This window comes from Siphateles boraxobius, unplaced genomic scaffold (genome assembly GCF_051911475.1).
Source record: "Siphateles boraxobius isolate OS27281-9 unplaced genomic scaffold, OSU_SipBor_1 66, whole genome shotgun sequence".
NCBI lineage: Eukaryota > Metazoa > Chordata > Actinopteri > Cypriniformes > Leuciscidae > Siphateles > Siphateles boraxobius.
In genome coordinates this window covers 29,107,866-29,235,991 of record NW_027509193.1, presented here as the reverse complement: position 1 = coordinate 29,235,991, position 128,126 = coordinate 29,107,866, and the positions used below count along the sequence as shown (strand labels likewise).

The following is a 128,126-nucleotide window of genomic DNA, read 5'->3' as shown; positions in this document are numbered from 1 at the left end:
GTCGAACAAGGATTAGCTGACTCTGGAAATCCTCTGAAGATGTTTCTAAACTCGATTCAATTTGTGTTTTTCATTGCTACATTAGACCCTGTCTCAGAGCGTTTCACTAATTGTCATTCACAGATTTCATGACCAAGAGGCAGCGCAAAGTGTCACTTCCCCGCTCGTTCCTTACACACCGCCACCATCGGTACCCCTCACCCATCTACACCACCCACGTCCCCACTGCCTTTCCTCCCTACTATAAATAGTCTCGGACACATTAATTACGTAGCTGCTGGGGTGAGGTGCCTCTCAGTACACTGAAATTATTCTTTAGCAGAGCCAATAAAACAAAGCGCCAGCCTGGCATCTCTTCTCAGCAAAGGATTTCCAAATGGCTGGAAGAAGCTCTAAACAGCTTTACCTGCATACAAGAAGGTGGGGGATGTATCCAACCGTTATTTACTTTCATTTATTTCCCAGCTGTGCTGAAAGTGTAGTACCTGGCTTGAATGGGGGAATGGATTGGGATTTTCGCCATCAAAAATTCTTTGGTGACGCTGTTTTGAAATTGCTGCTTTTCAAGCAACAAGATAATCATAATGAAAGTACAGTCATGTGACTGTTTTGAAAAAGCTGTTAACTAGTCTAGAGGCTTACAATCCAAAAGTAGCTAACTATTCTGAAATAACTTATGTTACGTCCCCTGATGGCATAAAGGTATGATGAAGACGTACATACAATTTAAACACTCAATTTGTCTCTGGGGAGTACTGTGGGTGAATGACACAAGGATAACTGCAAGCAGGTGGTTCACATTATTTACGATATGAAAAATGTAATTTACATAATTGGAAACAAAAAAAACTTATTTACAGCTATATACAACTTAAGCAAAAATAAAATGAAAACAATAATTGAAATTAGCCACAGAGAGAAAAGAGATGAGCGATGCTAAACAAAAATAACAAAACCAAAGCACACACACACTAACTAATCCCCTCTAACTAACTGAAAACAAAAACAGAAAATAAAGAATTCTTCAGCGTTTAAAACGCCATAACTAAAGCTTACACAGAGTTGCACACATTCCTTACCTGGTGTGTCTAACAGAGGTAGTTCTGCGTGTTTGCAATATGTACAGTTAGGTCCATATATATTTGGACACAGGCACAGTTTTCATACTTTGGGCTCTGTTTGCCACCAGAATAAAATTAAAATGAAACAATCAGGATGAATTTGAAGTGCAGACTTTCAGCTTCAAGAAATGTATTCTAGATCTATTCAAGAGGTTGAACAAAAATATCACGTAAACATTTTAGAAACTGCAACCATTTTTATACACAGTCCCCCGCTCCCCCCATTTTCAGGGGCTCAGATGTAATTGGACAAATTAATATAAACATAAATGAAATGTTTAGTTTTAATATTTTGTTGAGAATCCGTTGCAGACAATGACTGCCTGAAGTCTGGGACTCATGGACATCACCAAAGACTGGGTTTCCTGCTTTGTGATGCTTTGCCAGGCCTTAAAGGACAAGTTCGGTATTTTACACTTAAAGCCCTGTTTCAAGATCGTTTCTGATGAAATAGAACGGTTAAGATTGAAATTTGGACAAATGCTGCTGGCCCGAGAATTTTCGGTTTTTGTGTTAGCACACACAGTTTTCTTTCTGCCTTTAGTTTTGCCTATATATATTCCTATACACTTCAGAATTAATCCGGCTGCTTCTGTCTTCTGTCACATCATCAATAAACACCAGTGATCTAGTGCCACTGGAAGCCATGCATGCCCATGCCATCACACTGCCTTCACCATGTTTTACAGATGACATATATGTTATACGTCGTAGATGTTATTTTGGCATAGTCTAAACTGGCCTTTCTATTCTTGATGCTTATGAATGGTTTGCACCTTGTGGTGAACCCTCTGTATCGTGAAGTCTTCTCTTGATTGTAGACTTTGACAATGACACGCCTCCCTCCTGGAGAGTGTCCTTCACTTGGCTGGATTTTGTGAATGGGTTTTTCTTTATCATGGAGAACATCCTGCGATCATCTACCACTGTTGTCTTCCGTGGACCTCCAAGCCTTTTTATTTTGCTGAGCTCACCAGTGCATTCTTTTTTTCTCAGAATGTACCAAACTGTTGATTTGGCCGCTCCTAATATTCCAGCTATCTTTCGGATGGATTTATTTTGTTGTTGAAGCCTAATGACGGTCTGTTTGACTTGCATGGAGAGCTTCTTTAAACGCATGATGTAGGTTCACAGTAATAGATTCCAAATTCAAACACCACACTTAGAATCAACTCGAGACCTTTTACCAGCTTAATTTATGTAGAAATAACGAAGGAATAGCCCACACTTGTCCATGAAACCGCTTTTGATTCAATTGTTACTGCCATCAGGTTGCCGCTTTAGAGCTCCTTTGGCCAAAAAGAAAGCGTACAGGAACTCTTTTATTCCTACTGCTATTTCTATTTTAAATGAGACTAAAAAGTATCATTAGTGTATTGGGCTTGAGCCTTTATTGATTACATAGTGTAAAAAAGGGCCTACTTTTTTCCTTGTAACAATTTTAAATTGTGATGTGCGTGTGAGTGTACTGTGTATATGTGAACCTTTTTAACCAAAGACAAATTTCTATCACTGGTTGATAGATAATAAAGTTTTTTGAATTTGAATTTGAATTTGTCCAATTACTTTTGGTCCTTGAAAAAGGCTGGGTGGCTACTCTCAAGAGCCGTAATTCCTAAACCCTTCCTCCAATTTGGATTTAAATACCCAAAAATTAAACCTGAGGGAGTGCACTTTCAGCCCATATCCATTATATAACTATAGCTTGAATATGTTTTGGTAAATACCTACCCTATTCGCACGGGATAAGTATTACCTGGTGACCATTTGTAATAATTGCGGAGGTTGTCTGTGATCTTAATCCCGTGCAAATCGGCCATGTCTGTAATTTATAAAGTAAAAATTCCCCCACAAATGACCTACCATATTTCGCCGAACACTGAGGTCCTGTGATAATATTAGCCCCGTGTGAATCGGCATCTCTGTGATTTGGTGGGGTCGTATATAATGTTTTTCAAGGTATTTGTTTCCTGTGCGCTTTTTTATCCATCTTTCGTGAAGAATGGAGGTTGCGTTGGAGTGTTTTGATAGTATTTTGGGTGCTGGGTCATATCGCTATAGCCTACACCATACAACTATAATTTGCAGAAAGAGAAAGCTGAAAACCATCAGAAGAGCAAAAACAAAAAGAATGATTAGATGGAGATGAATGACATAGCAGCATGCAGTAAGGCACATTCTTCTGTTTTTGATATATCATGCAGCTAGACCTATAATGACAAGACATTTCCAAGCAATTGCCTATTGACATCATATCCGGGAGATAAGTAAGTAAATTCAAGTAAAATCTCAGGCTTCGCTTATCCCGTGCGAAAGCGCCACACGAAATTCAGATATGGCTGGGTAATTTCTAAATCACACGTGGTCCACAGATAATAATCCAGTGGAATAGGGCTTTGGCGTCCTCTGAGTTAACAATCAAACAAACAAGCAAGCCAGCGAACCACCACAAAGTCCGTATACTTTAACTACAAAAGTAGCACAGCCAACAAACGCTTTAAGCTCCTCCTCTTCCATTCTCCAGAGTGCCTTATTTCCCGAACCACAGCCGATGATTGGTTGTTTCCGACCAATAGTAGAGCCTGCAAACTCAGAAATAGCAGAGAGCGGAAAACAGGAAGAAACCAACAGCAGAGGGAAGAAACACAGCAACCAATAACAAAAGGGGAGGGAACAAACATATAGGACATAACACTTAAGATTAAATTTTTAATTTATGGTCATTTATGATTGAACACCACTGCTCACCCTCATGCATTTGGGTCCATATTGACCCTTAAGAGATATGTTTAGTATGTGAACCAAACTTTGGAAATGTGTCAAGACTTTTTTTTTTTTTATCTTTTCATATTTTAAGAGATATAACCAAAGAAAAAAAGGTACACTTTTTGCATTCGGGTCCATTTTGACCCCGGTATCAAATGAGGCTTTACACATTATGCAGACCTTTTTTTGATATATGAGTTAGTATTTGTCAAAATACTTTTGTAAAATATATGTAGCCTCTTTACCATACCTCATGCACTTTTGTAACTGAATTTTGTTGATAAACATGATTATGCATGCTAATTGATGAACCACTGCAGCATGAAAAATGTTCTTCTTCATTAAAGTAAAAGTGTATGCTAATGAAATGTATTTATTTTAATTAAAAATAATTGTTAGGCTGCATAAAATAGGTCAGTCGGAACCGGGAACACTTCCTATAACACCTGATGTACTCGTTACATAATAAGAAGAATGGCATCTACACTAATATTAAGCCCTATTCGGACGGGATTAACTTTACAAGGGTAGATGGAGTAATGTAATTTTACCACAGGACATCTGTAATATTAATGGCCAGTTCGCACGGGATAAGATATCTCAGTAAAACTAGCAGAAGTGGGAGAGGTAACTCGATTTACGCACCACCGTCACCTGTCGTCATGTGCGTATTATGTTGCTTCCTGATATTACGTGCTTAAACACATATAACCTATAATTATATAAAACAGTTATGTCCGGTCAAACGATGTATTAATTAACTTCAGATTGGATTGTGTTGGTAATAGGCACTTTCCTAAAGCAAAAAGATGTTTCGTGCCTCTAACAAATGCTTTCGATCTTCTTTTTCGATCCCACATCTGTATGGTATGTGGAAAACAGAGTTTTGCCACAGATTTGTCCCAGCGTCTAGAACGCAACTGCTTTTTCAAGTGTCTCCATACTTGAAAAAACGTGGAAAACTACTTTTAAACACGAAATGACGAAATATATACATACAGATTTACAGCGGGTCTGTTCACACGGGATCAGTATTACCTGAGGTAAGTTTGCCGAACCTTTTTACAGAAGGTAAAAGTCGCCGAAATCTTTACTGACATTGTCTGTAATGATTACTGAGATGGCACATTCGGACAGGACTAAAATCACAGAGAAGCTCTGGTAATTATTACTTTACCCCACCTCTCCATGTTAAACTAGTCCCGTCCGAATAGGGCTCTAGTCTCTCTGTTTATCCCGAGGTTTATCCGGGCTGGATCCGGATCAGATGGTGGACCTGCACCTAGACACGACCACAACACGTAATGTAGTCAGACGGATCCGGGCCGTATCCAGATCAGATGGAAGACCTGCACCTAGACATAATTGTGTCAACTAGACAATCCCGTGTGAAGGCCTCATCGACATGACAGGCATTGGCACTGATCCTCAACAATGATGACTCTGACCTTCAGCCAGATGGAGCTGGATAAATATTCTGAATGTTCCGATCCAATCTGACTTCTGACCTGTAATGCTGCCTGAATCATAATCATACACAGTTTGTTCGTTGGCCAGAGGAGAATTGGCCCCCCGACTGAGCCTGGGTTCTCCCAAGGTTTTTTTTCTCCATTCTTTCACTTGATGGAGTTTTGGTTCCTAGCCACCATCATCTTTGTCGCCTATGGCTTTTGGCTTGCTTAGTTGGGGACACTTAATATTCAAAAATATTACTGATCTGCCTGCATGTCACCATTATATGAGAACTGAACTGAGCTAGACGATAACATCATTATCTTCTCCAGAGTGGCTATACATATAAATTAACTAAATTAATAACTTTTTTACAACAGAAATGAACCATCACTGAATTTACTTAAGCCGGACTATGACACTATTTTCTTCTAGATCTACTATACTGCAGAAACAAACTTTGTTGCATTATTTTCCTGTTATCTCTGTAAAGCTGCTTTGAAACAATCTGTATTGTAAAAAGCATTATATAAATAAAGGTGACTTGTCTTGAATACAAATATTATAAAGTAATATTTATGTTGCTTTAATGTTGTTTTTAAAAAAAGAAAGAAAATAGGATTCATACATTTGACAGTTTTTGACTGTTTTGATTCGATTTATTATATTAATTAAAAACGGTAAATTATTAGATATTTAAGATATCATGATTTCATTTTCATGAATAATGAAAATATATGTTTTTTTTTCTTGCATAAGAGTGTTTTTTTATGTAGTTTATGTAAAATTGTACATTTTAAAACACAGGGATGCAAATATATTAGGCAGATTTTAAATGTATTCTGAGGGTTAAAAAAATAGTGACTACACTATTTCAATAGTTCACTTTAGACATTGTATACTAACTATGAGTAACTTTGCAACTAACTACATGTCAACTTCCATTCATTAGGTTAGGGTTTAGGTTAGAATACATTGACATGTACTTGCAAAGTTACTTATAGTCAGTAGAATGTCTGTTGTGGAGGATCAAAATAAAGATGAAACAGTCTACTAATACCCTAATGAGAGTTAGCTGACATGTAGTTGCAAAGTTACTTGTAGAATGTCTGAAGTGGAACATTGAAATACAGTGTTACCAAAATGCATTTTTTTTTCTCTGTAACAACGTTAGTAGCATCACTACCTTTAGTTAGTTACTCCGCAGCATGGAGCACATATATAAAGCACAGACATTACAGTTTGTGTACATTACACAAACTCGCATTACAGCATTACATTCTATTATGACACAGTTGACTGCTGAGTGGCAACATCTAATGTGACACATTTAGTAATTTATAGATGCATTAGCATCTATGAAATATATTTACCACGACAAATAAAACTAAAATGACAAAATACCACGACAAAATGCTAAAAGTCATAAAAACCATGCACAATTAAGAAATTGAGCCACTGTTATTGAGCCATAACCCATGTAATGAGCTCCACTGGATTGCAGAATGCAGGTTTGCTTCTTTTTCAGTGCACGCTAAGTGGCCGGGTCAGAATGAATTAGATTTGAACAGGGTGCTAGATGCTACTGTGTTGTGTTCTTGGAAACGCTGAGTGCTTACATGGAGAATTAGGGCCTGCACTTTATAAACAGCCAGTCGACGCAATTGATGGGTCCTTTGAAGCTCTAGAGGTTTCCACTTCCACCAGCCCACTTGTGGTGCTGCGTACTGTTTTGTATTAAAATACATCACAGTTTGAAAGGATCAAATGGGAATATTACTTTCAAGCTTCCCTCATCGTTTGCACTCAAAGCTTTCATGGGTCGAATTGTCATCGCACAGACTTCTCCTCTTTTGTCTAATCGTAGCGTTAATAGGAGGTTATTCAATGCCGTCCCAAGATATCATGATAGAGCCTCTTTGAAAGTTATATAATCTAAAAACAAAAAAACAACATCAGATAGAAAGTTAACTTCTTGTAGAACCCTTTTTTTGCCTCAAAGTAAAAAAAAACTGAGCTAAAGAAATAAAGAGATCACATTTCAAGATATAAAGTCACAGCTGGGATAAACTAGCAATTACTAAATATTAAGTCACAGCTGGGTGAAATAATAATTGCAATTACCTTTTTTAACTCTGCAGCAGAAGCAGGTTTCCATACTTTCTTTGAGGTATGTCAGAAAGAGCTGAGATTTTGTGAACCACAACAGTTTCATGAACCTACAATATATATATATATATATATATATATATATATATATATATATATATATATATATATATATATATATATATATATGTTAATAATGACTCCCATATATTCTGCAGGAATCTAATCAGTGGCAATAGCAATTTAGTTTAGCCAGTTACCAAATATAAATGCACACATGCTTGTTCCGTTAATTATTTTGGTTGTACAAAGCATTTGTTCATTAAAAATACAGCACTGCCAAATGTTGTGCATGGTGCTAATTAAATCAGCTTGTTATTAGTACCTGGATGCAGCTGAAATCAAATGTCATGAGTCATTCGTGCAGAAATCTAGTTAATTCGAAAGGCTTCAACGTCAAGTCTTAAGTTGATGATTAACAAAGCTCGGCTCTATAAACAGCCAGGCACAAATACAGGAAAGTTATTTCTTGATATTAAAATTACTAATGCATCAATATATGCAGAGAACTTAAATTCCCACCCAATAAATTATATAATGTGTGGCCCGGCTCGCTCAGACTATTTGAAGTAGGTCTACCGCACACATAAAACAACTACAGCTTTACTCTAAAGATGGGAATGGGAACAGGTATTAGAATCAAACATTGATTAATATAAAAATGTCGGATCAGATTTGAATGATCACGTTTTGGAAAGGGAAATGCAAGGATGCATTAAATGTAGCCTAACTTCTCTTCCTGGTCTAGGACTGTGACACCTAAAAGGGAGGCAGTACCTCCTCAAAAACAATAGGATGAGAAAATAATCCATATTACAAAGATGAAACAACACAAATATTACAAAATGTGACATTTAAAAGTGTATAAATCACTTGTTTTTCTAAAGTAACACTGTCCAAAAGCAACACTAGCAGGTGTCTCTCTTGCCTCCCCTGAGCCCATTGAGTTTTAACAGACCCCCTAATGCAGTGGGTTTAGTGGGGGGTAATTGAGAATGAATGAGAGGAGGCAATGCCTTTATCCCACTATGATTGGATATGATTATGATTGGTTTGTGCAGTAGATCCCACATCTTGTTTACTTGCACATTCCATGCGTCAGTCTGAATGAAAAAAATTATGACGTTAATTGGAAGACTAATTTAACTTAGATATCACCGCTTTACGTCACGTCAAAATCAAACTTGAAATGACCTGTAAACATGACTGTGGGGTTTTTAATGAGCAATCAGCTTCATGTCTGTGACAGACAGTGTTTATCGAGTTGACTATTAAAAAGAAGAGCTAAAGATCAATACACAAATAAAATAATTTGTTTAAATTGTTACTGCCTTTAATTATTATTAGAATAAAAACAACACTGCTTAAAACACTAACATTGATGAGATTTATACTTAAAAATAAATAAAACAATACTAATTATTTTTTGATGTATTGTAAAGTTATGTTTATTTAACCAGGAAAATGTGAAAACTTTAAGTTTAACTGGGACATGAATTTACATGTGATTTATAAAAAAATAAATTAAGATTTTGCCTCCTCATTTCAGAACACCACTGCACGACACTGACACATATATACTATAATTTCTCATTACAATCAGTGGTTCCTAAATGGTTATTATATGCAGTTATACTTGACACATAGAAAATAAGTCATTTAAAAATGAAATGGATGTCAGGAGTAAAAGGTCTCTAAATGGCAATCAGTATTTATTAAAATAAATGATGCCACCTTTCCAGAGACTTGGAAAGGCTTGAATTGCTTCAATGTCTAGGATATGTGTAGAGCAGTGTTAATGATTTAATTTGAATTGCAGAACTGCCATTTGCATTGTGTGCTAATCTTATTTAACCAGTTACTCAAAGATGGCAATCAAAAAGGTTACTAATCCCTCAAGACACACAAATGACTCTAAAAGCTTCTGAGGACAGTCTTGTATTCGACATCATTAGCAAAAGGCAGATTGATGCGTATGGTTCCAAAATCCCATTGTGTCATGAAATGCATGAATATTACTATCCAATTAAATCTCAAGAAAACATAAGCTGTTTTCCCATGAAATCAAGTTAGCACAATTCTAGTGGTTGCTAAGGTGTTCTGAGTGGTTGTTAAACCATTTTTTGTGGTTGCTATGGTGCGCTGATTGGTTGACGGCTAGTTACTAGCCCATTTTCAATCTTCTACTGTAAATGCAAAACCCTAGAGATGGCTTTTCCAAACTCATAACTTAAATCATGTGGAAAGGTTGCTATAGGTTGCTTTGATAACAATCTGTAAGATTTAGGTACAATTTATATCTAGCACAATCATAAGTTGCATAACAAAAATTGTAAGATTTTTGAAAAATCCCACCAATACCAGCAATAGTAGCTTATAGTGATTTTTGCCATAGCAATTAATGTGTCAGTTTTAGTAATGACACAATAGTTCTCTTACGAGAGGTTCTCTCGTATTGCGTAAGTTTAGCTTACGCTACGGGAAAGATTCATCTTCTCGAGATACTGAAGCCAAAAAATTATCCTTAATTTTGTATAACTTGTCAACGCAGTGCAGCAGCTAGCAGACCTAGAGCAGGCCATCTCGCGTGCTCATTGGCTGCCCTGCGGGCAACTGCTGCAGCCTACCAGTGCGCCCGGCGTGACGTCACGCCCAATGAAGGGCGCCCGCGCCTTTATAGCGTCACAGCCCACCAGATAGGCGTGGCTTAGCATATAAAGTAGGGGCTGTAGGCTGAATTCTCTGATTTTTCGACTCTTCAAAGAGCTCTTCGCATCGCTGGATTTGAGAGAAGCCACCGCCGCCGTCGAACAGCGAACAGCCAGCTTAGGACAGCGCTGAGGAAGCCGGCCGTCTTCGCCACCTTCAGCCACCCGTGCGAGCTACGCTATCCGGCGACGTATCCTTTTGCAAATCATTCTAAAAGAGCAGCGAGCGTCTTTTTAAAGATGCCTCGCACTTCCTGCGGCTCGTGTAAAGCCCCGCTCAGCGCCGGAGACCAGCCACCTGATATGCGCTCTCTGCCTGGGCCTGGAACACGCAGAGCTCGCCCTCGTGTCCGGGGGCTGCGAGCTCTGTGAGGAGCTTCCGCTGTCGACCCTGCGGGCTCGACTCGAAGCGTTCAACACCACAGCAGTCACTCCGCCCCCTGTGGGACCGCGCAGAAAGAAGCGCCGTTCCCTGAGACAGCCGGAACCTGTGGCCACAGCGACGCGCTCGCCGGAGAACCTCCCTCGAGCCTCGCTCTTGCCTTCCCCACCTCTCCTCACTGACGCGCAGCTGCCGCTTGCGAGGCTCACTGCCGTCACTTCGGAGGATGAGTCCGTGGGACACGCCACAAAAGACTGCTGCTCTATCCTGGCATCAGACAGCGAGGAATGGTCGCTTCACTCCGCCTCCTCGTCAATCCAGGAATCCGCCCGTACCCGCGCTGGAGCTGACGCGGAACTTATGCGCCTGCTGACGCAAGCTGTCGACCGTCTCGGGCTCGAGTGGTCGCTGCCGAAGGAACCCGCGCCGAACAGGCTCGACGGCTGCTTCTTTCAAAGTCGCCGCCGCGCAGTTTCAGAAACCAGGCCCGCTCCATTCCTGCCGGAACTTCATGCAGAGCTGACGAAGTCGTGGAATTCACCTTTTTCTGCTAGACTTCAGTCCCAGGCCTCCGCGTCGCTCTCCCGAGTGGACGGCGCCGCCGAGAAAGGGTACACAGCGATTCCCCCTGTGGAAGAGGCGGTCGCAGCGCACCTTTGCCCGCCCTCCGCGAGATGGCGGTCACGGTCAGCCCTCCCGTCTAAAGCCTGCAGAGCCACTTCCGCCTTGGTCGGCCGCGCTTATGCCGCCTCCGGCCAGGCCGCGTCTGCTCTACACTCGATGGCTGTGCTTCAGATCCTGCAAGCCGACCTCCTCCGTGAATGGAATGAGAGGGGCCGGGACCCAGCTGCGGTTACGGATTTGAGAAGCGCGACGGATCTTTCTCTCCGCGCCACCAAAGCTGCAGCCCAGGCCATCGGACGAGCCATGGCCGCGTTAACCGTGACGGAGAGGCACCTCTGGTTAACGCTCGTGGATATGAGGGAAACTGAGCGAACCACCTTTCTGAACGCGCCGCTTTCCCCCACTGGTCTCTTCGGCCCAGCGGTGAACGGGATTGTTGACCGCTTCTCTATGGTGCAAAAGACCACGCAGGCCATGAACCTCTTCCTGCCGCGACGCTCGAGTTCCGCCACAGGCCGCTCTCGCGAGAGACAAAGCCAGCCTCCTGTGCGAACCAGCACCCAGCGTCCAGCACAGCCTCAGCATCAGCCTTCGCAGCGATGTCAGGGCGGCCGCCCTAGATCGTGCTCAGACAGCCGTCGCAGACCGCCGCCCCCCAGAGGGCCTCGGCAAAGGCTCACGCTGAAGTCTGAGCACGCGAAGCCCTCCTAACAGCGGGAGAGAAAAGACGCGCGTGTCCCGCTGCGGATTTCCCTGTCAGTCCCCTTCGAACAGGCTACTGCAGTGGTTCAACTAGCAGCCAACGAGCCGGTTTATTCACCCTCTCGCCTGCACACAAACGCCGTTTTCACGGCGACCCAGAGAAATCTCAAAAGAGTATAATGTCTGGTCCGGCTCACGCCGTCAGTGTTTTAAGTGTAGTGAATGTGCCCAAGCCCCAGTGTTCACCCCTACACATAAGCACTCAAAATCCCGTGTCACTCACAGAGCACACTCTCATAAAGCGCAGAAAAGCCGCTCGAGTGTTGAATGTAAGAAATGTGTCCACAGGTCTGTGCCCACTATCTGCCCGCTCTGTTACACGATCAAAGAAGCTTATGAACGTAAGTCTCGTGCCCGCCAGAGAGCGCTCACGCTTGCTAACACAAACCTTCCCCCGGGTCCCGCCTGTGCGTTTAAGTGTTATCACGAAACACAGGGCGTTAATAAAACGCTCCCCATCTACTATGATCGGGGCGTCAGATACAGTTGTAAGTCTCGTACCCGCGTGCGCGCGCTCACGCTTACAGAGAGCTCTCCCGCCCAGAGCGCTGCTCGCGCGTCAAAGTGTGGCAAAAGTATGTTCCCCATCCCTTATGATCGGGACATCTCACATAAGTCAGCCGGTCTCGGCTGTCAGCGAGCGGCCATTGCCCAGAGCAATGGTTTCAGTTTCACAAGCCCGCAAATGGCGGCGGTCTGAACCCGGAGGCCATTCGCCCCCTGGCGGCTCACATAGCTGCGTGGGAAACTATCCCAGGGATTTCAGAATGGGTGTTGAGCACAATAAAGCAGGGCTATGCACTTCAATTCGTTCGCCGTCCTCCGCGCTTTCAAGCCCGGACCGCGACGATAGTGAATGCGGAAGTAGCACACCGACTTCACACAGAAATAGCAAAGCTGCTGTGCAACGGGGCTATAGAAAAGGTGCCGCCTTCTCTGAGCGAGTCAGGCTTTTACAGCCGATATTTTCTCGTACCCAAGAAGGACGGAGCCTTCAGACCTATCCTAGATCTGAGATATTTGAACAAAGTGCTTGTAAAAAGACCGTTCAAAATGCTTACGACCAGAAAAATCCTCGCGCACGTTCGCCCGAGGGACTGGTTTATTTCTCTAGATCTGAAGGATGCCTATTTTCAGATTCAGATAGTACCCCGTCACAGGCAATTTTTGAGATTCGCCTTCGACGGTCAGGCATATCAATACACCGTCCTGCCGTTCGGCCTGTCCCTAGCACCCCGTACATTTACAAAGTGCATGGACGCGGCGCTCGCCCCCCTGAGAAGTCAGGGGCTGCGCATAATGAACTATCTGGACGATTGGCTGATATTGGCACAGTCAGAGACAGAACTACTATCTCACAGAACAGTGCTTCTCAGTCATCTGGAAAGCTTGGGTCTCACGGTCAACTGGACCAAGAGCTCATTACTGCCCAGCCAGTCAATTTCCTTTTTAGGAATAGAACTGGACTCGGTGACCATGACGGCTCGTTTATCGACACAGCGCGCGCGCCGTGTTCGCCACCTAGCCGCATCTTTCCAGAAGGGCAGCTTTCTCCCTTTGAAAACATTTCAAAGGATGTTGGGCTGTATGGCATCAGCTGCAGCGGTGCTCCAGCTGGGCCTACTGCGCATGCGCCCGCTCCAACGCTGGTTGAACGCTCGCGCGCCTCGCCGAGCCTGGGTGTCTGGCGGCCAGAAAATCAGAGTGACTCAGACCTGCATAACAGCTCTGCAGCCCTGGTTAGTGGCCGATTGGTACCAGCATGGAGTAATGATGGGAACCATCTCTTATCGGAAGGTCATCTCGACAGACGCGTCCAACTCGGGTTGGGGCGCGCTGTTCGAGGGCAGACCGGCCTTTGGCCAGTGGTCAGACCAGGAGAAGGGTTTTCACATAAACTGTCTGGAAATGAGAGCGGTCGAGAACGCGCTGAAGTGCTTCCTCCCGTTTATACAGGACCAGCATGTTCTTGTCCGCTCGGACAACACATCTGTGGCATCCTATGTAAACCGTCAGGGCGGTGTCAGATCCAGAAATCTCTGCAATCTGACGGAACGCCTCCTTATTTGGTCACAGACGAACCTGCGCTCGCTGAGGGCGGCGCATGTGCCTGGCCATTTGAACGACGGCCCAGACAGACTGTCCAGGGACAATGTTCCCCCAGGGGAATGGTCCCTGCACCCCCAAACGGTCCAGAAACTGTGGCGCCTATTCGGCAGAGCGGAAGTCGACCTGTTTGTGTCAAAAGACAACGCTCAATGCCCGATGTTCTTCTCGAAGGACGAGGACGCGCTGGCCCAGGTTTGGGCCAGCCTCCCGCTATATGCTTTCCCTCCGGTCTCTCTGTTGCCACAGGTGATCAAGAGGATCAGGGAAACGCGCCACTCGGTGCTCCTCATAGCCCCGCGTTGGGAGAATCAGACTTGGTTCCCGGAACTGGCACGGCTGTCACATACAGCTCCGTGGCCGATTCCGGTGAGGGCAGATCTCCTCTCTCAAGCTCGCGGCACGATCTGGCATCCCCATCCAGAGCGCTGGTCTCTGCATGCATGGTTGATCAACGGGTACTCGTTGCCCTGCCAGAAGGAGTGATGAACACGATCACGCAGTCTAGAGCCCCTTCCACGAGAAGGCTCTACGCGTCTAAATGGTCGGTGTTCTCTGGATGGTGCACCGACAGAGGTCTGGACCCGCGGACATGCGGGGTGGCGCATCTGCTCACTTTCCTACAAGAGCTGTTGGATAAGGGAAGATCCCCATCCACGCTCAAAGTTTACGTGGCGGCCGTAGCAGCATTCGCGGAATCGACGCACGGCCAGTCACTGGGAAGACATGAGTTGGTCATCCGCTTCCTTAGAGGAGCTAGAAGGACCGCCGCGCCCTCCGTCGGTTCACATGTGGGATCTTTCACTGGTCCTCGAGGCCCTGAAAGCTTTTCCATTTGAACCACTAGACTCCGTGGAGTTGAGATATCTATCACTAAAAGCCGTTTTTCTGACTGCACTGTCGTCAGTAAAACGTGTAGGGGATCTGCACGCGCTGTCTGTCAGCGCGTCGTGTCTTGAGTTCGGACCAAATGACTCTAAAGTCATCCTCAGACCTAGACATGGTTATGTCCCTAAAGTGATGGGCACTCCATTCAGAGCGCAAGTTATTTCGCTGTCAGCTCTCCCAGCATCTGACAGCGAAAGTGATGTGAATCTCCTCTGCCCTGTCAGAGCGCTGAGGTTTTACATTACGCGCTCCGCCTCCTTCAGGCGTTCGGAACAGCTTTTCGTTTCGTTTGGTGGGCGCGCCAAGGGGCTTGCCTCCTCGAAACAGAGCCTGTCCAGATGGATAGTGGACGCTATAGCGGCAGCTTACGCGTCAAAAGGCCTGCAATGCCCTCTGGGCATCAGGGCTCATTCCACGAGAGGCGTGGCCTCGTCGTGGGCATGGTCCAGTGGAATTTCTATCCATGACATATGTGTAGCGGCGGGCTGGAGCTCCCCGTCTACCTTTGTCAGGTTTTATAACCTAGAAGTTCCTGCCTTGCAGGCTAAACTGTTGTCAGTCTGAAAAGAGGTGTATTCTGCCCAGATCTCCTGCTCAGATCACGTTCATGACTCAGCTCTCCTGGTTGAGCTGCACTAAGTAGGGTATGTGCCATATGACTATACAGACCGGCGCGCTGCTCTGTATTCCCTATGTGTGCTTATGTACAAGTGATGGCCCGCGTGGCTGGCCACCTTATTTTTTCCACTTATGGGGTTCCCCTTAAGCTCGGGGTCTCATGTGGATGCTTGGCGCGCACGGCGTTGACAAAGTGTTCCCGTAGCGTAAGCTAAACTTACGCAATACGAGAGAACCTCTCGTAAGAGAACGATACTCGGTTACTAACGTAACCTCGGTTCTCTCTAGAGATGGAACGAGTATTGCGTAACCGGCCGTGCTCACGCCACGAGCGACTTCGCTTCAGTCGTCAAAAAAACAGAGAATTCAGCCTACAGCCCCTACTTTATACGCTAAGCCACGCCTATCTGGTGGGCTGTGACGCTATAAAGGCGCGGGCGCCCTTCATTGGGCGTGACGTCACGCCGGGCGCACTGGTAGGCTGCAGCAGTTGCCCGCAGGGCAGCCAATGAGCACGCGAGATGGCCTGCTCTAGGTCTGCTAGCTGCTGCACTGCGTTGACAAGTTATACAAAATTAAGGATAATTTTTTGGCTTCAGTATCTCGAGAAGATTAATCTTTCCCGTAGCGTAAGCTAAACTTACGCAATACTCGTTCCCTCTCTAGAGAGAACCGAGGTTACGTTAGTAACCGAGTATCGTTTTTGGGTTTTAAATGCATACAGCCAAAAATGAGAAAATAGTCAAATAAAATAATGAAATAAAACCAGTAATTTTCAAGAAGTTTAGAAATCTCCTCCTGCAATTAGCAGAATAACATGTTAAGTGGGTCTTTCTGCCTCTCCACTGACAGGATTTCCCACTAATAGTTTAGCCAGTTTCCTTACAGGCTGTAAAATCATGCTGAAAATATTCATATTCATAATTGTGCTGACCCCCGCAAGAGCCTGGAGTCCAGCCAGCATTTCTTCGTTCACATCAGAACAGCATTGACAAGCTCACAGAACCTAATTCTGCAATTCTCACGGGAATGAGCGCAGTGAGAACACCCAAGTTAATGTCAGTGTGATTAAACATTACCTTTGTTAGGAAGAATACATAATTAGCATGGAAATTCTCCTGCTTTAACATTTAATTTCAATGAGAGGAGGCTTAACAATTGCTTCACTTTTAACTTTCAATGTGGGGCATTTTCCCATGGGGATCTGGCAGTTAGCTTCCTCTTAACAACCCAACAAATCCCATGGCCTGTGCTATAGGCAGCAACCTTGGAGCGAATCTGTTAAATCTGTATATATATATATATATATATATATATATATACATATATATATATATATATATATATATATATATATATATACATATATATATATATATATATATATATATATATATATATATATTAGCATCATCCCATTTAATTGGTTTCAAACCAGGTACCACCAATACAGAACATCCAAGTCCCACCTAACCACAATTGCTGCACTTCATTTCAGTAAATGGGAGTTACTTATAAGCCAAATACGCATGAACCAAAACCTACAGACCTTATTCACAACTATTTATTTGCATTTTTAACAGGAATAAAAGTGAGACTTTGAGGGATAGACATACATCTCTTCAATGGGTTGTTCTGTTAATTAATGTGTTTTTGGATATAGTTCTGCTGACAAAACACTGCAAAAAGTATATTTGTAAGATATTTCAGTAGCCACACACATACACAAAATTCCAGACAACATGAGCTATGGTAAATTATAAGTGAGGAGCTTTATACAGCTTTTTAAAACGGATGCCATTGAAACACAGCAAGTCTATCCCTCACAGCCTCTCTTATCATGGCGCTGCTCTGAATAAGGTCTATTCTTAGAAACAGCTCGCATCGCTTCCGGTTTAGGTCTTTTTTGTTAAATGTAAAGCTTTTTTACTCAAGATACCTTCAAAGGAGCAAGCAAAGATGGGTATAACCTATGCCCATTGCACATGCAGATATCTAAAAGTTTATTTTTTCACTAACATTTATTTAAATCAAATAAAACGCCAAAAAATTAAAAGAACTATAAGTTAACTGATACTTAACCCTAAAGGGCAAAATCATAAAGATATCAGAACATTTATTGCTACTTTCCAAATTATCAGGACCAGGGTTGGGGATAACTGATTACAAGTAAGTAACTTGATTTATGTAATCAGATTACTTTTTCAAGTAACTATAAAGTAACACATTACTTTTAAAAATTTACAATAAAATATCCAAGTTACTTTTTTTAAATAAGTAACGCAAGTTACTTTGTTATCCCATTTTTTTACTGACAGCTCTCCTGTACCCATATTGAGACAAATCGAAACGCAGAGGCGTTGTGTGCAAACATGATGTATTATTAAAAAAACAAAAAAACAAGCCCAGCCCAGGTGAAAAAAAGTAACTCAAAATAACAACACATTACTTTTCTAAACAAAGTAACGCAATTAGTTACTTTTTATGGGTGTAACGCAATATTGTATTTATGAATATATTAGCTTACTGTATCATATTTAATACACACATTTATAGGGCCTAAAAAATAACCAAAACTTCGCTGAAAAACCTGTACACAATCTACTACATGTCTTCGGCCCTCTGATAGTTCATACTTTTTTTCCCTTTCAAGTAGTCTTTTTGCTGAGAAATCTTTAATGATTCCTATAAAATACATGCAAGAGTAACATTTACCAGACTGAAGCAACTTGGATTTACTTGATTATTCATATAATAAAATAGGCCTACATTAAATAACTAAATTTATTTAATAAACTTAACGCTAAATAAGACAACAGGCTTTTGGGAAACAATAATTAGCCAATCTCTAATTATCAGTGAATTGCATATGAGCTATAAAAGCCTGATGTATGAAATATGATACAAAACAAACAGAAATTTGTAAACATTAATATGTAAACATTAATATATATATATATATATATATATATATATATAATTTTATAGATATCTCCATAAGTTATTTATCTTTGGTATTACTTCATCAAAATAATTTAATTTTAAAATAAAATTTGCCTTAGACGTTCAATTCAAAACCCCAAAATTATTCGACATCTACTGCACTGACAGACAACACAGACAAATTCAACATCTTGATTCAATTAATTCCAGTCACACAGAAATCTTCAAACAAAGTGACCAAGAACCAGGATAAGACTTACCTTGCAAGCACGGGTTGAAATCAATCCATTCATGGTGTGAGGCATGTGAAACATGTACCTGCAGTCACGACTGGCTTTGTATAAACATTTTTATTTACTCTATACACTTACATGAACAAAACACCATATAAACACAAAGAGACTGATGCAGCGGTTAACTAACCATTTGATTCAGAGGCCTTGTACGCAAGTCTTTTCTTTTTTTCTTTTCATGAAACACAGACGGCCGAGGCAGCACAATGCTATCATACTGTACGGTACATGCTTAGTACACTGCCTGCATCAGGAATGGAAATCTCTCTATAGACACTACCTCAAAGTAAAGAAAGTATAAAAGTATCATTTTACAGCAGTTGAAATACTGACATTAATAGCAAGTTTTAAATCATTAAAACCATGAAAGAGACGAAGGAGGCCAAGTCTGAAAAAAAAAAAAAAGATTAAACGAAACAAAAGCTTTAGGCTCATGCCTCTGCATCTGTGGAATATCATTTCTTCTGCATGTGGATGTTTGTGCCTTTTTTTTTGCAAATATGTAGCACTGTTACCAAGCAACCCCACCCACCATAAAAATAAAATAAAAGCCACACAACCTAGTGTGAACTCTGCTGTGGATTTGCCCCCCAAAAAAGAAAGAAAAAAAAAAGGGATGTATACAAAAGACCAAATTTAAAACCTCCAGGAAGAGTTTGTTAGGATGAGCATCAGTGGATTGACAATGGCACAACACATTCATTTCTTTAAGCCCAGCAGTAAATAAGTATGAAGTGGATATGAATTGAAAGGTGGGGGGTGGGCTGTAACAGGGGTGAGGAGACCTGGTCAAAACCCATTTCCATTAAGTGAGAAATCTTGAGGTTTACGGCGAGAACTTTTTGGCTTGTGCTCTGACCCTTTTTTCATACTCCACTCTGTTTTGGCTGAAACAGAAATGCAAACACAAGATACATAAAAGGCAATAAGAATTTCAGTCTCAATAGGCAAGACTATATTTGAAGGTGCGTACCAGTAAATTGTGTATGCCTCAGCCTGTGCGGGATCCTGAATATTTGGTTCATTAAGGAGTTCTTGGATTCCTAGCAAGATCTAAAAAGATAAATAAGTTGTGGTTCTTCATGAGATAATACTGCCCTCTTCAGGAATGTATTGAACATTTGGCTTATGGATATTTTAAAAATCACACCACAAACCCATGCAACATTTGCAGTTCAAATCTTCTAAAAAGAAAAACAAATCCATATTTTGAATACAAAAACGAAACAATTAATCCTTAAAAATGATCTTGAACCACACATTGTTATTGGATATACCAATTAAATGGACCAATGCATCAATTTAAGGGATGCTGATTTCAGTTTGGTTTTTTCCCCCTAAATGACAACTGATGCTTGTTAACAGATCATTAACCGTTAACTGACAAGACTGTTACATTAGAGTTAAGCTAAATTAGAAAGAATAAGTATCTGTGATACCAAAATGGTTTAGTTGTACGTGCTAAATAGGCCACATACACTTCAGGAGTGACAACTGCATTTAAATGCGGGAGTAAGTCAGTTACCATTCCATGCATGTACGGAACACGACTCCCGAAACTGCGATGATTGACATAGCAACGTTACCATGCGTTACCATGGTTACCATAGCAACGTTCTGGCATCTAGTCTTTGGTCTCAACTATTCTGACCAAAGTAACATTACAGCGACAAAAGACCCACGGAGTTCAGAAATTTTAACAGAAGCAGTCAACGGAGGCCTCATGTTTTGGTTATGTTTGGAAGCGCTGCTTAGACAGAGCGCGCTCTTGCAGTGTTGCCATGTCCACGTATTATAAGCATTTTGGGGCTTGTTTAAAGGGGTCGTTGTGATTTCTTGTTTTCCTTTTCCGTAAGCGTGTTATGTAGCCGTTTGTGCATGTATAAGATCTGCAGAGTTAAAGCTCAAAGTGTCAAACCTAAAGAGATATTCTAAAGTTAAGGCTCAGCCACGCCTTCCTAAAACGCTACGTCAAATCTACGTCAGTGTGTGGGGGAAGAGTTTCATAACACCGGCCAAATGTACACACAAAGGCAGTGGAACTTTTATTCTCGCGGTGTTATTGTTGCCGCCGGCGCCGCCATGATGTGGAGACGCTGTGTTATTCGTTGCGAAAGCCAAACTACTTAGTTTAGCTTTCCAAAAGAGGACACAATTAGAAAAGTGCTTAAGCTTTATTTACAACACTGTTCCAGAACAGTACAACTAAAATAGAGTAGCACTTGCTTGTCGTTTCTACGATCCCAAATGCAGACATAGTTTTAAGTTTACATAGTGTTGTCCCCCCTGTAGCGCGTCGCACAGACAGTATAATCAGTAATTATGTCCCCACTGAAATAAAACCTTACCAATCTGATACGATCTGGTCCAGTCGCGCTGGCAAAGTTGATCGATCAGCTTGGTCATCTGCATTTTTCGGTTCAGATTCGGGCTCGAATTGATAAGGTAGTACCGACATTATCACTCTGGGAGCTGATGCTCCAAATATGGTAAGGGGCGTGACACTGTGACACTGCCGTCACACACTTAAAGGGGTCATCGGATGCAAAATTCACTTTTTTATGGTGTTTGCATATAAATGTGTCTTTGTATGGTGGTTGTCCCAACACTGCAAGGAAAAAAATAAATCTATTCACTTTTTTTATCCTCAAAAAGTCTTAACACTCAATGAAACTGTTTGGATTTTTACATTTACATTTATTCATTTAGCGGATGCTTTTATCCAAAGCGACTTACAATTGCAATGTATGTCAGAGGTCGCACGCCTCTGGAGCAACTTGGGGTTAAGTGTCTTGCTCAGGGACACATTGGTGTCACAGTGGATTCGAACCCGGGTCTCTCACACCAAAGGCATGTGTCTTATCCACTGCGCCATCACCACCCCAGCCAATCACAATGCACTGGATCTTTGGAGCACTATGATGTCATAATGCTCATGCTCCGCCCACAACCACTGACGGACTGTCCCGTATTAGCATATTTCTGCCCTCAGCCATTCGACACCCCCCATGGAAGAGAGGGGTGGGGTGAGCAGTTGCTCATTATCATTTAAATTGACATGCACAGAAACGCGTCGCTGTGAACAGAGGTGTTTTTGAGGTAAAAAGGATGTTTTTCACAACCATTGAGGAATTTTAACAAAAGTATATTACAAATTTTGGCAACTTGAATGAGTCAAGGTTTGTATTGCTTTCCCTGTGTTACAGATGAGAGCTCCATCTCTGATGCATGTTAAAATACATATCAGATGTATCCCTTGGCTGTCATCTCTCATCCCATGTAATTAACAACAAGTTGATCGATTCGGTTCCGTACACACTGCGTAAAATTTTTGTAAATGCAGTTGTCGCTACCTGAATTTTTTGGGAGTTAATTCAGTTGTAGAATGTGGTCGCACTCCCATTAATTACTGAACTGTGTGTACAGAACTGGATTAGGCACTAAAGTGAAATGACATGTGTAGTTTATTTAACCATGCAGCAAAGGTTTTAAACCATCTTGAAAATTATTTTAATAATATCAGTAAATGGTTTAAAATGTAAGGGTTAGTTTGCCCAAAAATGAAAATTCTGTTGTTATTAGCTGTCACTCTTTAAGGGTTATACACACCAGGACGAATATCGGTGCGCGCTATTCGCCAGCGTTTTTTAAGTTCATACCCAAGCGATTTCGCTTACGATGAGCCGAGTGAACATGCGAATTCATTCCTTGATATTAGATGGCGCTTAATGTAAAACAGAAATACCCCCCCGGAAAGACAATTAAGTGAAATGAAACTCACCATCAAGGCCCATTTGCTCTTCAATACCACTCCATAACAGTTCTCTTTTATCAATATTTTTGTAGTCGCTGTCGCGTTTGTCATACAGTTCCTTATGTTCCGACACCAACAGCTCTACATTTATCTTGGCTTGCATCTTCCTCGCCTTCTTCCCGGCAGTGTGTAGACGCTACTTGGCGTATATCTTCTTCACCGTTACATATGTGTGCTCGGAAAGACCGTTTTGTGTTTGAGCGCCCCAAGTTGTGTTTTACTGCATATTCAGAAGCTCCAGACACGAGAGCAAAAGCGTCAATCTCATTGGTCGGATTTGACGCAGCGTGTCAAACCAAAAGAAAAAAACGAACCCGAGGCGTTTTTTTTTTAAATGACGCTTTTACGCGTGGTATTTTTCGTGTCGGTGTGCACTCACATGGGCGCCCTTTGTTTAATCAGGAGGCGTTAAACGTCAGGGAATATCGCGCTTGAAATTCGTCCCGAGGTGAACAGGCCTTTAGACAGCTTTCACAACTAGGGGGGGGGGGCGAGTGTTCAAAGAGATTGTAAAAAATATCAATATATATTGAGTGGTTTAGTCAATTTTCTAAGTAGACACAATCACTTTAATTGAAAATATTGAATTTACATAAACATTGATCACCGAGCATAAACAGAAACTCAACCGTACCTGCTTGATGCATGACAAGCCTCATTGGTTCTTGCAGAAGCTCAAACGTGCTGCGTAACACGAGAAAGAACCTCATTGGTTCTCACACAGCCGTTTATCATATCTGATGTGTGCGTTGATAAATTATGTAAATAAATGCTTAAATTAAATCATAAAGCGACCGTGTCTTTTCAGAAATTTTGGATTAAACCATTCAATTCATATGGATTAGTTTAACAATCTAAAGTGTCAAAGTGGTAGTTGCTTAGAATGGAGGGACATAAATCTTTCCGCTTTCATTAGAAATATCTTCATTTGTGTTCCGAAGAGGAACGAAAGTCTAAGAAGATCCAAGCTTCACAGCTTACCTGCTTGATTGTAATGGCAGGCCTCCAGTCTTTGTCTTCCTCTAAAATAGACAAGCATACGGTACCAGACGGATATACATTCGGATGGAATAAAGGAGGCTCAAATTTACCTGTAGAAGAAGTCACATCATAAAAATCTCGCATAATTAAAAACACAATGTGCATACAAAGTACAGATAATAGATTAGCTACACTAGACATCTGATTTACACTTTGGTGGAGAGGAAGGATAGTCATCCTTGAACAGCATCCGAAGTTTGAACAAGCCTCCCTCCCACGGTGTCTGTAGAATAAAAAAACAATCATTTACTTAAGTCCCCCTGTCAAAAAAAATCCATCTTTTAAATGTTGTTATATGTCTATGTGCAATTTTTAATATGAATTTGCAGTGGTGCAGACAAACCAGTATTTTCTCCTTTAAACTGCAGTTAACTAAAGACTCTCAAAAACACTGTTTGAAATCGTTGGTGTTTCTGACGTCACAAACTACCTTGTAACCAATCATCGTCAACGAGTGATCATCATCGAGTTGGTCTCTGAGCTGGTGCGAGTGAGTGGACTCATTTGCATATTCATAGAACCACGTATTTATAAATGAGGCAAGTCTATTTTAAAGCACGAGGAAATTTGTTTTCAAAGAATTTTATTAAATGTGTCATTTTGGTGATCAAAGATGAGTTTTAAGGAATAAAATTGACTACAGGGGGACTTCAGCATTTTGTTTTCCCAATCATACAAATGACATTCTGTAGTAGTTGAAAAGACAAGAATTCACAAGAGCAGCATTCAATATGATGTACATATTAGACATAAACAGTTATGCGTGCCTGTACTGTAAACATTGAAATGGCACTTACTCCTTTTTTTCCTGGGATGGCACACTCCCAATTCATCAAGTTCATCGTTCCATCAGGGTTTTTTGTCGGTACGGCTACAAAACCCTAAAAAATTTAAAAAAAAAAGGCGACTTTTTTGAAATCCTGTGGGTGGCTGCAAAAGTTTCAATATGTCAGACTCTAGAATCTTTTTTAATCTATGCTCTCGTTTCTGTAAGCACACACACCCCAACAGTTTCAATAGAGTCTTCTCAGCTAAATAAATTAAAATAAGTGACATCTTAAAATAACATCTCCACCACAGATGGAAAGCACTCCCCTTCAGTAACCCCTTCGCTGCTTTTCCTCCGAAGGCTAATACTGCAGCTCTAATCATTTAAGAAGCTTCGAAAACATTTGGTGATTTTGAACTGATAAAAAGACCCTCCATGGGTCTACACAAAGCCTGTTGCTTCTCAAACATTTAAAGAGCAAAATAATAAATAATATATATACACACACATCTCGCTCTTAATTCCTATATAACAGCCTCACATCTGTGATCGGAATCATCATACTTACAAAAGGATGGTCTTTCCGCCAAGCCTTCCGTTCTTGTGCGAGACGACTTAACGCTATACCAGACATGACTTGTGGCCCACTTAATGATTGAAAACCTGAAAAAAAAGAGACAATATTTTCTCTTTAAGCAAGATGCACTATACACAGTCATTATGCAATAACATTCATCAGGATTTGCTTACATTTTGACATTTAAATTAAAAAAATAAATAAAAAGTAAGGTTGAGATTCCCATTAAAGGGTAAAACCTTAAAACTACATTTGGTTCATACAAATGAGGAAATGTCATTGGACTATGAAACAGAGCTTTTGATTTCATAAGAACACATACAGTAGTGAAACTGTAGCGGTGGTGATACACACTGTTGTTTATGGTTCAGTAGGAGATGTATGATCTGACAGAATCAAACAAATCCTGGTTCTATCAACCCAAGGGTCCTGGAGTCAACCCAACATGTGTAACTATGTACTGTGTTAATGATATGTGTGCTAATTTTATTAGCAGTGATAAGGTTATTACGTTCAAACATATTAACCATTTGACTGATCAGGATGTCCAATAATCCATTTCTAAAACTTATTTATATATCCTCTGGTGTCTCTAAAATGACAAATATAGCGCTCTCCCTTCATTTCAATGAAGTTCAAAATAGAAAAACATCAATATGGTTTCAATATTAATTACTCCGAGGGTTTGATCATCATGAGTCAAAAGGAGCATTGTTTACAAATTGCAAAAGGAGCAACACACTGTTTACATCTTTTTTTAAAGGCTAGGTAGGCGATTTGCTCCAGAAAAATTTTTGCTATACTGGTTGAAAGTCTCTTCACACCATGATAAAAGTGGTCTAAACACACATGATAAAAGTGGTCTAAACACACATGATATATATATATATATATATATATATATATATATATATACACACGTTAAATATTCACCCAATCATTGTATTCCATCCGAAAGCAATGATACGATGTCCCACCTGCCTGTCATTGCATGCATTTTTTTATACCTCCGCTGCTAGAGCAGACATTGCACGTCATCAGCGCATTTCATACTACGAGTTAGACAGACGTCAGTCACCGAGCACCGCAACCGAAACAGCAGCCACCTTTTACAGTTCCTCCTGAACCAAAACAAGCTTATGCTGCGTTCCCGCCATAACTACCATAATTTCGATGGTAGCGACCAGGAGCGTTTTTTATTCCATATTGAGACAGCTAACGATTAATTGGAAACAAAAAATGGTTGATTTTTGGTTCTCTTTATCAGGTTGTTGCTTGGTTTTTAAGACTGCTTTAAAAAAAAAAAAGAATGTGCACTTGCAGTCAATTATAAGAAAGTAGCAGAGTTTAATCAGACGAAATGATTGGAGAAGTCCAGCATACGTCACTTGTGGTTTCATCCGAAGATCTAGGTGACATTGATTAAAGTTAAACAATTTTTTTAAATGTTTTTGCAAAAAACGCCAATCTATAATTTGTGGAGAAGCGATAATGTATGAAGTGAGAAAATAAAAAAATGAGTAATGTTTTCAGAAACGCATGCGAAAATGATTGTGTAATCCGACCAACAAAGTGTCAAATTAAGGGGCCATTAACTCTAACAAGAGGAGTTGAAAAACATTACCAAACAAACATGTACAATAAATCGCAAAAAAACTAAATTAACGTTAGCTGAAAGTCAAAATCTATAATGAACGTGTATAGTAAAGCCATTTGGTGAGAGAACGCAAGAATGAAGAGAATGATATAAAAAATAAGCAAATTACTCAGGGTTCCCATAGTTGACACAATCAAAGCAACTTATTTTAATGAATATGATGCCCCCCTATGTCTGATTAGAGTAAAGAACAAATAAACCGCATTGAACGAATATACCTGTCAGATGCACATTTTTTAGCGCGATGCCGCACAGCAGCATTCCTCACTGCGCGCACATCAGCCGCTGGTTGAACCAAATCACGCTTTGTTGCGATTAACTGCTCGCGTCAAACTACACGGACATAGATGCATGCTCTGGATGTGTGCAATTACATAATTATAATACAAGCGCGCGCTGTAATTTGTCGCGTGTAGTCTGGATAGGCTGTTAGCCTAGCATAGCTGGCTAGCTAACAAAACCCGCAAACAAAACACCGCAAACTACAGTAGGCGTCCACAAATTAACCCTGCTTTTACTACAGACATACCTCGTCAGTGAAGGTGAGTACTGTATTCTATCAAGAGCCGTTTAATTGGGAATTGGCGTCAAACTCAAAGCAACAATCTAGCGAAGTTTCCCTCCTGGAAAAAAGAAAACACAGACATTTAGCCAAGATAATTAGGACCAGTGAGTACACACGCAGATGCCTGAATGAAACTTTCAACAGTGTCCATATATAACTTACCGGCTAACGAAGGTATTCTCTATAAACGCAAACTGATATCACCTGAACGTCCAACGTAAGGCAAAACACGAACAGTTAATTGATTAATTAACAATGTAGCTGATTGAAACATTTATATTTTGTGATTAGTTCAATAACACTGCATTTTAACTTCGGTGCTGCTTGTTTTTACCGAGTCAGAGAAACCCACTGATTTAAAGGGATAGTTCACCCAAAAATGAAAAGTCTGTCATCATTTACTCGCCCTCAACTTGTTCCAAACCTGTATGAATTTCTTTCTTCAGTTGAAGATAAATTAGGATATTTTGAAAAATATGGGTAACCGAACAGTTGATGGACCCCATTGACTTCCTGAATAGGCTATGCAGAAAAAAATACCATGGAAGTCAATGCCGTCAACTGTTTGGTTTCCCACATTCTTTAAAATGTATTATTTTGTGTTCAGCTGAAGAAATAAACTCATACCGGTTTGAAACAAGTTGGGGGTAAGTAAGTGACAGAATTTTTATTTTTGAGTGAACTATCCCTTTAAGAAATTAAACATTTTGGTCAGGCAGTTCTTGGACACCTAAAGGATGTCTGTCTTTATGGATACATATGTTTGATGGTTTTAATGTGAACACATATTAGTCGAATATTCAAAACACATTCTGCTATTTTTTTATTTATTTTTTGCAGTACTGTAGGCTATATTACTTCCATTTTACAGCACTCATACCATAATATAAAATGTCACACATTTTTCACTGCTTTTTAAAAAATTGTATACCCATGCCAAGCCCTTATCTATCTATTTTCTGCTATATTGACCCCCTAAAATAGATTCTGATGACACTGCACATTTATCAGGCCCATGATGGCAACAACAGGAACTAACCTTAATTAGCTTCATTGAGGGTGGAACATCTGCAAATGGGATCTTGTTTTAGCCGCAACCACATCCTTCATGTCATTCTTTCGTCACAAGCACTCTGACTGTGCATGTAGATCAGTAGAAGATTGGCATAGCGTAAATGTCAGGTGGAGTAATGCAATGTACAACTGGTATTTGATTGAAAACTGCAGATTTTTATATTTTCAGGAAAATTTTATATTTTTGTAAACCGGTTCAATGGGAATATTATCAAGGTAAGTTTTAGAATATCTCTACTTCTTCCTTTAAAGTCACTTTTACCTGTATTCTTTTCCCCAAACTCGATCATCTATTGTCACCTTATGTTGATTATAGACTAAACAATATGATGATAAACATCTTAAATGTTTGTGATGCTTTTCTATATTTTTTATGTATAAATATGTAATTATGTGTATGTATTATTAATTAAAAAAAATCTTAAGTTTGTTGTTATGTTTTATCTTTTGAAAAATTAAAATGAATTGAATTAAATTAAATGTACAATATGAAATTTGGTTATACATTACCGATATGCCGTTATGTATTAAAATTATGTTTATGTTTATGTATGTAAAGTTATGTTTGCTTTCTTTGCAGTTTGCATGTGGGCTCTGTACAATGCATTTGAGCAGGGCTCACCACAGTTTCTGTCATTGTTTCTCCACAATGGCTCTATGGCAAGCCATATTCTTGCTTGTTTGTGGACTTATTGAGTGCAGTAAGTTTGCATTTATTGCAATATTACCATTCCTCTAACACTGTAAAAAAAAATGCTGCCTTAAATTAAGTACAATCACCTTGGATGTTTAAGTCATTTCAACTTAAATTACATTAAACTGACTTTAAAAAAGTTGAAAATTGCTTAACTTATTTTGATGAGTTAAAACAATGTAAAACATATGTTGTCATAACGTATTGATCGTATACGTATAATTTTTTTACAGTGAAAGTTCGTTTCATCTTGTAAAATAAGTGCCATCATCCTCAGAAAGTTACAGCTGCAACAGGATGATTTGCCTTGTGTCCTTTGACCTAAGCAGGTCTTGCTTTGAGAAGAAACGCTGTACCGTTTCTGTAGCTCGATTAACCACATTTCCTCTCAAATCACTTTTTGCAGATGATGCCGTATGCAGTGTGACCTGCACCACAGACTTCATCTCCAAGCTGAACTGCTCTAATTCTGACTCGGCAAGAACGGCTTCGTGTGATATTGTGGCAGATTGCAGGTACAGATCTAGCACATTGTGTTCTTACTTTTGAGAATGTGAATCTACTGGATCATTGTCTGGCCTCTGCTCATCGTTTTTTTTAACCTGCTATCACCATTGTTCAACATATTGTTTAATTAGCACGTTTCATGTCTCGCAGGGATGAATTGGGAACTGTAATAGGGAGCTGCAGTATCATATCGCCACAATCCTGGTGCACAATGGAACCTGAGGATCTGGAAATGATTATGTCCTATGATACCAACTGCTCTGTCATAGTAACAGAAATGGCCAAACAAGGCAATATGGAGACCACGACAAGGCGTTACTCTGAAAATATTACTTTATACAAATCTAGTAAGTTCCTCTATCCACTTCAGCAGCAGTGTAAAAATAAGTGACATTAACAGTGAAATCCAAATCTGAGTTCACTACAAAAAGTGCTTTGTAGTGAAAACCCGCTCTTTAGATTATAAAAATGTTTTTCAAACAAGTTGTTTGGGGAACCCAAAATGGTTCTTCTGTGGCATCGCTGCAAAAACCCCCTTTTGGGGCTTTTATTTGTAAGAGTGTATGAGGATTTTCACAGTCTTGTAGTTTTTTGGTTTGTCCTCTTTTGCTTTAAAGTTTGTCTCAAACCTGATGATCATGTTCTCCAGCATGATTCAAGATGCTCCAAAGAGCATCTTGAGCTTCAGTGGAAGAAGAACATCTGGCTGGCTGTACAAAGTGTCACATGATCATAGTTAAACATACATCACTGATTAGTGACATAGAAATTGTGCAGAAGCATGAATATCGCTTCTTAATTTTACATCATAACCTTACTCAAAATCCCTTAAACCTTTTAGTCGGAATTGGATTTTAATCCTAGATTTTTAATGTGATCTCAGACTTTTTGGACTCCACTGTAATTCATCGGCCTCGTTTACTTGTGTACATTATTCACTAACATTTGTTTTGTTTTGTTTTTTTATAGTTAAGCTAATGCAACCTTTCAACCTGAGCATTGCAGAAATTGATGGGGGTTTCAACCTCACTTGGAATGTGGCTTATGAAGAGCACTTTCTGGATAAAAAATTATACTACAGAGTACGATTACGAACTAAAAGTGACCCGGATGAGGTAAAATAGCAATTTGTCTATCCATATGGAGGGAAAAAGACACACATTTTTCACACTTTTTTTGAATTTGCACACTTTTTTTGAATATGCTGATCATTCCACAGAAGGGGCAAATTTACACTACGCAGGAGAACCGACAGTCCATGGTTATCATCAGTGAAAAACTCCTGCCAGGGAGGCAATATGTGGCAGACATTCAGGTCGCTGTAAATCCGAGGTCGTTTACATCCATGTGGAGTGAATGGAGCAACAGTGTTGAATGGACATCTGACTCTCCAGAGACAGATCAGTACTATTTCCTGCTGCTGGCACTTCCTGTTGTGGCGGTGGTGCTGCTGGTGTACAGTGGGAAACTGTGAGTATCACTTTTATTTGTCTAGTATTTCACCTTGGCCCTGGTTTCACAGACTGGGTTTAGACTTAGCCAGCAGTAGGTCTTAGTTAAATTAGGACATTTAAGTAGCTTTTTATAAATGTTTTTTTAATGGGATGGTGTGCATCTTGAGACAAAACAATGGCACTGATGGATTTTAAGATATGATGGGCTTAAGCTTTGTTTTTAAAACTAGCACTTATGTTCCAGATTAGATCTGCATTTAAAAAAAAAAAAAATATATATATAGCATTCTCAGTACTAACTGTTTACTTGCCAAAGAGAAAGTTCAAAGTCTAGCTCCTCATTGAGGCCATGAGGTACATTTTTAAGACTTTAGGGAATTGTATAAGCTCATACAGAAGTCACTTTGTGGGATATGGAGAAGTGAAGCAAACTCAAACCTTTCATTATGACTGTTTCTTCATTTATGAGTCACATGAGTGTCTTTATTATCTGTTAGTCATATGCCTTTGAGGGTTATATTAACCTTTCAAACCATCTAGATTTGTTCACTCCTTCTTAAAAATCTGAAAGATTATGTACTGAGAAGTTTGCCTGATATCCCACATAGTGACAGGCTTAATAAAAGACTACAGACAAGTGTGATCTTAAATTTCGATAGCGCCTCCTCTAAATGAATATTCCAGTAATCGATATGACGGCACTTACCGTATATGAATAGTCCTTTCTCAACTCCTACGTTCACAAAACCACAACAGCAGCAGATATGTTTGTGCAGACAGTCTATTTTCATATAGGTCAAAAAACTGGAGGAAGTCAGAGCTACAAGCTCTGCAAGTGCATAAAGCTCGACATTTTCCATGACAGCTGCTGTTTTCATTTTTTTTTTTTCAGCACGTAATCATCTTATGTTCAGAAATAACAGCCTGTTTTAAATGCATTGACTAAACTACACTCCAGTCGTATAACACTTTGTCTTTTTGCATGTATAGAGGGGGCATCAAAAAGCCAACCTTATGGCAGCACATCCCAAGCCCGCATGATTTTTTCACACCGCTCTACCATACACATCAAGGAGACTTTAAGGTATGTTATGTTTCTAAATCTCTTGTGCATAAGCAGAAGTCTCTGAGCGTGTATCATTAGGGGACTTTCATACATGCGACTTACTTAACCTCACTCGCAAGCGGGGAATGTGACATTTTTCAAATGAGTCAGTCTGTAGGGGCTTCAAAGAAACAGGAGGGCTCACTTAACATTTGGTAGCGATTGCGTTAAATATGAAAACTGAAAGTAGCAGTTTTCCCCTCTAATGGAAAGTACTATGAGTTCAAACCCAAACTCAGATAAGGTGGGTAGTTATAAATAGTTGTTTTTAACTAAAGGGGAATTTAGTGAATATTCCACTGGGTTGTGAGGTGAAAAATACTACCCTCTATCGAAAGCTCGAACAACAAAATAAAAATGAGTTATTTCTTGTTGTTATTGTCCCTCAGGGCACTTCAGTAACTCTAAGATATTAATAGTTGCCCCTTGAGGATTTCTCTGAAACATTAGCGTTTTGAAATGTGACGGTGTCTGAACTTGAAAGACTCGAGGCACCAGCTTTATTTTTCGAACTGAAAGGGAACACATATTCCAGTAGAGGGCAGTGACAGGCTGCAATTTGCAACTTTAAATAGTTTCTGTGAAAATAGTAGAGGTGTGTCGTGTGGTAAGTGTTTTGATCTGCTCCGTTTTTTGTGTAAATCGCTCCGTGACACCCAGTGTAATTTTCCAACCCCCCTTAATACTAAAATAAATTACTCTGAAAATTCTACAACATAAATGATTGATAAATAATAATTTTATACCTGAATGTTATGTCTTTTGTTTTGTAGTTGTGCTGTTTTGCGTTCATGATATCAGTTTTTATTCGGTGTGCACAAAGCACCTGAATGCTTGAGTCATTTTTACTTCATTGGTCTAAAAGCATTTTCACGTTACTACCATTCATAAAGATGAAAAAGCTTTTAATTCATTATTTTTGTTACCTTTTTTTTATTAACGCATTTCAAAGTTAAGGAAGTGGTGATGGCGATAAGATAATCTGCAAGTAGGCAGATTATTTTGGGTGTTTTGACATTAAGCAGTGAGGGTTTATTTAGTCAGTGGGTTAGACGGATCATGTGATAGGCTGAAGACTGGAGTAATGATGCTGAAAATTCAGCTTTATCACATAAATTATTTTAAAAAGTTACTTAAAATAATTTAAAAAGTTAAACCGTAATATTATTTCACTTACATTTTTGACTGCATTATTGATCAAATAAATGTAGCCTTGTTGAACACAAGAGACTTCTTTTACACAAACTTTTGAATGGTAGTTTATACATTTAACATCATCAATACAATGACTTGAATGCACCTCATTAAGATGAACATGTTTTTAAAAATGTTAGAGGGATACATGTCCTAATATCATAATGAAGACAAACAACTAATTAAAAGAATGACATTCTTGAATATAATCACTTGGCATAATCTTTTATTATTTCTCAGAAAAAAAAGTTAAGCAGTGTTAAAGTTGTGCTAATCAAATTGGTGTGATGCAGGAACATTTAAAATATTTGTTGTGTATATATATATATATATTTACATACATATATATATATATATATATATATATATATATATATATATATATATATATATAATATTTTTTTAAGTTTTATTTGTCATTGACCTACCAACGAATACAAAATCAACAAGTGTATCATTTGGTAATATGGCAGGACTGTGGAAGTGACTGTCCTGCCAATTGGCCAGAAAACTTTCACACTTCTCACACACTTGCTGTTGATCACTTCAGTCTTCAACTTAATGTAATTTATTTTCATCATGACCAAATAAGTAAAATGATCTACTTGTGTTTTATTTCAGAGGTGGGTCGGACCAGTCCTGATGTTCAATAACTTCGATTCCCATGAGAAAAGCACCACTTTGCAGGTGCTGTGTGAGAACCAGCAGAATGACAGCTCAGAGGAACCTAGTAACAGCAGGAACGGTGAGCGGGACTTTGGTCTGGCGGGTCAAAACTCATCGAAACTCTACTTCCTTGGTGGCAACAGTAACAGTGTCGCACACTCTGGCGGACACATATCGATGGACACCGTTACAGTGTCTGGTCAGGAGGGCGTCGTGGCCGACTGGTCCGGTGACAGTCAAAGACGGAGCCTAGAGGACTTCCTCGATGACAAAGACACCAATCAGAGAGCGGCTGAGATCGCAGACAGACAGCCTCTTGTACCTGAAGGCAGTGCGAGTTTAGACTGTGATGACTGGCATCTACAGGAGCACGACCTGGAGAACATTGAACAGGTCTCGCAGGACTCTTACGGTTCCGATGATGGTTACCCACAAATGGGATTGGATTTAGACACCATAGACAGTGGATTTCTGGAGTCAGACTGTTCAAGCCCGTCGGCTTTTGATGGGAACGAGCAGATAGAGACTGATTCACTGGATGGCGTGGGAGGCTCCAATTCGAATTATGTCAAACAGTGGGTGGCTTTTACAGCAGTTCAAGTTGATGCCCACAGCACTGGAAAGTAGCTGTTCATGGGAGTTTCTATTACTACATCAAACTGAATCGACCACAACTGAATAATAAACAGGAGATGCTGAAAGCGTCTATATAAAATATCTGAAGACATTGAATCTAATTTGCTCATAATGTGTTGATGAGCAGTTACACTGAACTTACACTGAACTGTATTTGTGGCATAATGCCACAAAATAGACTAAATGTTAGTAAGTTGTATGATCGTTCACAGGACATTGGTTTACATTAAGGTGCAGGACAGTATGCATAGATGCATCTCAATTGGTGTACTATTAACAATGTAGACCAGAGTTTGCGCAACGAATAATCAATATCCATCACTCTAATTGTACATTTTCTGTCATGCTCTATTTTTATCTGTCAGTAAAATATTGTAATGCTTGGCATTTTAAATGTGACATTGATATCACAAGAACTTCTGTGGCAACGATAATGAACAAAATCCCATTAATTATTCCACTGAATTATACTTGGAATGTTTCATTTTTCTCTTCAAATCGTCCCTCTCCTGATCAGTTTTGCACTTTAAAACTATATTTTCTCCCCTATAGACCTTATGCGCCAGAGAATCGAGGGCACAGCCATCTTTAGAATATTGTCTTTGAACCTCTGTTTTTAGGGTCGCTCTGTATATCTCTATGGCATTGCTGTCCAGGAGTAATTAGCTTTTGAAGTGGATTTACTTGATGTAAAGTTAACGAAAGTTATCATGAGGATTGTAATGTTTAAAGCAGATGTCTTAACAAATGTCAGTAGACCAGGAAGATTTTAAAATGAGCCGTTCATTTATAAATACGCAAGATCGCTGTGAAAATACAGACCGGAAGACAAAAGACAATGAGCGCAGCGCTGAAAAGGGGCGGGGCTACATAAGTCTATACTTCTCTCGCTCTCTCTCTCTCTCTCTCTCTCTCTCGCTCTCTCTCTCTCTCTCTCTCTCTCTCTCTCTCTCTCTCTCTCTCTCGCTCTCTCTCTCTCGCTCTCTCTCTCTCTCTCTCTCTCTCTCTCTCTCTCTCTCTCTCTCTCTCTCTCTCTCTCTCTCTCTCTCTCTCTCTAAATCCAAATTATTATGAAATTCCTTTTCACCTCAGTTTAAAAAAAATGTAGTAAATGAAAGTCACAATTACAAGAAATAAAGTCTCAGAGAAAAACTAAATAATTAAGAAGGCAACTATGACTTTATTTGTCACATTTGTGATATATAAAGTCATAATTGCCGTGGAGTTTACTGAATTCTATTATTAACATCTCTTCCTCTGGGAATGTTGTTAACACAACCACTGCCTATGGTATGCAAAAAAGTACAATTAGTGTGTCCTAAATCATAGTCTGTGAACTAGCATACCAAGAGTGCCTGGGTGGTTTACTATCCCAGCTAACAAAGATAGGTTCTAAGAACGTTTCGCTTACATTCCTATTAAGTTATGAAAACATTATTTCTTTAAGTTCTCTGAACGTTCAAAAGTTAAGGAAACGTTCCATTTTATCATTCTTAAAACATTATGTGAACGTTACTTTTGAATGTTCTCTGAACATTCTCAAACAAGTAGTAGCAAATAAAAAAATGTTTGATGAACATCCAACAAAAAAACATTTCAGGAAAAAAGTTATATGAACGATGTATCAATAACATTTTTATGCTAACATTATTAAAGACCAGATAGCCTAACTGAGCGAGCGTTCTATTAACTTTACTGGAAGAGCGTTGGTTAACCTTGAGAGAACCTTGATAAAACTTTAAAGTTCTGAGAACAGAACGTGTCCAAAAACCATTCATTTGCACTTGCTTTTTGAGCTGACAAGGATGTAACCAAATATTTAAGTTAAAGTTCAAGAATTGGTCACTAAAAAGCCCTGTACAACCAATATTCTGTATATTTGGGGGATGTGTTAAAATGTTTGAATCTAAAAAGAGTCATGAATTTAGCTACATGCTAATGTTTATATGCTAACACCAACAGTGCATGACGGGGCTGTGGTGATTTTATGATTTATACTGACATACCAGACCATATAAGTTAATACATTTAGCGTGTAGCCTATAGCAGAAGTATGGGAAGTGAGGTGTGACCAATGCTATACTGATTATCTATTGAGGTAATACTGAGAAATGTATTGCATGAGGATTACATTAGCTGTGCAGTTCTTCAGTTATTACACAGAATGTTGGAGTTATCAGTCTTTGCTGCACAGAGCAAGATAAGGCATGAGTCACAGATGGATCTACAAAATGCCAACCACCTGATAATAGTACGGGTATTTCTACTTATCAGATCTTTTGAACAAATAATTAGCTCAGCAGAATATATCTCGTTTTGTTTTTTTGGTCAAGTGCTTTGTGAGTGTTTTATTTTTCTATTAATGCTCTATATCTCTTGATTTTCATGAAATGATTTCATGCACTTTATTTTCATGATCATTTATTACACATAGAGGAGTAGATAATTTGATGGTTGGAGGTGATTTATTTGCAAATAGAATGGAAGGTTTGAAAGCATCTTTATGGTCACTTGACAAAGACATGACTTTAAGTGTTGGTATGCCCTTTTCACAAGATGTAAATTAGGTATTTGATGTCCCCAGAGTTTGTATGAGAAGTTTTAGCTCAAAATACCACACATATATTTTTATATAGCATGATAAAATAGTCACTTTTTGAGGGTGAGCAAAAACACACTGTATTTTGTGTTTGTCCCTTTAAATGCAAACGAGCTGCTGCTCCTGGCACAGAGGGCTTCAAGAAATTGTGTCCTTTTACCAGGGTTGTGAAGTAACGAATTACTCACGTTACTGCAATTAAGTAGTTTTTTTCAGAAATTGTACTTTTTTGAGTAGTTTAAAATTTTTGTCATTTTACTTTTACTTGAGTACATTTTAAGTGATGTATCGGTACTTTTTCTCCGCTATTTTCCTTCTGTTTGTGGTCGTTACTCGTTACATGCTTGTTTTAAATGTATTTTATTTTTATCCATCAACGTGATTGGATTGAGTAAGCGGTCTCGTGACTGTCATCAAATCAAATTAAGCATAGACAACTTTAACCGCCTATTCCTGCTGTTACTCGTGACTGCTGTGGAAGTGCATTCTTCACGCATCAATCCAGATATCAATCCTCTAATAAGGTACATTTCACATTTCTGCTTAATATGATATTTATATAGGCTGGCCTGTCTACAGGGCCTAACATTTGGTCTGAGGCTGTGGGTATTGCGTGACGAGTTCATAAGGCGGTGAATTCCCGCTCCCATTTACTTCAAAATCACATTATAGAGAGACGCGCGTCACGATCTGTGCACTGCCGCGTCTCGCGCTCGCCATGCCGCCAGATTCAGAATCAGTGTGAACCATGGCGTTAACTTGTACTGCATTTCTGTCAGTGCGTGACTACAGCTCGTTAATAAACAAAGTTTTTTGATTGATCCATTACAATCCGTATTCATTTGGCAAGTGCACTTGCGCAAAAACATTTTTCATGTTGAACTTTTTTGTGTGTGTGTGTGTGGATGCTGCTGATAAAACCCCTTCACCGAGACTACAAAGAGACATGCATTTGTGTGTGTGTGTGTGTGTTTGTTTCTTTTGTAAAAGTTTCCTGGATATAACTTCCCTATTTAATGCAAAAATTTCCTTAAAAATTATACTATCAGCATTACAATGTGAGTAAATGTAGCCGTGTAAAATGTAAGGGATGATGCCACCCTTCTAGAACAATGTGCATTTACATTTAAATTGTAACATATTTAATATCATGGAATTAAAGTGTGTAATTAGTGTTAGCTCACTATCTTAGCCTTTTTCAGTGCATTATGTGAGGTAATTGATATTATTAGTGATTCTCATTTATCAAAACACTAACATTGATACCGTTTTGGAGAGAAATTTGGTATTTTTTAATCTCTCTATTTGATGCATTTTAAAAAGATGGATGATAGATATTCTTCAATCTTTCTAACAAAGAACAAAATATAATGTGAATTACAGTATGTACAATTTTTTTAAATGTATAAATTGTAGTGCACAGTGTTTATTGTAAGGGGTAGAATCCGCAGCTCAGTACTCACTACTCACTACTCATGAGTACTTTTAAATAAGCTACTTTTTTACTCTTACTCAAGTAGTTTTTTGGACAAGTACTTTTTACTCTACTCACACTACATTTTTTGGAATGTAATGCTACTTTTACTTGAGTATGTTTTTTCAGTACTCTTTTACCTCACACAAATTCCAAAAACTTTTAGCCTTTTATGTTCAAACCGGAGTCTGACAATGATGGAGAGATTCAAGAAGATGTGACAACATGTTAGAATGCAACAGGACATGCCAATGAATGGTTATGTGTAGTTATCTTCTAGTCATTGATTAGCATATTCTGTAACGATAATCTATGGCCCTGTCCCAATATCCACACTTTCACCCTTGTGCCCCTCAAATGCACGTTCTCGCTAAGGGGTGCAAGGCCGTAGGGTGTCCCGATCCTCATAAAATGTAACAAAATAAAATACAAAATACTGATGTGAAAAATGTATTTAAATAAAATACAAGTAATTAGTATTTTGAAAATACAAAAATACTCCCACAATAATCTTAAGTCTTTTTTTTTTATTACTGAAAGGTCAATAACACAAATAGTAGCAATAACACAAATATGAGAAATGTGTAATTTAAAAATGGCGAAGAAGCAAAATAAAAAAGTATGGGCATTTCACTAAACCTCTACAGGGCCTGAAATAGCTCCCTCTGACGTAAATGGCATGTATATCTAAGCTCACATCAATGGTGTTGTAGGCTGCCCTTAATAGCAAAACGTGTTTGATGTAAGCTACGTAGCCATATTATCACCGTTACTCTACTCGTGCCTTAAAGGACAAGTTCGGAATTTTACACTTAAAGCCCTGTTTTAAGATTGTTTCTGATGAAATAGAACGGTTAAGATTGAAATTTGGATACATGCTGCTGTCCCGAGAATTTTCGGTTTCTGTTTTAGCATCCCCCCCCACCTTCACAATGGTTTCATAAGGGCACTGGAACAATCATTCATAAAAATGCATTAAACTTTAGTTTACAAAGACGTGAAACTCACCGAGTGGTCTGGGGTGTTCACTGATATGCTCACACAAAGATCGCTGCAAAAGATGCTTTCCAACAGGTGTTTTACCATTCCTTGTAAAACTGTGGACCTATTTTTCCAAACGCCTCAAAACCGGACATTCTTCCATTAAGAGCTTGAATAATAGACACTCCAGCCCAGTTGGTGGCGATAATGCACCTTTGCCAATTTTTGGATAGCGTAGCCTACTATACCGCGACTGCATAACTACAGAAATAATACATACAACCCCATTCCCGTTTCCGTCAGCGGAGTAATACCGTACCTCACAGAACATCCAATACAAGTCAATGGAGTTGGACAAAAACTATGATAAAACCTGTTGGAAAGCATCTTTTGCAGCGATTTTTGTGTAAAAATAACAGACCGAGAATTCTCGTCACAAAATCAAAATTCCATTTTAATCATAATATATATGATTAATCATATTAATCATAATATGTGTGGGTTTGTTTAACAAACGAGACTCTAACTGCCCTGACCCTGTGTGCCTTTTCCATAGTAGAATCGCGCTGCGTGCGCAATTACTGAAAAACAATAGGATTGATGATTATTTTATACAAAATCAATATCAATATTTCTCATGTAATACGTTTAAAAACGTGTAAAAACTGCAGATGGTGAACGTTATATTGTGAACGCTTTACTTGCTTAGCATGGAGATTTCAGTGGAGTTACGACAGACGCGCTGTTTCATAATAGGTAGGGCCTATGATGTACTTTTATGAATGACAACACAGCGCATTGGTCTCATAAGGCACAATTATTTTCTCTATAATGCTGTTCAGTGTGCAATATGTGTGTGTGTAGACTGTATATTTTTCACAAAACACTTTACCTTAAAGGGTTAGTTCACCCAAAAATGAAAATGATGTCATTAATGACTCACCCTCATGTCGTTCCAAGCCCGTAAGACCTCCGTTCATCTTCGGAACACAGTTTAAGATATTTTAGATTTAGTCCGAGAGTTTTCTGTCCCTCCATTGAAAATCTATGTACGGTATACTGTCCTTGTCCAGAAAGGAAATAAAGACATCATCAAAGTAGTCCACGTGACCTCAGGGGGTTAGTTAGAATTTTTTGAAGCATCGAAAATACATTTTGTTCCAAAAATAAAAAAAACGATGACTTAATTCAGCATTGTATTCTCTTCCAGTTCTGTTAATCCGCGTTCACGAGGCCAGTGACGCTGCTGACGTAAGACGCTGCTGACGTGTTATCTGGTGCGTCCGTGTATTCGGGTTCAAATAAATATGTCTGGTTAAAAAAAAATGCAAGTCTTCCCCTGTGTCGAAATCCTTAGACATGTTTGCAAAGATTGTTTTGTTTACAGCGTGCGTCTCCCTCAGACTGTAAACGAAGCTCGGGTGCACCAGATAACACGTCAGCTCGTCTTACGTCAGCGGACTCATGAACGCGGATTGACAACAGAACCGGAAGAGAATACAATGCTGAATAAAGTGGTCGTTTTTGTTATTTTTGGAACAAAATGTATTTTCGATGCTTCAAAAAATTCTAACTAACCCCCTGAGGTCACGTGGACTACTTTGATGATGTCTTTATTGCCTTTCTGGACAAGGACAGTATACCGTACATAGATTTTCAATGGAGGGACAGAAAGCTCTCGGACTGAATCTAAAATATCTTAAACTAAGTTCCGAAGATGAACGGAGGTCTTACGGACTTGGAGCGACACGAGGGTGAGTCATTAATTACATCATTTTAATTTTTGGGTGAACTAACCCTTTAATGCTGTTTTTAAGAGTTCAAAACTCATTCACTTCTTGGAGGGGGCCCGGTGTTCTGACGATTTTTGCTGCCTTGTCGAAAAATGCTACCGTAGCGCGAATCGATAGCAGAGTCTGACGATTTGTGCTGCCTTTGCAAAAAAATGCTACCCAAGGGCGAATCGATCACAGAGAATGTTGATTCATTCTCTATTGTTTCCATAATTGTGTAAATCTCACAATATTATGACATCGTTATTTAATTTTAATCAGGGTAAGTGTATGGGGAGCATATTTTGATATTTTAAATTAACTAGCAATTATCACATTTGATATAACAAGTAAAAATGACATTATTGTATGAAATACAATTATAATAAAATTCGATGGTAAGAGTACAGTATACTGTACTGTTTTTATTTTTAAAAAGTAAAAATTATCATCAAATATTCATCTTTGACCTGTCAAAATTTCCGACAAGTCTCCACAGAAAGGATGCATAGATTTATGGGCGTGGTAAGCAGAAGAAAAATGAGTCTGCACATGCGCATAACCAGTAAGTAGCACATCTCGATGGGTAGCATGAATCGTCAGAACACCGGTCTACAGGGTGTCACGTGATTTTCGTGCATCTCATGGCAAAATCATTTACTATGGTGATTTTTCTTAAGTATTTAAGTATTTGAAATACTCCAAATACACTCCCTCAAAATATTTTGTTACAAAATACATTTACATTTTTCCACACCTGTAAAATACCAATTACAAAATAAATTAAAGTAATTAAATACGTATTTAAAATGCATTTAATTGAAATATTGCCCATGTCTGATCATCAGCGTACTTAATGCACCCCTTTCGCAAGTGCGCATCAGACCTCACTTTGCTATGGGCTATTACCCAGAATCCTTGTAGTTTCGTGACGTTTCAAACAGCTAACCAGTGGGGGAGCAAAATGGTTGCTATGGTGCTGGTCGGCAGCGCTAAAACTCAGAAGAAAAAGGAAGCGGGCAAGAGGACAAACAAATGGAGAAGACATTTATTTTTAAGTGTAAGTGAAAATAGTTTTTTTTATCAGAATATGAGCGATAAATAACATAATAGGTCTACATAATGATTCAATGATTTCACTTTCTTTTGTCAGGGTCAGACGAGCTGACTTTCAATTTAATAAAGTTCAGGACAGAGAATGAGCAGCTATTCACGGGCACAGACATGCCTCTAGCCAGGGATAAGTTAACATGGCCATAACATGAGCAGACAAGTTTGTTATTTGAAAGTAAGGGCTTTATTGCAAACATAAGTGACGTAGATAGTGATGTATGCAAAACTGTCCCAATTCTGCTCTTCCCAGCTTCGGGGCCTTCGGAGTTGCGCACTTTACTCCGCTAAGTGCACTTTCAACAAGTATCCACTTCGAGGAAGACCTTAGGGCTTAGTGTGAGTATTGGGACAGGGCTTTATGGGGTTTATGTAAATTTTGGGGATCGGGGAACTAGAGCCGTTGAAAACCAGTTACAACACTCCCATAGACTGAAATGTGAATATATATATATATAAAAAAAATCTTCATTCAAATTATGTACAGGAGCACAGTCAAAATAACAGAAATCATGACAAATGTCCTAAGAGGTATTGGCCTAACTATGTAGCGCTATATGAACCACTTGACCGCGTAGCGGCGAGATCACAGTGTCGCAACTCTCCTATTTAAAGGGGCATTCGGCAACTCTAGCTATTTCTTCGCTGATTTTCACTTTTGTTGTCGCATGTTTTCTCAACGAGCTCCCCCTAAAGCTGTGAACTCACTTGCGGGCCTCCTCCCCCTTTCTACCGCTGCTCATGTGCATTTGTTATTATCGGAGCCGGCCAACTTTATCGTGTGGAACTATGTCTACCGAGGTGAGACATAGCGAGGTGAGTAATACATCATACACATTGGGGGCGGTGTGTGTGTTTATGTCGAATTGCCATAAAGCAGTTTGTGTTTCTCACTCGTTCTCACTTCTCACGAAACTTCCTATTTCCAACTTACTGGGACGTTAGTCCCCATGTTGCAAGGTTGGTTTTCCGTCTGGGAACGTTGGGGGGAGCGGGGAAAGTCCCCATTCTCACCAGAACAGGTAATTAAATTGATTTCTAAACGGTTTTATTAAGTTGAAATAGTTGCCAAATGCCCCTTTAACGGCTCTGGTGGGAACTAACCCGGGAGGAATGTGGTGTAGTCCCTTCCAGCCGTTTGTTGTAGTCCTTAAAAAACGATTTCTTCAAAAGCAAATATCTTCCTTTGCTTTGAACTTTGAGCGTTGTAACTTCGTAGATGTTGTTTATGCTCAAAGAGCAACATTACACACTAACTAAAGTTAAAAAAGTGAAATCACATTCAACCACCCCTTTAAGGCCCGGTCACGCGATAACTACAAAGATAACGTTAAAGACGTAGTTCTAAAAAAAAAAACGTTCTAAATATAAAAGAATAGACTCCACATCACAGCTATAACAATAACAGCACAGAGAAACGATATTGTTGGAATCATGATTTTTTACCCAGCTGATGAACGATACAAACATTGACAGCCAATCAGAATCCATCCTGCTTTAAAGAGCTTGATCATTTATACTGGCCGACGACAAAACTAGGGAGATTGATATAGTACGTGCGTTTGTGGGGACATGGATATGTTTGTCGTTATTGTTATTTTTCTTGGTGTGAACGGGCCTTTAGCCTTATTATTTTACAATTAATTTTGTTTAAAAGTTATATAAGTATTAACAAGTTCTATTAGACAGAAACGTTTTTTTTCAAATTGTACATGCAGGAGTACTTTAGAAGTTATCTGCATGCAGCATCTAAAACTGGAAGATGAAAAAGTCACAGTGACATACAGTAGGAAACCACAAATAAAAGTTCATATTTGTGACTTCATCTTTAAAGTCACTGCAATAAATGTCAGTCATTTATAGAATCTGTCATACATGGAAAGTCCACTTTTTTCTGTCTGAAAATTATTATATATATATTTTATATTGAAAATGCATTCAGGTCCTCCCTTTGCTATAACATCTGTAAACTTTATATGTACTAACTGTAGGCCTATATCATAATGTGAGGAAACTTTCATTTCGCTACATTGTTCACTACATGTGTGAGAACCTTGTGATGCCTTCTTAAACGACTAATCAGAGATTTCAGATAACTTTGAGGTTAAGACCTCCTACATAAACAGGAACTTCTCTGTATATAAAACCAACTAGATACCATTCACTGCCACAGATTTCAACGTTCATGCTATTATGTAATATGTCTCCTATGCTTCAGAATAGATTTGGTGAGTTGATATAATTGTGTCCGTTCTAACATGTGTTCTTTAAAATTTTAGGCTAAATACAGGAATGTATGATACATATGATTTTTTATTTATTTAATGTTTATTTTTTTTATTAAATACACGTTCAGAATAATCGCTTAATTTGTAAAACTCTAGAACTTAAATCAATGGAACCTGATGGAATCTGTTTAATTATTGTTTCATTTATGGCTGTCTTTTCAGTTGCATGCTGAATTAGTTGAAATCTGGAAGTGTGTGTACATACAATCCTGTACAAGAATGATGAACCGCACTGGAAAAATCTGCGTTTTCTTGGCTTTTTTAGTGGAACTTAACACCAGTTCACAGGGTAAAACAGACAATTCAAATCTGCATTTTTTTGTCACAATGGATTTTACATGTATTGTACTTCCAAAAATATGTGACCATTTTTCTGTTTCTTGTTTCAGCTCTGACAAAAGGGCTCATCTGTGTGACAGATTACTGGATAACCATCAGCTGCTCTTTAAAACTACCAGTCACATCCACTAGTAACATATCACTGGAATTTCAAAGGCCGGGACACTTGTAAGCAGTTATTCAATACCATTGTCTGTTTAGTAAATACACTATTTTTCATTTGAATTTGTGTGCATTACCAGTACAAAGCCATATTCTGCCAACACACACAGGTCGCATATATGCCAACTCGAGAGAGCACGTGAAGATCACACCTGCAATTTTACAGTTAAAACAATTATTAGTACTGATGAATATGCTGTTACACTTCATTATTGGGAAAACGGCAATCAAAATTTGTCTCTGTTGGATAGTGTTTTTCGTCCAGCAAAAAAGAGTGAGTAAATCTTTTTGTAACTAAAGAAAAAAGCTTTATTTCTTTTTATATTTCACGTATACATGAAGTTTCTCTCTTTTCCCAGTTAAGCCAAACCCCCCGTCTAATCTGACGTTACAATATGCAAATGGGACGTATCATTTCTTTTGGAAGACTGGATATGAAGATCATAGATACGGAGTTATTCTACCCATCATGTACAAATTCATGTACTACAAAGATGGAGAAAATGACAGCGTAAGATTAATTAGAGTGATGATTCAGCTGTAAATGTCGACCATTCATAGTGTATGTTCTCAGAGAACATCCTCTGTTTCACCCACATCAAAACGCAATCTATGTTTTCTTGCTTTGAAAATGAATGTTTTCTATGAATGGTTTCACATTAACGTTCCATTTTTTTTTTATGTTATTTTTTAAGGAGGTTAGTGTTCATCCAGGCACTAACATGATTCAGATTGATGAAATGAAGCTTGATTCTGGAACTACGTACACTGCTATGGTGAGGACTGGGATACATGAACATAAGGAATACAGTGGAACATGGAGCGCCTGGAGCAGCACAGTCAAATGGAATACAACATACAGAGGTGAATTCTGTGATGATCTATATTTACACTCTCATGTACTTGATTTATATAAATATATTTGTTTGCTGAGAGATTAAAGGTGCAGTAAGCGATTTCTAAAACAACGCTGTTGAAAGTGGATTGGCCAGAGCAACACAACACACTTGTAGCCAATCAGCAGTAGGGGGCGTGTCCACTCATCAGGGTTCATAAAGGTGCTTGAAATCCTTGAGAATGCTTGAATTTTGATGTTGTGTTTTCAAGGTTTGAAAAGTTCTTACATTTTGGATAAAATGCTTGTAAATGCTTGAAATTGTAACTGTATTTCTTTCACAACAAATACCTATCTGACTGAATAGTTTGTTTATTAAATGGAGAAATAAAATGTAGCCCTTCAGATACAGAACGATTTGCGCTACGCTGGCCAGAGCAAAAGTAGGCGGAGTTTTCATTTTGATTTCCGCGCTTGTTTGGATGCCCCGTTTCTATTGGCCGTGCAGGTAATCGTCACAGAGCGCAGTGGCAAAAGTTGAACTATTTTTAACTTTGACCTTGGCGTGCGCTCGAGCTCGCCAATGCTGCGCTCCGCTTTGGTCGACTCGGCTGTAACATTAACTTCCAGCAAATTAAAACATGCAAACGTTAGCCTAATGCATATGAAACAATCATTGATTGCTGAACAGAAATCGTGTCAGATGGAGTGTCACACATAGCCTATTGTAAGGTTGAGGATGGCTTTATTCAATATATACACTGCTCTATTCCTGTAGATAAATGTATGTCTTGGCAATGAAATACATTTATCAGGCTATTTATCAGGCAGGTGCCTGTGCACTGTCAGAGTCCTCTGGGTTAAACTTGAATTACAGGTTGTTGTTGCAGATTTTGTTCAAAAACTTGTCTATCAAGAATGAGTCCCAAAACCAAGGCCTGTGAAATATTTCTGTTCAAATCCTATGTCTTCATATTTTCAGCCCTTGAAATTTCTTCAGTTTTACAGCCTGAAAATCACATTATCTGTGAAGCAATATTTGGACATTAATATAATGAAAAGTATTATTCATAGGCATTATCTAATTAGACAGTGATACATTTTGAAAAATAAAACTTGTGATTTGCTTAAATATCTGGTCCTTCTGCTATTACGAAATGCAATTTTGCCTGTTTATAGCATTATCTCTTTTAATGTGATAAAAACACTAAATAATAATTTTGACTATGTGTTGGTATGTAATTTACGGTGGTGTAAGGAGCTGGAAAAAAACTTTAAAATGGACATTGAAAGTGCTTGAAAAGTGCTTGAATTTGACCTTGGAAAAGGTGTACAAACTCTGACTCATGATGGGGGAGGAGAGAGAGTCAGCAAGAGGGAGATTTAGGCCTTGTCCACACGGAGACGTGTTTAGCTGTATATGTAAAAAAAATTGTATCGTATCGTAGTTTCGTCCAGACGGATCCGGCGTTTTGGGAGCATGAAACCGCTATTTTTTTTAAACTCTTTTGCACGAATGATCACACCGGTATGATCAGTCTTGGCTGGTCCCAGAGGCATAAGATCACAGTTGGCAAGTTTTGCAAGTTGGCAAAATACACACTGATATCTATGGACGCGGAATAATAATCCTTTCCATTATAATTAGACAAGATGTTTTATTCATATCAGATACACATTTTGTAAGTAGCTTTAAAATTTACTCTATTCTTCTCCCAGTTCACCGGCCACTTACTTTCATGTATTTCAGGAGAAGTGGATGAATTGGATCCGATTCTCTGAACTGTGGCACAAACCAATATGGCGGCGCCCATCGCGCATAAAGCTCAACTAACGCGATCGTTATAAAGGTGTTTAAACTACAAAACACATCCTCTTGCACATATTTGACAATCGGAATATTAGATTTGTCATGCATATCATGTCAAAAATGTTCATATTTTGAAAAAAAAAAGGAAAAATTACATAAAAGGAGATCATTATTCATTCAGTGCTGCTGTGGTTGTGGTGTGTCACATGACAAGCAATGACGTGTCACCATGGAAACAGATTCAAGTGACAGGTTCTAAATAACGGTCAACTTGAAAAACTCACACTGGGGTGCAGCCAGAATATTTTAAACTTATGCGTGAAAAGGTTAAAACAGGGTCCCGGAGTGGATAAATCTGAAAACGACACCCTTGCGTTTTCGTGTGATTTGTGTGTTTTCGAGCCAATCCGTATATTTTGTGAAACGATGATGTCATCACCCCACACATCAACCTTAGACACCGTTTCGTCACGTAACCGCAATAACAACTGCGGACTGCATGCTCGTGTTTTTGCTGCAGATGCTACTGAGCCTCTTTTATTTCTTTATGTATCATTTACTTGAATGTAATTTTATTTTATTTCTTTACTTTACTTCTTTATTTCTTTATATTTGCTTTCTTATGTTATGATGCTTGTCTGTTGTCTGATTAAGACATTTCATATTTTGTACCATTTATAGATTGTTCATAAGTAGAAGAAGCTACTGAGCCTATTATTGTATACAGCGTGCAAGGTTTATGCGCATGCTCCAATTCTTCTCCTTTTTTAGTGTATCTCTATGGCAGAATTACAGCGCCACATACTGGTCTTGCATGTATACTACATTTTGAGTCGGTGTCAGTGGTTTCGTGTGTACGCAGATATTTGAGACGACGCCGTGTTTACGTAATCTTTTTTTAGAACGAGGGGGAAAAAAAGATTGGATAGGGAAAGCTCTGGCTTCGTGTGGATGTGGCCTTAAAGAAAGACTGATCGTTAAGAGATATACAAAAAAGAAAACGTCAGAGGAATCACTGAAAAAAAAATGGTTATGATCAGACAAGAGCTTTATCTAATATTAACATTAGAAAAGACAGCTGGAGAGACCTAAATGGGAAGGCCTGAAAACGGACACAGAGGTTGCGTTGTTTCTGAGTAACATTGGCTTTGCTGATTCACAGGACAAAGATATGCTGTTGTTAGCTTTAGTAACAGGACAGTTTTGAGTGTCATTGAAGCATTATTTTGCTTTGGTTCAGCTATGATAAAGAGACATCCACTCTTGCATTGCGTTTTCAAGCATTTTGGGGGTGGAGCAATGAAGGGAGGGGTGTGTTTGTTTGGGATTATTTCAAATATAAACAATGTTTCTCAGAAATCGTTACTGTACCTTTAAATTTGATCCATCCCGGGTTGTTTTATTTTATTCTTTTTTCTCAACTTTATTAATATTAATATTATTATTGTTATTTTTATTATTTCTTTTTTAGTACAAGATGAGCCCAGTCAAGTCGGCAAGATTGTCATTGGATCATTTTTAATACTCGCACTTTTAATTCTGCTTCTATCTGTTCCTGTTGCAAGGTAATTGTTTATCATACACCTGCTATTGCCACAAATTTACTGCAAAATGATGCAGTACACCAACAGGTAAGGCAGGAAAGATAACTAGATATAAAATGTGACATTTATGCATTGCAGATTTAAGATGGAAAAATTTTTAAGGGTGCCAACACCAGCAACGTACTTCAAGCCTCTTTATCAAAATTACCAGGGCAATTTTCAGGTAAGATTTCAGACTTCAAATAGACTAGGGTTGTCCAAGCGAGGGTTTGAACCCGTTGGTGGTACATGAAATGAGAACAAGGGGCTTATGAGAAAAATTGCAAAAATAAACATAAATAAATCACGTGTAAAGTTATAACTTTTAAAAAACATGTAAAACACTGAGGACCACCAAAATATAATATTAATTCATATATAGATGGATAGATATTTGTTTTTAAGTGCATTTTATTTAAAAAAGTATGTATGTGTATACATATTTACAGTATAAATATACTATATATATATATATATATATATATATATATATATATATATATATATATATATATATATATATATACAGTGGTGCTCAGAATGAATGGCACCCTTGGTAAATATGATCAAGAATGCCTGTAAAAGATAAATGTGCATTATTTATCCTTTTGATCTTTCATTCAAATTTTTTTAAAAAATCTAACCTTTCATTGAAGTAAAATAATTGAAAGTGGACAACCCCTACATCACCACATGTTGTTTGGGAGGGTTTCAAGAAAAATCCTCCTCGCTCCTCCAAAAACAAACTCCAGCATTTCAGTTGTTAGACAAACTTCAAAACTGGAACTTCAAAAGGGACTGGATTCTGGTCAGATGAAACTAAAAAAAGGGCTTTTTGGCAGCAAACCCACCAGATATGTTTGGTGCAAACAGGGATAAAAAGTACCCCATGCCTACGGTTAAATATACTGCTGGATCTTATATGTCGTGGGCCTATTTTTTTTTTTTCTGGAGGTTCTGGACATCTTGTTCAGATACATGGTATTATGGATTCTAGCAAATACCAACAGATAAAAAATCAAAACCTGACGGCCTCTGCTAGAAATCTTGTAATGGGCCGTGGTTGGATCTTCCATCAGGACAACGGTCCAAAACAAACAACAAAATCAATACAAAAATGGGTAACTGAGCACAAAATGAAGCTTCTGCCATGACCGTCCCAGTCCCCAAACTAAACCTTATAGAAAATGGGCTGAACTGAAGAGAAGAAGCAGCAATATTTTGTGAATGATCTTGTGAATCTGCAGGATCTGGAGACGAGAGATTCTGTATGGAGGAATGGTCTCTGTTCTTGTCAGGTGTTCTCCAAACTCATCAGGCACTATATAAGAAAACTCAGAGCTGTTATCTTGGTAAAAGGAGGTTGCAAAAAGTATTGAATAACAGGGAGCCAATAATTATGGCCAGCGTGTTTTGGAGAAAAGCATTTATTTCATAATGTGATTCCCCCCACTTTCAATTCTTTTACTTCAATGAAAGTTTAGTTTTTTGGAATGAAAGATCAAAAGGATAAACAATGCAGATGTATTTTTTACAGCCATTTTTGATCATATTTACAATATAGGGGTGGTGATGGCGCAGTGGATAAGACACATGCCTTTGGTGTGAGAGACCCGGGTTCGAATCCACTGTGAGACACCAATGTGTCCCTGAGCAAGACACTTAACCCCTAGTTGCTCCAGAGGCGTGCGACCTCTGACATATATAGCAATTGTAAGTCGCTCTGGATAAAAGCGTCAGCTAAATGAATAAATGTAAATATATATATACACACAGACACATATACACACAGTAGGCCTATATGTTAGTACATGTCATGCACATGCGTACTACTGTTCAGTCTATAGGTGTGTAGTGTTTCTCTACAAAGTCACATCGCCAACTACTGGCCTGGCAGAATAATACAAAGTTTTTTGTCGTTTTCATGGAGATCCATGTTGTCTGTACACGAAAAATGCAAAGTTACATAAGTCATGTATAAAAAAAGAAAGAAAACAAACAAACATATAAAACATTTAGAACCTCTTAAACATAATATTAAGTATAATATTATGTTATTATTATAATATCAATGAATTTATAGTATATTTACAGTGTGTGTAATATTGTGTATTTATTTAATGTAGTTTTTACACACACATATATATATATATATATATATATATATATATATATATATATATATATATATATATATATTGTGTTAGATGTATCCTCATATTCATATGAGATTAATATTTCCTCTTTTATTATCCTCTTTTTCCCCCCAAAAGGGTTGGGTTTTGGCAAAAAGTCCTTTACAAGACATTCATGTTATAGAAGACTTTTCAACGGTCGACAAGATTTCCGAGGTCATATCTACACTACAGGATCAGGTAGAGAAAACGTGCATGTATCCCGCAGCACAGTGCCATCAACCCTATGTGCGCCCCACAGCTGAGGTCTGGGCCCCGCGCCAAATGGCCGATACGTGCAGTGAGACGAGTATCCCATGTGAGGAATTTTCTTTGTTCTGTGAAGTGTTGCCAGATGAAGTGGACGACTTCATGCAGTCTCTCAGCGTGGCGTGTCTGAGTGGAGATGTTCTGTCTCTGAATGACTCTGCTCGTAGTCTTGAGGACTTTGAGGCCTCTGAAGCACCAGTTATCATTAACCCAACGCCTATGAGTTCGAAACAGGACTACTGCACTCTCACCGACATTCCCACAAGCCCCGTCCCCACCATCGCCAGAGATATAGAGCTGGATGAAAACACCTTCAGGGATTGAATGCATGAAGACATTAGTCATTCTGAACTGACATATAATTCATTTAGTCACATTTTGAAGTATACAATTTATGCTGTTGGGCAAAATGTGAAGGCATTTCCAAATAATGTTATCAAGGAATTTCTTATTCTTAAATGAAAACAAGTTGTCCAGCCTAAGAGGTGTAAAAAGAGGTGTAGTTCAAAAAGTAGCTGCGTTTTTCATTCGTGCTGTATATATTACTGTTTGTGATATTTGTACTGAGAAGAAAATTAAAATATTGTGTATTTCATGTGGAAAAGCTTGTTAATGCCACACTAACACTGAAAGCAATGTCACCTAGAAAAATATATGTTATTTAGTAATGCACACAGGAATCCAATCTAATTCAAGATTATTGAAGTAGCCTACAACAAAAACTGGTTTATTTTTAATTATATGTAAATAGACACCATTGTTTTAACATTTTGTTAAATCACAATAGGTAAAGAGTGTTTTTTTTTTGTTGTTGAATGATTTATTATTGAATCTGCATCATAAATTCAAGGGCAAGGCTTTGCCAGCAGAACAATGACCCTACACACTTAACATTAGGAGAATTAGGAGTGTGTGTGTGTGTAATGTGTGTGTGTGTGTGTGTATTGAGGTTGTGTTTTGTTCTGTTTCTAGGTTATGTTAATTTTTGAGTTTCTTTGTTAATCTTAGGCTGTTACTGTAATTAGTTCTGTTCTCCTCCGTTCGCTCCCTGTTTATTTATATGGTTTCTAATCGATTGTGTTAGTTCAGTTCATGTGTGTGATTTATTAATCATCTAGTTAGTTTCTCCCTTTGTCTGCAGTGTATATAAACCCTCAGTTTGAGTTAGTCTTAGTTCCGTTACTAGTCGTGTTAAGTTGTTGTGTAGTGCTTTCTCATACAAATTCCTGTATTTTGGTTGGTGTATTAAAATAAACTTTCTTTGGATCTTGATCTCTGCTTCCTGCAAGTGTTTGAACTAGGCTACTCTGTGTATTTCAGAAACTGCTGATCTACAGGAATTTTCACTCTCAACCAACTCTATAGGGTTTACAGAAAAAGGGCTGAAAAAGAGACTCACTCATTTACTTAATTTTAGGGCAAACTTCTGGTACATGGAAGAGCGAATGAATGAAAGAATGAATGAATGAAAGAATGGATGAATGAATGAATGAATGAATGAATGAATGAATGAATGAAGTAACCTTTACCAAGCCCCAAAGGAGGCAAATGGGAGAGCATAAATCAATAAACAGATAGACACATGCTTCAACAGCCAAAAAAAAAAAAAAAAAATCAACAACTGTTGCGTTTCCACTAGGTTGAAACAATCCAAAAGATTAAAACAATCCAGAGAGATTACAGCAGTCAGATGAGGGGAACGGTCTGACTCTCTGCCTCACTCATTGCCCGTGCTGTGCTGCCCTCTGCTGTCGGGAGAGCCCGTACTGCAGTTCTCACGGCAACCTCTCCGCTGCATGAGACGTTGTTGTGGTGTGACGTCAGAGCTGGCAGGAGAGAGAGGCAGCAGCGGCCATCCACTACAGCTCTGTAATGACAACATTACTGAGACATCTGCCTGTGAACGTCCATGGCCAAGACCAAGAGCCAAACAGTGAGTATATGATGACAAATACAACATTAGACACCGAGTGACACTGAATGATAGGGTGTCATGGACCTGCATCTTTATTTACAATGTTCAAATTAGCCAGTTGCTATCTTCTTCTAGCTAAGCAGCTTAGTGATTGGGGAGGGATTTCACTTTAGTAAGTTGTATTTTCTAAATGTAATTCAAACCACGTAAGTCATTTGGTTGGGTGTTTTGAAAGACGAAGAGCACGCACTTGTTTGTTTTCAGAATTTCCTAAAAATAAAATAAAAAAAATGTTAAAAAAAAACAACAACAAAAAAACAACAACAACCTCTTTCCGTGCTTTAACGTAGTTCATCGTTATTGCATGTAGTGATGCCATTAATTATATATAATCGTATTTTAATGAGCGCGGTTGTTTTGACGTGTAGTTTGTCAGCTGACAGGCTAAAAACAAACAGCAGTGCTCGTGAACATGCCAGAGGAAGTGACGCAGCAGCGCAGAGTCGGTTAATGATGGATTTGTTTAATTTGTTTAAGGTGTCTGTACAGTCTCCTCACGAAACTGCTTCCACGAGAGACGTGTTCACTTGACAAATAACACCGTGAAATTTAACGAGAGTTGCACAAGCTAATTTAACTCTGAAGACGCACATCTGACTATCACTGCTGCTTTAAACCAGCAGAGACCTTTAAAACAAACAATGCTTCACATTAACTCGACAGATTCTAAAGCAGAAGGATGAACTGGTTTTCGATTATTCTGTTTAACATGTTTAGAGATAATCACTTATGTTTGGGTGCCTCTTCTGCTTTATGCATTTTATGTGTTTTTCCTTGGCTATCACCCTGCCCAATAAGTTACCAGTTTATGACACAACATTATTTTTATAAACATTTTCCCCTTTAGGCTCATGGTCATGGAAAACCTGGAAGAGTCGTGGGAATGAATAAAATAAATTAATAATCCAAATATAAAGATTTCTGTCTTATTATGGAAGGCCATTTCTGCCAAATAAGGGGGAAAAACATACTTTGGTAAATCATAATTATGACACATAAGTAGAAAATTATGAGATTTGAGATAAAAAATTCAGTCATAATTATAGGTACTAAGTCATAATTACTTCAAGATATACTAATATATTAAGATAAAAAAGTCAATATTATGAGCTACTTACTTTTTTACTTACATTATGACATACTTTTTATCTCATAATTTCAACTTTAAATTTTCTCATGATTATGGCATAGTATGTCATAACTTCGAATTTATGTACACATTCTGAATTATCAAAGCGTGATTTTTTTTTTGTGGCGGAAATGGGCTTTCATGTATTAGTGATATTATTTGACAGTAAATAAATTGATCATTTAAATATATTATTTCTACGAATTAATGATTTAAGGATTGGAAATATGCAAATGGAAATCTGCCACAGCAGAATCTACACAATGATTATACATAAATAAATAAATAAATACATAAAATGCTTATTTAGTGTTACAAATTAACTCACTGAAATTCAAGGGCCCAGAAGAATAGACCCTGAATATATTTGAATATTTACCTCATCTGACGTTTTCAAAAGGTTATATAAGGTTGAAAAGATTATCAGGTTTTCAAAAGATTCAGTAGCCTCCTAATAATTACTCAATTTATTTGCACAAATCCAGCAGTACTGGGAAAATTGTTACGACATCTGCATCAGGATGTTGTTTATGTGGCTAAAGATTTGATAATGAGCCACAGCACATGCAGGAAATTCATGCCTCATCTCTTACCTACAAATCAACTGAATGAAACGGTTATTTGAAGTCAATCTGCTAGACGTGTTTGTTTACAGTCTAAAAGATATGATCTGACATTTGCAGCTCGTATGCCTCGACACAGATTAGGCATCTACAGAGACATAGTCGAACAGTAATATGTAGACATTGTGTACATATTCATCTGTCTTTCGCTGTTTGAATAGAATTATACGATTAATTTTTTTTTTAAACCCAAATAAATAAAAGCACTTTGTCTAGACGTTTATGAATGTATTTTTCTTGTGATGGCACTTTATGACCCAGCTTGCAACTCGTTTGTATTCACGCTTACTTTGGCATCCTGTCAACCTTTACTTTACTATACTGTCCTCTCATGCGTACAGTGCCACTATTTGCTTTTTTAATCATCCAGTGCTGGCTGTCAGAGATGTAAGTGAATTGTATTTGGTGACTCTATCTAAACTTCACTTCCTAATCTAGTTTTAAATACGACTTCCAGGAAAACTGGCCGTTGCTATCAGATTACAATGTGCCACACCATTTGGATGCCATTGATCCAGAGGACATATTGCGCAGCTCGTAATCGTCATTGTTGTTTTAGCCATTGTGTTTATGCCACTCCCATTTATATTATTAATGTGTCATAAAGAAAGTGATGTTACCTGTGTCTGCTTGAATTACTTAAACTGTTCAGATGGCTGATCCTTATACAAACACTAGCAATCAAAAGTTGAATTTATGTTCCTCATGATCTTAAATTCGGACGAATATAAACAACGTATGTGTGTATTTCTAAACAAACCCAACATTTTAATTAGTTTAGTTTTAATTATTTTAAAAGACATGATTTGGACTGGATACGATAGTGAATAAAAAATAAAAAAAATCAACCAAAAAGCATCCCTGCTAAGAAAAAAGTACAATCAACTTGGATATTTAATTCATTTCAACTTAAATTGCACTAAACTGAGTTTAAAAATGAGTTGAATCTTGTATAACGTATAAAAAAAAGGTTGACAAGTGCTTAACTTATTTTGATGAGTTAAAGCAATGTAAAAAAGCATTTGTTGTCATAACTTGTAGGATGCACTTTTTTGTTCCTGCACAATGCATTTTTTTATACAATTGAATTGATAATGTCAAAGATGTATATTTTTCAAAATACTATTATTTAAAAAATGTACAAAATAAATGAAATACAAATACTAATAATAAAGATAATAACTTTGCACTGCATGATGTCAGATTTCTTTGCATTTTTTGTGCCTCTCAGTGCTGTTTGGAGACCGTGAAAATTATTTCTTTCAAAATGTCAATATGCTGTGTGCATATGGCCTGATTTCTATTTTTTTTTCTCTTCACATCAAGCTCCTGTAGCATCCATTCCTTTTTATTTAGTCAGTTACAGGCAGGGGGACAGTCCTTTTTAGTTTCTGGTTGAGTGTGTTCGGCAAAGAGGTATTGGAGAAGTGCCCTATGTAGCAGGTGTCTGGAAAGTACCAGGTTTTACACTAATAACAGAACCTTTTAGAATTTGTTTTTTTTTTCTCTCTCTCCACAGTTCTCATAGTAAACAAATGAGGAGTGATCAACCTGCTGTGGGGAAGCAGATCTTGCTTTATTTGCATGGCTTTGGGTGTTATCTCAGACTTGAGGCTATATTTCTCTAAAGTAGGCACGAAACACAAGTTGCGATAGTATTTTCTTCCCTATTGTGCATATACGAGTGGAAAGACTTATCGGATGAGAAAAAATGTCGGGCGGGACTTGATTTTTTCCATTGGGAATTGATTGGATGGTTGTGGTTTGCTATTGGTCGATCTCATGTGAGTGAGGGTTGTCCCGCCCTCACGCCAGTAAACACATCATCAGAGAAGAGAAGAGATGTTGCAGCAAGAGGGAGGGGAAGTTATTCTGATTAAAGATTACATGAAGTTAAAATAATGATGTGCACGGATACATCATTTATGAAAAATACTGCAGTATTCCATAAAAAATAACTTACCGAACAAGCTCTTAATTGGATGGTTTAGTCTTGTGTCTCAGGTTAGCCTACTTTTGGTGAAGTCATCATTATAAGCAAACTAATAGTCTATCTAAATACCATATTGTCCTATATAAACATAAAATGGTAGGGATGGTTCCAATGCCGATACTGGCATCGGGGATCGGGTCGATACTGTCCTCATATACTCGTACTCATAAAAATTCGCCGATACCACGCCCCGATACCACATACATTTTGAGAAACGAAACTGGCCGCCGCGAGTGCTTTGTCGAGGTGAACTGCGGAATAGGGACGTGCACTCCCAACGCAATAGAGTGCGGATCGGCACTAGATCTGATCGCCGAGTGCGAGCGCGGGCGCGGGCGGTAATACACTCACTCTGTGTGCGGGTTGCGGGAGAATAAAACGATTCGCGGGACTACCGCAAACTAGAAATATCTATGAATACAACATATTGAAACAAATAGATTTGTATTCATCTGTTGCAGAAAAGCAAGAAGAACAACTAAAACAAAATAGAAACGATTTAAAGGCCAGATTTTCTTTTCATAACATGTTTGCAGCGTTGAGCGATGTAGCCAATCACAAACATGTATGTTGATTTCTTGAACGCAATGGCCAATCAGAAGCATTTAAGATAGACTCCCCTCACCGCTCAAAACTTTTTTGTTCAGTGCTGAATTCTGTATGCTGGCAAATCCTCTAATTACAACAAACAAAGTGTGGATATTATGAAAGATTCATCGTGCAGCCAGGTTCATTGATAATAACAGATTTGTGAGATTGCTATGAACTGTCAGCTTTTTAGGAATTAGGCTATTAATGGAGCGCACTTTGCTTGCATTCAGTAATGTCAGACCATGCACGCAGTAACTGCTTGCTTTTGTGTTAAATTAACAGTGGTTTGTGTGTTAATTAATACATTTATTATTTTACTCATTATTATTTATTTTTAGACTTGTTAAAACAAGCAGAGAAGAAAATAAAAACAGTCTTCTAACCTGTGTTCTAAAATAGTCTTCTGTCTTCTTTTCTGGGAGCCTATAGTTACTTTTGCTGTAGAAATATCGGTATTGGTACTCGGTATCGGCAAGTACACAAATGTAAATACTCGTACTCGTATCGGTTTGAAAAAAATGGTATCGGGCCATCCCTATAAAATGGCATTTATAAGAGAATAAATAAAGAGATAGATTTACCTATACTTGGATGTTACTTAAAGAGATTATAAAATAGCTAAATGAGTGCAGTTTTCTTTCCTGTGTCCCTTTTGGGTTTAGGTTACATCATTTAGGTTACATCATTCACAGGTGCGAACCACAATTTGCCATAAGTTGCTATTGCTAATCAGTAGCGGGTTGTATTAGGGCAACGTTCTTATTCGAAAGAGCATTGGATTTGTCAAACCTATAAGTGCAAGTTTAGTCCCCAGTTTTGTTTTGTTCATTTTCAAAACGACTGTAAATGTCAACCATATAGTTGTTAAACGTTAATTTAGTCAACTTTGTCTTTGAAGTTGGCACGAAATGAAAATTCACATGCATGTTATTCACATTCAAATGTATTTTATAGATTATTTGTTTTATTGTTATGAGTTAATATAGTTATTGAGAACGATTCGTCTGGGCATTTGTTTCATTTTCTCAAGTTTAAAATCAAATGAAGAAATGATGCATAGAACTTAGCCCCCCTACATTTTTTTTCTTTTCCGCTAATCCGTTAAACTCATGGGCTGTTTTACACAACACCGTTATCAACTAAAATGTAAAACTTTTTATGCGTTTTGGCCATTTGACAAAGATCGACAACAGCGTTTTGGGTGCCTGAAAACGCAACCTTTTGTCTTTTTTGTCTATTTTGCACTTTTTCAAAGTGCAACTTTTTGAAAACGGTCTCCGTATGAACAACAAAAACGGAAATCTCTGAAGACGATGATGTCATGCACATGAGTATTACGTGTTCAGTCTATAGTGTATCATCGCCATCTAACACATCCTGGCAGCAGAATACAGCGTTTTTAGTCGTTTTCGTGGATCCGTGTAAATGGGAATTGTTTTGACAATGGTGTCGTCTGTACACGAAGAACTTCTCCGTTTTAAACATATCGTGGTCGTGTAAACGTACCCTTAGATCTACGAATCTGATATAGCAGTGGTCTTGGTCTTATACTGCCTCCTAGTGGTGTGGATGTAGCATCATGTCAAAGCAAAAGTTTACCAGTGCCATAAAAAGGCGTAATTCACAGTCAGTCATGATTCATTTCTACCACAAACGTTAGGGTCCAATAGCAGGACAAGGGTGGTTACTGGGATAAAACTAGTAGTATTCGGCTGGTCATGTGATCTCAACATGTCTGCCCCTATGAGGCGACTCACTCCATGTAAAATAAAGCTGGTGTTATTAGGCTACTAATATGACTGGAGTCTTCATCTCATTTGAGTGAGCATGATTACTTCATGCAAGTACTATTCATCTCTTTATATCTGTATTTAACTTTTTAATAAGTGACTGAGTGCACCTTTAAACGATCAATCGCCTTCAACTTTTAAGTCAGGTAGCCTATTATACACGTGGTTACAAAAGTGTGGTTAGACTTAACCAAAAACGGTGTTTTCGCAACTTCAGCAGGGTAAATATTTTGCGTTCTCTGCAGCGTAAACAAAGGCAGGTCTGAGTGAATGAATTTGAGTACTCGTAATCCTGGGTGAAAACAAACACAGCCCTCCCCTCTGCGGAAGCTCTACTGTACTTTATCAGCTGCTGGTTTACTGCCTCCAAGGTGGTTTTGTTCCTCATTGCACATGCACCCGCATGTCTGAGTCAGTGTCATGTTTGCTCTGTGTGTGTGTTTTGCTCGTTCAGTACGATGCTGCTCCCATCCAGCCTAGCGTGGTGTTGCGTTCCTGTGCTTCTTCATCAATGGTAAAGACTCAGCTCAACTCCAGCCTTCCTCACTGTCTCAGTATGGAGGTCCGCGGGGGTGAGGCAAGTGCCCAGCCGAAGACATCGACCCTCAAACCTCCACAATCACGCAAGAAGGAGGACTTCAGCTTTGGCAAAATTTTAGGAGAGGGTTCCTTCTCGACGGTGGGCACAACTTTTGTGATTTTGCAATGAAAGATTTAATCATTAGCAATGTAACAACTACATTTGAGGACCAAACAGCCAGTATACTCTAGTGACTGATATTTTTGGTAGTTAAATAACAAAGTTTTACGATGGCTCAAGTGATTTGCTGTAATAGCTGAACACATTTCAATTGCAGGTTGTTCTTGCAAAAGAACTTGCCACAGGAAAGGAATATGCAAGTAATGGGCAATTTATTTTATATATGAATGTATTATATTAATAATATATTAAATGAACCACACTGATGTCATTTGAAATTTGTTTTTCAGTGAAGATTCTTGAGAAGAATCACATCAGGAAAGAGAATAAAGCACACTATGTGTTCAGAGAGAAGGATATATTGTCAAGCATAGATCATCCCTTTTTCGTAAAGCTCTACTTCACGTTTCAAGACTCACATAAACTTTGTATCCTTTTGGGGAGTAAGGGTGTCGAGCTGTGAAGCTGTGAAATCAGGTCTGTGTTTGTTAAACTCATTATTACTTTGTTAAAATGTTCTTAACTTCTAATCCGTCAGATTTCGCCCTCAGTTATGCAAAGAATGGAGAACTACTTAGATACATTCGCAAAATAGGCTCATTTGATGAGACTTGCACAAGATTCTACACTGCTGAGATAGTTTGTGCACTCGAGTATTTGCACGCACTGGGAATTATTCACAGGTAATTCGACTAACAATATGACTTTGATTGAAACCATCCGTGATGCATTTTTGAATATGCATTTATTTATTTATTTATTTAGGGACCTTAAGCCAGAGAACATCTTACTGAGCGAAGACATGCACATTCATATTACGGATTTCGGGACAGCGAAACAGTTGTCTGTGGACAGCTCTCAAAGTAACGTATAGTTAATGAGTATTTCATTGAATTGCTTTGCTCTGGTTGTTGTTGTTTTTTCATAACGACTGTCGTTAACTTCCTTCAACCCCCTTGTAGGTCAGGCATGAAGTGTTTGTTATCTATAGATACACTCACAACAGTACTCAAGTAGCATAAATATGGGACTGTCTATCATTTTTCTTCACCCACATATATGAGTTGTCAGCAGGGTTACGGACCCTGAACGGGACAGTATGTGATGCTGTTTGTCCTTCCTGAATCTGAACCTGAAAGATTTGTCTTTACAGCAAGAGCCAATTCTTTTGTTGGCACTGCACAGTACGTTTCTCCGGAGCTGCTGACGGAAAAATCAGCCTGCAAAAGGTTTTGCCATTTAATGTGCAATTGCGCGATATTACCAGATTAAGATGTTAGTCAATTGCATCAAAATTAGGGTTTCTTTATTTTCTGTGATATTTCTCTTTTAGTTCGGACCTCTGGGCACTGGGTTGCATAATCTATCAGCTGGTGGCCGGATTACCTCCGTTTAGAGCTGGGTGAGTAACCGATCAATTCAGATTTAGTTCAATTAAACGTTTTTAATTATGTGGTGATGGTGCATTGCACTACAACTGAAGTGCTGGTGGTTGATCACTGTTGTAATTGCAGTTTTTAAAAAACATGGTGTGAAATAACAGGAAATGTTGGCTTTGGTGTTTATGACTTGTTTGTGTAGACAGTAGAGAGGGCTTCTGAGGAAACCCCAACCACTGGGTCACATGACCCGCTTGCAGTTTTGGTTACATTACAACCAATAAATTGGCTCGGACAGCCGTTGAAAACAAAACACTGAACCATGTGACTGTACATTAACCCTTTCCTTCTCTCTTAACTGATTATTAAGAGCTCTTCAGTTGTGAGACTACAAACCGTTCAGTTGATATTGATTTGGTTGAGTTAGTCATTTACTTTTGTCTTTTAATAGGAACGAGTACTTGATTTTCCAAAAGATAACAAAGCTGGAATATGAATTTCCTGAGAAGTTCTTTCCCAAAGCTAAAGATCTGGTGCAGCGACTTTTGGTAAAAATAGTTTGTTTTCATTACATACCTTCATTTTCAGTTGCATGACTATGCTGAAGAAAATTCATTGTTTATCTCCTGGTTTCAGTCTTTGGACCCTAGAAAGCGGCTAGGATGTGAGGAAATGGGTGGGTTCAATCCACTGAAAGGCCACATGTTCTTTGAGACAATCTCATGGGAGAATTTGCCGGTTCAGACCCCACCCAAGCTGACCCCCTACCTACCAGCTATGGCTGAAGATGATGAAGACTACTATGGCAATGTTAGTATTATCCACTATACTGTGCAAAATTACTGTCTTTTGTGCTTTTTTTGTTATTTTTTCCCTTTGTTGTTTTTTGCTTTTGTTTTATTGTTGTGTTGTTGTTTTTTTGGACTTTTTTTTTTTTTTTTTTTTGATTTATTTTTGTGTTTTTTAAAAACCTTTTTGTATTTTCTTTGAGCTTTTTGTATGGTTGTTGTTTTGTTTGGACTTTTTGTTTTGTTTTATTGTTGTGTTATTTTTGGTTTGGAGCTTTTATTTTGTTGCGTTTTTTTGTTTGGTCTTTGTTTTGTTGTTTTTTTGTTTGGGCTTTTCATTTTGTTTTATTGTTGCGTTGTTTTTTGTTTGGACCTTTTGTTTTGTTTTGTTGTTTTTAATCAGAATTGACCTTTTATTAAATGTCCTACATTACGGACACCGTTTCATGTTTTCTTTGAAGTCTGCTTTAAATCAAAACTGACCCTATTTACTTTGTTTGCGCACATTACCAGTATCGTGGTGAACAATTAATCTGTGCTCAGAAAAAATACGTTTTTCCCGTAATCTTTAGTTAAAATCCGAAAGTTTGTTTCCCCTTTAGAATGGCGTTCTTTCTCTGGTGATGTCAGTTTGACAGATTGGGTTAAACGCTCCCCTCCAACCGTCAGTCGGCTGTAAGCTAGAGATGGCGAGGAAGTGCGTTAAAATCAAGATTCACTTTTTTTTCACATTCAGTGATCTTCAGAATTACGTCACAGTATTTGAGTAAAGTCGGCCACAACTTCCGGTTAAATAAAGTTAAATATTTAGGTGTGTATGCCTGGTCAGTTAATGGTACAAATTGTGAACTCTCAATTGCAGGCTCAGTGGGTCTTGTCACTGTGTACTGATTTGCTGTTTGCTTTGGATCCCACAGTATGAAGATCTCCTCAGTCAGTTCAGCAGCCTGCAGGTGGTTCCATCCAGCTCATCTCAGATCGTCCCACTGAGATCCTGCAGCAACATTGAGCAGTACATCCATGACCTGGACAGCAACTCCTTTGAGCTGAACCTGCAGTTCTCCAGTGAGGAGAAACGACTTCTGCTGCAGAAGCAAACAAGAGGCAACCCTTGGTATGTCATAACCTTCATTCAGAAATTAGTTTTCCTGCTCATAAACCTTCATTCTGGTTAAATATTAAAGTATCATCCTGTAATGACAGCACAGTTAAACAAACATTAATTTTGTTATGATACATAGTTAGGGATTGTGTGGGTTTATGCACTAGTAATAATTCGTTTTTATCTCACGCATTTCCTGTTGAGTTTTTTATTGCATGTTGTAAAAGGAACTCTTGATCATTTATAGTTCTGTTTTCAATCGGTCAACAACACGAGTAGCACTGCCAGCTTGTTATTCATTAACAATTGTTTTTTTGTTTTTTTCTCAAAGGCACCAGTTTGTTGAAAATAACTTGATATATAAAATGGGACCTGTTGACAAAAGAAAGGTAACATTTTCCTTCCTGTTTCTTATCTTATATGGTATTAAACAGGTGCATGTTTTTAATTTGTTTTAACTGTTGAGTGAGAAAACAAATAGCGCCCTCTTTCGGCTTCCTTTGGTAAGTTTTTTTAACCCTTTCTTGTTTGTCATTTTCACAGGGACTGTTTGCTCGACGCCGTCAGCTTTTACTGACTGAAGGGCCGCATCTATATTACGTGGATCCTGTGAATAAAGTACTGAAGGGGGAAATTCCATGGTCTCCAGAGTTGCGCCCCGAGGCCAAGAATTTCAAGACGTTTTTTGTCCACACGGTACAAATTGTAGTTTTTATAGATAAATATATAGCTATTTGTTAGAAGTATTTAGATACTATAACTAAAATACTATTTAGTTGTAGTATCATGGTACTTTGATTAAACCATCATACTGAATGATTTCTAAATAACATGTATAAGCCATAGTACACATGGTGCAAAAAACATGGCAATATCATGGTACTTCTTGGGACTTTGCGAAATGCTGCTAAATCCTGTCATTGTTTTCCTCATATGCAGCCAAACAGGACATACTATCTAATGGATCCCAGTGGAAATGCAGACAAATGGTGTAAGAAGATTCAAGAGGTCTGGGGAACAGTTTATCACTAACATAAGACTACTGGCATGACTGGGCATCAGAAGACCACTGGAGTCAAGGCAAGTCTGAGAGGTCTGAGCCCTCCACCATTCAATTACCAAACAGGAAGATCTGTTCATTTATGGGACAAATGCATCAATATTTCTTCTTGAAGACTAAATATGTTTTGCTTGCAGTGTTTTTGTCATGTTCAGCAGTTGTAACATAAAATCAAAGATCAGTAAAACTCAGCAAATTCACAACTTGTACACTTTTTGTGTATATATATATATATATATATTTACACATAGGAAAATATCGACAAAAGCTTGGGGAAAAAACACTCATAATCTGTTGCCTTTTAAATAATAAGAGCGCTTTAGGATAGCTATAGAGGACATGATCATACAGGTCAAGTAAATATTAAATTGATACACAAATCGTTAATATATTTATATTTATTCTCTCAGTCATCTTGTTCACATGTATATCATATTACATGAAATTATTCTCATCAGAAGAAGAATCACTGTTGAGCTGTTATATTTATGAAATGGCAATGGATTTTGTGGGTTCACGTGTGAAACTCCCTCTTGGTTCCTTAAATCTGCTGTTTATATATTTTTTATATTATATTTTATTTATAAACATTGGTTTAGATTGAAAACAAGTACTTGATAAGGTACGTTACACAGTATACACTGCAAGCGAGGGGCACGATGTTTTGCAACAAAAGTTGCTGTCGACACAGTCACATTGTGTCGTACCATGTCAGTCTCTTGCAATGTAGATATGGTGTAATGCCTACGGGAATTGAGCTGTGAAGAGAATCGCAACTGTAAATAAGGGCCGCGTTCGGAGATGCAGTTTTTGACCGCTTTATTGTACATCGCTGGATGTTGGTCCAGCACAGGCAAACGAAAATGCTGTAACCAGGTGAGAATTAAGCACAGAAGTGTGTGTGTTTCAGACTTCTGTTGCATTTCCTCCTTGCATTTTTTGAGGAATCGTTCAACTGTGTATTTATAATTCGACTGGGTTTGTCACCGAATATAACTGTGATGTACAGATGATGTATTATTCAGAAAGTAACACCGTGTTACTGGATTTGCACCTTGTATAATTTTATTCTTATATAAGATTATTTGCTGGCAGTGGCGCAACCTGTAGTACCTTGTATTATTTCAATTCTAATATTCAGGGGCCATGTGTTGTAAATATTGAATATTGCCTTTGAATGTGAATGATTGCTGTAATTCCTTGCAAGATTTTTATGTGTCCTAATCAGGTCACTTAAATTATATCAGATTCAATGTTTATGCCCTTTGGTTTCTACATACCTTTATGGAAGCTTGATTCCACCAGGGAGTAAAAAAAATTAATAAAAATGGGTAATTGCTACTTTTTTATCTCACATTTCTGATTTTTTTTTTATATATAATTGTGAGTTATAAAGTCAGAATTGTGGGATATTAACTTGAGTTATATCTCACAATTCTGACTTTATTTTCCTCTTGAGAATTGAGAGATTTAAACTCGTAATTGCTAATTATAAAGTCCAAATTGTAAGATATCAACTCACAATTCTAAGAAAAAAGTCCTGACTGATTTTATGTCTTGCAATTCAGACTTTATAATTCAAAATTGTGAGTTTATATTTCACAATACTGACTTATTAACTCAATTATGAGTTTACATCGCAATACTAACTATAACTCGTAATTGGAAGTTTATATCTCGTAACTTTGACTTTATACCTCGCAATTATGAGTTTATATCGCAATAATGACTATAACTCGGAATGGCAAGTTTATATCTCGTAATTATGACTTTATAACTCTCAATTGTGAGTTTATATCGCAATTTTGATTATAACTCGTTTATATCTCGCAATTCTGACTTTATAACTCGCGATTGCAAGTTCATATCTTGCAATTATAAAAAAAGTCTATAAAAAGGTTATAAAAAATAAAAAGTCGCAATTACCTATTTTATTGTTTTATTCCATGACAGAAATGAGCTTCCATAAACCTTTAATGAAACTGGAGGATGTTGAGGAGAAAACTAAGTCTCATAATAAAAGTATACATGAAGAGTAACATCTTTCTGCTTCTGTTTCTGACAGACTGTTGGTAGCATGTGCAAGACAGCAGTGCTAACACAACAGCTCCCAGTAGGCTTTCCCTGTTTTTTACAGTTGGGTCTCTCATGCATGCTGGCTGTTTACATTTCTCAACATCTTGCAGCGCTGAAATGAGGTCACACTGAATGAACTCGCTGTTCAGCTTTCCAGGTCTTAGGTAAACATATACAGAAAGAGAATGCCCACAGGCATTTCCTACGCAGAAAAACATCAGCTATGAGAAACACATCTCACTTAGCAATAGCAGGACCATCAAGTGATGATAAATGCCTGCTGTTCACTGTACTGTCTTTTGTATTATCAATCTTCACACGGCTCTCTCAAATGATCTTCATTCTATACTTATTGCACATGAAAACACAGTTGCATAGCACTGAAGCAGATACATGATAATCTGATTAAACCATAGAAATATGAACTGAATCACTACTTTAACTAAGCCATTGAAATATGAACTTTATTTGACTTTGTCTGACTGAACCATTCAAACATGAACTGTTTTACCTGTATATGATTAAACTATTGAAATATTATCTGTTTTACTTGTGTTTATCAACTAAACTCTGGAGATATTAACTATTTTACTAGTGTTTTTTTTCTGAATAGACCATACAAATACTGTCTATATAACTGTGGAAGACCATTTCCATCATATAAGTAAAAAAAAAGCATACTTTTGTAAATTACAATTATGACATAAAAAGTAAGGTTTCTGAGATGAAATGCGATACATATGAAATAAAGACATAATTATGAGGCGAAAAGCAAAATTATTACAAAACAAAGATGAAATTATGAGTCAATTATGGCAAAGATTACGACTTTCTTAATGATATGGCAGAATTTTTACGTAGTTTCAGAATTTTATCTCATAATAATTTGTCATAACTTTTCTCCTCATAATTTTGACTTTTTTTAATCTCAATTTTACCTTGTCATAATTGATTTAGTCATTCATAATTTCAGCTTTTTATCTGGTAATTACTTTGTGGACTTTTATCTCACAACAATTTTTACTTTTTATGTTGTAATTATGAATCACCAAAGCATGCTTTTTTCCATATGTGACAGAAAGTGGCATCTATACTTATCTGTCTTCTAAATCATTGTATTATTAACAATTTGACAAAAAGTGTTCATTTGACTAAATAACTTAAGTAGCCTACTAAGTGGTTTTACTACTTTTTAATACTACTGTAAATACACACTTTGGCAGTCATAAATGTAAGTCTATAATAATCATGTGGCTGTTAAAAAAATCATGTGGGTGTTTTAAACGCCTGAACAACACTGACATCATTGTTCCACATGTTCAAAACGTATAGAGCTGCATAGCTAGGACGCGCATCACGGCGCGTGCAGTATTCTTAGGTGGCAAAAGTGCGGTCTAGATAGACAGCTCTGTGTGTGTGGTGACGGAGGGCACAGCGGCTCTCAAACTCCTCACACACTTCCTGCTCGAGTCAGCTCAGTTCCATCACAGTCAGGCAGCGGGAGCGCAGAGGAGGGATGGCGGAGAAGAGCCCTGACCCGAGCGGCTCGAATGGTCGGAGGTGTCCCGCTCTTTTTCCCGGTGAGAGACTGCAACCGGCCGGAAGCGGCTCGTCCAAATGGGTTCGTCTGAACGTCGGCGGCACGTACTTTCTCACGACGAGACAAACGCTGTGCAGAGACCCGAAATCTTTCCTGTACCGCCTGTGCCAGGCCGACCCCGACCTCGACTCTGACAAGGTATTTATACCGCGAGCTCTTCACTAGCATGGCAGTGAACACTAACCGCGACTTCACCTATCCGGACTTTAGGGAATTCAGTTAAACTGGGTAACGTTAGACGCAAAATAACGGGTTCATAGTCTAACATTTCGCTATATTGATGTATTTTAATATTTTAGCCAGACGGCTAACGTTAGCTAGTAAAGTTGGACTCATTGGAGCTCCGCTTACTAGCTTAGCTTATCTGATAACACTTAATGTGGCTTGTTTACTAATTAAAGTTAGCCCTAGTCTGTCAGATATGTTTAAAAAGCCTGCTTGTAGTATATTTTGAGTAGCATTGGCTCGTTTAAATATGAAAATGCAAAAATACATCGCCTATAGTTTAAAATATCAGTTATATCAGTACAAAATTGCATGCTACATGTCAAGTGCTAATTGCAGAACTTTCATTGTTTTCACTAAACCTTAAGTAATAAATAAATATTTCAAAGATAAGCAAAGATTGCCTGTTTAACAGTTTCACTTTTTTCTGACTGCATCCCTAGACATATTAACTAAGTTTCTAGCTATAAACCATTGGAATGTTGGTAACTGTTTATAATAAGTCTTTACCATTAATTAAAGTCATTTGTTAACATGAATTAATAATAAGCAATAGTCTTACAGCATTTATTAATCTTGCTTCGTGTCTAGATACTATGCAATTTTAACATGGATATTTTGAATTAATATGAATATTAACATTAATATGAATATATAGAGTTGAGTATTTTAACACTAATGCTCTATGAACTAACAATTCATGATAAGTTTATTAACATTATATGGCTATTAAATGCTTATTATTGCTGGAAAGTTTTCTCACTGTTCATTTATAATATCTAATGCATCAATATCCAATGCAAAATATTTAATGTTAAAGGCCCATTGAATTAAATTTTTTAGTTTTTAAGCTTTTAGTATGAATATGTTAGCCTTAAGGTTATGAATAAGCTGGTGTGTTCGAAAACAATGACAAAATTTGCATTTAGGAGATATAAGCATTCAAAACTTAGTCTCTCACTTCCGGTAAAAATGGATCACGGATTTTTATGACTTCACCACAGACTTCAGCTTCTCATCACATTTTCTGTCCAATCAAATGCTCTCTAGAATCTAAAGGCCCCCCCCCCCAGCTATAAATACCACTTGGCCAAAGCAACTGTTCACAAGGGTTGGAGCTGTTTGGTTGCTCACACGCTCGAGTTTTATTACAATGAAACTGCTAGAATTTATACACACGTCTACTTTTGAATCCAACGCATCATCAGTGCTCGGATTCGCTTCCATGGTGCTGACAAGTACGACTTGCAGTCTGTGAGGTCAACTAAACGCTATTGGCCTTTTGAAAAGGGGGAGGAGCCATAGCTTCCTTGTTATAGAGGAAATGAAGTCAACGCATCATACAAAGCTGCACGTTCCAAGGCACTTCAGTGGGCCTTTAAGTATGCAATCTTATGCTATACAATATTGTACTAGTGCTTATCTAAATATAGTAATTATTGTGTGAAACTAGTGTTTGTCAAATTAAACCATTTCACTAATGTTTATCTGGTTAAACTCTAACAATATTAATTATATTAATATTGTTTATGTGGTTTAGTAGAATAATTGTGTTAAAACTATTTCACTAGTCTTTATCTGGAGTAAACAATGAAAACTGTTAATCAGTTTACTTTGTAAATAATAAATGAATATTAGTGAAATCAATAGGCTTTTATTTAGTAATTTATTATTTTCTATTGAGTTATTGGTTGTTAAATGCCTATACCTTAATTTTTTTTTAAGCTGTGTGTAAAACACTTTATAACTACAAATATTTTAATACTCACACACAACGGACAATAATGTGGAGTAGTGTTGTCAAAAATATCGATATTTCGATAAATATCGATACTGAAATATCGGAACGGTACCAATACTAATTTCCCGAAGTATCGATACACCGATACTAGCCGAGGGGTCACTTTCACTTCTCGCCAAAGGCGCGTTGACAAACATGACACGTGACGCACTCGTCTCATTCGCTCTGGTTAAATAGCAAAAGTGAATGGGAAGATGGCGAGTGCGGCGCCGCGACCGGCTTTGGTTGATTGATAAAGAACACCGCGAGCGGGCATGCCGGAGAATAGCGCGGACACGTGTAAAAAAACACACCGCGAGCGGGCATGTCGGAGAATAGTGTGGACAGGGCACGCGCTACACACCGCGAGCGGGCATGTCGGAGAATAGCGCGGAGACGCGCTTCACACTCCAATTTGATACTGTTAAGTGCTTTGACACAATCTGTATTGTTAAAAGCAATATATAAATAAAGGTGACTTGACTTCATGCCAATCCATTGAGCATTGTTTCCGCGTGTGATGCACGCACGTTTGCATTTAAATCTGTTCATCAAATTACGTTAATGTAGGTTATTAACCAGCATTTATGACCGATGAACAATGCATTTGTTACAGTATATTTTAATCTTTGATTTACGTTAATATATTAACCAGCATTTATGACCGATGAACAATGCATTTGTTACAGTATATTTTAATCTTTGATTTACGTTAATATATTAACCAGCATTTATGACCGATGAACAATGCATTTGTTACAGTATATTTTAATCTTTGATAACAGTAGGTAATAAAAAAACAACGGCTCATGTTAGCTCTTGTCCAATGAAATAATATTAACAGATAGAACTCAGGACATTTTTTTCATGTAAAATATACCTCATTGTAATGTTCTAGACTTGTTATATTTAGCTTTAAATAAAAAAAGACCCCCTTAATATTGTGGCAGTTTTTTTCTCTGTGGTATCGTAAATGGTATCGAATATCGATATTTTTCAAGGTATCGTATCGAAGTTAGAAATTCTAGTATCGTGACAACACTAATGTGGAGGAATTGATCCTGAATAGAATTAGCAACCAATGAAACTGGTATAATTAGTGAATGCACTAATATGAATATTTATCATGTCATGCAGGTATACACTGGTCTTTTTTTAATGCATCCTCTAGTTTTTTCTATGTGACACAAAAAGAAATAGGGTTGCCTGCATGCTTTTAAACTTTTAAAGGTCAGTATGCATCATTTATTAGGGCAATGACAGTTTGAAAGCTGCTAAAAGACAAAGAATTTCTTATGTTCCTCTGCTTAGTCAAAAATATTTCTTATAAATAAAGATGCTTTCATTACAAAATAAGAAATTTTAGCTGTGAGGTTGCTCTTGCAAATTGCTTTCTTTTAAGGGTAAATGTTGTGGAATAAAGCTCTCTTTTCTGTCCTCAATATTGATCCGTGGTAATCATGTTGTGCTGGAGATGGATCAGCGTCCCTATGGGCTCTGCAGCATGTATGTTAAATGTCAGCCACACCTTGAGTACAGATAAAGTCAGATACCCTTGAGGACTGATAAACACTATTTATTATTTCTTTTATAATGTTCTATAATTTGAACAAACTATCTGAAAAGGTGGTGAGTCATTATAGCCAGATCTAATAATCAGCATGATGTTTATTATGCTGTAATCACTTTGGAGACAAGCATCTTGGAACTGATAACGCTCTTTCCTCATCCAGGATGACACGGGTGCTTATTTAATAGACCGTGATCCCACTTATTTTGGTCCGGTGCTCAACTATCTGAGACATGGGAAGCTGGTGCTGAACAGAGGCCTTGCAGAGGAAGGTATGATGGGAATGCAATCAAGAAGATATGTCTGGACATGCTGTTAAAATTTAAAAATCAGTTGTAACTTGTTTTTAAGCTCTATGTGTTCTTGACATCAAGCTGTTTTGTTTATGATATGTGGTTTTTATTTAAACATTTCATCTGTAAAATGTTTCTCAGGTGTGCTGGAAGAGGCTGAATTCTACAATATCACTTCATTGATTAAACTTGTCAAAGACAAAATCAGGGAGAGGGATTGTAAGATGGCTCAGGTAAGTCATGTTCAGATTGTACTACTTCATATCTAACAAAAAAACTAATCTAAGTCTTTTCACTTTTATATCTTTATTCACAATTGCGAGTTTATCTCACAATTCTGTGAAAAATAGTCAGAATTGCGGAATGTAAACTAGTAGCTCTGAAAAACATTTGTCAGAATTGCGAGATCTAAACTAGTTGCTCTGAAAAAAAATTGTCAGATTTGCGGGATATAAACTCGCAGTTCTGAGAAAAAATTGTGGGATATAAACTAGCAGCTCTGAGAAAATTTGTCAGAATTGTTGGATATTAACTTGAATTTTTTTTTCCAGAATTGCGGGATATAAACTCGCAGTTCTGAAAAAAATAGGCAGAATTGTGGGATATAAACTATTAGCTAGGAAAAAATAAATAGTCAGAATTGTGGGATATAAACTCGCGATTTTGGAAAATGTCAGAATTGCGGGATATAAATCTACAGTTCTGAAAAAGTAGTCATAATTGAGGGAAATAAACTCAGTTCTGAAAAAAGTCGCAATTGGCTTTTTAAACGTTTTATTCCCTGGTGGAAACAAGCTTCCATATTGGCACTTCATGAAACATGTGTAAATCTTTCATAAAACCCTTCTTGCGTAAAATGTTCAATTAAATGCCATCCATCTTCCTCCGCTTATCCGGGGCCGGGTCGCGGGGGCAGCAGTCTGAGCAGAGAAGCCCAGACTTCCCTCTCCCTGGAGACTTCCTCCAGCTCTTCCGGGGGGACACCGAGGCGTTCCCAGGCCAGCCGGGAGACATAGTCTCTCCAACGTGTCCTAGGTCTTCCCCGGGGTCTCCTCCCAGTGGGACATGCCCGGAACACCTCCCCGGGAAGGCGTCCAGGAGGCATCCGGAACAGATGCCCGAGCCACCTCAGCTGACCCCTCTCGATGTGGAGGAGCAGCGGCTCTACTCTGAGCTCCTCCCGAGTGACCGAGCTTCTCACCCTATCTCTAAGGGATCAGCCAGCCACCCTGCGGAGAAAGCTCATTTCGGCCGCCTGTATCCGGGATCTTGTCCTTTCGGTCATGACCCAAAGCTCATGACCATAGGTGAGAGTAGGAACGTAGATTGACCGGTAAATCGAGAGCTTTGCCTTACGGCTCAGCTCCTTCTTCACCACAACAGACCGGTACATCGACCGCATTACTGCAGAAGCTGCACCAATCCGTCTGTCAATCTCCCGTTCCATCCTTCCCTCACTCGTGAACGAAACCCCAAGATACTTAAACTCCTCCACTTGAGGAAGGATCTCTCCACCAACCTGAAGTGAGCAAGCCACCCTTTTCCGACTGAGGACCATGGCCTCGGATTTGGAGGTGCTGATTTTCATCCCAGCCGCTTCACACTCGGCTGCAAACCGTCCCAGTGCATGCTGAAGGTCCTGGTGTGAAGGGGCCAACACGACAACATCATCCGCAAAAAGCAGAGACAAAATCGTGTGGTCCCCAAACCTGACACCCTCCGGCCCCTGGCTGCGCCTAGAAATTCTGTCCATAAAAACTATGAACAGAACCGGCGACAAAGGGCAGCCCTGCCGGAGTCCAACATGCACCAGGAAGAAGTCTGACTTACTACCGGCAATGCGAACCAAGCTCCTGCTTCGGTCATACAGGGACCGGACAGCCCTTAGCAAAGGACCCCGGACCCCATACTCCCGGAGCACCCTCCACAGGCCGCCGCGAGGGACACAGTCGAATGCCTTCTCCAAATCCACAAAGCACATGTGGACTGGTTGGGCAAACTCCCATGAACCCTCCAGCACCCTGTAGAGAGTATAGAGCTGGTCCAGTGTTCCACGGCCTGGACGAAAACCGCACTGTTCCTCCTGAATCCGAGGTTTCCACTATCGGCCGTATTCTCCTCTCCAGTACCCTGGCATAGACTTTCCCAGGGAGGCTGAGAAGTTTGATCCCCCTGTAGTTGGAACACACCCTCCGGTCCCCCTTCTTAAAAAGAGGGACCACCACCCCGGTCTGCCATCCCAGAGGCACTGTCCCCGACCGCCACGCGATGCTGCAGAGGCGTTTCAGCCAAGACAGCCCCACAACATCCAGAGACTTGAGGTACTCAGGGCGGATCTCATCCACCCCCGTGCCTTGCCACCGAGGAGTTTCTTGACTACCTCGGTGACCTCAGCTAGGGTGATGGACGAGTCCACCTCTGAGCCCTCAGCCTCTGCTTCCTCAATAGAAGACGTGACGGCGGGATTGAGGAGATCCTCGAAGTATTCCTTCCACCGTCCGACGACATCCCCAGTTGAGGTCAACAGCTGCCCACCTCCACTGTAAACAGCGTTGGTAGGGCAATGTTTCCCTCTCCTGAGGCGCCGGACAGTTTGCCAGAATCTCTTCGAGGCCAGCCGATAGTCCTTCTCCATGGCCTCACCGAACTCCTCCCAGGCCCGAGTTTTTGCCTCCACAACCACCCGGGTTGCAGTCCGCTTGGCCTGCCGGTACCTGTCAGCTGCCTCAGGAGTCCCACAAGCCAACCAGGCCCGATAGGACTCCTTCTTCAGCTTGACGGCATCCTTTACTTCCGGTGTCCACCACCGGGTTAGGGGATTGCCGCCTCGACAGGCACCGGAGACCTTACGGCCACAGCTCCGAGCAGCCGCTTCGACAATGGAGGTGGAGAACATGGTCCACTCAGACTCAATATCTCCAGCCTCCCTCGGGATCCGGTCGTGGCTCTGCCGGAGGTGGGAGTTGAAGATCTCTCTGACAGGAGACTCGGTCAAACGTTCCCAGCAAACCCTTACAGTACGCTTGGGTCTGCCGAGTCTGTCCAGCCTCCTCCCCCGCCATCGTATCCAACTCACCACCAGGTCAATTAAATGGAATGTTTTATATATATATATATATATATATATATATATATATATATTTTTTTTTTTTTTTCATTCTACAATTTACACACTTATATTTGTGTTTCATGAATTATGGCCATTGATTCAAAAGAAACATATTAACCGGTTTGCATGGTCCTTCCAAAATATTCCTGCTGTATCCCATGACAAGTGTCCTCTGAAATCTGCCTTCTCAGCGCCTTAATCTGATGACATTTGTAGGTCTGCAGGAATGACAGAATCAGTTTACAATTAAATCAGAGCACCGACAAAAAGAAAGTGTTCCTCGACTTTGCATAATATGGCAGTTTTTATTTTTGTATTCTCAAAGTCTTTCTTCTTCCCTCAGCTCCCTGTGAAGCACGTCTACAGAGTCCTACAGTGTCAGGAGGAGGAGCTGACACAGATGGTCTCCACCATGTCAGATGGCTGGAAGTTTGAACAGGTGATTAGAGACACAACACTGGGTTTTCTTTCTTATTTTTTAGCATAATGAGGAGTTTTAATTGGAGATGCTCAATATATCGATTCGTGGCCGAGACTTTGCCGTTCAAAGGTTTCGGGTCAATAAGATATCTTCATATTTTTTTAAGAAAAGGGACACATTAAATTGATCAAAAGTAAACACATTTAAGTTACAAAAGTTTCGTATTTCAAATAAATGTTGTTCTTTGAACATTCTATTCAGAGTTCTGAAAAAAGAAATTATACCGCAGTTTCCACAAAAATATCAAGCAGTACTACTGTTCAACATTGATAGTAATATCATATATCTAATATCATATTAGAATGATTTCTGTAGGATCATGTGACAATGAAGACTTGCGTAGTGGGTTCAGAATAAATATATTCAAATAGAAAATTTATTTTAAATTGTTATGTTTCACCACATTACTGTTTTGCTGATTTTTTTTTAATCAAATAAGTGCTGTGTTAATCTGTGTTACTGAGTGTTGTACGATGGCATGCAACTTCCAGTGTGGACTGACTAAAGCTTTTGTGGTCATCTGTCGTGTCTTTTGTAGACGGGGTGTAACAACTGTGATTAATGCGCTGGTCTTTAAATGTGATGGTTTGGACATTGTGATCTAAAGCCAGTGGTTTGATGTTACTTACTGATTCAAATTTTGGGATGCTAATTTTACTATTCTTACGCCAGTTTGCAAAACACTTCTTTTTTTTACCTCCCAGTTAAATCAATGCTTTTTCTTTCTCATAAAACCTATGAACCAACTCAGCTCAGGTTTGTATGAACTGACATCCAGCCACTGAAAACTCCTGTAGTGAATGGGGATGTTTTGTTGTCTATATGTGGTGTAGAGGTGGCGTTGGCCGATGAATGAACCGTGTGGTATAGGAGGGTTTTCCCCAGTGCAGTGAGTGAGGTGTGGGGGCTCTTCTAACCTCCTTTTGGATGGTCCTGAAGTGTTACCTTATATGGGCAGCTGTAAGTGACAGAATGCCAGGCATTCCATGTAATGCACCTTTGAAAATGCTGTGGATTGAAGCACCAATAGAAAAAATGTTGGGTTGTTGTTTCCATCAGCGTTAGATGTCATCATCCATCATAACAGGTGCTAAATATTTAGATTTGTAAAATACTTTGCCACATAAGTGTTTTAAGTATTTGAAGTGCTTTATTTATTTAATAACAATTAGAGATTCACTGAAATGAAAATTCTGGGCTGAAGCTGAAAATTCTGGATGCTCTTGGCTAAAAACCTAAAATTATTATTTTTTATTATTATTTTTGTTACACTTTACAATAAGGTTTCATTAGATACTAATAGTGAACTGCACTTCTAAAGCGTTATAATCTGTTAAGGTTAATTTTAACATTTACTTATACATTATTATATACATTTTAAATTTGTTTAGTTTTGTATAATTGTACTAATATTAGACTTTAATGAAATTTAGTCATTTTAATGATACTGAATTTAAAAAAATACAAGCCTATATGCCCCGATACCCTTTTTCCAGAACAAGTCCAAGTCCGAAACCTATACTTTCATTTTTAGTACTTGCCGATACCGATTACCAATACCTGTACTTCCATTGCATTTTTAACTTTTAAAAATATTGGGCAGAGAAGCCAAAATAATATGAATTGACTTAGCAAATAGATATTTCCTTCAGTTATTTTCATGCCTAATTATGTCTGTTAAACTTTTTTAGGGGCTACTGTTACTTTCACTCTTCATATTATTGCTCTTATCATATTGTATCTTTAATTTAATAGCACAGTGAATATTTGCTGAGTTGCTTCAGCAGTGCTTAACCAGTCAAGAGCATTCTCTTTACTCCTTTAGTGTATTGAACAACACATAAACCTTTAAAGGGGAACTCGGCAACTCTAGTTATTTCTTCGCTAGAGGTGGGCGATATATCGTTTAGACGATAATATCCAAATTGTCGTCTGGACGATATGCAAAATTGGGATATCGAATATTTCATAATTTGTACAATCTGACCCCCCAAACATGAAAAGAGCTGAAAGAAGTTAAAGAGAAAACAAATAATGCACACTATAACCTTCTAAACAATTATATGTAGCGATTTTAATACTGTAGGGGTTTGTTTGACTGTATTTTATGTTTTTGTTTGTACAAAATCACGATCGTTCCTCAATTGCACGAGAGTAAGCTGCTACTAATTTGCAATACAACTACGAAGTTCTTACCTGTATGTTATGACGTTTCTTAGGTTGAAGCAACAGTCCAAAAACGGAGTAAAGCCGATGTACGATTAATAAAATAGCTGGTAGAAAAGGCAAAATATGTGTTGTTTGCGGAAAACTGAAGTCTGAAGTTAAAAAGTTTTTCTAACTGTGCGTTCACACCAAACGCGAATTGAGCGTCAAATTCGCGCCTGCTGTGTCTAGTTATACACGTGTACACTTTGAATCCATTCGCGCGTCAAGAGCGAAATTGACGCGTTTAAAGAACAAAAGTTTGAAGCGAAATTTACGCATGTCACGCGCGTCGGAGGCGAAATCTGTTGGCGGCCATCTTTTTACAAGACAGCTAATGTTGATCGAGCATTCTTCGAGAGAGTCACCGCTCTGTATTTGCTCTGGAGAGCAGAACTGCGGCGTAGGGATCATCGTCGCCGTATTTGGGTTTACCAGACCCTTCGGAGGTGAACCCAGTTTGGCGAGTTTCACCATTTGCTGCAGGAACTGCACCTGGATGACGGCTGCTTTCAGCGGTACTTCCGCCTGTTCCGCGCCCAGTTTGATGACCTGTTGTCCCGCATCGGAGCAAGGATCACCCTCGCCCTTACCCACCTAATCTGTAATTTATTTTTGTTTTGATGATAAATGGAGCCAGCCTAGGCTACTACAAAAGTGATTTTGTCGTGTGATTTTTTTCCCTCACACAACACTGTCCAGACACGAACTATGTTCTTGCACTGAAGTATGTTGGTTCTCTTTACATTAGAATAATAATAATGTTTCATATAATCTAGATTAAATATGGAATAAATAGCATAAAAAATGAATGTCTCATATATTAAAATCAAGTTGAGATAAAATATTTACTTCACCACGTGACAACAGCAAGCTGGCTCCTGATTGGTTAACGCGGCGTGAATTGACGCATAAGTTCAGATTTTTCAACTCGGGCGGCAGACGCGAATTCGCGTCAAACGCGTGAATGCACAAAAAGCACTAAATAAATAATTTGTGCGAACTTGACGTGCGAATGAGGCAAATTCGCGTCTACCGCGTCGCACTCTACGCCTCATTCGGCCCCGCAGGATTTAGAAAATTGCGTTGTATAATGTGAGGTAGTCACATTGTTGTTAGTCTATTATTACTTATAGAGTACTGTTTGCAAAGCGCAAAGTTAATTTATTACGTACATATATTGTACTGAAAAAGCACTTTTCAAAAAATGTACTGTATTACAATAATTATTTAGTACAGTAACTTGGTTCGTGTTTAAATCAATAATGTCTCATATCTTTATGTACTGTTAATTCTATACAATAATAGGTCAAATGCAGCAAGTCAAAAGACCAACTGGACCTTCTTTGCCAGTTTGCACACATTTCTTTGAAGGATTGCAAAAATATCGTCTGAACATCGGTATCGAGATATTGAAAAAAAATATCAAGATATTCATTTTTGTCAATATCTCCCACCCCTATTCTTCGCTGATTTTCACTTTTGTTGTCGCATGTTTTCTCAACGAGCTCCCCCTACAGTTGTGAGGTGTATATTTCGTCCCTCCTCCCCCTTTCTACCGCTGCTCATGTGCATTTGTTATTATCGGAGCCGGCCAACTTTATCGTGTGGAGCTATGTCTACCGAGGTGGGTAATACATCATACACATTGAGGGCGGCGTGTGTGTTAATGCCGTAAAGCAGTTCGTGTTTCTCGCTCGTTCTCGCTTCTCACGAGACTTCCTATTTCCAACTTACCGGTTCTCAACTTACTAACTTACATTAGTCCTCATGTTGCAAGGTTGGTTTTCCACCTAGGAACATTGGGGGGAGCGGGGGAAGTCACCATTCTCACCAGAACAGGTTATTAAACCATCCAAATGATTTCTGAACGGTTTTATTAAGTTGAAATAGTTGCCGAATGCCCCTTTAAAACTGTAGTTTAAATGAATGCTTACATTTATGGGGTGTTGAGAGACTCCACTGTTCTTTATTTTATGTTCTCCATTTAAAAGCATTAGACTTTGTTAGTAAATTTTTCCTGTTATTTATATTAATGCTGCTGTTATAAATAAAAATATGAAACTGGGATATTATTAAGCTACACTTTAGTAATTCAGGTTATTTAGAATGTTTTATATTTGTTAGAGTTTTACATGCATATTCGTTACCTGTTTGTTTACTTGATCAAAGATTTAAAAAAGGCACTTTGGTGACAGTGCACTATATTTTTTTAATTTTGTGTACTCTTTCAGACTCGATCAGACTCTATTTATTGCTGTAGAAGTGTGTTTCAGTATTGTATGCACGGAGGGAGGGTAATTGCAGAAATTACAGTATTTAAAAAGTGTTAAAACAGTATGTTCCGTTCAGTGCTGTTATAATTGTCAAAAACAGAAAACCATAAATTAATATCAGTTCAATATATCGGGCAGATGGGCACATAAACATGCAAATATTTGATATCAGTTTTAAAATATCAATATCGGTTGATCTCTAGTTTTTTAGTGATACATGTGATGTCTGCTTTAAAGGGTGCAGCTATGAATGTTTAAAGTTGAGATCAGTATCATCAGTTCATCTAGTAGGAGCAGTGGAAAATGTTTTTGGAAGGTTGCTTTTATTTGACTTGCATGCTAAACATTGTTTGCCTTTATTTTTGCATATGCATGCGCTTGTGGTGGAAGGGTAACACAGAAACAAAGTGTAGGCTTTACGCTTGGGTTGTTTAAGGGACAAGATGTAATTTATGGTGCGAATGGGGGGTTCAGTGCTCAAGTGTGTTCATCCCTAGTCAGTAGCAGGTGTGAGGAAGTGTCTGTGGTTTAACAACCTGGTGAGTGAAGCATCCAAGGCAGTGGGCCTCAAGATGATTTAAAGGGGTCCTATTGTGCTGCTTTACAGGGTCATCATTTTGTTTATGGGGTCTAATAGAATACGTTTACATCATTTTTTGTTAAAAAAACAAAATTTTCTTATTTATTTTTGCTGCCCCATATGTTTTCACCCTCTGTGTGAATGCTGAGAGAAAGTAAAAAAGCATAAAAGGACCCTATTAATATAATTTAAAATAAGGAAAAACCAGCATGAAAATGGGGTGAAACTAGAGTTGTCAAAAGTACAGACTTCGGTACCAAGTCTGTACTGAAATGTACAAAAATTGACTACCAGCATTTCCCTCTAGCATTTTGAGCACTGTTGAATGCATTCTGGTCATTGTGTTAATATATTGTTTTTTTTTAAGATTTAAGAACATAATTAACATTGCTTTATATTTTGAAATGTAAAATATCTATAGCAAAAGAAAAAGCAATGCTTTATATACATAAAAGCAAAAACAAGTACAAACACATGGTCAAAAAAAGAATAAAATTAAACAAAGATACAAATTATATACACAGTGCTTTAATTTCAGGATGGTCTACTAACATTACTGTTCAGGTAAGTGTTTCTGTCTGAAAATAAATCTAATTTAGTAATCAAATGTAAACACTGCATAGTTTATCATAGATAGATGAATGCTTATTAAAGCTAAAGTATTCATTCAAGAGCTGTGAGTGATTTTCTCTGCCTTTTGTTGTTTGATTTGCATTAATGGCTCAATCGTCAGCAGGTTTATTAGACTGCTGACCGAGTGCCGATCTAATAGGCGACTGATGCACCATAATTTTCTCCCAACCATTTACATCCATTTAAGACATAAACTGTGTTTAAGTGAATCTCAGAGCTGGTCATTTTGACATATTTTTGTGTGTATTTTGATAGTTTAGACCAAAGTTAAGTATAGCTACTTTTCTTGTCTTGTTGCAGTCCGTTTCGGAGCGCACCGCCTTGTGAACAGCTTCTCTTGCTCAGATTTGTGTGCTTTAAATGGCCCTTTTTATGATCAAACACGTCCGCAATTTAGCAACAGTAGAGACTGCATTTTACAACAATCACCGATCGTGCTGATTCTGACGGTACGTTTGGGTTTTAGGAAGAAATGACAGCGCATCGCTGTGAAGGGAAGGAAGTTGCGCTAGACAGAATGCGTCTAGTTTTTAATGGTTTTAACCCAAATATCTTCTTTTTATAGTTTTTGGAAGCCGAAATCTAAAATAAAATTAGACTAATCCAGATCTATACTGTAACCACATTTGAATTTTTAGTTCTGTCCTCATTGTCACTCATTAAAGGATTAGTTCACCTCAAAATGAAAATTTCCTGATAATTTACTCCTTTCGTGTGCGTATCCTGGATGTTTAAAACAATGGGGCGGTACTTCCACTTGACCTTTCCAACGTGATGACGTAATCCCTGATGGCATTGGGTTGAGTAAATTATCAGGAAATTTTCATTTTGAGGTGAACTAATCCTTTAAGCAGGGGCTGTCGTGTTGTGCCCGCTGTGGCTTTGAGTGAGAGAATGCTCTCTCTCTCTTCTGGACTGTGAAGAGCAAAATTGCATCAGACAAATGGTTTAATATTTTTTATATAGAATTGGCTGGTGAGATAAACATGTTCAAGATAACGTCTTTATAGCAACAATAAATAGTATGTCATGTGTATTATCTTAATTTCTCCAGAACCGACAGCAGAACCGATAACGTCTGAGTTTATCGATACAGCGGCTTTTCAATATACAGCCCCGGGGGCCCGTTTAATTCTGGGTTTCGGTACCCATCCCTACTCCCATCACAGACATATGTTTGTGGCGCTCAGTGACTGTCTACAACTCTGCATAGCCTTACTGAATGAGCTGATGACATGTGATGTCTTTGCAAGCAGTAGGGTCCCTAGAAGTATGGATATGCATATGTATGTTGACAGGCAATGATTGAACGAACATTTTTTGGTCCTGAGACTTCCACAGAACATATAAGTACATGTTTTAATACTTAGACCAGTTTAGGGATGTGCGATTTCACGAATTTTGATCGCGGACGATTTTTTTAACGATTTTTTTTGTCTCCACGATCTGCTTTTGAAGAAATATCGTAGTATCGTGCCACAGTGCATTCCATCTCAACATACTGTACAACGCGACGTACATTCACAAATGTTAACGCAGAGATGCGGGACACTGCAGTACACAAAAGTTCACTATTTGCATGTGCTTTAAAGCCTTGCCGGTTAAACAGTTAATTTGCGTGCTGATGCGCTGTTCTAACATGCGCCTTTTCTGAGCACATTAATCCGAAATGCACGCAAAAAAAGCCTGTCAAACAGAGCCTGGTTACAAGATATCTCTCGACTCCTATTCCGCTAATACGGTCAAATACACACAAGGTTTACATAAACACGGTTGGTTATGTCTAAAGTGATAGCATGGGGGTGGTGATGGCGCAGTGGATAAGACACATGCCTGTGAGAGACCCGGGTTCGAATCCACTGTGAGACACCAATGTGTCCCTGAGCAAGACACTTAACCCCTAGTTGCTCCAGAGGCGTGCGACCTCTGACATATAACAATTGTAAGTCGTTTGGATGAAAGCGTCAGCTAAATGAATAAATGTAAATGTAATGTAAATGCAAACAGAAAATCTGGTGCGTGTCATATGCGTGTATATTAGACACGTCGCGTGCAGGTCTTAATGACAGTAGCCAATAGTAAACCTGCTGCTGCTTGTCCTTTAATGGATAGTTCACCCAAAAATGAAAATGATGTGATCATTTACTCACTCTAATGTTGTTCCAAACCTGTATTCATTTCTTTCTTGTGCTGAACACAAAAGAAGATATTTTGAAGAATTAAAAAAAAAAAAGTTTGCTGGTCACAATTGACTCATATTTGTTCATTTTAATTTATTGAATGCTACTGTTAAATACACCCACTGTAGTTGAAAAAATAAAGCACTGTTAATTTCATTAGTATATTAATGAAGTATATTAGTATAAATGCCTGCAATTCTTTTTTATTTTATATTTTGTTACCTTGTAAGGCTTTGTTTTTAAAATAGGGACATTAGTTTGGCTGTAATGCTCATTCACATGCAAAATAGTAAAACCAACATGAAAAAGAATCGTGACAAAATCATGAATCGTGATTTGATATTTTTGCCATATCGCCCACCCCTAGACCACTTTGATTATTAATTGCTATCAGGATGAGAAGAGTATCAACCAGTTTAACAAACAAATGTTTATAAAACAAATTGCCTACCCTAATTTTAATGCAAACATTTTTTTCTTTATTTTCTTAAGATTTTTTGCGGTTTTATGCATTATTACCAGCAACAACTGAATATATTGTATCATAGTCAAATCAGTTCACTATGGAAATACTGTCGTCATGTGTTTTCCTTTCCTCTCTCCTGGCAGTTGGTTAGTATCGGCTCTTCGTACAACTATGGAAATGAGGATCAAGCTGAGTTCCTCTGCGTGGTCTCTAAGGAGCTGCACAATCAGTCATACGGCACAAACAGCGAGCCCAGTGAAAAGGCCAAGGTGAGGATAACAGAACCCTTTTACAGGCTCCCATGCACTCTTCCCTCGTGCACAGACAGAAATAGTCACTTGCGCACAGATCGTAAGAAAATATCCCACAGCTCTGCTCTTCAGATGTTCACATGGCATAACAGTACTCAAAGAGTTGATTAACCAGATCATGTCTGTGTTCATGCCTGAGTGTTTTGTTTCCCTGCATGCTGTGCGCACTGAGGATGTGGAAATACTTTTTTTTTCTTCTCAGTATTTCTTGGTGAGGCATCATTTACATATCACTTAAGCTGATAATTAAGTCTCTGCTGAATGCTGAAGGCAGTGTCGCTCACTCGCTCTCTCCCTCCCTCTCTGAATCTCTGTTACTAGTGCATGCTGTCTGGCTGTACTCGAGCCTATTATAAAATCCTAGAATTATATCCTTTGCTCATCTAGTCTGCTTTTCTCTCCCAGATAATGATGGAAAACCTTCTCAATGTGATCATGCACTGTAATAAACACATTGGAGTGAGATCACCAATGCATTGTTGTACGCTTCCTGTGAGGTCCACACAATCGCTTTAACAAATGAGCAAAGGCCTCAGGTTTAGGGCCGGGGATATAGCAAAAAATAAGTCATATGATTTCATATATTCAGTATACATCTTCAGTATTATTATTTTTTTCAATTTCCAAACTGCCATTAGCCAAGTAGTAAAATACAGTAGAACATTTGTAAAATTCCAAAAAAATAGTATACATATATATTTTTATTTTAGTTATATTATAATTTTATTAATATTTTATTATGCAGATTTTTTTTAGTTTCCATATTAATTTAGGTTGATTTTTGTGATTTTGTTTTAATTTTTCTTAAATAGTATTATTTATTAATTTATTTTTATTTCAGATTTAGTTTAATTTTAATTTAACTAATTTAAACTTATTTTAGTTTATTGCCAAGGCAACATGTCTAATTTTCATTTACTTAAAGTTTTTCAACTAACGTTTATATTTTATTTTATTACATTTTAAAACAAATGGTTTTTAATAGTTTGAGTTAACAATAATAACCATTATTATTATTATTTAAGCATACAGCCATATTTATCTACATAATTTGAAGTGTTTTTATAAATGACTCTGCAGATACTTCTTTGAACATTTGAGAGTAATGCCAGTCGATTCAGTGTCGAAAGGAACCCAACTTATTCTCTTTTTTTTTTTTTTTTTTTTTTTTGGTGATGAATTTTGAATCTTGTTTTTTAATATTTAATGAGTCTCCCTCTGTTTTATCTAGACATGCTGACTTTCATCATCCACTCCATCCATTAACAGTTGTTCCTCTCTTACAGATTCTTCAAGAACAAGGCTCTCGAATGTGAAACAACTGTTTTATTTCCTCCGGTCCTGCAGTTGCCGGGCAAAACAACATGCACCATATCACACCGAGAGAGAAATTTGACAAGCGGGATGACAACCTATTTAAAGTGGATGTTCTGTTTTGATTTAGAATAACTGACACTTGTTTGTGCCTGCACAGTTACACCGGACCGTTGGTTCTTGACATCGGCAGATCTATCTGAATCGTTTTGTTTGAAAGGTAGGAATATGCATGTCATTAGTAAGCTGAGCAAAAAGGGCCTCAATCACGTCTGGTCCAATCATATTTACTCAGGGTCTCTAATCGACTTTCACAAAATATGTTTATCACGTCATTTGTGGTCCAGTGAGCAATTTTGTCAAAAAAGAAAAAAATATATTTAAAACTGTATATTATGCCAGGAAATTAAATCTCATCATTTGAAATTATAATTAAGAGAGTTAAAAAAGTATTTTTGATTGAGATTACAATATTCAGATGGCTTATGTGTAACGTTGACTGGTAAAGTATGGTGGATTTTTATAGCATGGATTTTAGTTTTAGCATGTTTGTAGGAACAGATGAGATGATGATTTTATTGTGTTGTTGTTGTTGTTGTTTTTTTTTACTTGCGTAGTGTTAGTTTTTATACCAGAAGGGTGAAAGAACATCCGTAACAGTTTGCCTCAAAGTTTCCTCACGTTTTGTGAGGTTTTACTGTTGCTGCCTTGAGTTGGTTAAAAACAGAACCGAAAAATGTTTGTCTTCCATCCCCACATTCATTCCATGAGGATTTTTGTTAAACTGGAACTTTTTTAAAGTTTTTTTTTTGTTGAAAAAAACAAACACCTGACACTGTTAACAATTGAAACGCGTTGACTTTGTGAAAGAGATGTTTATAGCTAGATTTGGTTTAGTTGGAGAATTAAGGCAAGGCTACAAAGGAATTGAGCCTGATTTGTTTTGGCAATACCGTTTCGAACAACGCTTTACTTACATGACAGTGACTGTTAATTAGTGGGTGTTGTAGGGCTTCTTTTGTAAGTGATGGAGAAAGAAAGGGCGCTTCTAGAAGAGTGAAAAAATATTATCCACATAGTTTAACACTGCAGTTTTTGATTTGCTTTGTTTCAACGTGTTCAAGTTGAATTTAGATTCCAAATATACATAATCCTGTAGTTTATTAAAAAAAAAAAAAAATATATATATATATTTTGACAATGTTGCCTTTAATGAACCTACACAAGATCTGAATTTCATTTGGAATTGTGGTCAGGGAAATTACACATCACTTTTGCTAGGCTAAAAGCATATCTATTTGACATCGTGTATAGCATAATATTCAGTGCATGCTATTTTTCCTAATCCTCTCTCTCTCACACGCACACACACACACAAAGGGCTTTTACTAGTGGAATACAAGCTATAATTTTTTTGCAGAGATTCACCCGATCTCTTATTATTGCCTGATCAAGGCGAAGTTTACATGGCTAGTGTTTTATAACAATAATACTACACGTTTACTTACCTTGACTAGCCTATGTGACACCACATTCTAGTTTGGTTTCAAGACCTGTATGTTTACATATCCTCTCAATTACCTAGTTAGTTACTGTCAACCTTGTGTCTTAGCAGCTAGAGAGGAGATTTGGGTCCTTATCAGTGGAGTGTTCTGTTGCTTGCTCACTGAGTCAGTGTCTCGTGGTGAAATGTGCCTCTGTTATAGCCTCCGAGGCTCCACACAGTGCACTGAAAACACCCATCGCTCACCGCTGACGTCCAGGCCGAGACTGGAGAGTGATGGTTATCAGCACTGTGTAGGGCGCTGCAGCCCTTAAACTCGTTTTTTTTTTCAGATCTTGGTGGAGAAAGTAGGATGTGCACACTGATGCAGCGATCACACGTCTCCATTATGCCTGCTGGACCTTGTCAGCCACGGTCGATATTTCAGTTGCCCGTTTACATAAACTCGTTTCTGATGGGCACCAGTTTTGTGTTTTCCTGAGGCGGGCATGGGTGTCTGATGTCATGTCTCCGATTTTTTTTTTTTTTTTTCATTAAAAGCGTGCAATCTGCTAAATGTATTTTGAAAATGAGCAGAAGCAGACTGAAATGTCTTTTGCTCCACTTTGTCACTGCTGTTCCTATACTTATTATCCTATAACATGTTTTTGTATTTGTATTTTTTTTATGCTTACAATTTGTGTATTCACATAGTATATTATATATGTAATTGCAAGTTACGACCAGGGAAATGTATATGATGGTAATGCTAGAACCTGGTCAAACTAAATAAACACTTTTAAATTCTGAACTTTTGTTTTCCTTCTAGTTGAAACAGTGATATGCATCCTTTCTGCATTTTTAACACTGGCTTGAATGCATAAAACAACGACAAAAAAAAGTATAACTTCAATTTTTGAGCAGATATTTAAATTGCTGGAAAAAAAAATTCATAAGTATTACACTTATGAATTTATGATCAATGACTACAGGACGTTGGGGGGAAAGGTATGAATTAAGCCGGTTTACTGGAGTCTAGAAATGCTGCACTGTAGTGACACAACTGGCACAGCAGAGGGCATTTGTTATGTATTTTAGAGTTGAAACGCGAGATAAAATAGATCCTAAACCAGGTGTTTTCTGACCCACAAGGCTTGCAAAATATAATGATGATCCAAAAATGAAAATATTAATACAGCCAGATATTTTAATGAATAAAGCATTGTACTAACACACACACACACACACACGTAGGCCTTAGTACAATGACAGTATACAATCTATGTGTATACTGTTATTGTAGTAATATAAATATATATTTTCATTTTATTAACTTTTTTTAAATTCGTAAAGTGTGCTGCTTCAGTATTTGTAGATTATTTTTTCACATTTCTATGGTATACTGGAAAACAAAACGATAAGCATTCCTTAATCTTTATGGGCAAAACATTGTAAAATATTGACTGTTGCATATATTAAGTGTTTACCCTTCTTCATAACCTTTGCAATTCGCCCTGACTGATGGCCGACCATCCTTGCCCTATTAGTGCTCGGAGTTGAGCCTCTGCTTGTCCACTCCCCTTTTGAGGACTGACCACAGCTTCTCTATGGAATTAAGAGTTCATTTCAATGGAATGATCTCCGAGCCACTTCATTATCAATCTTGTTTTGTGATGTGGAGCTCTCTCATGCACGGATCAGCACAACATTGCACCCGTGTCTTTAGGAGAAGTTGCTCTTGCAGGACGTTTTGATACCATTCTGTATTCCTGGCAGTGTTTTGGGGGTTTTGAGCCTTGCATGAAAAGCAGCCCCACCCACATAGGATTGTCTGGAGAAGAAAAGGTGAACGCTACCATGAGTCCTGTGTCGTGCCAACAGTGAAGCATCCTGAGATTTTTCATATGTAACAATCAGTTGGAAGGGAGCTTCATCAGAGAAAATAACTTTGTCTTCTGTTGTCCAGTCCTTGTACTTCCAGCAGAACTTCTGTCTGTCCTTGACACCAAACCGTTCCGTTGTCGAAAGTCTTGGTCTCACTTTGCGTGGAGATACTCACATGCACCTTCTTCCAATATTGAGCAGCTCTGCACCTGTGATGGTCCTGGCACTTGCTGGACACCCTGGGGCAATGGTTCTTTCAGGTGCAATATTTTTGCTGCAATTCCCTTGCATGTCAGGCCATTTTAATGCAAAGCAATGATTGCTTCACTTCTTTCTTTGGAGGTAACCATTGCTAACACAAGAACACCATGCTTGCAGCACTTCTTCCTTCCTTTTATATCAATCAATCTGCTCTTATAATCCAATCAGAATGGGAAGTGACGATAGTGAAGTGATGCCAGCTGGTCATTTTATACCAGGGCCAAAAAAATGTGAAACAACACCACAACTGAAGCAACATACTTTGCGAAACTCAAAATGTGTCACTGCCAGTACTTTTGGCCATGGCTGTACTTTGCAAGGAAGGCTAGCTAAAAACTATTGGATTTAGATGTCAATTAATTTTGTATAAATAAAATAATCACAATCTTGTGTGAATAAAACAACAAAAAATCAAAACTTAACTTTTTTCCCCACTTTTTTTTTTCTCTCTAAAAGTTTCTACAGACCTCCTTACACCCTCCTTGTGGCCTTGGAGGTCCCAGACACTTAAAAAATAAGAAAAGGAAAAAATACTGCACCACCCACTACAATGTCCTAAGCGAAATCATAAATACTCTCATTGGTTTTTAACAAACGTGTCCTTGTTTGTGCTTGATTGCATTCGCACATGCATATCCAGGGAGCTTGCTTGGTACAGGTGCACTTGTGCAATTTCCCATGATATTTCAACAAGCTGCGACACGCTCTTCTGCCTTGTGTATCTCTCTCTGCTTACAGGGTGCGTGCTCTATTCAGCAGTGTGGGAATGCCCTGTTCCTCCATGAGTTACTGCACTTTGACTCTTAGCAACAAGCCAGCCAATCACTCCACAAAACCTGCAGCAAGCTCAGATTTCTATTGGCCAAAATGTCAGAAGTGATAGATTTGTTGGGGAGCAACACAAGATGTAAGCATTATTAAAGAGAATTTGCCCAAACAGGACAGTCCTGTTACATCTTAACCTGATTAAATGCCAGTAAGAAAAACAGTTGTTTTTTTGTTGCCAAAGAAAGCTTATGGAGAGATTGATTTCTCTCAAGATTATGTAATGTGTATCTGTATCCTTTTTTTTTTTTTGTAATGAAATGAAGTCATTTATCTTGTCATTTACATGAAAAGGTGATAACTGACTTGCCATTGAAATAAATGAGTCATTTTCTGCTTCTGATCTTGGATGACATACATCACGCAGTGCTTTGAGAATCCACAGAATTACCAGAAATCCACAGGGGGGGGGAAAGCAATAAAGATATAAATGAACAGTCATTAAAGGTCATACATTTTTAATACGTGTCCTATATTGAGCACCCAAGCTATTCTGTATTGCCATGCAGAAGAGAAGGGTTTTGTGTGTAGATCTAGTGTTATGCAGGGGGAGAGTAGAGACACAGTGGGGTTTCTGCTGGATAGAGATGCTAGTCTCGTGTTACACCAGACCCCAGTCAATTGACCTTGAATATGTAACAACTGGATCATGTGGCAGCAGGCCAAAACCCATCTCGGTTCTCTTGTGCATGTATTTGTACTATAAATAACATATTTACATTAATCAAATATCAACATCAACTTACATGTTATTACTAAATACCTTCGTTTTTAACAAATGCATTTACTTTGTAATAGATAGATAGATAGATAAAATAAATGACAGATTAAATTAATGACAGACAGAGAGATAGATAGATAGATAGATAGATAGATAGATAGATAGATAGATAGATAGATAGATAGATAGATAGATAATGAATGACGACATAGAGAGATAATGGTTGTGAGCAATAGATAGATAAAATAAATGATAGATTGATAATTAATGACAGACAGATAAATACATTGACAGACAGAATGAATGACAGACGGATGGATGGATATAGATAAAATTAATGACGACATCGATAGACATACAGACAATGGTTGTGAGCAATAGATAGACAGATAGAATGAATGAGACAGAGATAGATAGAACGATGGATAGAATGACTGAGGATGAACAAGAGCATAATGTTTCAGTATAAATAGCTTCCAGTACTTTTCATAAATAAACAATTGTGAAGATTTCTCTAAAAATACTCCATACTGTCTATGCAAAACCACGAAGTAGGCTGCTTCCCAAAGCATGACATTTATTTGCGCTGAAATGCTGTTTGACTATGTAGCGGGTGACATCAAGGGAGTAAAGTTGTGAATCAAGGGGGTGTGGTTAGCCTAGTATAAAGCATCAGATGGTAGAGAAAATATATTGGTATTAACAGATGTTTTCTCCAAATATACTCAGGCTATTCCCACAAAGGACCAGCGAGCTAGCACTGTAGCTGATGTGTTGGTGAAGCAATTTGTTTGGCCCCCCTAATAGGATACATTCAGATCAGGGCAGGAGTTTCGAAAGTACTCTGATACAGCAGCTCTGTAAGGTTTATAATATTCTAAAAAGTCGTACAACACCATATCATCCACAGGGCAACGGTCAGTGTGAACGGTTTAACCGTACACTGCATGATCTGTTGCATACTTTACCCCCTGACCAGAAGAGGCGTTGGCCACGGTACCTTTCCCAGTTAGTTTATGCCTATAATACTACAGTTCATCAGTCAACTGGTAGGTCTCCATATTACCTGATGTTCGGGCGAGAGCCTCGGTTGCCTATTGATTTTGTATTGGGTGCTGAGGCGGAAGAGGTAGGACAAAGTTCTGTGGAAGAATGGGTGAAAGAGCACCAGGAGTTATTGGAAGGGGCCTATGATCATGTGAGGCGGCGGCTGGAGTCTAGGAGGCAGCTGAGAGATCAAAGTTATGAGTCCAAAGTTACAGTTACGGGTATTGGAGAAGGTGCTCTTGTTTATACATATTTCTGATTGCGTTGATTCTTATTTTGCTGGGTGGTTTAGAGGCTCCTTCTGTTCGGGTAGTTTGTGCTGAAAGCATCCTTGTGTGTGTGATATACTTTTTGTGTAAGCCAAAAATAAACCTTGATGATTTTTTTTCTATTTAATGAACCTGAGTTGTGTTTTGTTTAGTTAACGGTGGGTCATGTAACAACTATATTTTTAGATTAATCTACAACAGGTTTCTGTGCCCTCTTAACTGTAACCGACAGACCCTCAGAAACCCTCAGACCCTCGCTTTGTGTCCTCATCCTCTTCTACTCCTGAATCTTTGCTGTTGACAAAGTTTAACATTACATTTTTCTCAAAAAGTTTCTTTGATAAAGAAGAATAAAGTCTGATAGTGAAAAATAAAGTACTATGACTCGTTCGAGGTTGAGGACACCCCTTATCCATCATAGCTACCAGAAACTACCTGAACGAGACTGCTGCTGGGCTGTGACGTCACGGCGCACCGCCGCCCTGCAGTGTCAGTGATTTTAGAAAAGCTCTCGAGGACGACACGGCCCACCAACACACCATTATCACTATCGGAATCTTCTTCAAACTGCACGGGCTAAAAGAAAACCGATGAGTCAACGAGGACACGCGAAAACGCTACGGATTTGAGGTGCACGCCGAACTCTGGCTCGGTCGCGCGCATCTGCTGCTGCTGTCCTGTAGCATCGGGCTCGCGTTGGAAAGCGGTCGCTGCGACGGATGGACTTCAAATCTAAATAGACAATTAAAAACAAGCTAAAGTATCTCGTCTTCGCATATTTACCTATCGGAGCAGAGCGTCATTGCCTGGGTGGAGTTGCAGTGCATCGTTCAATTATGCATGAAGAAGCGGCAGAGGCTAGCGCAGTAGCAGCGCGAGCTAACCACTGTCCTGTATTATGACAGTGATCTGCTTGTCTACAGCGTTTGATCACGCACGGCAGTCAAGCGCATTTGATGCTGATGCTTGACAGAATCTCCGGTAGAAATTAACTTTTGCCCGTCGTTCATTGACCTGGCAAACGGCTAGCCTTGGCAGGCCTAGCTAGCCACTGTGTTAGCCAGTAGAAATCACTTCACTGGATTATAGGCAGCGTGCAAACCTAAACGGTTTGTTTAGTAGCGAGTAATACCGGGGAGCCAGTGAACATATAATACAGTGTGTTATACATGCGGAGCGAGTAGATGGCTGACAACCAGCTGCAAGTTAATAACCGGCTGTTAGGTTACTGCCAACTTGACATAACAGGTTTTTAATATCTGAAAAAGTGGCAGGCGTGAGCGCTTCACAATGCATCTTCTCAAGGCAAATTCGGGTTGTGTCACTGAAGCAAACACTTGGATAATAGAGGCACTGCCTCCAGCTAGCTAGCCCTTTGAGAAGTAAGTTAACATGTCAGATCTGGAGTCGATTTTATGCTCTAAATAAGCAGCCAGCGTTTGCACTCGATTATCACGGAGAGAGGGGATGCCCTAAACACTTTCAAGCATGTCCAGCAAAGCTTCGGGTAAAGAGAAGAAGTCCGGCTTCAGCAAGAAGCTGTTCCGCCGGGGCTCGGTGCGCTCCGTGGGGAGTTTCATGAGCAGAGTCCTGAAGACTCTGTCCACACTCTCGCACTTCAGCTCGGAGCTGCACGCGCCCGTGGGCGATAAGGACGATGGGGGGTTCACAGCCTTCAAGAAAGAAGGCAAGGGGTCCGTCGCGTCGGACGAGAGCGACTGCGGGGGGTTTCTGTCCGGTGATAAAATCCCCGGAGTGTCCGGGTTGAAAAACCACGGCAATACGTGTTTCATGAACGCTATTCTGCAGTGCCTGAGCAACACGGAGCTGTTTGCGGAGTATCTGGCGCTGGAGCAGTATCGAGGCGATCAGACGGACGATGAGGAGAAACCGAAGACTAACGGGGTCGTGCAGAGGAAGGGCGGTCAGGACAAAGGAGAGGTGACCGAGCAACTGTCGGGGTTGGTCCGAGCCCTGTGGACTTTTGAGTACACGCCGCAGCACAGTCGAGACTTCAAAGTAAGTTCACGCGAAGGATTATCACGACCACGTCGTTCACACACACCTGGGAATATTTTACATATCTGCTTTAACCCCTCATAAAATGACACTCGTCTCTTTGATAGCTCTGTGGAAGTCGGATCTTTTCAATGAATCATGTCACCTTGAAAATCAAAATTAAGTTATTTTGCCGTAATTAGGCTATTATAAATGATTAATCCCTCCCTGCACATGATTATTATTATTTTTAATTCACGTGCACTGAAATCTTGGTAAAACTTTATTGTGATGGTCAATTTTGAACATTTTGTTGACTGTAATTAACTTTGCAACTACATGTCAAATAACACAGAGTATTAGTAGACTGTCTGCTTAATATCTGCCTACTTTTTATTTTGATGGTCCCCAACCGACATTCTACTGACTATAAGTAACTTTACAACTATTACAACTACATGGCATGTCTTAACCCTACCAGTCTACTAATTATAATTATTATTTATAATTAATGTGCACTGTAATCTTGGTAAAACTTTATTTTGATGGTCAATTTTGAACATTCTGTTGACTTCAAGTAACTTTGCAACTACTTGTCAACTAACTCAGAGTATTAGTAGCATAATATCTGCCAACATTTGATGTTGATGGTCTGCCAGTGCCAACAGACATTCTGACTATAAGTAACTTAGTTTGCAACTACATGGCAACTTATTATCTTAACCCTACCAGTCTACTTATACTCTATTAACACTGTAGGTGCAGTATTACTTACAGTCAACAGAATGTGTTAAAGGGACCATCAAAAAAAGTGAAACCGTAATCTTTAATCAAAATACCTTCCCCTCCCTTTTGGACCGACTTTTCTTCTCTAGCCCTGAAATGCCACACTTCATGTGCACTTGCAGTCTTGTAGACTTAAGCCCAAAGTATACTTCGTCCGATGCGCACTTTTGCAGACCCCTTAAGCTCCGTGGCAGACTTCTACCCGACAGTCAAAGCGGCGTTACGTCACGAAAGTGTGGACTCAGAGGAAGATCGTGCGGGCTTAGGGTTCCATTTGGGACTGGGCCTCTGATGAAGTGTTTACTGGCGTAAGGGCGGGACAACCATTCACTCACATAAGATCACAGCAATAGCAAACCACAACTATACAATCAATTCCCGATGTGCAAAATCAAGCATTTTTTTTCTTGTTTGAGAAGCATTTCACTCTGATATATGTCGCAATAGGGAAGAAAAGAGTATCGCAACTTCTGGTTCATGCCAACTTAAAAAAAGAAAAAAATGGTTCAAACAAGTCATTCATGAATTGGACTAAATCAGTTTGAGCGTTTTTAAGTCAATAACTTTCAATAAATCAATAAGCTGAGAATTTAACATGTTTCGTTATTTGCAGAGAACTGATTATATGAGTGAGTTAGTTTTGAACTTGTTCTTATTCTCAGAAAGAAAGTGTTCAAAAGAAGTGATTAATGGAAATGTTTAACTTCTCATTAATATCTGTAAACCACTTTTTTATTTATTTAACTGTGGCCCGTGTTTGTTAGCCAATCAGCATGCTTGTAGGTGTTTGAACACTCAGTGATTATCTTTACAATCAGACTTGGTTGGTTTCTTGTCAGCTTCAAAGATTAGCCTGGTGTAAATAGTTTCTCATATCACACTTTACAAATATAATAAGCAAGACAGTCATGAAAAAAGTTTGTGTGTGATGTTTAAAACACCAGGCTTTTGTGGCCCATGTTTTGTAGCTCATGCTAGAGGGAAAAAAAAAACACCCCAATCCTATTCAGAGGACAACTAAACTAAGCAAATATATACAATTTGGTGCAGATGTTATTTAAATGCCCAAAAAGTAAGAGGAAATTCTAGGTCCAATAATGTAAATTAGTGAGATCTTTGTTACATTATAGCAGACTACTTGCATAAAATGCATATAAATATAAGTTTATCCCAATATGTCTTAAGATATAAAATGCTCAGTTATATGATCAAAGCTCTTTAATTGAGGAACAAAACATAATGCAATGCAATACAATGATGACTGAGATGAACAGTACAAATAAACATTCCTCAAAAGACTGATGCATCTTATTTGATATGCACAATTTTTTTTTGTTTATGGATAATCAATCAAGCCTAAGTCGCTTCAGTCCTGTAAGTGTTCATCTTGAAATATTAATAACAATATAAGTTATTCTAACGTTTACTTTATAAAACCCATTAAATATTTTACAGCAAAAAGACCACAACCCTAAGGTGGACATTTGTACAATTAGGCCTATACTAAAAGGGCTTTTCTTAAAAAACAAAACAAATCGATCAATCAGACGACAGAAGGCATGAACATGAAGTAGATTGTGTACACAAGGTTTTTCAGCCAAGCTTTGAGATCATGTTGAGATCATTTAGAGACCTTAGAAATTCATGTATCAAATATGATACAGTATAGGCTTTATAGGGTTAAAAACACTAAGTAAACCCCTAAAAAGCTCAGTTGTCAAAACTGACTGAAACTGTTCCATATCTGTTCTTGCTCTTCGAGATCAGAAACATGCATGCCGCCTTGTTCCAAACTTGATTAACACTGTGTGTGTTTTGGTAGAATGCTGTGTCCAAGAGTGCCATGCAGTACCGGGGAAATGCACAGCACGACGCCCAGGAGTTCCTTCTCTGGCTACTGGACCGTGTCCATGAAGACCTCAACCAGCTTGTGCACCCTAACATCATAGCCTCTATAAAGGTATTGCTGGTGTCTTAGTGAAATGACTTAATGGTTTGCTGGTGGGAAAAGCTACTTGGTCTAAGGATGTTGTTGTTTTCTCCTCTTAAGGTCAGCTGAATTTGGAGACCGTTAACCACTTTTGCTGTTTACAAAGGTTGCACAGAAGAGGGACTGTTTTGGCAGGTCCATAAAAGCTTGAGATTTCAATCGTTTAAATGGCAGAACAGGAGAAGAGCCAAACGTGGCTGCATTTATAGGGCCATTCTGCCCTGGAATGACAGCTAGGAGTTAAAAGAGCTAAATTCTACATTATATATCAAATACATGGGACATTAAGTCACATCCTACGGCCTGTTTGGAGGAGGGCTCGTTTGGTTTCTTTTTACAGCCTGTGGTGTCCTGGTCAGGGTCAGCCACTTGCATCCTCGCATGAGGTCATTCAGCTTGTCTGATTGATTTAGATGTACGTTGTGGTTTCTAAGAGTTTGTGCCAAGGAGCAGGAGGCTGGCAGTGTCCTGGCTGACTGAGTCAGAGGCACTGTCCTGGAGAGTCAGATGCTTAGCTGGAATCATACATTTATAAATGAATGTCAGTCTCTTAGATTATCAATCACATACACTGTCTTGGGGGTTTATTTGTTTACTCAAGTTCTTCCTTTATGGTGTGGCATAATCGTATGCATGCACCTTTACTCTTAAGGTTTGACAACAGTCCTTCTGTGCGCTTAGATTGAGTAGATATTACGTTTTCTGGTCAAACATGTTAATTCTGGATTTTTAAGGAATGTTCTTGGGTCAGTACAGGTCAAGCTCAGTTGACAGCATTTTTTTGTGGCTTATTTTTTGATTTACCATATAAAATAATTTTAACTCATCCCTCATATTGTTCTTTACAAAGTTTCAGTAGCATACGTACAGTGGAAGTAAAGCAGAGCAGTGTTTTGGATGGTTTTAAAGCGCTCTTATGCTCACTAGGGCTGCATTTATTTGATCAAAATACAGTAAAAACTTGTATATTGTGAAGAATTATTACAAACTTCAAATAACTTGTTTCTATTGTGATATATTTTAAAATGTAATTTATTCCTGTGATGCAAAGCTGAATCTTCATCATAATTACTCCAGTCTTCAGTGTCGCATGATCCTTTCAGAAATTGTTCTAATGTGCTGAGTGATTTGATGCTCAAGAAATATTTATTATTATCATCAGTGCTGAAAACGGTTGAGCTACTTAATATTTTTGTGGAAACCGTGATAGTATTTCTCCAGGATTCTGATGAATAGAAAGTTCAAAAGAACAGCATTTATTTGAAACAGAAATCTTTTGCATCATTATAAATGTCTTAACTGGCATTTTTGATTAATTTGGTGTGTTCTTGCTGAATAGAAGTAGCCTGTTAATTTCTTTAAAAAAACAAAAAAACATCTTACTGACCCAAAGCCTTTAACTGTAAACCCAAATAAGTTGGCAAAACTCGAAAAATGTAAGGCAATCAGTTGCCTCATTTTCAAAGTTTAAGCAGAATTGGCAGATTTTTATTTTGTACTTATACACTTTAATTGTACTTAACTTGAAATGTTTGAGTACACTAATTCATACATTTAACTTAAAACTTTCATGTAATCTCAATGCGAACACTTTAATCAGTATAAATTTAGCTAGCTTTAACATGCTAGTTTGCTAACATAATAATTTGTTAATGTTAACAAAGGTTTGTTATGCAGTAGCACTTGCAGTATGAGTGCAGCACATTAAAGGTTTTATTTGCTCTCAAATCAAACCGCATGCACCACTTGTCACCATGATGGTAACTATCCTAAAACCAACATTAACATAAATTCTTCTAAATTAGCATAATAAAACATTATTTTACTACTAAATTCCTCACTTGCACAAAAAAAAAACATTATATTACACTTAATTTTAGCATTTACTCTCCCTTTCAAGTGCCATCGGCAAAGCATGGTGGGAAATAGACACCACAGGCGTTTCAGTTAAACTTAAGATTGTCAAATTAAAAGAAATAATTTCATAAAACTCAAAACAATGAAACAGTTCAGTTTACTTAAAATATATAATTTCTGTGACCTTGAAAGAAAAAGAAAGTGGTAAATACTCAGTTCATTTGATTGAACTAATTAGTTTAATTTAAGTTTGTCCTACTCAAACCAATTAATTATTTTGAGTGTTAGGGTTTACAGTGTAGAATGGTTGTTTATGTGCAGCGTCCTAAAGGACATGTACTGTCCAGTAAAAATTAGTTTTAAGAAAATGTGGAGATTTTCCTTTGACGCATTCCTTGTGGTGATCTGATCATGTTCACAAGTTTTATATGAATTATTATATTGGCCACGTTCACACAGCAGCAGAATACGGTTGCATTCTAGTTCTTAATACGTTATTTCTTTCGCACATAGTATGTTTATTTACGGGAGTGATAAGTAAACCGCATTCTATAACCAAAACCGTACAAACATTCTCTAAAAACCCGTCCTGTGTGTACGCAACTGGACAAGTAGTTAGTCACGTCATACAGCGCGAGAGAGCCGCTCTGCGCTGCACAACACACTGCGTGGTTTCGGTAACTTGCAGAGACAGAGAAATGAGCTGTGTGTCATCTGAAGGTTTTCGATGAGTTACTGGTATTAGTATTGTGAACATTCTCATGTTTGTCACTATAGCCACCTATTGAGGAAGATGATGGAGCATTAGAGGGACCCTCACCTCCTCTATCAGCCGGCTCATTTGTCCAAGAGCTGTTTCAAGCTCAGTACAGGTATGAGCATTCATGTCGGTCTGTCGACTGTATTTAAATATTTGTCTAGGTTGAAATCACTCACTGTGACGCTTGTTGATTCCAGATCCTCTCTTACCTGTCCCCACTGTCAGAAACAGAGCAACACTTTCGATCCTTTTCTTTGCATCTCCCTCCCGATTCCATTACCTCACTCACGGTAAGTACTGATGTCAGACAGACCCTGATTTAATTTCCTTGCTCTGTTTTTTTGATGACGGCAACATGCTTCATTTGTAGTGAGGACATAAAGGCAGATTGACCTGTCATGTCTTTATTAATGATGTGACTGATCATCGGGGGTAGGATGAATATGAAGAAATATTTTCGGACATCTCAGAAGTTTAGATTGAGCGTTCGATTTCCTGACTGCTGTAATGATGTTCATTTAGTCTGCAATCGACTTTCAGTTTACATTCAGATACAACTAATGGCTTCATTTAACTCTGGAAACTTTGGGGTGGGGTTAAACTTTGGGGTTAAACAGTGTCACAGCCCACGTTATGTCCTCACCAACAATGAAACGTTGTTGTTGTTGGTTTGATTAATCTGTATAGATGGATAAACGACCGATTAATAGATGTTTTTGAAAGAATTATGTTATGCTCACCAAAGCTGCAATTATTTACTTTAAAAATACAGTAAAAACCGTAACAATAAAGTTTTAAAAAATAACTTTTTTCTATTTTAACATGTTAGAATCAAATTTATACCTGTGATCAATTGCTCCAGTTGTCAGTGTCACATGATCCTCCAGAAATCATTCTAATATGCGGATTTGCTGCTTAAGAAACATTTATTTATCATCAATGCTGAAAACAGTTGTGCTGCTTAATATTTGTGTGGGAACTGTGATACAGTTTTTCCCTAGTTCATAATATAAAGTATATTATAAAAAAGAATATAAAGTTAAAAATAACAGCATTTATTTAAAATAGAAATATTTTGTCACATTTATGCATCCTTGCTCCTATGCATACTTTTAAAAAAATTCCATTGTAATAAACCTTACAATGGAAGTTTTTGGAGCAAGTGAAGTGGAGGGTTTAAAAAACAGAGGCGTGAATCTTATATTTTTATTAAAGGACTTGAAGTTTGTTCCATGTCAAATAGTTATATATATATATATATATATATAACTATACATATATACAGTTGCAGTTGGTTACATACCTCGATTTTGGGGTCACGGTTCGATATGAGTTTGGTGCAACAGAAAAAAAGCATCACAAAAATGTATCGAAAGCATAAAGGCTTCTAGCAAGCCCTTGCGTGCCATCTGAACTGTTGTTTTGGGTTGGTGCATAGATCGTCTCTTCTTCTGCTGCTCTTTTTCCAGTTGTGGCGGTTAGCAATCAGTGTTAAACCAATTGGTTCAACAAATTTTCAGTAGAAACTGACAGCATACCACAGATATGACATAGATGTCTGTTTTTTTGATAGTGCTTAAATTCCTTTTACTCAAAATATTCCTTCATAAAATACAAAAGTTCTGAAGTTGCTATTTTCTCTTTGATTTAGGTGCTAAAAATATACTTTTCCCTTCCAATTATTATCCAGTCCTGCTTCTCTCCTGAGGTGCTGTGATGCTATTTTTAAGAGGCCAGTGAAGTGGTTGATCAAGGAGAGCACTTGATTTAATCCAGAGGCATTTTTAAGTTGCTGAATTTTTTAGTACGCATTAATGATTAAAGAAGGCGTACTATTAGAAGACAGACAGTGATTTACAGTCCACCTGCCTCTCATAGTACATCAGAGATGATGAATCAGTGAATAATAGTCCCAAGGAGAGTAGAATAGCTGGGCAGGATTCACTTCCACATCATTTGTTTGTAAAACCCTGCCGGTGATTTCATATCATCCCTAATCCAAGAAGTTCTACATCATAAAGAGGAATCGGGGGTATTTTGACCCGTCCACCCACAGTAGCTTTCTGCACTGTCGGCGTCTCTCCACTCTGAAAAACATTAGTGCTGAGAGAGAGAGTAGATTTAGAGCTTATGCTCTGCCAGCATGAAGAATGACCGATCCCGAGAAAGAGGAAATTCTTTCTTGAAGTTCAACGATGTGCAACTTAAGCACTGACTTATAGTTGCCCTGGTCGCCACAGTCTGTGGGAGTAGATTTCATTTGCACTCTCCTTAATTCTGTTTATCCATGCTTCGCAATTGCTGTTATCTCTGTGTATTATTTCATAGGTCATTTATTCCCTACCCTTCCTTGATATGCCACTTCACGTGGGAAGATATTAATGAAGAGTTGTTGATTTAGCCAGTAAGTGTTTACCTTCTGGGGCCACTGCACACTGCATTTCCTCTTTAGAGACGAGTTTGCTTCCTAATGCATTTTGGAGAGGTGATCAAGCTTCATTAAAGCAATGCTTAATGTTTTCAGTCTTTACAGACAGCTGAATGCAATAAAAAAAGACCGCAAGTAGTGCCTTACGGTGTATCTGCTTGGATTTTAAATTAATGTTTTTTTTTTTTGAATGTTTTTTTTAATCTAAACCCTCATTTAAATTAAATTCTAGAAGATGCTTTCAGGTAAGAATATAATAATAGCATTATAGTTCACCCAAAAATGCTAATTCTGTCATCATTCACTCGCAATCATGTCGTTCCAAACTCATAAGACTTTCAATTATCTTTAGAGATTAGAGATTTCTGTCCCTCTATTGAATGTCCATTCCACCAAAACTTTAAAGCTTCAAAAAGTTCATAAAGACATCGTAAACAATATCCATATGTATCAAGCAGTTTAATCCAAGTCTTCTAAAGAGACACAATTGCTTTGTAGGACAGTGGCCCTTCAGAACCGAAATTGCCCATCCCTGATAGAGTTTAACTCCATCCATGATAACACAAACCTACCTGTAGCCTTCTAGTAATCCTGAAGAAATTGTTTAGATTGTTCAGGTGTGTTTGATTAGGGTTGGAGCTAAACTCTGCTGGACACTGGCCCTTCAGGGACCACGTTTGCCCATCTCTGTTTTATGTGATGAACAGATTTAAGGTTTTAGGCTTTTATTTACATTATTAACAATGATCAACCCACATACATAGAGCTCATCAAATATGGTAAACTGAAACATGTTTGCTTAGGCGCGCAGTAACCAGTGAAGTTCGTTGGTGCATGTGAAGTGATTCCTATGGATTACTTTATGGTGTCTTCTGGAACATTTTGCAGCATTGAGAGTTTTGGTTGTGTGGGCTTTCAGTGGAGGGACATAAATCTCTGAGGTTCATTAAAATATCTTCATTTGCGTTTGGAAAATGAATGGAAGTTTTATGGGTTTTAAACAACATACGGTGAGTAAAGGATTGCAGAATTTTCATTTGTAGGAGAACAGACCCTTTGAGTTTTTGGTTAGGTGTAGGGATGCACCAATATAAAAAAAAAAAAAGCCCGATACCGATAATTCTTTATATTTGAAAGCCGATAACCAATATATTGACCGATAAATCTAAATCCAACTTTTTAAATAACTTTTGAGAGCCCGATTAAAAAAGTCTCAACATTAAAAGCCATGTCTCCAGCGCACAATTATAATGTTCTCATTTTAATTTTATGTAGCCTTTAGGACTTGCGCTGCACTTGACTTTAGTTTCCTTTTTGAAATGATTTAAATAATATTTCAAGCAATTCAAAACCATCGTGGGAAACGGTGGACATCTGAAGTGCCTCAGCTGAAGGAAATAATCCATTATTTATCAGCTTCAATATATCGGCCACATTTTCTCATCGGGCTGATAACGATAACATTAAAAATGAACATACAGGTCCTTTTCAAAAAATTAGCATATTGTGATAAAGTTCATTATTTTCCATAATGTAATGATAAAAATTAAACTTTCATATATTTTAGATTCATTGCACACCAACTGAAATATTTCAGGTCTTTTATTGTTTTAATACTGATGATTTTGGCATACAGCTCATGAAAACCCAAAATTCCTGTCTCAAAAAATTAGCATATTTCATCCGACCAATAAAAGAGGTGTTTTTAATACAAAAATAAAAGTCAACCTTCAAATAATTATGTTCAGTTATGCACTCAATAGTCAATAGTTGGTCGGGAATCCTTTTGCAGAAAAGACTGCTTCAATGCGGCGTGGCATGGAGGCAATCAGCCTGTGGCACTGCTGAGGTGTTATGGAGGCCCAGGATGCTTCGATAGCGGCCTTAAGCTCATCCAGAGTGTTGGGTCTTGCGTCTCTCAACTTTCTCTTCACAATATCCCACAGATTCTCTATGGGGTTCAGGTCAGGAGAGTTGGCAGGCCAATTGAGCACAGTAATACCATGGTCAGTAAACCATTTACCAGTGGTTTTGGCACTGTGAGCAGGTGCCAGGTCGTGCTGAAAAATGAAATCTTCATCTCCATAAAGCTTTTCAGCAGATGGAAGCATGAAGTGCTCCAAAATCTCCTGATAGCTAGCTGCATTGACCCTGCCCTTGATAAAACACAGTGGACCAACACCAGCAGCTGACATGGCACCCCAGACCATCACTGACTGTGGGTACTTGACACTGGACTTCAGGCATTTTGGCATTTCCTTCTCCCCAGTCTTCCTCCAGACTCTGGCACCTTGATTTCCGAATGACATGCAAAACTGAGCAACAGTCCAGTGCTGCTTCTCTGTAGCCCAGGTCAGGCGCTTCTGCCGCTGTTTCTGGTTCAAAAGTGGCTTGACCTGGGGAATGCAGCACCTGTAGCCCATTTCCTGCACACACCTGTGCACGGTGGCTCTGGATATTTCTACTCCAGACTCAGTCCACTGCTTCCGCAGGTCCCCCAAGGTCTGGAATCGGTCCTTCTCCACAATCTTCCTCAGGGTCCGGTCACCTCTTCTCGTTGTGCAGCGTTTTTTGCCACACTTTTTCCTCCCCACAGACTTCCCACTGAGGTGCCTTGATACAGCACTCTGGGAACAGCCTATTTGTTCAGAAATTTCTTTCTGTGTCTTACCCTCTTGCTTGAGGGTGTCAATGATGGCCTTCTGGACAGCAGTCAGGTCGGCAGTCTTACCCATGATTGCGGTTTTGAGTAATGAAACAGGCTGGGAGTTTTTAAAAGCCTCAGGAATCTTTTGCAGATGTTTAGAGTTAGTTAGTTGATTCAGATGATTAGGTTAACCTGTTAACCGTTTCCAGAGCGTCGGCGCACTGAAGCGGTTTTTTTTTTATTTAGTTCAAATTTACTATCAGATTTAATGTTATACCTTGACAAACTATACATCATTAAAAAGATATAATACTCAAGATTCAGTATTTGACCACTATTGTATTCTGAGAAACTTATAGTGACAGTTATGTCTTAATTTGTGTCAGGAGTTATGAAATGGAAAAATGAGTCGATACCTTTAATATGAATTATGAGCGTCAGCTGGTCCATTCATAAAAACACTCCGTGCTGTCGTCATGACAGCGATTCACAAAACATCGTCCCTCAGGGCTTTAGCTCAAAAATGTGCAGACTTGGAGAAATATTGATATATTCTCATAGATTCACATCATATTTCTATAGACAGGAATAATATTTGTTGAATTTATACCCAAATGCGTCGATGTAATCATTATGATCGCTTCTTACTGAGATGTGCTGTGTTTTCAATTCATACCAATAGCCTGAGGGCGCTATATGCACAATAACAGTCCATATATGGATCACGAAGAAGACCCATAGTCATGTGACATTCCAGGACGTCACTGATACAGAAAGTAGCTGACAGAGATCGCTGTAACATGCAGATAAAGATTTTTTGAAGACAATAAACATGATTGCAATGATATTTGAGTTACCTGTGTTCTTCAAGCCATGCCAGGTATTTCATAATAATAGATTATATTTATAATGTAATGCTAATCGATATAGATTTCATCATCGTGCAGAACACTATAAATAATACATTTTCTGTCGGATTTTTTTTTATCTGAAGCCAAATTAGATCACAGAAGATTATTTAAAACACTCGACTTGCGTTATAAAGTAAGTTTGGAGCACAAACATGGTTTTAATCTCATAAATGGTCGTGTATTGATGGTGTGCTAAGCTAACATGCTAGCTAGCCCAGGTGCACCTGCCAGCTGCCACCAGCAGTTATTGTTTTATGATTTTTTTCTAAATAGGAATGCTTACTGAAATGTTTCAGTGCATTTGATACCAGTTTCAAATATTTAGTGAGAACTTTGATAAAAGAAATTAGGGTTTGAAACCCTATGAATAGCCTGTGAATAGCCAGTCGTTAGTAGCTATAATGCAGACAAAAGAAATGCATATTTAGAGCCATAACCAGTCTGGAGAGGTGTAAATGTGTGCAGGGAGAGACTCACACTGAATGGGGCTCGTTTGCACCACAAAATAATAGAGACAATAGACTGAATAGATGACTCAGAAGATGACTAAACATCAGTTTGCATTTTAGAGTCTAATCAAAATAAAGTAATTTGACATGATCTTGAAAAACATTTAACTAAATACAGAGTTTTAGACTTATCATTTTCAGATTTTAAATATAAAATGGTCACACATATGGCTTTAGCTGCAGTGCATTTCTAGATTCCTCCTGGGCCAACTTCAATTTTATTTTTATGAAGATGTTTCATAAAAGTAAATTTCTAATAACTTTACAAAACTTTGAAGCTATTTAAACATTTTTTTTTCATTATGACAATAATTATTTCTACATTTACAATAAACTACTAGGTGTCAGCTTTCAAATGAGATCATACTTGTGCTTTTAGTGCAAAGGGTTCATGAACTGTATCTGTTTAAGTTTGGGTATGCCATTTCTGGGGATTTTTCAAAAGTGGCCTTGAAGGTTAACAGGTTAATAGCTCGTTTAGAGACCCTTTTCATGATATGCTAATTTTTTAAGACAGGAATTTTGGGTTTTCATGAGCTGTATGCCAAAATCATCAGTATTAAAACAATAAAAGACCTGAAATATTTCAGTTGGTGTGCAATGAATCTAAAATATATGAAAGTTTAATTTTTATCATTACATTATGGAAAATAATGAACTTTATCACAATATGCTAATTTTTTGAGAAGGACCTGTATATATAGGCCAATACCGATATGGTGACCAATATGTCATGCATCCCTAGTTAGGTGGTGATGTGGACTGATGGTTAAAGATCTGGGTTGGCAACCAAAAGGCTGTAGGTTTGAACTTTTCATGGTGCGATCCATGAACTTTCATTATTGTGCCCTGCTTTGCTCTAGGGTTGCTGTCTCTGTGCATCAAAAGTTGCTTTGGATTAATTTGTTTCATCACTTGACATTCCTCAGGCCTCTGTATGTAACCGTGGTTTATCAAGGCAAGTACTCTCACTGCATGAGGATTGGTGTGGCCGTACCACTCAACAGCACTGTGTCCAGACTGAGAGAGGCCGTATCACGTGAGACCAAGATCCCACCAGACCAGGTGCAGTTTCCACAGGTTTTTTGCAAAGTACCGACGTGTTATTTTGCATCATTCAAGTCTTGGTTTAAAGATCTTTACTGTTTCCCTGAATACAATACTGATTCTCCATTAATATTGAGGTGTGGGCACTGATGGAGGGTTACAGTAATTGCTGTTTGTGTGTTCGTCTTCCCATATAATGTCATCAACCAAAGCCGTTTCCTGTTTGTTTGCCTTATGTCTGTGCAGTTTGTCCTGACTGAAATGTATTACGACGGTTTCCACCGCTCCTTTTGTGACGATGACGACGATCTTGATATCATTCAAGAAAGTGACTCAGTCTTTGCTTTTGAAACTCCTGAGACTTTTAGATTAGAAAACATTCGCTCTAAAAGAGGTACTTTTTCATGCATTGCACTTTGGTTAAAGCCCAAAGTATACGTCAGTTTTGACGCAAACACTTAGTGTAGGCCTACAGCCAAAGACGTATTCAAAATATTCTCCGTTTCGTAGCAAGCGCGAACATAGCTGGTTAATGCATGCTTACTGGAACATTTCATTTTTATCCAGTGTTGATCCGTGCTATTTCTCTCCAAAGTTATTACTGATGAAAATGTCTTTATTACTTTTTTGTGTATCTCTTAACCCCTTTACACAATCACTCTTCAACGTTGTCGTTTAGTTGTTGCATCTCCAAGAGTTTATGGTTTTATCTGTTTCTTTTTCAACAGTAAAAACGGGCCAGGCCAGTGTTATTTAACAGTCGAAAGTTAGTTCGTTATTTTGGACCAACTAATTGGTGTAAAAAGTAATTCATGGCTATTATGTGAGCTGAGCATACGGAGTATGTGCGGATAGAAAAATCGGGCCGTGGTGATGACAATATTCTTGTCACTCATGCTGTACGCATACCCTAGTGTACACGTAAAAACCGAAGAATACTTTGGGCTTAAGAAAAACTGTATAGTCATGTCAAATAATCCTAATCATAACCAATCAGCCTTTATTGAAACATAAGTAATAATAAACTAAAGATAGTCCTTTGTCTTTGAAAACATAGGAACTAACTTAGCTTAGATCTCCTCTTACTAGTTCTGTCTCTTTTGTTTTAAACGATGTAAGTAACATTTTTAACGATTTCCAGGAAGCCTCCTTGCAAATTTGAATCAGAACAATTTGAAATACGGAGCAGAGACCAGCAGAACACCATCTTTCATGCAGGGTGCAATGAATCCAGCATCACCCAACAAAAACACTGGATGTGAGAAAATGATTCTGCTGATCTGTAACAGAGCCTGCACTGGCCATCAAGGACGGAGGTAAAAGCAGCAGCCGAAAACAGTCAAACACCCTGATTATTGTCTTTCCCTCATGCTAACACATCAGTTGAGTTTCCATATTTGACACAACATCTTGCGTAGAGAATATCTTAAAACGTATGCAAAAACCTCCAGACAATATAAGACGGTAAGTGGAAAATCTGTTTGTTGCAGGTTTGGTCTTCCATTCGTACTGTATCTAGAGCGCAGTGTGACATGGGATGTCTTACAGAAAGAAATTCTTGAGAAAATGCGTCACCTACTAAGGCCAGGGGTTTACATTCAGGTCAGTCATACTCTTGCTGGTGTTGAAATAGAGCTATTTATTTGTTTCAATTAATGTTAGTCTAGTGGGATCAGTACAAATACATTTTGTCTTGCATACAACTTGCACTAATAAAGTGGATTGATTATTTTAGGTTGGACCTTTTAGTCTGCGTGTGGTCGGAGTGGTTGGAATCACATATCTTTTGCCACAAGAGGAGCAGCCACTATGTCACCCCACCGTGGAAAGGTTTGTTATGCATTGCCACTGTGTTGTGTGAACTTAAATTCCAGGTGTCCCACTCACTGGTTTAAAAGACATGTACATTGTTTTACCATTTGTGCATATAAACAGGTTTTCCGCTGGCTACATGTGCAGCCAGCAAATACTCAGTACTTGTATTAAAGCGCCATTAACTACACAAACCTCCAAAGACATCACATTAGATGTTTTAATGAGCATAGATTAAAAGTTTCTAACTGCTTTAGTGTTGCAGGCAGGGTGATTATTAGATTAAACAAATGTAATAAAACAAAATAAAAGAGGCTACTTCATTTTGGATACTGGAACATCTGTTTAAAGGATAGTTCAGCCAAGCATACAAAATTATTTTCACTACTATTGTAGTGATCCCTGACTTGGGGATGTTTGTCTTGGACAGGCACTTGAGTGGCAAAGCTAGCACTCATTGCTTTAGCATGTAACGACTGCCTTTGAAGCACTTCATCAGAAACTCTACTGTCCGTTTGAACTATTGAACATGTTCTTAATATTTATAACACGCACCCGTAATATCTTGTACATTATAGATGTAATAGCATTTCAAATAATCAAAATTTTGTTGTGCTAAAGAACATCAAATTTTATTGGTTACGTAATCTCTATCACTATATCACTAATTTGATAAATCCTGTTTCCTCCATCTCTCCTTTGTAGAGCATACAAATCCTGTGGACCAGGAGGACCTCCTCATGTTAAAATTGTAGTGGAGTGGGACAAAGAGACCAAGGAATAGTAAGTAAACCAAGCCATAATTAATACTATTCTGTAGTTTTTATAAAGTGTACCCCCAACCACACTTTAAAATTAATGAGTCATTAAAATAGATAAGGGTTCGTGACCCCTGGAGGTTCGTGAGGGAACTGCAGGGGGTTTCTGAATTGGTGAAGAGGGGGGAATATTGTATATAATTTGCAGGCATCAGGGAGCCACTATCAATATGTGGGTATTGCAATGACTTTTAAATTTGCGCTCGTTTTTTACCTTTTTTTTTTCTTCAACACGGGCAGACTACAGGAAAAATATCTTGCAGAGGCCAATATGTTGAAGTTAAGGATAGGAAGTCATGCTTGACTGGTCTGGTTAGAGATTTGTCTCAGTGTTTGTTCTGATTCCCGCAGTTTGTTTGGACACACTGAGGAAGAGTACATCCCTGATGCTGAGAGTGTGTATCTGCACAGAGAGCAGCACCATCAGCCGCAGGCCTGCACCCTCGCTCAGTGCTTCCAGCTCTACACCAAAGAGGAGCAGGTAAAAGTCTGGCTTAGTGCACACTCAAGGGATAGGTCACACTAAAGTAAAAATTCTGTCATTATGTACTCAACATCATGTCTTCCAAACCTGTATGACTTACTTTATTCTGTGGAACTCTAAAGGAGAAATAAACTAAACCAAACTACTCTAACTAACTAAGGAGAACCAAGGCTGTCGAGTGAGATTTTCAGTGAATAGCCACTTGAGGGCGTGTTCACACTTGTAGTTTGGCTTGTATGATGTATATTATGCACTTGTATGTGCATACATATGACAGTATTTTTTACTACCTGAGAACTTGTGAAGAGTTTATAAAATGTGTAAAGGATTCAAAACAGCACCAGGAATTCCTCCGTTGCACACCAACTGAAGATCTGCTACAAGGAGATGGCGGCTCTGATGCCTGTACCGAACAGTAATGGCCAACGAAGCGCCTATGACGAGAACAATAAGGTGTGCTTGAGCATTCTGTCCTTTTTAGGGTTGCATCTTGTGACATCATGCCCTGTTTTTTTGGTTTAAGATGTCTTTGGTCCATGTGTTCATTTTCAGTCCAACCGCATCAAAGTTCGTTTGGAAGCGCTTGTTTGGTGCACACTAATGAACCAAACACACCAGAATTAATTTTAACTGAACCATACCTGCCAATTGTGAACACACCCTAGGTTTCTGTCTCTTCCTGTCACAAGAGGCAGTTTATGATGCTTTTGTCTTTTTTGGAGCTTGACTGCTCCCATCCACTTTCATCGTTTTGAAAAGAGCAGCTCGGACATTCTGCTAAAACTTTCCTTTTGTGTTCACGGAATTTTTTTTTTGATTGATATGAGGGTGAGTAAATGATGACAAATTTTGATTGTTGGGTGAACTGTCTTTTTAAAAGTTATCACACTCCTTTAATTTCCACTTCTCTAGAGCTGCCTTGTGGACACGTCAAGGTTTCTCTATTTCTGCTGTCAGTGCTGTTTTAAAATTACTAGTTTTTTTGCAAACACATCTGTAACCCTGGAATGGGTCCACATAGCGTATAAATATACACTGTGGTTAGCTAGAGCTGGCCGCGGGCAATTATGAAAGGGTTTGGAACTGGCTGTGCTTTAAGGAAAATGAAGAAACAGCCAGATTTGTAAAATGTAAAACCCCTCTGACTGATTTTGTTTATGTCTGCTTCCTGTATGCCTTCCAGTTGGCCCCAGACGATGCCTGGCGCTGCCCTCATTGCAGGCAGCTGCAACAGGGTCGGATCAAACTCAGCCTGTGGACCCTGCCTGATGTTCTCATTTTGCATCTCAAGAGGTTTAGACAGGTGCTATACTAAGCAAATCACATCACCTGCACAAATGGTGCTCCCAACATGCAGTGCAAATGTGTGTTAGAGTGGCCTCTGGTTAAAGTTTAGACTAGAGTAGTACTTAAATATTCATACACCACTAGGGAGCGATCCATTGGTTATCATAAATATCTACCAGGAGAGATATGTGTTAGCATTCCTAATCAATACCTTTGGATAAATGTGTGTGCTAAATGACTGCCTACTTACTAATATGTGGGCCTTGTGTTTTCAAGGAAGGGGATAGGAGGGTTAAGATGCAAAACATGGTGAGATTTCCTTTGATTGGCATGGATATGGCACCCCATGTGGTGAAGAGAAGCCAGAGCAGCTGGAGCTTACCCTCACACTGGTCACCATGGAGACGACCTTACGGACTTGGCCGAAACCCAGACGACTACCTTTATGACCTCTATGCTGTGTGTAACCACCACGGAAACATGCATGGAGGGCATTACACAGGTAACACCTTAAAGAGAACTAGGAACTTCAGTGTAGTATTCAAAATAGTATTGTATTAACTGCTTGATTGGTGGATTTGATATTTCATTCCCTGTTTTTACTCTTAACAGCGTACTGTAAGAACTCCATTGATGGGCAGTGGTATTGCTTTGATGACAGTGAGGTTCAGCCTATAGCTGATGAGGATGTCTGTCAGCTGACTGCATACATTTTGTTCTATCAAAGGAGGACAACTATTCCCTCCTGGTCGGCAAACAGCTCCGTTGCAGGTGACTCCTGTTCCTTGTTAAGTTTTGGGTTGACACAGTTTGCGGACTCATTTGTCTTGTTCATGTAGAAGGCTTGTGAAGGTGCTGGCATGTGATCATCCAAGTGGTCCTCTTTTTCCAGCCCAATGAAACTGCGTCATATTAGTATGACAGTTTTGATGAGCCTTTTTAGAGATTCTGTTCTGGAGAATTAAACAATTAAAAATATTAAGAGTTTGATTTACTGTCTAGACATATATTTTGCATTGAAGGGCCTCCAGCTCATTTATGGAGACGTAGTTGGGTCATTCAAAATCATCATAATATTGACATCGGAGCCATGAGCACATTACAGAGAAAAATTCTCCCAAAAATGAAAATTCTATCATGGTTTTCTCAGTTATATTTGCACTTCGTGGGACCCCAAAATTGAAATTATTAAAATATATGACATACTTTTTTTTTTTTAAACAGCACAGTTTACTATGCTGCTGTCCCTTTAAGAAAGAATGCACGGATCTTATTTACTGACATACATTTGGATTTCACCCAACTTGTTTGTTAATTTAAGACATAAAAAACATAAAAAACTATGTTTACGGGAATATTCCACATGACGGGCATTTTGACATTATTGTGCATCTATCTGACCATTCATCCACAATAAGACGCAAAAGAGAACTGATTTTGCGACCGCATGCTGTCTGAGAGAGACAGCTTTTTGTGCACATCCTTCAGCTGTATGTCTGTCAGCGCTAGCACCAACCACATTGAGTTCTTTTTCCCAGCTTATTGCGATCAACATCAACGCCTTCCCCTCTTTATTTTCTCATTCATGCATGTTTCTTTATTACTCTTATCTGTAAATAACTTTAATTAGTACTGTGCTACATGGATATATTTACATACTGCGAAATAAACTATATATTAAAATCTCTAACGATAGATACTTTATTCTGTGGTCATGATATATACGGTCATACCGCCAAGCCCTACTAACCCCTAAACCTAAACTGGTTTGGGGGGAAAAAACATCACACGCTGTATGGCAGTAACTGTCATGTGACCAACAACTATCCATTTCAGTATTCAACAACCCTGATGGCCACAATGATTAGTCAATAGGTTAGCCCATCACAACATATGAAAAGTACAGTATCAAAACAGCCCATTTAATTCTACGAGTCAGAGAGTGAACAGAAAACATACAACTTTTTTTTTTTATTGGTAAAGAAATTTTGAATAACATGTTTTTCGTGGGGGGGGGAATAATATTTTACAACAGAGGAAAAAATGGCCCTCTAAATGAAGATTCTTGTTTTTGGATTTGTGTAACTCCTGGATGTGATCTCAGGCTCCACCAGCTCATCTTTATGTGAACACTGGGTCAACCGGCTTCCAGGCAGCAGGCCGCCCAGCCTGGCCTCTGGAGCCTCCTCAAGACGCACATCTCTGATCTCATTGGCAGAGTCAGTGGAGTTTCCCGGTGATCGCAGTGAAGACGATGGTGAGGAACATGCCTCTTAACATGGATGTTTATCTTTCCTGTGTCTTTAATAAATCTTTAGAAGCCAAGTAGTACCATATTTTGCCCTCATCTTCCTTGTGTCCTCTTATTCTGTGTATTGTGCCAGTGTTTTACTCTTGCCTTTCTTTATTATGTCTTCTCTCTCTTGTAGCTTTAGCGCTTACTAACACAGGATCTCCCGCCTTGCTCAGTTAAGACAAAACTGCATGCCAATGCTCTTTTCATTCGGTCTGTTACCAGCACATTAGTTTAAATCTCTCTGTCCTTTTTGTTAAGGAGGATTTTCAACGCGGCCCTTCGTGAGAAGCATTCAACGGCAGAGCTTGTCCTCTAGATCATCGGTTACCAGTCCTCTGGCTTTCAGTGAAAACGGGATGAAACCTTCCTGGTCTCTGTCAGCAAAACTACAAATGAGGTCCAATTCGCCCTCTCGATTCTCTTTGGACTCGCGCTCCTCTCCTCCTCTAGAGAGGATAGGAGAAGCTTGTGATGACAAAGTGTCCACGTCTTGCTTCGGTGGCTACAGCAGACATGAACGTCAGCCCAGCAGTAAGGCCCCGCTGGCCATGATGGAGGGTAATGGTAGTGATGACAGCAATGGGAAAATGATCCTAGACGAGGCCTATTGTAGAGCTCCAACCCAGGCTGACAGGAAGAGCTCTAAAGGAGAGCCCATTGACAACAACAACCAGATTAATGCTGTGGACCAGAACACTCTCGGAGTGCGCTCCAAAGAGCAGAAGCATAAGAGCTCTGGGTCGGAGAAGAAAGCAGAAGGGTCCTCCAAGAAGAGCTCCACCAAGACCAAGGGAGACCAAGAGAAGCCCTCCAAGAAGCGCCAGAGCACCTCTTCTGTAACGAAATCTCCATCCTCCCAAGTGTCTTCCAACCCTCAAGCAAAGGGCACCAAAGTGACCAATCTAAAAGAGAAGAGTGATTCTCCCAAGAGTACCAAGGGTACACCTTCAGGAACGCCCTCCAGAAGGAAAGAGTCCCTGCAGCCACAGGAGTCTCCAGTGTCAGGAGGCACAAAGGGGAAGCTGTCCCTTGCTTCCACGCCCCAATCCTCCGCCTCTCCATCGCCCACATCCAAGAAGAGCTCCTCGGTGGCTGAGAGAAACTCTGTGTCTGGCAAGAAGAAGCTGGTGGAGAGAGGCTCCAGCAAGGACTTGGCCCACACCAGTCCCCTTGCAGAGAAGTCAAGAGTCGGTGGCCCCCCACGGACATCCCAACCTAGAACTGTTGAAGGAAGCCGGCCTGAGAGGAGGCCAGTGAGAAGCTCCAGCAGTAGTTCCTCAGTCACCAGCCTGCGCTCCCCAAGCGTCTCCTCAAGAGACCTCCGCCGCAGCAGCAAATCCGAGGACAAGGGACTCTCGTTTTTCAAGAGCGCGCTTCGGCAGAAAGAGACTCGGCGGTCGGCCGATCTGGGCAAGACCACGATTCTCGCCAAGAAGGCTGTCGAGAGGAGTGCCAAGTCCTGCAGCCAGAACAAACTCAATGCTGAGGAGGGTGAAGGCTCGGGAAACTCTTCCCAACAGGTCTCTCCGGAGCCACGCTCCAGCAAGGCTGCTACTGATGAGAAAGAGACCTTGAAGACCTCCACTCCTATCAAGCGCTCTCTCTTACCAGTAGGCAAGTCCAAGTCTTCCAATTCTGAGACTAGTCTTCAGTCTCCCATCAATGGGAAAAGGCCTCTTGAAAAGGTGGCATCCTCTAGAAAACTTTCTTCCAGCATGCAATCCTCTGCACGGCCAACACAGACGCCTCAATGAAATTTCAATAGCAGTTCCATTATTTTCTGTAATGCAGCTATTTTTTGATGTGCCTAAGAAGAATATAAAGTATATAGTATATACCTGTATTTTACTTTTCTCAAAGAAAATATGTAAATTATCAGAAAGCGCCTTTCTATCCTGCCATGGAACCAAATCGTTGCCTCTGGCAAGGTATGGTAAATGAATCTACTACTGTTCATGACTCTGAATAGGAATGTTTTAACTTAGCACTTTGTATATACTTTTTCTCCCTCAAATATTGCTTAGATGTAATGGACAATATGTACAATACTTTTTATCTTGGTACCATTCCTTTTTCTTTGGACAAGTCACTTATGATGAAATTAGATTCTTGCGTTATTCCTTGGAGTACTATACCAATTCACTCCACATCTACACTTGGTGCTATTTACAGTCCAGTGTTCCCCTGGCACTGATACAGTATGCGATCGAAAAGAGTAACATCATGAAACCTGGCCGAATCTGAAGCTGTAGACTTACTATGGTTCAGCAGTGAACAATCTCATTGGTACCTCTCAAAAGCTGCTCTCCTACCCCAACTCTATCCTTTTATACACAAGAGCAGTTACAAGTGTTCAAGTAGCATTACTGCCCTTAGAAATGTGCCGATAGCTGAATTGTCGCTGTGTGAATGTGATCTTTCAATTGGTAAATTAGTGGAGGACAATCTTTAAACTCAATCTATTTAGTTTATTCCAGCAAAATGCTGTGTGATCTCTTTATCTGAATATTAATGGAGGCAGTGTAAGCCCTGCATGAAATTGTTTTGTATATCTTTGTTTTTATAATGAAATTTTGAAAGCCACATAATCATACTTGAACCATTTCATGCCCGCCAAATCCAATGCCGATATATGCGAGTAGTTTTCATTTGGGCTTGAGTGAGCTGGAGTTGAACCCTGCAAAGTTTTTTATTTCCATATGTATCTGTGGACAACCAGTGCAATAGTTTTCAACACTTTGTAGGAGAACAGATATATTGACATTCTCTATTCGGGAATGTTGGTGTTTTCGAGAAAAAATATTTAAAAGATAAATACTGTGCATATGCAATAGTGATTAAAAAAAAAACATTTAATCAATGTAAATCAAAATAATTTTCAGGATTGTAATGCCCCACCACGATAATGGGGTTTCTTTTTTTTTTTTTGTGCCAAGAGTTTGTGATTCAATACCCAGTTGAAATGGCTCTGCAGAAAGGCCTGTTTATTTTGCATACTTGTCAACGGCATAAATATATTTCCATCTCGAGTAAGCTCAGACAAGTTCATTTGGACTAATTCAGAATGTTATATATGACAGGAGAAATATAAGGTTAAACAAGTCATTATTGTTACATTAGCATAATGGTGTCATTACGTCGGCCAATGTTCAGGTTGCTGCCCTGTAATTAAAACATTAATCCAAGTGGTGCTGACGGCACTGTGGAACCGTTCTCATTTTCATGCTGCTTTTCGGTCTCAAAAACCCTTCCGTTTTAGCACACTATATCTTAAAATAGATACTTTAGCAATCAACCTAATGTGTAGCACGCTTTTTTTTTTGCGACAGACCCATAGTATGTGTTCACTGACAAGTATTTGTACAAAGCAGTATTGCATGATTACATTGACGCATGCACTTAACTATGCAAGTGACTGTTGCTAAACAAGACGAGTCTGGTTATCAATGTCTGCTTTTTTGAAAACGAAAACAGCATGAATTTTCCGTTTTTTTATTGCTTTTTTGCACACTTGTCGAACTTTTGATTTCATAATGTAATAGAGCATAAATTAGCTTTAACCATATGTATTCAAATATTTGCAATTGGCATTTCATTTTCATGCTTTTTTTATTTTATACACTATCTTTTTTATTATTATTAATACTGTTATTTTAATTAATAAGCTATTCTTCAGGTTATGACCTCCCTGTTTCCATGTGATGAATTTATTTTTTTATATATTTGTATTTTTTCTTCACATTTCGCTGGCGCAATGTGTTCTGGTCATGCTTTCACATGTAGTTTGTAGGGAGTGTCGTATCTAATATTGACCTTTTATCATCAGCATTCATTCAGTTCACACAATTCCTGCGTCACTTGCAATGCTGATACACTAAACAATACATTAATTTTGTCTTTCATGTCATTCCATGTCTTAATTTGTCAATTTGCTGAAGTGCTATTACCCTCTCCAAGTCTTATTGTATATGGGATATTTTCAATGCTGAAGTGCTATGACTTGGTCTTATCAAGCGTTTGAATAGGACGGATGGCTTTATCATTATTATGAAGCTGTATCAGTCTTATGACATGATATGCTTGCTCTTGGTTTACACACTGGAATGATTTATCTCGGCCCAGAGCAGTTTATATCTATTGTTCACGAACTGGTACCCACTTTGGTGGGCTTATAACTGGGCTGTCATCATTTTATTATACAAATGTCAGTCTAGGTCAACCATAAGAGGAAAATAATAATAAACCATGTAAATGTTTGTTTGCATGAGACTGTCAAATGCTTTTTGTTAATTTATTTGTATGTTTTGTGTATGCACTTTTATTTTAATGTTTTTTTTATTTTAAAGAATGCATTTATTTGAAGAATCATTTGTATTCATAACATTATCTCCCTAATGTAAGTTGGCGGTTGAATTATGATTAAAAAACAGACCTGTATTAGAGGTCTACCCTCAAATAAGGAGTCGAAATGGTTATTTTGAATCATTTTATTTGCTTAGCTTTGTTTTGAACTTTTCTCAAGCACTGTAATGTCCAATGTTGACCACAAGATGGGGCTTGCCACCTTCCATTTGAAAATGCTGTAACAGAATATGTCCTGTTAGTGGTTTAAAACAGTCAGTTTTTCGGGAGACTGTCCCTTACTTTCTCCGAACTTCTGAAAATTGGTGATTAACGCCGCTATTTCAATTTTTATAGTTTGCTAATAGTGAAGGCCATCACCAAATGAATCAATCTTGGGTGAGAGATTGATGTAAACATAGTCATGTCTTAAAGGGATAATTCACCAAAAAATGAATATTGTCATTATTTCCTCACCCTGTTGTTCTCACCCTCCCCACCAGGCTTTTCCAAACCTGTATGAGTTTCTTTCTTCTGTTGAACACAAAAGATGATATTTTAAATAATGTTGGTAGTTAAACAACTGACGATAGCAATGACTTGGTAGGGAAAACATACAATAGAAATGAATGGCTACCATGAAATGTCTGGTTACCAACATCCTTCAAAATATCTTGTTTGTGTGTTTTCAACTGAAGAAAGAAACTCATACTGGTTTGGAACGAGAGAGTAAATGACAAAATTTTCATTTTTGGGTGAACTATCCCTTTAAGTGTATGTAAACCGGTTGGATAAAATCAAGCCTTGCAGTGCAAAACCTAGCTCTCACATGCTAAATGTGTCATTCACATTAAATTAGTATGTAAGCTCAAATGTTTTCAAGTTTTCACTTGGCAGGTGCATGTTTACATGAGTAATCTCGCGTTCTGAGAAGAGACAGTGTTCTGCTGCGTGTTGCTTGAATAGCTGTCCATATGCTGTTGCACTGCAGAAAAGCGAGGCTATTATTTAATTTGAGGCCTCGATATAGGCTACACTTAAACCTACCCGAGCAAACATTTTTGAGGGCTTATTCCTCTCTCAGCATCCCCAAACCTCCAGGGACAACTAGAATATTTATTGTTTGCTTTTAGCTTAACTTAACTCAGTTTTCACATTCCTCAGCAGAGGTGAAAGCTGTCTCTAAGCAAACTGCATCGGCATTCGGCAAGGTGTAAAGCACCTCAAACCTAACACGTTACCATGTGCTGCATTTCAAACGCCCTCTATTCCCGTCTTTTCTGTTTGCGTCTTTTTAAATACAGCATCATCAGCATCCCTTTCCTTACTTTTTCTCTTTCTTTAATTACAGATTCTGACAGCCATTTGTGTTCGTGAACAGCCTTGTTCTTTTGAGTGTTGTTATCATTAGCAGCTATTTTTGAGGACTGGCAAGTGCCCTGGGTGTGGAGTGCAAATGCAATGCTGAATGTTTAACATATGCGATATTAATTTACACAGAAAGTGGCTCACATAAAGTACTCTTTGCACTGATTAATACATAAATTATTTACAGATTGGATAAAATTTTTTGATAAAAGTGTTGTTCTTTGTGGCACTTGCCATAAAGTTAGCTTTTCTTTTTATTGTTAGGCTTAGATTTGGAAACTCATACCTTGCTCAAAAATTGAGACTATTGGCTGCATCTCTCTCTCTCTCTCTATATATATATATATATATATATATGAATACACATATACAATACACCCTCACAGACATGTTCTCTCTCTCTCTCTCTCTCTCTCTCTCTCATATATATATATATATATATATATATATATATATATATACACACACACACACACACAGTGCTTTAGCATAAGTGAACACACCCATGCTAAAGTTGCCTAAAAAGAGGAATAAAACATCGTCTTTTGGAAATTGATCTCAATGCCTTAATTAGGAAAAATCCAACATTTAAGGACACCAATTTTCTTTGTGAACGGATAATTTATCGTAAATAAATAAATGTTCTTCCTTAAAATACAGGTTGCATAAGTCAGGACACCCCTATGTTAAATGCCCATAGAGACAGCAGATTTTTATTTTTAAAGGCCAGCTATGTCATGGATCCAGGATACTATGCACCATTCACCATACCTAGAGATTGGCATGGTTTTATTTCAGTTTGCCTAATAGCTGGTTTAATTTGCATTGAGAGATGATCTTATGGAAAGTACCCCATGCCAATTGGTGTCCTTAAAGGTTGGATTTTTCCTCATTTTTTTAATTAAGGCATTAAGATCCATTTCCAAAAGATGATTTTTTTTATTCCTCTTTATAGTCAACTTTAGCATGGGTGTTCACTTATGCTAAGCACATATAAACTTATCATGTAAACAAAGATGCGATGAATTGATTTGACAGCACTAATTATAATATAAAATAATTATATGATTGTTGTATATATATTTATAGCCACACCCTGAAAATAGCTTAAAAGTGTTTGTTTATATTTGTTTTTCCATCCTTTTTTTTTGTTTGTTTTGTTTTGTTCTAAAACATTAAAACACTAAAGAGGACATCCATTAAGATATTTGAGCAATGATACAAACAGGAACTGTCCAGCTGAATTTTAGGCCAAATGTCTTTTTTATTAATTTTTGATTAATTGCAATATTCAGAATTTTGGTTAATTTTATATACAAACTGACTAGTGCTGTCAAATCGATTGATCACGATTAATGGCATCTAACATACAAGTTTGTGTGTGTGTGTGTACACACACGTATATACAAGTGTGTGTGCATATGCTTATGTTAGAGGCCATTAATCAATTTGACAGCACTAAAATGTATAATGAATACATCTTTATAACTAATAAATATATATATATATATATATATATATATATATATATATATATATATATATATATATATATATATATATATATTTATATATATATATTTATATATATTTATATATATATATATATATATATATTTAACAAATATACTTAATCAGACTTTTAGTTATATTTTTCAAAAAGTTATTTAATCAGAATACAGCTACTTTTGAAATGCCATCAGTGGAGAAAGATACTTTTTGCCCCCAGATGGTGCAGTTACGACATCTACCAGCAGGAGCTAATGTGGAGCTTCCAGCAAAGCTGACCAGCTGAACATTTACCCCTTGTACCAGGTAGGCAGCTCACATTTCATCCAACATTTGTGTCCTCTGCATCACTGCAAATCCCACACCCATGTGACTATGATCACAATCTTATACCTCCTTAACTTCTAACTTCCGTCTCCCCTCCACACGCACTGCCGCTGGCATCTGCTCCATCTGTAGTCTGCTCTGTGCTCCAGTCTTTACAGGCCAGATGACTTTCATGTTCATCGCCATTCTGCCCGACTGTGTTGGCTAATTACGACAGGTTTGTGAGAGTCATTCACATGCCATTATTGGAGCTCAGTCCGCGAGGTGATATCATGTCACTTCCTCTCCCTGCAGTGTTCCAGTGTCATCAGTCTGCATCCCTTAAATCTTCTTCGTAAGCCTTGCACTTTAGTTCTTTTCCTTCTTTTGTGAAGTAAGTATGCACTTACCTGGCTAATTGCACACTGAACACGATCAGGATATCTTCTGTAGCCAGATGTGAGACATATAGGGAACAAACCTTTCAAAAAAGCTCCTAAATCCTCCCATCTGTTTCACATCTAACCTCAATGAAGGCCGTGAAAATAAACAAGACCATCAAATTATGCTTATTTACCTTTGACATGCAAATTTTTCGTTTAACGCCGTGCCTCTATATTCAAGGGCAGAGGGACGATGAAATGTTGAAAAATGTGTTGAATACCAATCAAAATAGGCCCCCTTTGTGCACATGCTGACCTCTAACCGCGACTGCGCTAAGAAAGAGAATGCACTGGTCTCATTAGAGCGACTGGAAAAAGTGAGAATTGTTTCAATGTGACCAACAATAATTGCTGTTAAATTATCTGGATAACCTTTGAAGAAGGGTTTGTTCACTAAAAACATGAAAATTCAGTCATCCTTTACTCACCCTCAAGTCATTACAAACACATATGACTTTCTTTTTTTTTTTTTCATTAAAGGTGTCCTATTATAACTTTTTTTTTTTTTACTTTTTCAACTTTAGTTAGTGTGTAATGTTGCTTTTTGAGCATAAAAAATATCTGCAAGTTTACAAAGCTCAAAGTCCACTCCAAAGGGAGATATTTTATTTAACAGAATCACTATTATAATATAATATTTTAGTACACCTCAAAAACAAAATCAAGAATATGGGGCACAATAGGACCCCTTTAACAGTGAAAGTGAGTAGAGATAGATGCTGTTGAGCTCCACCTCCTGTAAAGGTGTTATAAAACAGTACAATTTATGTGCTGTATTTCAAGCTTTCTGATGCTATAGCATTGTGTTTGAAAACCAGACTGAAATTTGAAGTTATTTGATTAACTTAGACTTTTATATTTCAAATCTGATTTGCATTTGCGTGTGAGATATTACATGAGTAATGTCAAGAGTGTCAGACACCATCCATCGAAACTTATTGGGATTCACTAGGGGTGTCGCAATGTACTGGTATTGGTAATAACCATGGTCATTAAAAAATGAAATATTTGGTTAAAATCTTTTAAGGAGTCATTGTTAGTGTTAAGGCCCATTCACACCAATGACGATATAACGATAAAGATATAGTTCTAAAAATCGTTCTCAATACTAAAGAATAGCAGAGTTCACACCACAACTGAACAATAACGGCACAAAGAAACAATATCGTTGGAATCACTATACAAACTAATTTATCCAGCTGATGAACGATAAAAACGTTGACAGCAAATCAGAATCCATCCTGCTGTATTGACCATGAGGCTATGAGCATTTAAAACAGCAGACTAGCATGTGCTTAGAATAAACAGATCGATGTCGTCCGCTGGTGTGGACGCTAATTTAGCTATCTTTATAGCTAACGTTCTTGGTGTGAATGAGCCTTAATTATATATTTAAGTACTGAGTAATATTAATTAACAAAATGTACTTACTATACGGTTAGGGTAGGATTAGTTAATTGTTGCATGTAATTATGCATAATTTACTGTTATTACAATGGTAAGTCCATGTAACAAGGACACTAAAATAAAGTGTTACCAAATATTCATATTATGTTAATACTACACATATGATAAAATTGTGGCAGTATTGCATCTTAAAAAGATGACGCAGTGGCTGCATCCGAAATTGCGTAGTCACTGAATAGGTACTAAGCAATTACTTTGTGACTGTTAAAAAAGGTGTGTTTATCTAAACATGAATGTGTGTAGTATGAATGTAATCTGGACAGACTGTACTGCATCCACCATGTTGTTTTCATTGTCGTGTGACCTACTTGCTTCATTTGCGTAGCTTAATTTCCATCCACAAATCCTCTCCTGTGGCCTCACGGGATAGTAAAGTAAAATGTAAAAATGTCCACTGGATGCACAAGTCAGAATATCAGCCGGAGGATTAAGTCATCTGTGTACTTGGTTAACATTTTTGAATACTGTGTAATTTCCCCAATCGTACAAGAAGTCAGACATTGTCTGGATTTCTTCCCATGGCTTTACAAAGAGAAGACAGCAGCCACATGGATGAACCTTTGGTTACGCTCCACTCCGATACAACAAGAAGTTTTAAGTTGCACAGATGGCATCGTTTACGTACATTTACCTTGTCCATCGTACTGTGTTCTTCTAGTTCACACTCAATCATTTCTCTCTCCCACAGTAAAGCAGGTTACTTTAGTAATTCACCATGGTTTTCATCCCCTTTGTCCCCTTTCTCTGACTTGGCCCTGGAGAGTGAACAGAACTTTGTAAGAAAATCAATAGTAATTGATTCCTCCAAGGCTAGACATAGAGGGCCACTATTCAGAGCCAAGCATATGAGCATCATAGTGAGAGGCAGAGGACCTTGGGTTTAACATGCACACAACAAACTCTGCTAAAGGTCACCAATGTGATGCTGTTTTCAGCTGCCGATTATCAAAAAGGTCCTGAGCAACAGCGTATTTACAGCTTTGTGGAGCCCAATTTCAGGGAGGCTTTCTTTTTTATAAAGATTATTTGAAGGCCTACTTTTTAGATCTTGGATCATTAGACTGTTAAGTGCCTGTGAAAGGTTTGTTTGGTGTGCTTTGTGCAACACATGTGTGGCTCTCTTTTTGCTTTATTTTCACTACTATAATTTTTCACCTGTCACTCAAGGTAACGTACAACTGAGAACAGATGTTCAGCAAGAGAAAAGTGGCTGGGACTTTGTCCATTCGGATAAATAGACTAACAATAGCCGCGTTTCCACTGTCGGGCCAGTGCGAGCCAAGCTTTTAAATGGGCCGTGCCGGGCTAAAAGCCTCGGGCCTGTAGCACCTAGCCTAAAACCATGCTGCGTTTCCACCGTAGGGCCACAAGCTCCGCAGCGCTTCAATGATACCCGCACATAATGCCTCTCTGGAACAACGTCACACAAACCCATCATTTCACCAACAAAAGTTTTATCAGAAAACTAACCTGAAAAGAGAAAAAAAAATCACTGGAAACTAGCTAGATCGCTAAACAAACATGATAAAAGCGACCATTTGCTGGCATTATTGTTGTTTACTTAAAGATTTAAAACCCAAGCATCGATGTTTTACCACAGGTTTACAATAAAAAGTTAATTTGTTCAATTAAAGTTAAAAAGTTAAATTCATTTGTATCAAGATTGCACATTAGTCACACTGAAAAAAAGTGTTTTACCGTTATTTCACAAAAGAAAGAGGACATGCTTAGGCCTACTTATTCAGTCGCGTCTGTTTCTGTTTATTTGTGGTGAAAGACATAGGCCTATAGAGTGCCGAAGTTATGAGGTCCTTATACGGTGATGAGAACCCACATCGAATCACAAACGGAAGGTATTCAAACATGAACGTGAGTTTTGAGCTAAAATCATTTTAAAAGTCTTTATGCTGATGTTAGCTATGGAATCATCCAGTGCTGCTGACTCAGGTAAACTCCTAAAAAGGTCTAAAGGTAAACGCCTCTTTTCGTAACCACTCCTCAAGCCTGAGTTGGCCTGCTTTGGACCAAGGTATTTGTCGGGCAAAAAAACCCTGGCCGATGGCCCGAGGAAGCCACGACGAAGCCCCAACGAGGCCCGATCAAGCCTCGTGACATTCGAAACTCGACTGGCCCTGGCACGCACTAGCACTCTTGCTTTTGGCCCGACAGTGGAAACGTGGCTATTGGATTGCATGAGGGTGAGTAAATGATGACCTCATTTTCATTTTGGGGGGAACTATCTCTTTAAAGGTTCTCAACCAGCGGAACCCATTAGGAATCCTTTGCACACTACCAAGGAGGCCACTTAAAATGATTTAAAATAAGACAAAGCAAACATTAAAATAAGCTTAAACAACTAAACATTGGATGGAAATACTGTATGGAAAACCTGGCTATAAGGAATTTCTAGATTAGGTTTGTGTTTTCTAGACATGGAAATTAATAAAATCTTAATAAATCCTGGAAACGCTTACATATATAATTTTATATAATAATTTAATTTTTTTTTAATTGTTTATTTCTAGTTGTCTCAAGCTCTAAAATATTACGGTATTGGCTAGAAATTGCAATAATAATAATAATTAAAATAATGAATAATTAATTGGTATATTTTTTATTGTTTATTTTTTTCTAGTTGTGTGTATAATTTGGATCAGCATGCACTGATCACTTGTAGGCTACACAGCAAGACCAGGAGCTTGTATTTGATTTCATGTTGAGTTATAGGCTCAGCTGTTTCAGACCAGGAATACATTCCGCTACTGTTAGTTTCCTGTGTGTCAGTTTCTCTTTTTCATCGGCGGATTGCTGGGTTGTAGAGTGATGTGTAGAGTAAAGATTCAACAGGAACAAACCACCCAGAGCATGGCCACAGATAAAGAGGTCGGAGATGTGTCTCTCACGTGGCGCGATGAGGTTAACTGGGCCGACAGCTTTTAGATTGATGCAGGACATCCTCCCAGATCACCGCAGCCCACTGGGTAAGAAAGTTGAACAACACGAGCGGTAAACCGAGACCCCTGCAGGGATTTCTGGACACTAGACTCCCTGCGGTCTTGATGAGTCTCTCCCCTGCTTCACACCCTCATCATCATGGATTGTTTCAGGACATTCATCCTCTAAACCCTCCCGCTCAAGGGAAGACGACACGCTCGGAAAACACAATGTAAGCGCGCAGAAAAATATTTTGGGGGCCATTGTTCTTGTTTTGAAGATGACTTGCTATAATTTCCTTTTCGTTCCTGTCAGATGTTATCTGTAGAAACAAATACAGAGTTTATCTGGCATGGAAACAAAGGCACAGTGTTTGACTGAGATCCCCATCGCAGCAATTCAAACCCAAGCTTGATTTTAATATAGATCTTTGGGGTTCATGTACTCAGCCGTTAAGCAGAGCTCAAATGCCACATGATTTTTATCTCCCCTCGTGCTGGATGAGTTGCTCTAAGATATTGTTAATCAATCTGTTTCACTTCATCTAACATCCTGGGGATTTTCCTTTAAAATGGTTCTTAAACTCTGTCTTTCTCATTGTCAGACAGTTTCATGTGGATAAAATTTGTTTTTGTTTTTAAGAATTATTGCTGCCCACCTCCCACAGGATGATTTATCTATTCATTAAATAATCCTGATGATATTAAGCAGCACAACTGTTTTCAACATTGATAATAATCTGAAATGTTTCTTCAGCAGCAAATCATCATACTGGAATGATTTCTGAAGGATCATGTGACACTGAGTAATGATTGCTGAAAAAATGTGAAAGCTTCAGATCACATTCACTGTAATTATTCCTAAAATGGCTTCCTGTTTGCTTACTGAATTTGAATTCATTGTATTGGACTACCCAGATATTTTAAATTGGGTTCTGAATGGTGCACAAAAGGGAACACATGTTCCTTGATTAAAATATTTTGTTGATCCTGGAACAACATTCCTGTCTGATAATTTAGTTCTAACCCTATCCACACCTCTAAACCTAACCCTACCCATAATTTATCCCTAAAATCAGAGGGAAATGATAGTGAATAACACTGATGTAGAAACACCTAACCCTGGTTGTAAGCCAAAACCTTATATAAACTGTAAACTTATCCCTCAAATCTGATTGGTTGATTAGAATGTTGATCCAGGAACATGTTGTACTTCAACGCATTCTCACCCCAAGGCGTCACTAAAATGACAATTTTGACCATGCTTCAATATTCGACGCTTTAGGCACCCTTTAGCGTCAGTTACATGACGCGATCCTAGGGCGTCATCTTACTGACGCTTTACCTAAGCGTCAGTTAGATGACGCGGGTAGGTTTAGGTCTGGGGTAGGGTTAGGATTAGATAGCGTCATCTAACTGACGTTAAAG

At 38.5% G+C, this 128,126-nt stretch overlaps 6 protein-coding genes across 8 annotated transcripts; 5 read left to right on the top strand and 1 right to left on the bottom strand.

Annotated features, from left to right (window-relative positions):
- Window positions 1-18,870: 18,870 nt before the first annotated feature.
- On the bottom strand, window positions 18,871-27,356 carry ube2ia (ubiquitin-conjugating enzyme E2Ia). The gene is made up of 7 exons (XM_077213409.1): window positions 27,220-27,356; window positions 25,025-25,119; window positions 24,485-24,568; window positions 23,838-23,910; window positions 23,628-23,737; window positions 19,806-19,885; window positions 18,871-19,719 (listed from the first exon to the last, which is right to left on the bottom strand). The coding sequence occupies exons 2-7, from the start codon at window positions 25,088-25,090 to the stop codon at window positions 19,659-19,661; spliced, it is 474 nt and encodes a 157-aa protein (XP_077069524.1). The 5' UTR covers window positions 25,091-25,119; window positions 27,220-27,356; the 3' UTR covers window positions 18,871-19,658.
- A 4-nt stretch (window positions 27,357-27,360) lies between these two features.
- Window positions 27,361-35,055, top strand: il21r.1 (interleukin 21 receptor, tandem duplicate 1). Its single transcript, XM_077213408.1, has 8 exons — window positions 27,361-28,545; window positions 28,910-29,030; window positions 29,430-29,538; window positions 29,681-29,877; window positions 30,500-30,645; window positions 30,750-31,000; window positions 31,975-32,068; window positions 33,905-35,055. Exons 2-8 carry the CDS (start codon window positions 28,931-28,933, stop codon window positions 34,574-34,576), a joined length of 1,569 nt encoding a protein of 522 aa, XP_077069523.1. The 5' UTR covers window positions 27,361-28,545; window positions 28,910-28,930; the 3' UTR covers window positions 34,577-35,055.
- Window positions 35,056-44,993: 9,938 nt separating this feature from the next.
- Window positions 44,994-52,418, top strand: il21r.2 (interleukin 21 receptor, tandem duplicate 2). The gene is made up of 8 exons (XM_077213486.1): window positions 44,994-45,098; window positions 45,199-45,316; window positions 45,421-45,584; window positions 45,670-45,821; window positions 46,006-46,174; window positions 49,427-49,520; window positions 49,638-49,722; window positions 51,812-52,418. The coding sequence occupies exons 1-8, from the start codon at window positions 45,029-45,031 to the stop codon at window positions 52,304-52,306; spliced, it is 1,347 nt and encodes a 448-aa protein (XP_077069601.1). The 5' UTR covers window positions 44,994-45,028; the 3' UTR covers window positions 52,307-52,418.
- Window positions 52,419-53,800: 1,382 nt separating this feature from the next.
- pdpk1a (3-phosphoinositide dependent protein kinase 1a) lies at window positions 53,801-65,312 on the top strand. 2 transcript variants are annotated; one of them, XM_077213407.1, is made up of 14 exons: window positions 53,801-53,915; window positions 60,538-60,762; window positions 60,941-60,983; window positions 61,074-61,211; window positions 61,322-61,466; window positions 61,549-61,646; window positions 61,937-62,012; window positions 62,117-62,185; window positions 62,614-62,710; window positions 62,799-62,972; window positions 63,868-64,064; window positions 64,384-64,441; window positions 64,596-64,748; window positions 64,992-65,312. In XM_077213407.1, the coding sequence occupies exons 1-14, from the start codon at window positions 53,892-53,894 to the stop codon at window positions 65,082-65,084; spliced, it is 1,590 nt and encodes a 529-aa protein (XP_077069522.1). In that variant the 5' UTR covers window positions 53,801-53,891; the 3' UTR covers window positions 65,085-65,312. The 2 variants fall into 2 exon arrangements, with proteins under 2 accessions (XP_077069522.1, XP_077069521.1); XM_077213406.1 differs by lacking the exon at window positions 53,801-53,915 and having other exon boundaries at window positions 60,380-60,762.
- A 3,184-nt stretch (window positions 65,313-68,496) lies between these two features.
- Window positions 68,497-88,505, top strand: kctd5a (potassium channel tetramerization domain containing 5a). The gene is made up of 6 exons (XM_077213403.1): window positions 68,497-68,926; window positions 72,527-72,635; window positions 72,798-72,889; window positions 76,109-76,204; window positions 84,730-84,855; window positions 86,184-88,505. Exons 1-6 carry the CDS (start codon window positions 68,705-68,707, stop codon window positions 86,211-86,213), a joined length of 675 nt encoding a protein of 224 aa, XP_077069518.1. The 5' UTR covers window positions 68,497-68,704; the 3' UTR covers window positions 86,214-88,505.
- A 4,639-nt stretch (window positions 88,506-93,144) lies between these two features.
- Window positions 93,145-118,787, top strand: usp31 (ubiquitin specific peptidase 31). 2 transcript variants are annotated; one of them, XM_077213404.1, is made up of 17 exons: window positions 93,181-94,720; window positions 97,308-97,445; window positions 100,110-100,204; window positions 100,290-100,382; window positions 107,517-107,652; window positions 107,881-108,028; window positions 108,776-108,950; window positions 109,125-109,236; window positions 109,370-109,464; window positions 110,152-110,229; window positions 110,616-110,745; window positions 111,932-112,051; window positions 112,312-112,537; window positions 112,648-112,806; window positions 114,140-114,292; window positions 114,465-114,503; window positions 114,590-118,787. In XM_077213404.1, the coding sequence occupies exons 1-17, from the start codon at window positions 94,190-94,192 to the stop codon at window positions 116,083-116,085; spliced, it is 3,924 nt and encodes a 1,307-aa protein (XP_077069519.1). In that variant the 5' UTR covers window positions 93,181-94,189; the 3' UTR covers window positions 116,086-118,787. The 2 variants fall into 2 exon arrangements, with proteins under 2 accessions (XP_077069520.1, XP_077069519.1); XM_077213405.1 differs by lacking the exon at window positions 114,465-114,503 and having other exon boundaries at window positions 93,145-94,720.
- Window positions 118,788-128,126: the final 9,339 nt, after the last annotated feature.

Excerpts from the sequence above, each read along its gene's own strand:
- ube2ia (XM_077213409.1), bottom strand. The coding sequence starts at position 25,090 with ATGTCTGGTATAGCGTTAAGTCGTCTCGCACAAGAACGGAAGGCTTGG. Across the intron at positions 24,569-25,024 it reads GGCGGAAAGACCATCCTTTT|GGTTTTGTAGCCGTACCGAC; the intron begins GTAAGTATGATG and ends TAAATTTTTTAG. Across the intron at positions 23,738-23,837 it reads TCCTTCCTCTCCACCAAAGT|GTAAATTTGAGCCTCCTTTA; the intron begins GTAAATCAGATG and ends CTTCTTCTACAG.
- il21r.1 (XM_077213408.1), top strand. The coding sequence starts at position 28,931 with ATGCATTTGAGCAGGGCTCACCACAGTTTCTGTCATTGTTTCTCCACA. Across the intron at positions 30,646-30,749 it reads CTAAAAGTGACCCGGATGAG|AAGGGGCAAATTTACACTAC; the intron begins GTAAAATAGCAA and ends ATCATTCCACAG. Across the intron at positions 31,001-31,974 it reads CTGGTGTACAGTGGGAAACT|AGGGGGCATCAAAAAGCCAA; the intron begins GTGAGTATCACT and ends TTGCATGTATAG.
- il21r.2 (XM_077213486.1), top strand. The coding sequence starts at position 45,029 with ATGATGAACCGCACTGGAAAAATCTGCGTTTTCTTGGCTTTTTTAGTG. Across the intron at positions 45,822-46,005 it reads AAGATGGAGAAAATGACAGC|GAGGTTAGTGTTCATCCAGG; the intron begins GTAAGATTAATT and ends TTATTTTTTAAG. Across the intron at positions 49,521-49,637 it reads CTATCTGTTCCTGTTGCAAG|ATTTAAGATGGAAAAATTTT; the intron begins GTAATTGTTTAT and ends TATGCATTGCAG.
- pdpk1a (XM_077213406.1), top strand. The coding sequence starts at position 60,487 with ATGTCTGAGTCAGTGTCATGTTTGCTCTGTGTGTGTGTTTTGCTCGTT. Across the intron at positions 61,467-61,548 it reads GCACTGGGAATTATTCACAG|GGACCTTAAGCCAGAGAACA; the intron begins GTAATTCGACTA and ends TTATTTATTTAG. Across the intron at positions 64,065-64,383 it reads CAAACAAGAGGCAACCCTTG|GCACCAGTTTGTTGAAAATA; the intron begins GTATGTCATAAC and ends TTTTTCTCAAAG.
- kctd5a (XM_077213403.1), top strand. The coding sequence starts at position 68,705 with ATGGCGGAGAAGAGCCCTGACCCGAGCGGCTCGAATGGTCGGAGGTGT. Across the intron at positions 68,927-72,526 it reads CCGACCTCGACTCTGACAAG|GATGACACGGGTGCTTATTT; the intron begins GTATTTATACCG and ends TTCCTCATCCAG. Across the intron at positions 72,890-76,108 it reads GGGATTGTAAGATGGCTCAG|CTCCCTGTGAAGCACGTCTA; the intron begins GTAAGTCATGTT and ends TTCTTCCCTCAG.
- usp31 (XM_077213404.1), top strand. The coding sequence starts at position 94,190 with ATGTCCAGCAAAGCTTCGGGTAAAGAGAAGAAGTCCGGCTTCAGCAAG. Across the intron at positions 100,205-100,289 it reads CTGTTTCAAGCTCAGTACAG|ATCCTCTCTTACCTGTCCCC; the intron begins GTATGAGCATTC and ends TGTTGATTCCAG. Across the intron at positions 110,746-111,931 it reads TCTACACCAAAGAGGAGCAG|TTGGCCCCAGACGATGCCTG; the intron begins GTAAAAGTCTGG and ends TATGCCTTCCAG.